General features: G+C 38.2%; 3 protein-coding genes across 5 annotated transcripts; all 3 read left to right on the forward strand.

The window, feature by feature from the left end:
* The first annotated feature begins 7,578 nt into the window (after positions 1-7,578).
* xkr7b (XK, Kell blood group complex subunit-related family, member 7b) lies at positions 7,579-64,807 on the forward strand. The gene is made up of 3 exons (XM_079589004.1): positions 7,579-8,061; positions 55,793-55,986; positions 63,018-64,807. The coding sequence occupies exons 1-3, from the start codon at positions 7,598-7,600 to the stop codon at positions 63,992-63,994; spliced, it is 1,635 nt and encodes a 544-aa protein (XP_079445130.1). The 5' UTR covers positions 7,579-7,597; the 3' UTR covers positions 63,995-64,807.
* Positions 64,808-70,977: 6,170 nt separating this feature from the next.
* Positions 70,978-84,196, forward strand: ccm2l (CCM2 like scaffold protein). 3 transcript variants are annotated; one of them, XM_079587815.1, is made up of 10 exons: positions 70,978-71,000; positions 75,162-75,329; positions 75,410-75,493; positions 75,610-75,793; positions 76,340-76,974; positions 78,240-78,369; positions 79,655-79,718; positions 80,076-80,226; positions 81,158-81,296; positions 82,940-84,196. In XM_079587815.1, the coding sequence occupies exons 1-10, from the start codon at positions 70,995-70,997 to the stop codon at positions 83,218-83,220; spliced, it is 1,842 nt and encodes a 613-aa protein (XP_079443941.1). In that variant the 5' UTR covers positions 70,978-70,994; the 3' UTR covers positions 83,221-84,196. The 3 variants fall into 3 exon arrangements, with proteins under 3 accessions (XP_079443941.1, XP_079443940.1, XP_079443942.1); XM_079587814.1 differs by lacking the exon at positions 70,978-71,000 and adding an exon at positions 72,846-73,004; XM_079587816.1 differs by lacking the exon at positions 70,978-71,000 and adding an exon at positions 72,854-73,004 and having other exon boundaries at positions 75,206-75,329.
* Positions 84,197-84,325: 129 nt separating this feature from the next.
* On the forward strand, positions 84,326-105,885 carry cables2b (Cdk5 and Abl enzyme substrate 2b). The gene is made up of 9 exons (XM_079587817.1): positions 84,326-84,933; positions 94,214-94,306; positions 95,871-95,948; positions 99,534-99,642; positions 99,834-99,987; positions 102,166-102,260; positions 102,793-102,899; positions 104,089-104,293; positions 105,020-105,885. Exons 1-9 carry the CDS (start codon positions 84,440-84,442, stop codon positions 105,158-105,160), a joined length of 1,476 nt encoding a protein of 491 aa, XP_079443943.1. The 5' UTR covers positions 84,326-84,439; the 3' UTR covers positions 105,161-105,885.
* Positions 105,886-144,179: the final 38,294 nt, after the last annotated feature.

Genomic DNA, 144,179 nt, shown 5'->3' on the forward strand with positions numbered 1-144,179 from the left:
TGCGCTTGCTTTTTTGTTTTGTTTTTTATTATTATGTGGAGTTTGTGTTGGAGTTGTGCTGGTCGTTTCTTAGTATTAGCTTGCAGTGTCGTCGCTATTGAGTGCAAAGTCAGTAGACGAGGCGAGAGGCTCAGGAGCGCGCATGCAGGTCTCAGTCACGTCACTGGATTTCGCGGCAAATCCGACCCGGAGACTTCACATAGAAATAGGAATACTTGCTTTCAGAGGTAATAACAAAACCCGCCAAGTGGATCATTTAATTGTGAGATTACAACCCATTCACACACAGACAGTAAAAAATTTATTAATTTTAGTAGAAAAACTCCATACAGCACCTTTAAAGGAGAACTCCGGTCAATTTTAACATTGAGCTCAATTTTTAGTAAATTTGGAGTGCTGTCAATACAGAGAATAACGACAAAAATCGGTGTTGCCTACACCGTGTTATCCTCTTTTTAAAATTTGCACCCCATTGACTTGAATGGGGTCTAATTTTAAACCTGCTTTTATTCCTTCAGAGTGAACACGAGTGAATATGACTGCAGGAGATGTGAAAGATATGAATAAAAATTATGTTATATATCAGCCAGCGCACATACCTGTATTTAGTTCCTGTTTTCGGTCGAAGTCCAATGTAGTCGATTGTCAAGTTCACGCGCGTGATCATAGGTAACTAAACCTATGCGCGTGAACTTTTCAGGTTTAAAATTAGACCCCATTCAAGTCAATAGGGTGCAAATTTTAAAAAGAGGATAACATTTTTGTCGTTGTTCTCTGTATTGACAGCACTCCAAATTTACTAAAAATTGAGCTCAATGTTAAAATTGACCGGAGTTCTCCTTTAAGTAGGCTATTTAAGAGTATCTGAACTTTTTCCATTCAAGATTTTTCTCGTCCTCCGCTTTACTGTTGTAAGACATAACTGACTGTGTTTACATTAATTTCGCATCATAAAACCATTTGGAGATGCAAGTACGTTTGACCACTTACAAAGAGTCTTCACAAAGCGCACATGAGCATTTAAAACTGAAAGCAGCATTTTATCAGTAAGTCATATTTGTAATATATAAACCCACTTCATTATAAATGACATAAATGATGCCTTCATAGAGCATTTGTAAGGAAAACACTGTCGGGCGAGACTGCACACTGAAAGCGTAACATCAAGCTAAGTGCATGAAGCCCGCATATGATGCGCATGCAGTGCATGATGTGCAATGAATCCTGTAAATGTCCTTGTAATTCGCTTCAACCTTTCTGAACTTTATGTGAGATTATTTTACAGAATGTACGTTTCCCGTACAACGACGTTAACTCGCTGCTTAACTACCATAGTACGATGCATCTTTGAAGAAATCAACTAGCTAGTCACGACTGTTTGCCGAAACCGTACTGTTGCACATTGGTAGTTCAACCACGTTGGTTAATTTGATATCATGCAGGTGGTGGAGTAATAACTACTTTTAATGAATCTAAGATCTAATTAATGCTAGATGTTTTGCTTTAAATTACGGACATGGCATCTGAGAACTATTTCTCATTTTTCACAGTTATTTGCTTTATTTCCAGATTCAATCAGGCTCGTTCACGTGGGCTACTTAGAACACGTTCGCACATGTGCACGCTTCAAAAACGGTGCTTTATTAAAGCTCCTGAAAAACTAAAAGACGTAAATGCCATTTGTATGTATTCTAAATAAAAGATATAGATTGTACTGAATGTTAGCTTGCTTATTTGGCTCAAGATAATGATTTATTGAGTCCACATGTCATTCAAACTAGAAACAATGCTTTTATCCGCAGGTCGAGCTGTTGTTCCAACCACACAACTTTGCGATGCTGTTTGCGAATGTTCGTTGGAACTATGGTTTCGGGAAACACCGACTCGTTGAACTACTTGGGAAATTAACATGGGGCCATTATGGAACCCACGGACTATCCCATACAAAGCCCATTTTTCAGCCCATTTCAAACCCACATGGGCCCCACATACAAATGTCGGCTGGGTTAAAGCTGGAACCGATATGCGTCTTGTGCATGTTACCACCTAGTACCAAGTAAAATCCTACATGAAATCCATATAGGCAATTAACATGGAGCCATTATGGAATCCATGGACAATCCTACATGGGGCCCTTTTTTTCAGCCCATTTCATACCCACATGGGCCCCACATACAAATGTTAAATCAATGCATCCTTTTTTTTATCACACCCCTATTCTTTATTATATCGTGTAAACAAGGAATGAAAGAGCAAACTGTAGCAGAGAAAGTCACTGAGGGTGATGGCTAACTGAGTGCAGGTGAGTACCAGGATGGATGCTGGGAAATGGAGTCCAGAGTGTGTGTGAGGGAAGGAGGACCGGTGCACTCGCGACAATGACATCTTGAACGTATCAGTGTTTCCAGCTAAATGCCATCCTATGTTAACTACTATCTACTTACTCACTCTCCATTTGTGAGTGAAGTAGCCATTGACATCCTATAATGCTTGCAACATCTGTAAGATTCTGTATAGCTTTGCCTGTGCTGTCAATCTATTAAAAAGAACTAGTGAGTCTAATGAAAAAAGCCCAGCACACATTGTGAGAGTTAACTTGAATTTAGGTATTGGAGGTGGTTAGTATAGGGTCAGCAGTTTATGCAGGGTCCATTTATATCGTCTTGTAATTTTTGTATGGTTTTTTTATTTTAATGGTTTGTCTGTCTGTATGCCTTTACTGTAAGTCACTCTAAAATCTCATTCAAGAAGATACAATTAAACGTTGCATGTTGTAGTTGTTCATAAAACATGGCTTTTGACATTGACAACATTGCAATGCTTTAAATGTCTGAAATATTATGAATGAGATTTTAAAGTTATAGTGGAGAGGAAGATTTTCAATTCCACACACAATATCGCTTGGCTTAGAAGACTTATATTTCCAGTGACCCGATGACCTGATGAAAATATGCATTTTAGTAATGAAATCCTCTAGATGATTTGAATATGGCTTGACTTTTGAATTCAGTACCATAGTAATGCTTTGGTACTACAGAACAAAAGTTTGCTAGTGACATATTCTATGAGTGAATTTGATTTAATAGGACGCACACACACATAGCGGAGTAAACAATGATTGCCTTCACTTCCGAACATCAGCATGATGAGACCCCACGATACAGTGATGGAAAGAGCTGAGGAGATGAATTTGAAATTCCGCTGACACAAGAACCAATATAGTCCGATTCAGTGGTCATACGTTTATGCCAGAGGGGTAAAAAAAAAAAAAAAAAAGCAGATGAAAGCAAGGTGCAAATGTGAGGCTTCTCACAGCAGGCTCTTCACACAATAAGTCTCCCAGCACTAATCACACAAATGCTGGCAATGGAAACCGCGGCATAAGAAAGCACTGACACACCTGAAAAAAAGCTTTGATTAATGCTCATGTACTCAAGTACTCTGACCGCTCCAAACAGCCCATTATTCAGACAGATGTTGGTGCATGTCTGCTACAAGAGACGCAGTCAAGTCACTCATAAAGCTTTAACTGACACAGAAAAGGACAATGATGTCTTCTGAACCAAAAGGGTTGGGGGTGAGCTATCATTTACTGGACAGCAGTCTCAAAGGAGATTTTACACAGCTTTTGTGAACTTGTCTTTGATTCCACTGCATCCTTCTGACTGTAATACCAGGGTCAGAGTCTGTTCTGTGTCAAAGCGGATGCCGTATATCTGATTTGTACAGTAATGCTAAGCGTTATTTATCTCTGTTGGAAGTTAAAGAGCCTAGCCTGCAACTCTGCCAGTACGAATCCCAAAGCTAGCTAGAACGCTAATTGACTTAATGGAATAAGTGTAATTACTCTAGGTCTGCTGCTCATTTCTTACGGTCCGCGAGCGATGCTTCTGGACTTCCGTTCTGTCAGATAAGGGGTTTTTAAGTTGAATAAAAAGAAAAGATTTTTCACCCATTCAAAACTCATAGGCCTATCCTTTCTCTTTGTCCCTGTGATCATTTCTCCTTTCTCACTCTGTGTGGACATTTTGTTTTAATAGCCATTTAAAGAGATAGTAATCAAAAACAAAAATATAGTTAACCATGTTGTTCAAAATGTTGTCATTTTATCTGTGAAACACAAAAGGAGAATTTTTGAAGAATCTTTACACAGCTCTTTTCAATAATGTGAAAATTAATGCACAAAAGCACAATAATGTCACATGGCAATATGACTTAAAGTCTTCTGAAGCATGTTGAATTTTACTCACTGGAAATCTTCCCATTGCTGCTCTCAAATTTATTTTTTATTTTGCAAATTTGTGCACTATTTATTCTTCTTTTTTTACTTCTTCTTATTGTTTAAAGTTATATGAATCTCTCTGGGATGCCAAGTCTGTGGTTTTCCTGCGTAATTGGTTTCCTTTAAAAAATTTAAAAGTGGTTTAAAGCTTTGACATATTGCATTAATTACATTTGATTTAAATGCTTGTGTTAAAATGTTTTATTTTATTTTAATAACGTTGAATTACCTTTTATTCATATTCTGCCCAATAATAAAACTGTGCTATATGACTGGTAGGGAGCCTGAGTGTAGACATGTATGACAAGGACAAGATGGAGAAAAAGTAGCATCAGAACAAGGTCCTAAAACTGTAAATAATCTCCCACCGTTTTAATTTTCAAATAATCTCCCACTAAGGGATTTTGTTTATTGGTCACACAGATTTGGCAACCCTGGATCATTCCCTCAGACTAAGCTATGGTATGAAGCTATGTCTTCCGGATGACTTTGAATAGGCTATTGTCCAAAAGACGTTCTGGTCACCATGACTGTCGTGTCAGTCGACATATGGAAATGGTCTAATTTAATTTGACCAAGTGTGAGTCAACATTCACCAAAATTGCTTGAGCATTAGGGATGGTACATTAGATTTAGAGCGGGGTGGTAACATGCAGAGAGAGAGATTGTGCGTCCTCCTCCCCACTAATCAATAAACCATTTACAATCATTCACCACAAAAGCACGAGTGCTATCATTCTCCATTTATGGACCTGAGAGCACAAATATACAATGTATTAAATAAGATGCGATGGATGGGCTAGTTTTAACCAACTGGTGCTCACCGCAGATCTAACTGACGTCCAGCTCCACCTCTCTGGACATCATGGGGATTAATGGGTAATCTGTCTATCTATCTATCTATCTATCTATCTATCTATCTATCTATCTATCTATCTATCTGTCTATCTATCTATCTATCTGTCTATCTATCTATCTATCTATCTATCTATCTATCTATCTATCTATCTATCTATCTATCTATCTATCTATCTATCTATCTATCTAAAATCAAAACAAACAATACAATTTCAACTGCTAGGGGAAGGTATGAACAATATTATAAGAATTATTTAAAGAGAGTGCTGCTTGTAAAAATGGAATATCTTTTTTAAATATATTTTTAATATCTAATTGAATATCTTGTTTCTTCGAGGGCACCCATGGAGAATTAGCCTTCCAGGTTGGCCTACAAATGACGTCACAAATGAACAGCTCTGTTAAATTAATGAATTATTCATCAGTAATTTCAAGAGCAATTATTAAAACTGCACTTTTTAATTATGACTGTAGAGATTTATTAACAACCAGCTAAAATACTTTTTTTTTACCCTAAAGTAGTTAACTTTTCCCCATAGAATGCATAAGTGGGTCAGAAATGATAAACAGGATACAAATTAGCTGCATTTCTTTATAATACTGGAAAGAAATGGCATTCATTCAAATAGTCTCGCATAGTCAGATGCAGGGACGAGCAGAGAGTTCCTCAGGGGCATGACTTATATATAATATATGTAATATAATATAATAATTATATATAATATAATAGTAGCCTGCCGGCCAAAAGTTTAGACACTATGAAGCCTTTTATGCTCATCAAGGCTGCATTTATTTGATCTAAAATACAGAAAAAAACTGTAATATTGTGAAATATTACTACAATTTTAAATCATTGTTTTCTATTATAATATAGGCTACTTATAACATGTGATACTTTTCAGGATTCTTATTTTTAAAAAAGAACAGCATCTTAAAATAGAAATATTTTGTACCATACACTACCGTTCAAAGTCAGTAATTTTCGAGAGCATCGGTTCCCGAGCAGACGTTTACACCAGTGCATTATAACCTTCGCTACGGTTGCTGCCGTCCACACACACTACTCCGGAGTTTTCGACCCTCGAAAACGGAGACTGACAGTCAAGTCCGAAGCAAGACCATGCAAGACAGTCACACGCAAGTGACGCAACCCATAGCAACGCGTTATGGCAACGACACCTCAGACTGACAGAAACGTAAAAATAAACGTGCATTTATGCTACTTTAGTTTTGCACACATTGTCATATTATAATCAAATGCATCTTGTTTTATTGATCACAGTATTATCATTGGTATATATTTGAGAAGGGCACTTTTGATTAATTTTGAAAAAGGGCAGGGGCTCGAGCTTATAAACGCAAGTGAAAATCCCCCCCACACCCCCTCTGCACGTGCTGGTCAGATGTAGCCTATATAATAAGGTTTTCGGAATCCTAGCCCCCTTTAATGGTGCGTTCACACCGGACGCGAATAGCGCGTCAGGCGCGAGTGATTTCAATGTTAAGTCAATGCAAAGACGCGTTACAATGCAAAGACGTCTTTGCATTGACTTAACATTGAAATCACTCGCGCCTGACGCGCTATTCGCGTCCGGTGTGTAGGGACCGTTAGGGATAGTACACCCAAAAATGAAAATTCTGTCATCATTACTCACCCTTGTGTTGTTCCAAACCTGTGTTTTTTATTCTGTTGGACACAAAAGAAGATATTTCAAAGAATGTTGTTAAACTATGGAAGTCAATGTGTGCCGGCTACCACCATTCTGCAAAATATCTCATTCAGATAATAAACTCATACAGGTTTGGAACAACATGGGTTAGTTATGACAGAATTTTCATTTTTGGGTGAATCCCTTTAAATTACTTGCTATTTACTGTCTTCTTACTAAATATAATTATCCACATCATATTTCCCATTGTGCAGTATTACTAGCTATGTGTGTTTTTTTTATTACTATTTTTTTTATTAATCCTTCATCTCGAATTATTTTTATTCAACCAAGATTAAGGAAATCCTGGAATGTCAGATAAAAAAGATAAAAATTATATTTTAGCGTTAAAGCGCAATCATTCTCAAGTTTAGGTTAAATGTGGTTGGATCAAGCTGTCATTAATTTCACTCAGGTAAAATCTGCATTACCACAGCTTTTGATCGTTTATAATGACAACAACAAAAATTCCACAAGACGCTGCATATCTTTGTAGTCCTTCCAACGAAATGTTTGATTGAATCGCAAGGCTGATTGTATCCCATGCTCAAACCAATTATATCCCCGAGGTCTGCCATAACCCCCCCCCCCCTCCCCTCCCCTCTCTCTCTCTCTCTCTCTCTCTCTCTCTATCTCGCTCCCAACTCTCCCGTGAGCTTTCGCTCACACTCTCCAGCACACACACTACATCCCCCTCCCCTCTCATTGTACTTCGCTTTCCTTTGCCCACTCTCTTTCTACAACAAACATGGCCGCTAAATCGGATGGAGCAGCCGTGTGTGAGAGCGCTTCACGGTGTCTGCTTGGCCCTGAGCAGAGCGCGGCTCCTCTGCACCCTCACGCCGAGAAGCGCTTCTCGCTGCTGGACTGCTGCTGGGTGCTGTGCGCCCTCCTGGTCTTCTTCTCCGACGGAGCCACCGACCTGTGGCTGGCAGCGGACTACTACTTGTGGCGGCAGTATTGGTGGTTCGGGCTCACGTTAGTGTTTGTGGTGGTTCCCTCCGCGGTGGTTCAGGTGTTAAGTTTCAGGTGGTTCGTGTACGATTACTCGGAGATGAGCGCGTCCCCGACCGGGGACGGATGCGATTTCAGCACCAAGGACAGCGACCGTCGGAGAACCCTGCCTGCGAACGGCACGCGGAAATGCTGCAGAGTGTGCATGTGGCTCTTCCAGTCCGTCATTCACATCTTGCAGATCGGACAGGGCTGGAGGTAAGATGCATTCCATCTAATACCCAGAACTTCTCTTAGAGACCATACGCGCAGCAGAGCAGTCAGTGCTCATTTTCATCCATAGTGTCTGTTTTCTTGGAATGGATGTTACTCTTATTGTGGCTCTCATGCTTGGTGATGCTTTGGGAACAGATGGAAAGAGCTGCATCCTTGTCTGTCTACATCCCGACTCACTCCTCTAGGCTGCGTGTCTTTGCCAGCATAGATGGTGTGCCAAGGTGGACGGAGCACCCGGTGCTATCTCTGGTGGCCCCGTGGTCATGTCACCCTCAGGTTATGTTGAAATGAATGTTGTATTTGGCTTATGTTTGTCCTTTGGAGCAAACCATTAAGTAATAAGAGCAAATCATTGGCTAATAAATGCTCATTCTGATTCTGAAGACATCTGCTATATGCACCGGCACCAATTTGTGTCCAATAAATCTTAAAAACAGTGATTCTGAAATAAAATTTTATGTAGTGACCCAAACGGATTGAATTTAATATTGTCTGTATTGTATTTTCTTTTACTTGGCATATTTTCGTGGATGAGTATGCAACCTGCTCATGTCATTAAGTTAAATTTAAGAGACAATATAATTTGACCCACAAACTGTTTTTCATTTGATTATTTTGTCAATTGTATTTTATTATTTGTGTTCCTATCCGGGTCCTAACAGAACAGTTGAACCTCTGCCCTATAAAAAGAGACAGTTTCTGCTTGGTCTTTACCAAAGCGGCATGGTCAAATCAACAGTGGATCTCAACTCAGTTCACATATTTAGACATAATTGAAAAGTCAGAACCCTCTTCAGACAGAATGGGCATTGTGCAACTCCACAGGGTCATTATTGACAAAGTACAGGGAGTACAGACAACTTCCATGGCGGTTTTCTCATGGCATAACTCATGGCATTGTCTGTTTGCTTTCATCACTTGATCTGGCTTTCTGTGGATGACTTTTAATGTTTTTTTGTTTTTTCTGTTCTTGGAGAAGTTATCAAAAGTGTCTGGTTTGGAGATCGCTGTGAGCATCATACGCTCTTCGAGGTGACACTGTCAAATGTAATGGGGAAACAGAATAGAAAGATGTTGTCTTCTTTATGCTTTTATGGCTTTTGTGCTTCTTGAGGCCTGGAATGGGCATGCAGCGTGTTTGTGAGAGACTCCAGACGGCCACTTGAAGGGCCGAGCAGATTTGTTTTGCTAATGACAATTGAGCTCTATGGGCACTGCTGAAAGCACCCCGAGGAAAGAATGCTTTTCCCTTGTCAGATGCTGCTTTCCTTTATCCCAGAGCAGGGACAGGGGAAGCGATTCACTCCCACATGTGTGTGAGTGTTTTACTGGTATTTAAGTGCTGAATTATTAACACAGGGCCGGGGAGGACTGTGTGTCTCAGTGATTATGTGGGAGAGGATATAGCATTTCCTGCCATCATTCTCCACAACAAATTCCTGTTACCTCTCTTTCCTTCTCTGTCTATCAGTATCTCTCTCTCTCTCTCTCTCTCTCTCTCTCTCTCTCTCTCTCTCTCTCTCTCTCTCTCTCTCTCTCTCTCTCTCTCTCTCTCTCTCTCTCTCTCTCTCTCTCTCTCTCTCTTTACCTCCCACTTGAATTCCCTAAATATGATTTATTATTGTGAACCGTTGTAAACAGAATGCTCCGAGAGTGTATTTTTGCATGGGTTTACGTCTATGTCTGTGTGAAAGAGGGAATCTTTTCATTTTTCTGTCTATCAGCCGTGACCAGATCCACAATGAATCTGCACCGGGAGAAGTCCTCAGGAATCTCAAATTTCCCAGCTTCAGTTCTGAACTTCTGCCTTTGTGTGCTTGTTTATTCAATATTTCAGAAAACTTTGGTTTTGCTTCCAGTTTTAAACAATTATGCAGATCCCCCCTGAAAATATATGCAGATTCTGTCTGGACCTGTTTGTGATTTGCCTGTTTTAGGACAATATTTCTCAACTTATTTTATTCTTATGTACCGTACACCCATAGCCACATCAGTAAGGCTGGAATACACCTTCATCTCCAAACCAGGAATGTATTATGTTTATATCTTTATATAATATTTAGTAAATAATTTGTACTGTTGGGTTCCTGGGGTCCAGCTACAATTCCAAAGTCATGGATTTGACTTCCAGGGAACTAATACAATGTAAACGTCATTATGGATGAAAGCCAAGAATCTGCCAAATGCATAATGTCAATAAAATATATAATCTATTATTTTATAACCGCCTTCTACTGAGATATTGGTTGCTGTGCTTTGATTTACTGAGACGTGATATGAGAAGAACAGAACAGAGCATTTTGTTCTTGTGACGAACGTTTCCACGTCTTCATAAATATTGACACACATACTGGCAAGCAATACATACTGTTTTCATTCTATATCTTAACTACAAAAAATCATGAAATTATTTCTCTCTCTCTCTCTCTCTCTCTCTCTCTCTCTCTCTCTCTCTCTCTCTCTCTCTCTCTCTCTCTCTCGTGTGTGTGTGTGTGTGTGTGTGTGTGTGTGTGTGTGTGTGTGTGTGTGTGTGTGTGTGTGTGTGTGTGTGTGTGTGTTGGTAATCCCCACAAAGATGGCAGTATCCGAAATCCTTGTCCATGTGGGGACATTGTTTGGTCCCCATGAGGAAAACAGCTTATAAATCATACTAAGTGGTGTTTTTTGAAAATGTAAAAATGCAGAAAGTTTTCTGTGATGAGTAGGTTTAGGGGTGGGGTTAGTGTATGAGAATAGAATATACAGTTTGTACAGTATAAAAATCATTATGTCTATGGAAAGTCCCATAAAACATGAAAACACAAAAAAAATCAGTATATGGAATCTCCTTGGGTTCCTCTGTTGGGAATCACAGTTGTTTAGAGGTGATATACAGGTCTGGTCTGATTTGAGAATGTGTGTGTGTTTACACGGTATCACGTTGCATTAGGACATCTGTGACTGCTTTATCGGTCTGTTTGTTGTTTGTGAATGGATGTTTCGGTTGTCTCAGATGAAAGGCACGTGACCTGAGCCCAAATGAGTACATTCACAGAAACACCTCTATGGACTTAGCAGGTCGACAATATTTTTGAATATCAGTAGTCAAAAGTCTAGCACTGCTCTAGCAGTCAAAAAGAGCAGATTAAAGATGCACAGAGCAACTGAGAACATTCAGCTATTGGAAATTCTGACTCAAAGGAGCGATCAATGCACACCGCTCACATAAGACAGAACTGAACAGCCGGAATCAGCTGCAGAGACATGGAACTAGATTTACAAAACAAGACAAATCAACAGAGTCATTCTCGTGATATCCTGAAGAATCTGTGATTGCACCTTAGTACAGTTGCTCACAATGGTCTATCTATCTATCTATCTATCTATCTATCTATCTATCTATCTATCTATCTATCTATCTATCTATCTATCTATCTATCTATCTATCTATCTATCTATCTATCTATCTATCTATCTGTCTGTGAGAAATGTGCAATGCTTTGCAACGCTTTGTACAGCAAGTGAGTCACTAGACTCTTTTAGGCTACATCAAGTTTTCATTGTCTTAAAAATCACATTTTGCCAAGCTGAAGTAAAGACTTAGTTGGACCTGTTTTAACACCCTAGACACACACACACACACACACACTCAGATGCACTCAAGCACAGAGCAGCTGTTGTGATATGTGTGTTGCAGGTGTGTAAGGCAGTGGAGTGTATCCGCTGGGCCATTAAGGGAGTTGATGGGGATATTCTCACCGAGCTGAAGGCATTACACCGCAGCCGGAGTGCGTGAGGAGCATTTTAAAGCAGAAAACACCTCGCCCATCTCCAACTACACACCTCAAAGTGACATTTTCCCAGGGCCCGGAATGGAGAAAATAATTCCCCATTAGATACGGCCGTCATTAAGAACAGGTTAGAGAATGGAGGGGTTGTCTTTTGCCTCCTCTCCCCTGCCATCCCTCTATCCACTTGTCAGTCTCTCCGTCTCATTCCCTTCCTAAAGATCCTGATGCTGTCTGTCTTGTCAGAGCTGACCCAGTTCTTCACAGCAGATGCTGGAAAAAATACTCACAATGGAGCGACAGATACATCGAGTGTGTGTGTTTGTGAAGGAGAGAGAGTGTTCACAGGTTTCCTAAAAACAGCAGCTGAATATAGATTACGCTGAGCGCTGTTTGCACTGTATGTGAATGCCTCTGTGCACCCATCTGCTTGTCAGAGTGAGTTAAAGAGAGTTTTTTGCCAGCAGATGTGTGGGAGAGCACTGTACTTATGTCCAGGGATGTTCCTTCAACTTCAACTACAATATTGAATTAAATACTGGGTGTTTCTAAGAGCTTGAGGGGGCTTCCTCCCAGGACTTATGCTCCAACTTATAGCATTGGTTCTGTGGCAGTGTAACTGGTCCTACTCAAACTGCTCCGAGCGGGATTCGAACCAGCGTCACCGGGATGGGAGGTGGGCACGCTAAAGACAGCAGAGTTGCTAGTGAGCCTCGTAGGGGAGTGAGGTTTACTCGCACAGCTCTTTGATATCTGGCCTCCATTAGCATTACAGCATAAAAGTTGTGATAGTCTTTTCTTCCCTATTGTAAAGAATATCAGAGTAAAACGGCTTCTTGAACCAGAAAAAAATGTAGGACGGGACTTGATTTTTGTCCATTGAGAATTGGTTGGATCATTGTGGTTTACTTGTGCTGTGATGTCATGTGAGTGACAGGTTGTCCCGCCCTCATCATCAGAAAAGAGACGAGATGTCAATGCAGGAGGGAGGATAAGTTATTTTGATTAAAGATTACGTGGGCACATGAACTTAAAAAAAGAATGATGTGCACAGATAAATCATTTATAATGAACACAGCAATTTTCCATAAAACAAGAATTGTCAATTTTTTTTTTTTATGACATAAAATGTGTGTAAAGGTTTAAACATATAGCGCACTTGGCCGGACTTAAATTACTTGATGTCCCTTGTCTGGATATATTAACAAAAATATATTTACCATCAACCATTCTTTCAATGTTGTAATAATTCATCCCCTTGTTTTAGTTAAATCAAAACGAGGGGAACAGATGATTTAGTAAATTATTTTTTGGCCATGATTTAGTAAAACGAGGAAACTAATTATTATATTTTGCACAACTGACCTAAAACAATGGAACAATTTAGTAAATTGTGGCCACGATTTACAAATGCATTTCTGAAATAATAATAAAAAAATATATAAAATAATAATAAAAATGACAAAAGCACAGAACAGAATTATTATATGAATTAAAATTAATATAGTATATTAATATAGTATAATTAATATAAATATTTATATTAATAAAAGCTATGTATGTATATATATATATATATATATATATATATATATATATATATATATATATATATATATATATATATACCGTATTAAATATTTGAAGTGGATCAAAACCTTTCATCAAAGTAATATGAATTTTGAACAATAACTGTTCTTGTCTTAGAACAACTTTGATTAACTTTTTTGTATATAATAACACTTATTCAGGATTCAAAATTCATTTTATTTGTAAGAATACTTGAATAAATACTGCTTAATCTTTTTAAAAATAGCCTATAATAAATAAATACTACAAAAAAAAAATATAATAATAAATTCACTCACATGTATTTTGACGTTTGGGTTTGCTTATTGATGGCTACACCACTTGGTGTGTTTAGAATCCTGAAACACACGAAACGGACATGAATTAAAAGAGTGTATGTTTAAGAGCTTGGCACATGCACATTTTAAACTAGATTTGAAATGATATTTCTTTTTTCAACAACCATGGCCATGGTTATCAGTCATTGACCAGCTTCTTTATGGATTCATTCTGGCAGGTCATCAGAGCTCACAGGATGTGTGTTGTTTTATGAGTACACATGGGACGTGGGGTCAACTCAGCTGCAGTGAAACTTTATGATGCGTTTGGTTTAAAAGGCAACTCATGAATGTTTGAGTGTATATGAGGGGTGACGGGTTATTTACCGTCTCAATCTATCAATCAAACAACAATCTGTGGCTGGCAGAAAATGACTTTTTTATCTAAAACAAATACGTTTATTCAAATTGGAATTTTAATGAAATCTCTCTTGATTGTCCTTGACTGATAAATAGGTTATATTTCAGATTTTAATATCCCCAGGTGGACGCACATTGATTTACCTGTTTGCTATGATGGTGTCTATTTCCCCTGTGCAATTACACCCGTCAGTCGTATTACTGTGATCTGATTGGCTGAGACAGTTCTGGGCAGCTCCGCCGTTTTGAACATCTGGATTGGCAATGACCGTGGGTTAATTATGTTTACTCACAGACACGTTTATACACGACCAGAGAGCTCTTTTCAGGTTTTATAACATGATATATTGTAACCAGTTTCATGATGTAGGCTAGAACGAGATAAAAAGTTTAATTTGTTCAACAGATGGTGAAGAAATTATGCCTTGCTCTATCAGCCGGTGTTGATATTCACTTTGTGTCCAAAAGAACCTTGGGACACGGGCAACTCTTATGTATTATAAATCAACGTTGAAGCACGAAGCACCTGTACTTTTTCTGTTTATTTTGTTTTGTTTCTGTCTGTGCTCTCGCTTTTACTCTGGAAGGAATGGATAAAGGGCAAGAGTAAGAGAGAAGCGCTGGCTGTTCTCTGTGTAGAGACGTGGAGTTGTGCATTGTGGGGGCAGTTTGATTTCTGTCTGTTCTGAGTGAAAGATTTCCCCATTACAGAACGAGTGTAATAATGTCACATCAGGAGAGGAAGAAAAGAGAGCTCCCTAGGTGCGTAACCTCTCTTTGACTCAGTTGCTTGCATATTCATGTATGATATGTATATTCGTGCTGATCAGGGCAGAGGTTTAATTGAGTCTGCCACTGATTCTGTCTTGTTTTTTTTGTGGACTGCTGAAAAGCCTGAGTTGAGAATAGACGTGACTCTGGGGTTATCTGTGAGAGTCAGCTGTGAGGATATATGGAGGATAATGTGCAAATAAGGACGTTACAGACTTATGTAACCAGACTTTTCTCTTTCAGTATTAGAGTTTATTCTGTTCAAGAACTACGCTCCACACAGCACCCCGTAGGATTGTTTTCCAATAAACATGCACTAAATGGACGTTTTGACCATTGTGCCTTGTATTGCTGTTTTTGCAGCGTCCCATACCTGAACGCTGCATTTTAGATGCCATGGCGAGTCAAAAAAAAGTTATTTTGACTTTTGACTTTGACATATTTTGTTGATCCTGGAACAACATCCCTGTGCAAAATTGAGTCCTAACCCTATTCCTACACCTAAAACTAACCCTACCCCATAGGTTATCCCTAAAATCAGAGGGAAATGATAGGTGAATAACACTGATGTAGAAGCACCTAACCCTGGCTGTAACCCTAAACTTGACATGTACACTCTAAATATGGACAGACCCAACCGTTGGGTTAAAAAAAATTTTTAAATAAAATTTGTCCATATTTGAACCAAATTTGAGTTGAAACAACCCAACATTTTAAACTTGTCCCTCGAATCTGATGGTTGATTGGAATGTTGTACTTGTTGAAATCAGGGGCATGTTCAAGCTCAAACCGGTGCGCAACATTTTGCTACGGTTTCCGGGTTGAACGACATTTTTCCAACGGGGTTTGAGATAAGTTTTATCTTGTTTGGTGGGTGTTTCAAAAATGTCAGCAGCAACATGTCTATAAACCATGCGGTATTAAAGCGACAGCTCGCATAATGGGTCCAAATAAAGTGGTTTACAAATGTGTCCGCTGCAGCTCGGTATACGCAACAATTGACGATATTAGAAGACACACTCTAAAAAATGCTCCTCTTGTTCATTAACATTGTCAGGGTCTGAATTCGACTCAAATTGGTTCGAAATCGCCGCCATCCATGATATTTACACTAGAGTACAGCTCGTGGTTATGAAGGGGCGACCCGAACACGCGCTAAGCGCTGCCAATCACAACACACTGGGCCAGCTAACCAATCACAGCACATTTCGTATTTCGGAAGGAGGAGCTCCATCGAAAATGACGTGTTCAACCAGACTGGTGAGAGAGGAGCTGTAATAATGTAAAATATGTGAAAATGAATGCGTTTTTGAACAATCAACATGAAAACATATTCTAGTACACCCCAAAAACACAAACAAGACTTCGTAAAAGGGCATAGAACGACCCCTATAAAACCAGCCAGTCAGATCGGAGATGCTGATCTTCATATTGTGGCAATTTAGTGTGCAGTACGCATCAGCTGCCTGAAGCTGAAACTACAAAACATAGCATCCCAAATGGTGCAAACACTCTTCAAAACACTCTTTGGCACAGCTTCATTCAGGTCCATACCACAAATGCATCATAGTGTAGTACAAAGGGTTAGAGATTTGTCCCAATGAGCAGTATTAATAGTCATGCTTTTCTCAGCAAGCACCACTAATTATTTCCAACAATAAGGCAGAACACAGTGCCCATTAGTCACGCTATTGATTCGACAAAACGTTCAAAATGACCAGAGTCCCTCGTTCACACTGTCCTCCACTTTCATAGTCTGATTCCTCTAAAAAGCCTCTGATTTAACAATTCAACTACACGCTCTCTCCGGCCCCCTGATGAATGCATTGAATTCCTTTTTTTTTTCTTGCGCTCACCTCATTTTTCTCCACCACTTCAGAGGGTCAAGGATGAAAAATGGAAAACAGAAGAATAGCCTGTTCCAGTTATTTTCCTGCACAGCCAGAGAAAGGCTTTAGGAGGCGATAACTCCGTAGAGGTGTGACATCCCGAAATAATGCCACTATTTCCACAAGCAATAATCAGCGGATTTCACCAGCGCTTTTTTAGCTCAGTGTGTCAAAGTATTTAGAGTTTTACTCACAACACTGTTTCTTTTGTGCACTTTAAGAAAACCGTGTCAGCTGGAAACAAAAGTTTGTTGTGAAAGGAAACCAAAGCGTCAGAGATCGAGTTTCTTTCCTGACATCTTAATCTTGATCTCGCAGTCGTTGCGCTTTGAACTGCTACTTACCACAAGTGCAGGATTGTCGATTTAACAGGCGGCTTTATTGCAGGTTGTTTTGAAAATATGCCGTTGTGAGATATACATTGATTTATATATAAATATAGTGGGTTACACATATATTTTAAGAGCGGGGAGGCGATACAAGGCGGGAGAGTTATTCCCATTGCTGCAGAGTTTGCTGTGGAAGCATTTTCACAGGCCAAACAATACAGAGTGAAGAGTCTGCATTTCACACAGTAACACCGCACTCCCACACACACACACACACACACACACACACACACACACACACACACACACACAGCGTTTGCACAAAACACATATAGCCTACATACATGCAGACCTGCAAACTTTTGCTTGCGCACGGAGATAAAAATGGATATTCAAAAGCATTTGGTTTAGCCTAAAACAATGACATAGGCCTATGGCATATGCTGTAGGGTAGAGAGGGAGTAATTGTAACACATTGTTTTCTCATTTCTTCATTCCATGTTTAGTCTACATCTTTGAACATATGCCTTTAACAGCTTTAGCAGTCATTACTCAAGTATACATTCTGTCTGTATCCATACTAATCAGACTATATATAAACAAAGAGCAAACAAGATATGGAATATTGTTTTTAGTGACAAATGTATGTTTATTTGTTGATTAAGTGTTATGTTGATTTATGTTGGGATAGAGGTTGCAGTTAGGTTGAGATAGGAACAGAGCAGACAGTTTGTAATATTTTATATAATATTACTATAATATTTTTGTAATTTTGCAATATTGCTAGCAAACCAGTTTGTTGTACAGGTGAGGTGGCATTACCTGCTCTGACTTTCCAGCCTGCCGCACCTCCTCTGGTGCCTTTGGGACAGCTGCAGGGTCATCAGCTGGACACCGCCGTTCATAGATGTTTCGCCCCCTACGACCAGTACATCTCCAGGCGGGGGGGCCGGTGGCATGCTGGGGAATCCAATAGTAAACACAAAGTAAAAAATAATAATAACTCAAAGCATATGTAAGTTTTGAAAGAGAATTAACTTATCATAAATAAAATGACAAAAATGAGATAAGAAAGACTGTTATTATCAATGTTGAAAACAGTCGTGCTGCTTCATATTTTTGTGGGAAATGTGATACTTACATTTTCTTTTGTAACATTATAAATGTCTTTACCTGACACTCTTGATCATTTGAATGTGTCCTTGCTGAAATAAAGTATTAGTATGAACTAAATCTTTTGGAAAGGGAATTGAATTGTGTTTGCACAAGTATGATGGTGCATTCAAGTATTATGTTTACAACTCTCCTTTTCTCCACAAATGGACTCATTCAATACATCACTGTCTTCTGCCTTCAGAAATGTTTTTATTTCTGTGATGTAGCCTAACTAAATATAAGCCTGCATTTCCATCATCTTATATGACAATGTTAATATTGATTACATTAGAATTCTGTATTATTCGGTCAGTATTCTGTACTTTCATCTTCTTCAGTTCTGTCCTGAATTGTAACGAGTATCCTGTCAAATTTGTCTGTCATAATCAGCAGGTTTTTAACAATAATTAGTGTGACGCATATGTGGCTGTGAGTTTTAGTTTATTTCCTTTTTTTTATTACTTTTCTGCATCAGATGTTTTTTATCCAAATTACTTGCATTGTATTCAAGGTATGCTTTTTTTTTAATCAATGCATTGCAAGCGCCAAGCTCGTGTTGCTAGAGTTTTGCAAGCACCTCTCACATTTGCTTTAGAACATTTTAATATCTAGTTTCTTTCTAATTTATTCCTCAGCAGAAGTAAATACAAAATTCATGCACTGTTGCTATCAAACTTCATGTGGATGTGTTGTATGTACAGGATGTTGCTTGATCTAATTAAATTTTGGGATGAATCACAGCAGGTTTCACAGGCAGAATAAATATCATAACATTCACACATAGCATACTAACATAACCCTGATATATAAAATACATGTGAAAGTCTATAATCAATTTACTGTATTTGGAAGATTTTTGCCAGTTGCACAACATTTGATGAAAATGTATACATATACATACATAATATATATTATATTATTATTATTCCATAATACTAATTTATATATTATCTATATAAATTATAAAAATGTGTGCATATATATATATATGTATATACAATCATATAAAACATTTACTAAAAATATTAAATATTTTATAGTTCACCTGCAAGTCATTTGATCATTTATTGACATCATATAACCATTTAACAGTAGCTATTTTAGTATTATTTTTATTTATTTATTAATATTATTTACTATTACCATTTTTATTAATAATTTGCATTATTAATTGCATTGTATTTTCAGTTTATATTTACGGTCAGTTTAATTTTTATTAATTTCGTTATTGACATTTTTATTAGTTTTTTTTATATTTAGGTTTAATTTATTTGTATTCCAGTTTTAGTTTTTATTTATCTCCATTTAGTAATTTCCATTGGTTACATTTATTTTAGTTAGTTACCAAATGCAACATTTCACATTTTTATTTAATAAAAAAATTTCATCTAATGATTATATTATTTTCAGCTTTATTTCAATTTACAATATATATTGTAGGAGTCTTTCTCCATCATTCGCTCTTTCCAACTGTGTAAAGCTATCCCGTTTTTTCACCGCTCGGTTTTTGAATTCGCCGGTCACGTTTCCTTTTAAATTAAATTTTGTAATTTCTCCTGTGGCTCTGCATTAGTATGATCCTGAATTATGAAGTACCGTACAGTGAAACCTTTCAAATTTACCGGGGCAGTGACACGCATTACGCCTCTCTCATTGTCCGCTTCAGCTGGTGTCAGTCACGTTACGCTGGCTCTGAACGAAAACGCGTTGTGGAAACTGGAAACACGTTGAGGTAGCCTAGTGCTTTTTGTCCCTCTCTGCTATTATAATTTTTCAAGATGGCGGAATGACATGGAAGCCTCTGTTGAGTTGCCTGTCCCATGTAAATAAAGATAAGAAATTATTAGAGTACAAGGATAAGTCGGATCATTGGGAGAGGTAATTGTACACCATTGAGGACATATTTATGAATAAAGACATTGATTTTAGTTAATAAAATACTTTAAAAACTACACATTGTCCCTGAAATATTGAAATATTACCTTTTCAATCCCACGAGGTTTAAAAAAACATTGGGAATCCCTGTCAGAAAAAAAGTGTTTAAAAAATATATTTTTAAAAAAGTCTCAATCTTAAGCTTTTCAAATGCCTTTTTTTTGGCTTATCTAACCTCAAAACTGTCCATTTATAGTGAAAAAGGGTTATTAATGTTTGAAAATGCATTGAAAGAGGCATATGGATGAGAATATTGGATAGCAGCTTGCTGCAGTGGGGAAGAAATGAGATCTCACTGGAGCACAGAGATGACAAACTGTGCCAATACAGAGTGAAGTCAGAGGAGACCAAGAGCGAAGCTGCCATATTTAGTTCATTGATTCTGTAAGTGACGTACATCGTCCGCCTTGGCCCGAGAGCCTGAGACGTCTCAGGGCAGAGAGGCAGTTGCTCGAGGAAGATCTCAGTGATACTGCCTTCTTTTTCCGTGATGTTCTTGTTTTGTCCTGGAAACCTATACTGTGTTCTTCCAACACTTGAATGTAGTGGATCGGGGAATTCCAGCTTCGTTGCTGCCCTGTCTCATTTGCTTTAACACTGAGATGAAAGCTCTCTAATCAAAGCACCAGAACTGTGACAGAAAAAGAACGATGGAAGTGCAGTACGGATCAGGCATTCACATGAAACACACACACACACACACACACACACACACACGTGTGAACGCTCATGCTGCAGGCATGAGAGTAGATCGAGGTGGAAACCACACTGGAAAACTGTTCAGCTGAGCTAATTAACCTCTCTCTCTCCTCACACACACACACACACACACACACACACATTTTCTGAGTCTGTAACTCTGATGTATTCTGACCTACTAAAGATGTCACACGAGCCCATAGGCAGTCGCTGGTTGTGTGGAAATGGGGAGCTTTTTTGTTGCAACCGCTTCTTGTTATTATACACTATTAAGGAATGGAGTATTTGCTAAATAGCGCTTAAATCAAACAGGGAGGGCGTGCGCGCCTGTGTCTTATCTTGGAGTGTCTCTTTTCAGCCTCTCTGCACTGCTATGCTTGAGAAGATAAAATAGCTTATGGCTAATTACAAGAAAAGGTTCTTGTCAGTTTTCTGCCAACAGTGCCAAGAGTGAACAGTGATGTATTCTGACTCTAGGATTATTACAGCATAGTCAGCGACAGAGAGAAAAGCGAGGTGATGTACTGAACATTAAAGTCTACATGAATCGATTTGCATAATATATATTGTATATAATGTGAATATCAAATCATGTAGAGTTTAGGGTTCATATATACAGTATAGAATAGTCAATATGTAAATATATTTTAGTATGAAATACAGATAAATTAGTCACGGGTGAAACTATTCTACAGTCCTGGGCAAAAAAAAATGTGCTAAGCCAAAAATGGTAAAATATTTAGTGGTCTAATTGTCTTAACCATTTCAACTGGTCAGGAAGTCAGCTGGCCTGGGAAAACCCTGACAAACTTCCGGCAAATTTTAGATTTGCTCTGCAAGTCCGTCTGGCCAAGAGCCCATTCAAGCCCATTTCCAATTATACCAAAGCGAGGCACCAATCACAAACGTTGAGGCGGGCTTTACACGATGACGATCGCTCTGATTGGTTTTAGGTCTATCCAATTGCGCCCAGAGGCATTTGAGCGACGCCCGTTGGTGACGCCCCTTTGGAAATGGGAATGAACCTTCCCCAGACCCACTCTCAGTTACAACTGAGAAGAGTCTGGTGTCAACCAGGCTAGAAGTTAGCAAGAATTGCAGAAATACTGTAGATAAAGTAACTTAGCACAGAACAGTCTTCCCCTTTGTATTCTTTAAATGTTTAAGCCGTGCGGGCAAACTTGCAGACAGATGTTGTTGTTCCACTCAATGTTAATGGCTTCAAACAGTTCATGAGTGGTTGAAAAATGTCTCCCATCCTATGTTTATTAAAAAATAAAATATTTTACAAATGTTCTGTATTTCTGAAGTGAGATATTCAGTGGGGCAGGACTTGATGTATTATACAAGTCCTGCCCCACTGAAGCAGCAGATGGATATTTGTACAGAAAATGACACCCATAAACAATATTGTATCAAAGACAAAAATAAAATACTGCACAGGTTTCCAGTGCTTCCAAATATGTTACTACAGCTCCCCTTTTTCTCTGCCAAACATTTCTTTAGTGTACAAAGAGTGTCAGCTGGGATTGGCCTTGCGATATAAAGGCTCAGAAATAGTTTTCCAACGGTTTCTAAATCACCTCAGTGAGAGCAGCACCAAACCTCTCCACGACCCATCAAACGTGCGTGTGTTCGGTCCTCGCCCGTCCCAAAGATCCAATTCTGACATGCAGAGCATAACCAATAACTGACACCTCAATCAAAACACATTTACTCAAATATGTTCTCCTATCCCGAGACAGACAGCCGGGCAGAATAAAAGGCAGTGATTGAAACCTAAATTCTGTGCTTTTTTTTTTTTTTTTTTCATTTGAAGTGCTGGCACGAACAGTCGCATTCTCTTGAGTGTTGATTATCAAAGACAGAAATGAACCTCTAATTGAGTCGAAAAGAGAAGGCTAATTAAACACAGCGAGTGAAGGAATAAGAGAAGGAGAAAAGGAAGAAATTACACTGAATTATCCGTAAAGATTGTACAATAGTAAACTAGACTAGAATTTAATGAAATGTGAGTGGTGCTTTTTTAAATACTTGGGTGGTTGCCAGGGTGTTGCTATGTGGTTGCTAGGTGGTTATATACTGGCTCAAGTCTACAAGAATTTCTAGTCTATAAATATGGCTTATTCAATGTGCACTACAGTTTAAAAAATACCAAAGTGGTAAGATTTTTTTAAACGTTTTTAAAAGATATTGTGCTCAACAAGGCTGCATTTATATTTGATCAACAATACTGTACAAATGGTTATATTGTGAAATGAGTTTTCTATTTTAATATATTTTAAAATGTAATTTATTCCTGTGATGGTAAAGCTGAATTTTCAGCATCATTACTCCAGTCTTCAGTGTCACATGATCCTTCAGAAATCAATCTAATATGATGATTTGGTGCTCAAAAGAGAATAATAAATATTTATCAATGTTGAAAAAAGTTGTGCTGCTTCATATTTTTGTTGTGTATTTGTTCATGTCCTAATTGGTCAGGTGATCTAATCAGGGGCATGTGAGACGTGATTTCATGTGGCAGCAGCCATTTTGTGTTCTGACCCTGCTGAAAACAACACCATATGGATGCTGGTGTCCCCACCAGGTTATTTGCCAGCCTTAAATTTGAACTTACCAGCATGGAAATGCCTGATGTTGAAGATTCTGATGTTGATAGTTGAAATGTTGTGTGCACAACTCAAATTATGCCAGACATTTCATCTTTTGGGTGATCTGTCCTCCCCACCATAACACATACAACTCTTGTCATCTATTTTGTGGAGTCTATCAACATCCTGCAAGCTTGTGTTTAAAACCTACAACAAAATCAGTAGCTCCTTAGACTCTGAATTATTTGATTTCACCAGTCCATTAAACACAAATAGCGGTCCTATTCATCACTTGCTGAGAATGGTAGCAGGCACTTCATCTCAATAAGCAGTTGTAGACCAGATCTCACCCCATCCAATAACACCAGGCCACCTGAAACCACATATGATGAGCAAAACTGTATAATATAAAGTGTGACCATTCAGATTCTATTACTCTTTTAAACCCATTCTCTTTAGTTAGCATTTAGTTACATTTAATGCCTGAGAAACCAGCTCAGGTAATACTGCAGATAACATGACCCACAGAGCGTTTCTGGACAGCAAAAGACAGAACAGAAACAATTGCAGAGCACAGAAAGCCACAGAGGCCCTATATTTGGACTTATTACGGGAATGCTGCTATTTCCCCCTCGTTTGCTGTATCTGAGGAACCTATGATTAAAGTTTGTTCACTTTACACAGGAGTCATTGGCTTACATTACAATAATTCATGCGCATAGTTGCTGACTCATGATTCCATCGAATGTATGCGCAAGTGTGTGTACAGTAGAGACCATTTTACACTTTGAGTTGAGGATTAATAAAAGAGAACTAAAACTAACAAGGACACCTGGCAACCACCTACAACTTTTTTTTTCTTTTTCTTTTTTTTTGAAAAAGCGAAAACTAGTTCAAACATTACTACCTATAGACTCAATCAATCTGTTTTTACTGAATAACGTGTTTTTAAAAAGTTATTTCTAAATGTGTACTTCTTTCATTCCAGCTTAACATACACAATATTTGCAAATCAAACAGCATGCAATTATTGCTTTGCAATAGAAAGGGTGTATTTATCCCCAGTCACATTGTTTGTTTTTTTTACTGTGTAAACTCTTTAATGTGTGTGCTGTATGTGTCTATGTATTGAACCGGTTTGCATAAATAAGTATACTTTGTTCATTTTAAATATACTTAAGTAAAGCTCGTGTATTTTAATTATACTTTATGTAGTAGGCTACTTTAAGTATAATATCAATGTTCTGTACTAGTAGTATACTTGTAAGTGTACAATTTCAATACTACTTAAGTATGCCTTAAGTGTAACAGTAGAAAACTTTGCAACAACGTTTTTCGTTTGTACTGCAACTATATTACCATATTACCAAAACAATTTAGTCAAAAACGTGTAGCACACTTTTTAGTTTATGAAAGTATACTTTGAAGTATACTTTCAGTAAACTAGTTTAGTAGTTTTATACTGCAACTTGTACGTTTTCTTTAAGTGAATCGTCGTTCTTAGAGTTTGCTATTTACATGTTATTTTTGCACTTTACTATTATGTATTATTTATTTAGGTATTATTTTTTATACTTGAAATTAACTGTACTTTAAGATTTAAAGTAAATTCCTTTGTACACTACCAGTGCACTACACACACATATTCACATACTCAGAATTAGGACCATATCCGTTTTCATTATAAATCAATATTTTGAAACAACGTAAGTTATGAGACCGTATGTAAAACTGTGTGGAAAAAAAGTATCTAATAGGCTACCCAATCAAAAGAGTAAACACAACAACAAGCCAAGTATATAATAATTCTTGATTATACTTACATATATATAATAAACATAAGTATATCTCGATAAATAGATTGAGTACATATAAAGCCCAAATATACTTAAAATTTTCTGTCATAAAAAGTGCATAAAAAGTAGACTGAAATCGTAGTTTCTTATTTTTAGTTTAAAAGAAGTATACATTGGCACACTTTTGTTAGGGATTGCAGCTAATGACAGTTTATATAAACAAGTGCCCCACATGAATGTAATTTCTGACACCAGATAACAAATTCTAAGTGAAGTTGTTAATTAAATGGAAAATATAGATGAAGACACGAATGCCAGCGAACCCCATGATTAACAAGAGGAAAGTACAAACATAAAGTTTCCCCCGACTGCATCAACACAGATGAGCTAATGGCATTCAGCCATGTGTTTCCTTCGCCAGCTAATTTGAAGCCCCTCTAGTACTTAGTTCAAAACACAAACACACACTTTCCTAATGTCTGCTCGGTGGGCCCTGTACCAGCTTGTTGATATTGTTCTGCTCTATTAACTCAATAATGATATATCATAAATCAAAGAAGTGATCGCCATGTTTTGTTTCCCCTGGTAATTATTTCACCCAGCTCCCAAGATGTGTTTGAAAGCACAAATAGCTCTCCATGATGAGTCAATTACTTCAGCGCAACACCCCACTCGCTCTAACAGCGGCACTATTTAAATGGACAGTGAATAATATGCACATTTTGCCATTTTCCAACAACAAATCATTTCAGAGATGTAACTAATATTCAAGAATGATATTGCACGATGGACATAGTTAGAGCAAACATTCTTGACACTGTGTTCCATCACATGTGTGGCTTATATGAGATTCATTCTACATATCATTTTTGCAGTTATTTACAGTTAATGTATGAACAATGCCTTTAAATAGTTTGTTAGTTTTATGATGATTTTGTGTAATTTTCAAAGTTTGAAAGCTCCAGTCCCCATTCATTGTAATTGGATAGAAAAGAGCTACCAGTACATTCCTCAAAATGTTTTCCTTTTGTGTTCCACAGAAGACAGTCATACAGGTTCGGAACAACATGAGGGTGAGTAAATGATGACAGCATTGTAATTTTTAGGTGTTATAACTTATAACTATCCCTATGACATATTTTATGTCCATCATGCACCTTTGGCTAATGCAGTAACTATCACTCAGAGACTGTCTCAAAATCAAGCCACCGAAGTTGATCTTTAGTAAGATCTCAGTGAGGAAGAGGTGCCTGCTGTCTCTCGGTCCTAACTGAAAAGAATGGACCTGTGAAACCAGACACTGACGCAGACAGCCTCATTTCCTGGGATCTAATAGCGCTCAGGTGAATAATTGTGCTGATCGATGGCGATATACTCCAGCCTCAGCTCCGCAGAGTAAAAAGGGAAAGATTTGGCTCTACTTCAGTACTGAGAAAATATTTTTCACTTACAACCAGTCTAAGCTTTTTAAGCCATTTCCACACAATGCACATTTCGGTACTTGAGCAGCTTAGCAGCATTTTACACGCATTGCAGCTATCACGTTATATTCATTTAAAGTGCTATTACGCTATTTTAAAGGTTCCTTATTTTGTTTTTAATGTCTCCTTTAATTAGCCTGGCTCCGCCCTCCTACGTACTTCCGCTCAATTTTCATTTTCCTTCAGTACTAGGTCTGGGTTTGCGGTATATTCGTGGGTTTTCTCCGGTCAATTTTTTACCGGTCCGATCAGCGAACAGAGGGAGTGGCTGAGAACGATGACGTTGAGGTCGTGTGCTAGTTTGAGTTGAAGTTTCGTCATGATCAAACGTTAGTCATGATCAAACTATTGGCTCTAAGCAGATCCAATAGTTTTAAACTTTACCCGCCTTCAAGGAAGTTAACGCTTGTCAATAGAGAGTGGCCAGACTCTCTGTACAAATGAAATGTACGAGAGTCTGGTAGGACCAGGCTATCCTTCAATAGGTTTACATGCATCTGGTAAAAACAACAACAACAACTCTTTAACTTTAACTAGATCTATTGTGATTAGTCTACTCTGTTCTTTTTGGTTAGATGGCCCAGTCTATTGTGATTGGTCTACTTTGCTCTGACTGGTCAGACGGCCCAGTCTATTGTTATTGGTCTACTCTGCTTTAATTGGTCAGATGGTTCAGTCACTCTAATTTGCTCTATTTGGTCAGATGGCAGTCTATTGTGATTGGTCTACTCTGCTTTGATTGGTCAGATAGCCGTTCTGTTGTGATTGGTCTACTTTGATCTGATTGGTCAGATGGCCAGTCTATTGTGATTGGTCTACTCTGATCTCATTGGTCAGATGACCCAGTCTGTTGTGATTGGTCTACTCTGCTCTGATTGGTTAGATGGCCAGTCTATTGTGATTGCTATACTCTGCTCTGATTGGTCAGATGGCCAGTCTATTGTGATTGGTCTACTCTGCTTTGATTGGTCAGATAGCCGTTCTGTTGTGATTGGTCTACTCTGCTCTGATTGGTCAGATAGCCGTTCTGTTGTGATTGGTCTACTCTGCTCTGATTGGTCAGATGGCTCAGTCGGTCTACTGTGATCTGATTGGTCAGATGGCCCAGTCTGTTGTGATTGGTGTACTTTGATCTGATTGTTTAGATGACTCAGTCGGTCTACTGTGATCTGATTGGTCAGATGGCCCAGTCTGTTGTAATTGGTCTGCCACTTACAGTGCGTATCGTAAAGAAATGGCCATTTCCATATGTGAATTTCAGCTGTTCTTCAGCACTTGTATACACTGTGATACAAACAGTAACAAACTAACGATTGTGTCTGTTTTACCATATCATTTGGAGTTTTCATCCTTTGGTTGTGCATGCAAAGTGGAGTTGCTTTGGCGGCGCAGAAAACAGTGTCTTCTCATGTCGAAACACGAACCAAACTCTTCCAGGTCTCAGCTACAACTACAGTGTTGGAGGGCGGATCAGGCATTGTTCGTGGGCAACCAATGAAGACCATATCCAGACATTATGGAAATTTGTTACAAACCTATTGGTTCGTGCATGAAGTAAGACTGGAAATACTGACGACTCGTATCAGACAGTTCAGAATCGGTTCTTTCTATTGGAAGACAAGAACTCTATTTATTGTGCACTTTTATCTTTAAAACATTGGAGACCCTTTACATTCAAAAACAGGTATATTACATACATAAAAGGTAATATAGGGGCATACTAGGGCCCCTCTGATATATCCATTCGGTAAGATATTGTTTGCTCTTTTCATCTAGTTCATTGAGAGTTAAAGAACTGAGTGAATAAATAAAACATTCTTCTCTGCTATCCATCTACACCTGCTCTTCATCCTGATAAAAAAGGGTACACACATTTGTTTTGTTCTTTTTGTGATGACTGCAATAATGATTGTAATACACAGGTCTTAGGGAACAGATGGTGTGGTTCACAATTAATTGTGAACAGGTGATTGATGGAGCCATGTCAGTTTGTTTAGTTTGTGGGCTCTTGATGGTCCTAATGTTGTGAGTGCTGTATATGTTACCATATGTTAGTATATCTAAATTAGCATAGCGGCTTGTGGATATTGTATGAATCAGCCATTGAGGAAGTCAGGGGAAGGTAATTTAAAAGGCTAATATATTTTAATTGTAACCACATTTGTGTTTTGTTAGACCACATTTTCTGGCATTGTCTACTTAAGCTAAAGTTTAGTCAAATGCAAAAATGTGATAGTCTGGCAACCCTTGTGAAAAAGAAGTGCACTTTATTGTATTAAATGTGCAGTTGTAGTGTACTTCAAATATATCAATAAAACAAAAGTCTACTTAAGTGTACCTGGAGAGTTTCACAACGTTTCGTAACACACTTAAGTACACTTACATTAAGTGCACAAAACTGCTTTTTGTAATACTGTCAAATTAAAAGTTTTACTTTTAGGTGCATTTTAAATTGTTGTTTAAAAAAAATCTTGTTTCAACACTTATGTGTTGACTAACATCCTAAAGCACATAAAGTACTTGACTTTAATTTTAGTTTTGCTATAGAATATTACATTTTATTATAATTCGAATGTACTAAATTGCAACTTCATTACACATGTGTAATGACAAATATATGTTAATAGATGACACAAGTTAAAATGACATATAAAGAACATTAAAGTATATTTTAGTTTACCATAAATATGTGTTAACAGTAAACGTAAACCATTTCAAAGACAACAGATGTGAAATAATATATAAAGATTAAAATGGGTCAAAAGGTAATCTAAAGTTTAGCTAATTTATTTAATATAAAGTTAAACTATAATATTTTCATTTGAATGCAATTGACATGCAATTAAGTTTCATTACATCAGTTTATTTTAAAGTATATTTTTAAATAATAAGTAAAAGAATTGACACATTTGATGACATGCTTATATTATATTAACATGCTATAAACTGCATGTTGCGATATATTTACATTTCGTTAGCCTTGTAGTTAGTGGTTATTGTAGGCATTTGCACTTATCATTGAGTCTATAATAGCTTTTATCAGCGATATGAGGCGAGTACTGTGCTTCAGTTTTCCGAGTGTTGAGAGGCAAACCAGAGGATCACCAGTGAGGTGAAGCGCGTCCAAGGGCACTCACACAAAGAGTAATGAAGCCAAGAGGGATGTTGACGGCTAACTGTACTTGAGTGTGTGTGTGTGTGTATGTGTGTGTGTGTGCAAATACAAAGGTATGTGAATGCAAACGTGTGCTTCCAAACCTGCATGTGTGTCGGAGGGGAAGTCACACTGTGGTTGACTGGGCAAATGGGCCAGCAGCTTCAGGAGAGACAGCTGATTCATACTGAGTGGCACTGAAGGAAGAACTATTTATAGATGCATACGCGTAATCTCATCACTTCAGATATACCTGTCCTGCATACACACTCACACACTCTGCCACTGAGTTAACACAACAGTTAAAACGGATGAAAAAATGCTCTCTTCTATCCCAACATAGAGAAATCACCAAATCAAAATCAACATTTTTTTTTGTAGCAATCAGTCAAAGTCCTCAATATTAATGAAATATTTATTGCAAATACACACATTTAAAATGGAGTGTTAAGAAACTTATTTACAAACATCAATTCGTTTGGTCACTATTTTTGCAGTTCTGTACCCACACACAGGGATCAACATATTCGCACGCATTTTGTTTTATAGTTAATTAACTGAGATGTAAAATGCTTACTTTTATTCTCTTTCCAGATAGATGTGGAAAGAAACTGAGCGAGACTATAGATAGAAGTTTATATGTCAGCAAACATTAAAAAAAAAGTTTTTATAAAGCTTTAAGGAATACATCTATTGGAATGCTACTGATTCAAAATCGATGCACTTGACAGACACTTTAAAAAGACAAAAAAGCAACTTGCATTCAAGGAACACAGTTCTTGCTTAACTTGAGAATTGAACCCATGACCTTGGTGTTGCTAGCACCATGCTCTACTGTTTGAGATACAGGAAGACTATCAGATTCCTTCTGGGGGAAATTTAAATGGATATGTTTTTGTCTTTGCCTCTCTTTTCATATACAGTATATATTTTTTTTTTTGAATGGGGACTTTCCATAGACAATGATTTTTATACTGTACAAACTGTATATTATATCCCTTAACCCTAACCCAAGCCCTATACCCATCAGAGAACACTTTCAGCATTGTGATTTCTAAGCTGTTTTCCTCATGGGGACCAAAAAACGTTCTCACAAGGACATTGTTTTCCTCATAGGGACACATTTTGTCCCCTTAACATAGGGAATACCTGAACCACACACACACACACACACACGTTGATGCATGTATTTGCTCATCCTGGGGATCAGATCTGCCATACGGCCAACCAGAGATTTCTGTATCCATGGCAGCATCCGAGTGAACCCTTTATCATCTCGGCACACACATGCACACACAGAGCACACACCACATGCAGGGGTGTAAAACTTTCTATGGCTTTATCCATTCAGTCCAGAAGGCTTGCTATGAGAGTCATCCATCTATCCATCCACCCACCCACACCCACACACATAGTCTCGCTCACTTTCTAAACATGATACAAAGCATTATTGTCATGTGTTGCATGATGTGACATAATCTGTAATCCATATCTTGCACCTAAATTGATGATGCCTGGTTAGGTTTAGTGACATTTTCCTGCACAGTAATATCAATGAGTATCTGTATGTAACACTTTTGTATCATAACTAAATCAAATGAAAGATGATGTAATGCACATAATATCATTTTATATTCAGCATATAATCAATCATAAATTACAGCCAATCAGAAGGGCTTGTTGGCAGGCTCAGTCCGTCATAAGTTTGTCATTGGCCTATTCTTGTCATTAGTCTATAGAGAGGAGATCACAGCAATCTTCCAGTGAAAATGGCACACACTTGAAGATCAAGAGAGCGGTAAATTGATAAGTTAAGAGGGATCGTATGAAATGCTAGATTGCAGCTGAAGTCTTGACTGAATAAGTTTAGATCAGGTTCAGGACTAACAGTGCTTATATTTAAGTCTGGTAGAGTCGGATAGGTTTATGTTCATTGACTTGTCAATTTTGCACTAATTGAATGGGATTTGTTGCTTCTACTGAGTCTTGACATTTGTTTGAGGAAATAGGATAAGCTAGCTAAACGGTTAGTGTTGTGCTAGGACGCAGTGAGTGTGTTTTAGAAATCAGAAATGGTGAGAGAATATTCTGCTAGGTACATTTTTTGTCTTCGAACCAAACTTGGGTCTTGAGTCGACAAAGTTTAAATCCCGTCTGGCTGGCACACTTCCCATAATGTTTACGCATCTTTTGTGGCTCTTCGAATGCATTCAACAACATGAGCGTTTACACTACGAAAGCAATCTGGTCAAATGTGTTATCGACTACCTCTGGAAGTAGTCGAAAGTAGACAAGCTTAGACCCCATTTACACCTGAATCCACTTTTATATTGTTACATTGTGTATGTGTATAACTTGTGTATTGTGTATGATTGTGTTTTTTATGAGAAGCTAAAGGAGAATTTCCACATCGGAGGACAATAAAGTCAAATCAATCAATCGACGAAAATGCTTCTTAATGTGTAAACAGGGACTAAGAAAACTCAACGAACAAGAAATGTTTAATTTACCAGTCTATAATTTTGGTGATACAATTTTGTATTTAACATAAATGAAAAGATATTCATATTGGTTGCAGTAATATATAGTTAAACTTAGTATTTCTAATCAGAAACTGAATAGAGTACCTATATAAAGTTGTTCATGACAATGAGCGGTCAGCGAGTCAGCCATAATCTGTTTCAGGAAGCAGACCTGGTCAGGTTTATGGTTGAACTGAGCGATGTGATATTACTGTCAGTCCATAGGAGGCATGTGAGCGTAGTATGTGTCATTGTTTGTATTGGCCACCTGTCCCTCTAATTTTCCGTCTGTCTCTTTCTCTGAATGTCTGCCTGCTGTTTTGCTTATTCACTTGTCATCCTGTCTATTGCAGCTTGAGTTTATCTGCCCTTCTGTCAGCACGTTTGCCTTATCAACTCTCTTTCTCAGCATGCTATGGAACTCAAACAGGCCTGTCACACTGGACCAGGACATTTGTATTGCTCACTGTCATTGTAGAGACTGAGACAATGTTCCCAGTTGTCTCCTACGGAGAACAGTACCTGCACATTAACATGGGAGGATTTGAACTTGAAAAACGGAGTGTACTGACGCGTTTCCGCGGTTAAAACAACATTCCTTCTTATGTTCATTCATGTTTATTTGATGAACTAGAAGGAAGAGATGATTCACGAGCAGCTTTAACTGATGCTCTACAGCGATCTGTCAGACACATTAAAGAGCCACAAAATGGTATTTATTGTTTAAATTTCTTTTTAAAAAATCCAAATTTGAAAGGTGAGACTTTTTTTAATATGTTAAATATCAAAAGTAACCCAAAAGTAACCTGGTCTGTCCTGTCTGTCAGTGTGTTATCAGTGTCCTCTCTGCTCCGCGATGTATTTTTCACTGCGTGTGGCGTGAGAGCGGCGTAGCTTGTCGGATATAGCAACAGTAACGGTCAATTGGAAAGGTCCACTGAGCTCTGCTTACTCTACTGAACAAACGAGAAGAGCTTTAAAGGAGAGACTGAGTTTTAGAGGAAAGAAGAGAGTGAAGAAGAAAGAGCGAGAGATAAAGGAAGAGAGATGATGAGGGTTTATGCATAGAAAAAGCTTGTAATGACACTCATTAAACACTCAATGATAGTTAGTTCCAGTCCATGAATTTGATTGGCTGAGCATTTTAAGAGTTAGGCCTACAGTGTAAACATGTGCTGATACAGTATGTCACATTTCTGCCATCATTTATATTGTAAATCTCACATTCTTTTTTCAAATTATTTTAAATAGTTTAATATGATGATATAACTTTACATTAAGTAACACTTTTTTTTTTTTTAAAGAACGCTGCATTAGTGGTGGGGTTTAAGGCAGTTGGTGGCGATAAGTGTCTGTCTTTATGAGTGAGTCATTCAATCACTCACTCCGCCGATTTGTTCAAACACACTAATTCATTCAGGGACAAAACAAGTGACTTTTTGTATTTGTATTTGTCTTTGACTAATTCACTTAACTAAAGCGATTCATTCAAAAACCATGGCTGCATACAAATATGCATACTTCCCGTGTACTATGGCGAGATTCTGAAGTTTGCATCTGATGGACACTACTCTCCCTTGAGGCCAAAGAGAGGATTTGTGAATGACATGAAGCGATGCTGGTAGGTCACACGATAATGACAACATGATGAATATAGTATCAAGATTACATTCTTACTACACACACTTTTTAACATTGCGAAGTGAGTACTTTGTGTAAGTACCTACTCAGAGAGTCTGTGATTTCAGACGCAGCCCCTACTGTGTTGCTGAGATATGTTATAATTAATTCTACTTTGTCTGTGTTTGGAACATTTTCGTCTGGCAGGAGGACTTCAACTTCTTGATTATTGAACTGTTTTGTAAAAGCAATATCATACAATTCTGCTGTTGGTTTGAATATCATCTCAGACACTAGACCAACAGCCAGGTGATATTCAGAAAAACAAACACAAAAGTGATTTAGCTTATTTACTTTTAAATAGCAGCACTATTTCGTCTTATCTCAAGGACGTGTGTGTGTGCGTGCGTGCGTGCGTGTGTGTGTGTGTGTGTGTGTGTGTGTGTACGGTCCTAAATGAGAATTGATTTCAGTCTTGTCTGTGACTGACCTACTCGTCACTTCTTTTTCACAATATGCCCATTCAACACTGTGACAGCTACACAGTAAGTGGCAGTCTGACTTTTACACACTTGCGACAAAGATAGACAATTAAAGTATAGGCTATGTAAGTATAAGTATACATAAGTATATAGCATGTGATCTAATACAATTACAACATACTATGCATTGCACATTTACTCAGATGTGTGCAGCTTTTTTCACGTCTGATTTCTTTTGCAAATGAATGTGTACAGCTCACAGACAGATCCTATCAGAGCTGAAGAGGTTGACAGCACACATTGATCACTTGCCCTCGATCCTCCTTGTCTCTCTCGCTTTAAATACTTGTCTTTCTCATTCCGTCTTTCGCTTGCTTGCTCCTCCTCTGACTTTCCCGCTCTCTGATGTCCTCTTGATGGATAGATCTTTGGGTTTTCTAATGAAAAAATAGATGACTCTAACACACAAACACTGGTTGGTTTCATCAAAGCATTAGATGTTGAGAGTTCCAAGCTCTTCCTTTATTGCCTCACTCACTCACTCACTCACTCACTCTTTTTTATCTTGGTTTTCTGAAATACCATATACCGGTAACATGAAAACACCACGGAATGGATATGATGTCATTCAGTATCATGTTTTATAAAACGGTTAGTTCCAATCCTTGATTCTGATTGGTCAATAGCTGTGTTTTATTTACGATAAAAACACGACTATGACCGCTTCACCCAACTGTTCTGTGTATCACTACACAACACCCCTAGCAACTACTCTTAGCAACTTAAACACATGTTTGATCCATAGACTCTAAAAAAATATGGACGTAGTGTTCGTGACGTCACCCGTAGGTTTCTGAAGAGCATTAAAGAGCTAAAGTGGGCGGAGCCGGCCTTCGCCATCTTGGCCCCGCGTCACCGCTCGTCACTCCCATAGACAGTATATAAGATGGACACAGCGACCCCATAGATTTCAACGGAGAAAAGTGAAGCCCATTTGAATCACTCACTTCCTGATCGCCAGGCGAACTGCGCAGGCTCAAACTGAGCTTGGTGACGTGAACAACGTGTCTGACAGTTTTCAGTCTTCTAGTAGCTGTGCCGAGAGAAATCTGAATCATTCTCTTCCGAATCTCGAAGGGACGGAGAGCTTGAGCATTAGCTGTCCATGAGCTAGCAGCAGGAGCAACTTTATCACTCTCTGTGGGCTACTCCCTTGACTTTATCGGACTTTATGCCTCCACGTCCCCCCGATTGCTTGCGAGCTTCTCCGCCTGTCTATACGGTAATTTTTCTACAGTGCGACAGAGAGTCGCGTGGTTATGACGCAATCGTTAGCCTATTTTTTACAAAAACAGCTTCTACGGGGCCATAACGTAAGGTACAAGATAATGGAGCCTTTTATACATTGTCGAGTTTCTTTAGAAATAAATAATGGACAAATGGAGTTTTTAAACGCCTCAGATGTAAAATTATTCGCTGTCAAAGTGACGCAAAAATGAATGGGAGTCAATAGAATGCTAACAGCAGGTGAAGTTCTGCTACAATGGCGGCGCCCGGGGAGGCTTCAGTTTCCCCCTTGGTCACTCCCGGATAACAGAATATGGGCAAAGAGTCGGTGCTGAGGAGCCTGGCTATCTGAAACCACGCCCACCTAGCACGACGTCATGGAGTTAGCGCAGGCTTGGGAGCTAATGATATATGCTACTCACAGTACCAAGTCTGCGACTCCACAGGGCCTTGCGCTAAAGTGACAGTTGATGATTAAAATCAGAATGCCAATTAAAAGGTCCTGTTTTTGCCCTTCGAAATATTATAATAGTTAAAAGACATAGCTACAAGTGAGACTGTGTATCGTAATTCTGTACAGCTATTCTGCTAGTTGAAAATGTATTATGCAGTAACTTTACAATATTACTCTGAGAGTGTGACTGTGATTATGTGCATACATGTCAGTCACTGTTTTTTACAGTCTGGTCCGTCAGCGCGGCATCGCTCGTCAAGTTCGTAGAGAGCTTTATTATTCAGTCCATTTTAAATTCTGATTTTGGCCGCATCTCAATTCTCAAATGGGTCAAAACATAGATATAATACCTATGAAGCTCAAGTAAATGCACTAGAAATCCACGCTCATTCAAGGATGTGCATTTATTGCATGGACGGAGAAAGCACCGACACCTGCATGATTTCATCTGACGGTACATACGCATATTATAATCTGTTCCAGAGCAACGGTACCGCAGAGCGAGTGTAGCCTTTATATATATAGACGTTTTAAAACTCCAAAAAGCTAAGAAATTGTCAGACATCCATTAGTGCATGTTCACAGAGGAGAACAACTGGAATACAGCGCTGGTTGTTCTCTCGAACGATACTCGACGACAACGGCGGCGGTGTGGGCGAGGTAATGGGTGTATTAAATTATATGAAATAATCCCGAAAAAAAAGCACAAACACGGCAGAGATGGCAAGATCAGCAGCTGGAGTTTGCTGAGGTGAAGTGGCGGCTAACCGGCTAGCATTGACATCATCGGGAATCCACCTGTCACTCAAAAGTAGACACACCCTTAATTTTGCAGAACTTTAAATATTAATCAACTAAACGGGTGAGTTATAAAAAAATTAACCCCCCTCACAGTTGTTATGAAGGGCAAAATTAGCTGTATAGACCAAAGCCACATAGAGAACCAGGCTGTAAACATGTTTTTTCTGCTGTAAAGTTGGGCATTTTAACATGGGGGAGATACAGATTTGACTCCCTTCTGCAGCCAGCCTCAAGCGGCCAGTAGATGAATTGCCGTTTAATTCACTTCCGTGTTGGTTTAAAGAGAGAGACAGGGAGGTTGCCGCTTGGTTTGATGTCATCCATATTGTTCATTGAAGCTATAGTAGAGAGTATTGTGAGAGATTGAGTAGTGTACCTGCATTTACAGTAGATGTAGCATTTTCCTTCAGGTCAGTCCTATATATTCATAATACTAAAAAAATCCGTTTGAATGTCCGCTGCGATATCTTGTCCTTTTAACAGTTAAGGGGTTTTCCCAACCTGATCTCACGGCAATTCGTACGAATTTTACGAGGTGGCTAATTCGTACCAATTCATACGACCTCACTCGTACGAATTTGTAAGTTTTTTGCTAAATCATACATATTTTACGATTTGCCAAAATCGTATGAATTCATACGAATCACCTACCCCTGACCCCGCCCCTAAACCTACCCATCACGTGGGTTTAGACAAATCGTACAAATTCGTACGAGTGAGGTCGTACAAATTCGTACGAATTAGCCACCTTTTAATCACTCGTACAAATTAGTACGAATTGGTCGTGAGATAGCGTTGGTTTTCCCGTGCCCTTCTGTCAGTTGTCTTCCTTCTCCGTGATCACAAGTTTGAGTCCTTGAGCATTGAAAAAATTCTCTACTAACTGACTCACTCATAAAGACAGTCTTTGCCGCTATCTATTGGCGAAATAATGTATAGGCTATCTGTTGCTGTTTACGCCCTATTTTTTTTCCAGCGGAAGGAAGGCTTTTAGTGATTTTACTTCATGAAAGTTGCATAGATACATATTTTTCAGCTTTAATAGTTGTATTGTGTGGTAACCGTTTTATAAAAGCAATAAGGTAGGCTACTCGAGGCAAGTGCTGTAGCTGCTATCGTGAATAAGTCACGGCTGAAGGGGCACGACGCGAAACGCCCTTCAGCCGTGACTTATTCACGATACAGCACAGCATCTCGTACCTTATTGCTTACATATAATCAAAGTACTATCTTTCTTTGGACATGTACCATGGTAATACCATATATTTTGACTATTTTTTTTTTTACTTTTCGTTGGATTCATCCTCTCCACTAACAGTTTTTGTTACATGTTACCATGGTAATAATGCCACACATTGTTGGCATCTACCATCGGTAGGCTACAGTATTATTTAGGTCAGAGAAATATTTAATTTTCCATGGCAAATTGTCAGATTTCTATGCATATAGCCTACCATGTTTCATCAAGCCAAATTAATTTAGAATATAACTCTATTAAGTATATAACAATATCTATTTAGGTCAATTATTGTAAGTTAGGTATAAAAGTTTTTCCCCAAACGCTTTGACATGTCTAATTTAGTCACTCGCATCTGATTTACTTTAAACTGAAAATGTAGTCATCATAAATTGTCCATTAAACTGAAATTCCGTAATCAAAACATTAATTTTTTCCATTTTACATGAATGGTATCATTCAGTAGGCTACATATCAAAGTGCCATGGCATTTCCATCATGTAAAATCATACAACCACATTACTATAGTAAGGGCCATTGAATGGTGGATGTTTGCGAAGCGCAGCCACACTGGAATGTGGAGGACCTGTGAAATGTTTGAGACACGGCTATATACCTGAACATCTCCTCTGGAACAGCTCCGTTCTCCAGACATGTTAATTATTGAAAGAGCAAGTATGCCACCACTCTCACATCTCCATGGAAACAGCAGAGGTCATGGTAGCAGATGACATCAAGTGGCAGACAGCAGGGATAAGAGGGAGAGAGCAAGACGTGGAGAGACCGATCAAGACAGACTTTGGCAGTTCATATGTCTGTGGTTGAGTGCTAAACCAAGTTTGCCCAATCCCACAGAGAAAAACTAAACCAGTTCAGTCGGACCAAGACCACCGATGCCGTCACTTAATACTCCTCTTTTAGGCTCGGCAATCCTGCTTGTTGGGTTTGAGAGAGCATTATGGAGTCTTCTTACTGTATGATAGCATGCCATATGTAAAGTTGGTGCCGCTTTTTCCCGGTTTGACTTTTAATAGTAGATAAATATTAAATCTACAGCAAGAGGTGTTCCGACTTCAATCAATTTGAAATCCACAGACAGTTTAAAGGGATAGTTCACCCCAAAATGAGCATTCTGTCATCGTTTATTCACTCTAATGTCATTCCAAACCTGTATGACTTTCTTTCTACTGCAGAACACAAAAGAAGATATTTTGAGGAATGTTTCAACTGTTTGTTTCTGTACAAGGAAAATCAATGGGGTTCAAAACAACACTGAACCCCACCAACTTTTTTTCTTCAAATTATCAGTTTTTCTGTCAGACTTTTCATTCAGAAGAAATGAAAAGTCACATAAGTTTGGAGCTGTGAGTAAATTATTTCATTTGTTTAATTTTCTATCCCTTTAAGCAGAGAAAGCCATTGACTGTGCAACAGGTAAAAATAAATGCATAAAGACTCAGATCTGACTTCCCGCTATAGCTGCAGTGTGCCGGTTATAGAGCTCGCTGAAGATATTTAGCTCGGAGTGGACATTTTGCTGCTGAATCCAAAGCCTGATGTCTCTGCTGCCGCCTGTAGCCCTAGTTCAGCATATTAGTTCAACTTTGTGCGCCACTGGTTGATGTTACCCACAGGCAACAAACATTTGCATACTTGCTAAATATCGTGCTTTAGACTTGCATTTAGATGTAGGACTTATATATTTAACATTTATTGGACTGAACATCATTTAACATTTATATATTTCTATTTAACATGTATTTATTTTGTGTATTTAAATATTTACTTAACCCTATAGACATTTTTAAAGAAATTATTACTGCCTTCTGATAGTGTGTGTGTGTGTGTGTGAGTGTGTGTGTGTGTGTGTGTGTGTGTGTGTGTGTGTGTGTGTGTGTGTGTGTGTGTGTGTGTGTGTGTGTGTGTGTGTGTGTGTGTGTGTGTGTGTGTGTGTGTGTGTGTGTGTGTGTGTGTGTGTGTGTGTACCATTCTATATTTCCAGTGCATTTTAATGAGGGAAGAACCAGGGTGGGAGAAAAACACTGTGGCTAATCCCGTAAAGACATTTTGTGCGTCTCTTTGTTCCAGACCACTGGCCTCACTAATTGGAAAGATTTGCTCTGTCTGAGAGAGAACTAGATAAACTAATAAGGAGAGAGAATCATACCGTTTTAAAACCAAATCGTCACTTGACCTCTACAGAGGGTTAAGTTAACTTTGGAAGTAAAGTAAACTCTTTCCGCCAGCGAGTGACTTTGTGATAACCTGCTGTTCTGAAATCTTGTTTGATGATGTCACCAAGCCTTCTGTCTCCATGGTGATAATCTGTGTTTTTGATTGGCAGGCGAGCAGCATGAGAGAAGGCATAGATGGACAGATTGTGGGCTTGAGTGGGATTGTTTCACAAAGTTGGTCTTTGTTCCGTTCTCTCAAATATACAAGAAAGTGACAACTGAAGAAGACAACAGAAAAATGAAGATCATTTTGAAGATTGAGTCATTCCAGCTTTACATAGTTTGACATGATTTTTCTCTTTTTCGCTGTCTTTATCGCTCTCCAGCTCTTTGTTGTTCTGAGTTTTGTCTTTGCTGTCTGGGCAGAATAAAGGGAATGAAAAGGACAGTGAAACAATCCAAAACTTGAGCTGCACATATTCACTCACTCATGCACTAGTACACATATTCACCATAAGCAGGAAATAAATGGCATTAGATACTGTTTATGGTTTATAATAACACTGGAACATCACAAAATTATGTTCATTCATTCATATCTGAAAATAATTTGTCTTACCAAGTTTCCTTCTACTTCCTCTTTGTTGGCGAAATTGTATAGTTGATATGTTCCCCTTTAACTCCATTCTTTAAAAATAGCACTGGTATTGCAGAGGCTTATCTCTCTCTGGAGCGCTGAACTTTATGAAAGTCTTATTCAAAGCCTCATGGCACAGAACAGCTGTCAATCAGATTCTGGACTTCTTGTAAAAAGCAAGAGTCTCAATCTTTATCGCTCTACTTTTTTTTGACAGTGCTGACTACTGACCAGTGCTGGACAAGACAGAAAGAAAGAGACAGTGGTACAGCAAGAGAAAGAGAGAGTTGGTGTGTGTGTGTGTGTGTGTGTGTGTGTGTGTGTGTGTGTGTGCGCGCGCACACATCACATCAATAAACATTCATGAAAATGTGTTTACCTGCATGAGACAGATTGCTGCTACATACATAATGCATGCAAAAGCAAGTCTGCATGCAAGTAGGAATATTTCAATGCATATTTGCTTTTTAATCATGACTTTTTAACCAAATAGTTCTCAGGGTTAATATTTTGAACAAACCCCTAATCCTTAGTATTAAGCTTTAGCGTGTAACATCCTGCACTATTTGTGTTACAGATGTGAGATGTGCTATTCATTTTCCAAACGACTGATACTTTTACATGGTGAACAGGAAAAAAAATTCTCATTCACTTAATGGAAGGACCAGAATATCATAGACACTTGAGGGCACCTTTTTTGCAAGTAAACAAACACCTGGCAACCACCCAGAATGCTCTAGTTTGTGGCAACACATTTGTGCACAGACAAGCACCACTCATATTTCCATCAGAAAAACTCTAGTCTAATTGTATTGCCACTGACATTGCAGCTGACCTATGAATATTGTATTACATTTTATATTTATCATTTTAATTGGTGTTAAAAGAGCAACAGGGTTTGATCGTTGTGATTGGCTGCATTATGTTTGTCCAATTAGTTCCATTGTGTGTGATTGGCTGTCATGTGACTCGTGGGATATCTCTGATTAGATTAACTTTGTCTCTGGCTGATTTATTATGTTTTAAAATACATTTTAATCATCTTGATATTAATACATTTAACCGAGAAAAACACATCTTCAGTTTTACCTCGTCTGTCCTGTTTTGCTATCTAATATCTAAGTTTTTTTGTTTTGTTTCACAGCTCAAGGGTTTGACACGGTGTAAAATTTGATTAGCTGGTTTCATGATGAAAGTTTCATGATTGAAAAGCAAAAATGCATTGACAAAACAACAGCTAATTTTCTCTGGTGCTCTTCAAGTAGCGGCCAACAATGACTGATTTTTTTATTTCAATGAAATGAATGTACTATATCAAAGTTTGATAATGTTTTTTTATTTAATATTTTGTATTTTGGGGGGATTTTATGGTACTAAATTATATTTACGCTGTAGTTATAAATCCATTTATTCACTTTAAATTAAATTAAAGGGCACCTATTATGGAATTTTGAAATTTACCTTTCATGTAGTGTGTAACATAGATCTAAGTGAACAAAAACATCCTGCAAAGTTTGAAATATGTAAGTGCACCGTATATAAAGTTATTGTCTTTCAAAAGTGAGAGTCGACTCTGAGTCATTTTTATGAATCGTTAGAAGACCGAAGCTTTTTCTCTGACTAGATGACGTCAACTTGTCAAGTTATTTGAATACGATACGCCCACTTATTGCGCTCCAAGGCCAGGGAAAACATCATGGCGACAAGACGCTGTGTTCTGAAGTGCGGCTCAAAAGCAAACTTTTTTTCATCTGCCCAAGGAGGAGCATTTGAAGACTAAGTGGCTACACTATACCACAGAAGTATAGTCCGAGCCTTGTGCTTTGTTCGCGTCATTTTGAAGACGATTGCTTTTTAAATGCAATCAAACTTGGATTCGCGAGCTGGCTGATATTGAAGGAGGGTTCAGTTCCAAGTGTATTTGCATCAGCTTCCTCCTCCGTATCACAACCTGTAAGTGTTATTAATAATTTTTGCTTTTATATTTTATGTAGCATGCTTAATAATTATTTTGTTTGTTGTGTAAGCACCGTTTAGCTTCTAGGTCTTCAATGGCAATTGTATTGAGATATGTGAAGTGTTTGTCGTTGTTTTCGGAGTTGTCTAAAGAATAGAATAATACCTCGTAGTAACGTAACTGCATTTTTATTTTTTGTAAAAACGTTATGTTTATGCATCGGGCTAACGCAAACAAAGACTGATTGTGCTTTTACAATATGAACTCTGGGCTATGCTCGCTAACATAACATAACATTAAATTATTTATCTTATTTTTCGTTTTTTACTACAAACTACAAAGCAGTGGACTATAATCATTATTATAATACAATTTAATTGATAAAAGCATAATTGTACTCCGTGTTAAAAATAAGTATTATCTCTGTAAACACTGCTGGGTCATCTGACCAATCAACGCAGATTAGCGTCGCGCAAAGGAGGGGTTTGAAAAACGAGTCGTTGAACGAATCATTTGGGAGTCGGTGAGCAAATCAGGTAAAAATAAATGCATATTATACGAAAACAAAAGTGTTTTTTGTCATTGCATGCATGTAAAACTGTTGTTGGGGACTCCCACAACAACATTAGGAACATTTTAAATGTCATAATAGGTGCCCTTTAAATTTATTCACTGAAAATGTTATGTTCAACTTAAACTGTTGTAAATCTTATATGAAATATATATTTTCAAAAACACTTTTTACTCTAAAACTGCAAGAAAATCAAAGCCATAAATCTAAACAAGTTGTGTTCCAAATTTGAGCTTGATATCTCAAAAAAATGAGCTTTCAGACAGATTTTGTTTGGCCGTAGTCCCAAAAGTTTCCACTAGATGAAATTCGTCTCCCATTTATTTACAATGCAGTAATTTTTGACCACGAAGAGCACAAGTTTGACTATTTCTTTCAGGACCATAACCCTTTTGAATCATGTCCATGATTTATTTTTCGTGTGTGTGTACATATAAGTGCCGAAACCTTTACAAAGTTTCGTACCATTCCGGTGAAGTAAAAAATAAAAATATATTTTTGTTAAAGAATTGAATTTTTGGTCAAAAATTACCAAAGAGCACCAGAGGGTTAAACAAACTCAAAACAAGTAAGATGGACAACATTTATATAGGAATACTAGCTTCGAGTAAATAAAACATGCGTGGAACTGAATCTGATCTTCTTTGTACACAGTGATAACCCACACAACAGATACACATTTGGCTGATTTAATTGACAATTCATTCAAGGTTTAAGAGTATTGAAACTGACTTCATTCATACTGGCTTCTATAATACTTCTGCAAGTATTTGACTTGTAAACTATCAGTATACCTATAAGTTGGAGTTGCAGTACAAACAAAAAACATAGTTTTTCAAGTAGTATTGAAATACGCATACAGGCATACTACAAGTACATTCAAATTAGTATACTTACTACATAAAGTATACTTCAAATATACTTGAACTTGACTTAAGTGCACTTAATAACAAACTTGAAGTATACTTATTTTTTGTAGGATGGCTATAACATAGAAATGTCAATGTACCTATAATGTTAGAAATAAATGACAGTTATTACGTAGACGTATTTTTAAGTAAGAAGCCTGTGGTTTGGAGTAAGAGCGTAATGTTGTAATTCACGGAGCTGTCCTGGTGTGTGCTTGTTTAGGCTTACCAAATGAGGGCTGGACACTTTTCCGTCTGCCTGTTGGCAGAGAGGGATTTACTGCACTCAGGTTTATGTATTAATGTATTCAATGGATGTCATCACCTCATCAGCTTCTTACTCAAATCATTTCAAAATGACAGTGGTGAAAGAATGTTTGAACCCAGAGCGCTGAAAGCATGTTTGCACACTCGATATTCATGAAATGCACTGTGTTTATTCACTGACATCACATTAGGGAAGAAACAGACACACATTTGTTACTGGCAATGATATTGACATTATTTATGATTTTTTTTTTTTTATCAGGACGTCTCTGAATGTCACCAAAGAAAGGTTTTCTCTGATTCAACTCACTCCTGAGGGAAGTTTTGTTCCGTAACTATAGCTAAGTACACACACTAAATATTGATGATGTCTTTGAACTGTGATTGCTTAGTGGGTTAAATTTACAGTTTAAGTAAAGTCGTTCAGACAGTCACTCACCTGGGTTTAGTGTATAATCCATGGCTTAAACTGGACTCTCTCCATTCAAATGGGATAATTACCCTAATTTAGTTAAACCACATGCAGCAGTTTAGTTTTCTAACTGCTCGTTTTCTTTCTTTCTTCCTCGCTCTGAGGACTTTATGTCTTCCAATAAAAGTTATTGCAGCTGTATAATGCATCCTGACAGAACTTTCCACTTCAAATTACGAAAGAGTACAAACAGGCCAAAACACACAAGAGAGTCCCAACATATTGCTTATCAGTGAACCTCACAAAGACATCTGGGTCATGTGTCAGTACAGTATTGAGAATCACGGGCATATGGATACAATTTTTTTTTTTTTATCTGCATAAATTAAAAGTAATATTTCAAATATGATGATGTATAAATTCTACAATTTAAAAAGTATAGTTGCATTATATTAATGAGAACTGAAGGGAATGTGACTACAAAAATCACAACAGTGTTGTAAGAATATATTTGTAATTTTCATTTCAATATTTTTGGGGGGGCATAAAGATATTCGTAAAATTTACACGTGAACGATCTGAAGAGAAAACGCAAAAGTGGCGTTGTGTTATCACTTTTTATTCTGCGTTTAGATGAGCGTTATGGGGGGGGAATCTGCGTGCATATGGTGATTCAAAAGTGTGTGAAATTCTATGTAGTATGCACTCCAGGCGGCTAGGTGGCAATTTGAAGCATGTTTAATATGGTAAAGCTTTAACCCTCGGTGCTCTTCGCATGTCGCTCAAAAATGACAGATTTGTTATTTAAATTTTTTGTCAATGAAATGAATACTTTATTTTAGTTTGATAATGTTTTGTTATTTTCCTGTACTGGCACATGCCTGAGACGTAAACTCGTACGCAACGAGAGCAGATCGGTGCTGTCTAGCAGACTTTTGCATTTTTATCCTTTAGATGGGAACGCGACAGTGGAGAGTTTTTAAGATTTCCACTCTGGAGGGTGGTTTCACTTTTAAGCCCCAAAATCGCCATCGCCGTCTAAACGAAAGGCACATCTGATAAAATATTTTTACGTTTTCACCCGTTTTCAAGTTCCAAGGAAATTATGTTATTGCTCTTTACTTGATGGTTACGCCACATGACATTTTTAGATTTAAACTTTTTTCTTTTAAATGGCATAACATTTTTCAAAACCTTCCTTTCCCAAGAACATAGCTAGAACTTTCCAAGAATTTGTCATCGACCCATAAAATTGGTTTAATTTTTTAAATTTTTATTCTTTTTATAATTTTGAGTTTTAAAACTCATAAAATCATCAAAAGAAATTAGACAAATTATGGTGACAGTGAAAAGAATTGTCTCGATGTAATGACAGAAGAGTTCACTTGAACAGAATTGTGTGTGTGTGTGTGTGCTCTTGTGTGTGTGCTCTTGTGTGTGTGCAGACGAGTATGAAGCTCAGGTGCGTTTAAAGAGGGCTTCATTTCTGTGTGAGGAGGAGGATTATATTTGCTTCTTGCTATATGGATAAACATGTTGAGTAAAATATTTTCCTATTCAAACCAAGACAGATTTCTTTTATTGAAGTTCAATGTGACGTTTGAGGTAGAATTGGCTGATTTCTTATTCAAAGCATCCATAATATCATTGAATATCTTGTCAAGGCCTTTCAGTCAGGCTTTAATGTGGCGGCAGCTGTTTTATGTATGTGCGGATGTGTGAATGTGAATATATGAGAGAGAGAGAGAGAGAGAGAGAGAGAGAGAGAGAGAGAGAGAGGAGAGAGAGAGAGAGGCTCTTCACCTAGAACCCTGCGCGCCAGCTGCATCTTCCCTGCTTCCGTATTGTGTGGGCTCTAAGCCTCGTTTAGTGTAATTAACTGTATTTGGCTGAGTTAATGAGTTCCCTCTCCATTCTGGATCCTTGTTTTTAGAGGAACTCTGTCAGTCAGAAAAAGACTCTACCTGGGTATGGCAGACTCCATTTGGGTATTGGCGTGTGTGCGTGTGTGCGTGTGTGTGTGTGTGTGTGTGTGTGTTCTGGCTATAAAAACCTCCCAGGCCTCATTCACACTCAATATGAGCATTAATCACGCTAATTACAGCAGCTCTACCCTAGGGGTTGCTGGGATGGTGGAGGACTAAGGTGGGGACAGGCTGATAGACAGGAGATGTTAGTCACTCTGCTCGTTGCTTTGCAATGCTAATGGAGTCGCGGGGAACTTGCCATCCTGTCTTTGAAGCAGCATGTGGCTCATATTGAGTAAAAGTAGAATAGCATTAGATTTTTCCATCCTTGACTCACTCTAAATTGAATCATTTATTTGCGCAGATCATGATGTTAAAGTAAGCCACAGTATGTGCAGAACCATCTTAGACCAGCCATGATAAAAATAGAATTCCCCCTCGGGTCAGTCCATAATGTAGCCTGGTCCTACCAGACTCTCATACATTTAACTTGTACAGAGAGTCTGGCCACTCTAATTTGATAAGCGTTAACTTCCTTGAAGGCGGGAACTCTGTTGAAGTTTAAAACTATTGGATCTGCCCAGAGCCACTCTGGATCTGCCATAACCAATCGCTAACGTTTGGTAGTGACGAAACTTCAACTCAAACTAGAGCCCGACCTCAACGTCATCATTATCAGCCACTCCCTCTGTTCGCTGATTGGACCGGTAAAAAATTTACCGGAGAAAACCCACAAATATACCGCAAACCCAGACGACGTTCTAAAGGAAAATGAAAATTGAGCGGAAGTACGTAGGAGGAGGAAGCCAGGCTAGTCCATATGTGTATCTCCACAGGTTTTCGCCCTACAGGTAGGATGTGGCCTCCGTAGCGTCCCTTTCCATTAGATTAGGGATGCTTCCGCAGTGTTAACAACACTGGTCATGGCTAAAAAGAAAAGTGAAAAATGGGAAGCCGAAGCACTCTTCCCATGAAGTAGTCTCAGCCTCAAACGCCACGACCCACGGACCTTTGGCTGAATGTCTGATGCATATGGAACACTTTTCTGGAAACACTTCAGGAGTTTCAAAGTCATCATCTGATTTAATTCTGGTTGAATTCTACAGGATATCTGGGAGATTTGCGTGTCGCGTCCTTTATCGTTCCGCCTGGAAACAAATGCCGTGACGCCAAAACCCCTCGTGGAAGAAGAAAGCAGTCGTGTTTTCAACTGTGACAATGTTGCATTAAACTTGCACAGCGTTTTTGGATTAATTATTTATTGTTGAACGCTGGTCTGTTATTGTAGGGACATTGACATTATACTTTCACACCCCTAAACATGAAGCAGAACAAAAATGTCAGTCAAACGTCCTCTTGGGCGGTCCTTGGCCAAGAAAAGCTGCGATAGTGTCCAGACCTTCTGCCGCCAGTCTAAAGGTCTGGCTATGTGAGACTACCCATGAAGTAACATATCTAAGGAACAGAAGCTATGATCATCTCCATGGAAAGCCCTGTCCCTTCCACCCCGTTGGTTGGAAAACTATCATTGTGGGCTTATGCAAGTCACTTGAGAGAGCAGTTGCCAAAAACTGCCAGTTGTTCAACTTGCCAGTATCTGCGTCTCCAACACTCATAGCACAGTTCAGTAGACGTGGAGCTTTCCATGGGACCCCATTTGTCAGTCATCGACATAACGTTGAACATGACTGGCAGATAGGGAACATCTTGGTTATTGTTGTAACTCTTGTTCCCTGATGGAGGGTCCTGGAGATGTTATTTCCCTCCTGCCACAACCCTGAATCATTCAATGGCGGGGACCATGTCTCAGCTCTTTAGCAAAATCCTAACTGAGCGGATGCGAGCCACATGTATATACATCTTATATACCCGTATGTACGGGGGAATAGCTTGGCATGCAAATTCCACTCACCAATTCCATTGGCCTCGAGGTAATTGGGGCTCCCAATTGACTCTTCATTCATCATCCATCGACATAACATCTCTGTTCCCTCCATCGGGGAATGAGGGTTACGACAGTAACAAGACGTTTTTTCAACTAATTTTGCACATATGCACACATATTTTAGAGCATGCACTTTGGAATCCCTGTGTATCTGAGAGGCGATTGATGTGCTTGTGTTTTTTGATTCCACATGAACACAGTTTGGCACAAGTGTTTACCTCCTTGCCACCCAAACACCCACACCAGCTCTCGTTCCAAATGGAAAAAACAGGTCATACCATCTTAAGCAAGGATGGATTATGGACCGAGCCAATGGGGCCAGTGCCCGGGGGTCTCTGACTGCAAGGGGCCTCCAGACTGCTGGAAACAAGCCACTGCAGATGTAATATTGATATAGATAGATGAAGAGCACTTGATCGTGTGCCAGTGAGTATCGCCACAGTGTGAAATAAGGAGAAAAAAAAAATGTTGTCTATTCTAAAGCAGTACTTTTGCAGCTTTGGTGTTGTATAGCAGTTTTTTTTTTACAAACGCTAGGACACATTTCTCAACACTTAGGTCACTTTTTCAAAACTCTTCACACAGTTCTCCAACTAGGCACACCAGTTAATTTCACATTCAAAATGCACTAAAACTACCAAAAACAATCTCTTTTGCAATGTATTGCACATAAAACAGTTTTGTATGTGCAATTATAGGAAAAACAACTCTGACTTTATTTTTCACATTTGTTTTGCAATTTTGATATTGTTACAGTATGTCAAAATTATCTCATAATTGTGACAAAAAGGGACCTCCACAGAGTCTAGTGTCCCAGGGCCACACACATAGTACCATAATTCATCCTTGAGACTCAAGGTGTTTTCATAAGTTAAATCAGCTCAACCAGTTTAGACAAGGTGGGCTCCTCTAGAATAGTCTACCAGCTTGACTGGCTCCTGCTTTGACTGGCCAGTGATCAGCCTTGACCAGCTAGAAACCATGTAAAAATGTACCACATTTGCTGTATACACCCGTCTGAAAGTACCTTTGAGATGATATGAGATCTTGAGTAGAAATGGGATTGAAAGTCCATTGTCTCTCTAGTCTTGAGTCTAGGTAAATTGGTTTGTTATATAGGCTAGTTTGATTTGAAGACTTCTCAATGAAATCTCTTTGAAATCTACAGTAGCTCTCACCTTTGAGGATTTAAAGTTTTCTTTTTTATTATTTTAATTTGAACACTCGTCAGCGTGGCTGTCCATTGTTGTTGCATCTCCAGTATAATTTGTTGTTGTTGTTCATTTCCTAGCATACGAGGAAAAACCATGCAAAGAAGACTTTGTGCTTAAGGTGAAATGGAGGTCTGGGGGTTGTACACTTTAATGAGGCTGACTGAAACAGCAGGTCAGCTGTTTCAGCACATTGTCAGTTCATTCCCTGACATTGCCGTGTGTGTGTGTGTGTGTGTGTGTGTGTGTGTGTGTGTGTGTGTGTGTGTGTGTGTGTGTGTGTGTGTGTGTGTGTGTGTGTGTGTGTGTGTGTGTGTGTGTGTGTGTGTGTGTGTGTGTGTGTGTGTGTGTGTGTGTGTGTGTGTGTGTGTGTGTGTGTGTGTGTGTGTGTGTGTACATAAGTGGTATAGAAAGGAATTGAATTTAAGGTGCAGGTATCCTTCACATTTGTAGCACCTTTTATTTTCAGGTGTGTGTGTGTGTGTGTGCGTGCGTGCGTGCGTGCGCAATAGAAGCAGTTAAACTAACAGTTGGACAACAAAATGCAAGTGCTCTGACCCTTCTCAGTTTAATCTTACGCAGTGCACGTAATAAAAAAGAAAAAATAGAATAGAAGAGAAAGTGTTAGTATTACTGGATCAAGTGCTGCCAAAAAAGATGCGTCTTCAGCCGTTTCTTGAAAATGGCTGCGGCAGATCATTCCACCAGCAGGGAACAGTTGAGGTAAAGGTCTTAGAAAGAGATTTTGTGCCTCTTTGAGATGGCACCACAAGACGACGTTCTGGATGGCACATAAGTCTGAAGTAATGAGTTTAGGTAAAAGGGAGCAGAGCCAGTGGTTGTTCTGTAGGCAAACGTCAGTGACTTGAATTTGATGCGAGCGGCAACTGGCAACCAGTCCAATTTTGTGAGGAGAGGAGTGACGTGTGCTCTCTTCGGCTCGTTGAAGACCACTCTGCAGCATTCTGGATCAGTTGCAGAGGTTTGACCGAGGAAGCTGGAAGACCAGCCAGGAGAGCAGTACAATAGTCCAGTCTGGATAGAACAAGTGCTTGGACAAGGAGTTGTGTAGCATTCTCTGATAGGAAGGGCCTGATCCTCCTAATGTTGTACAAGGCAAATCTGCATGACCGGGCAAATTCAAGCATTGTGGTCTGTGAAGTAATTAAAGGTTAAAAATGCAGAAAGTTTTGTGTGATTGGTAGGTTTAGTTGTTGGGTTATAGTTAGTGTAAGGGAAGAGAATATTTATTGTATAGTCCATTTAGATTGTGTGTGTGTGTGTGTGTGTGTGTGTGTGTGTGTGTGTGTGTGTGTGTGTGTGTGTGTGTGTGTGTGTGTGTGTGTGTGTGTGTGTGTGTGTGTGTGTGTGTGTGTGTGTGTGTGTGTGTGTGTGTATTGCCATCACATTTAAAACTGGACAATAAATGTAATAGTCATTCGAAAGTCAAATCTGATCAAAACATTGGGTTATGTAGACGTAGTTTCAGCACATTTTCAGTGTAGAAGTTTGACTTGTGGGTCTGTAGTAGAATATTGATGCTGTGGTTCCAGACAGGACCAGTGGCTAACTATGAGAGCAAAAGGGACAACATGGCACAGACACATTGCCTTTAGTGCTGCCTCTGAGCACTCCACATAGACCTGGAGTGGGAAAACTGGAAGATGAAAGGAAAATTATGGATAAAGAAGGGATTAGGAGGGAAGGAGAGCAGCATTCGGTTCCTAGAGCTTCCTGTTACTTCGGTTTTAACGCAACTTTAAAAGGTGCAGTGTCGCTCGCAATCACATAAATGCCACAATCACAAAAAATATGTTATGTCTGATAAGTGAAAGACATAATCCAGAGTGCAGGAGCTGGACCTGGCTGAACCAGTGAATTTTAGAATTATTTATTCTTTAATGGAATCAACTGAATTAGAGATCTTCTGTTGATTTCGGTTTTGAGAAATTCAGATTCAATTGAATTTGGAAGTTTTTCACGCATTCCTTCATTGCTATACACAGCAGATGGCACATCTGCTAATAGACGCCCGATAATAATGCTGTTTACTGCTGAAATTCGGACGGCGTTAAACAGTGTTGACTGTAAGCGTGTTAGACAAGAATGCTTTTCGGCAGTCTCAACAGGGACAGGGGTGCTAATTACTGCAGAGGATAAATTAACCACACGCATACATGCTCAGTTTCCTCTTCCCCTCTCTCTCTCTCTCTCTCTCTCGCTCCCTTTCTGTCTCTCTGTATAGTTCCTTAGATGGAACTCTCTTCTCTCCTTCAGGTCCTGTATATAAAGTAATCAGGGTTCATTATGCCAGAATCAATGCGCAATGCAATTGAAGTCCTTCATACTGTAAAGCTTGGCTGCTTTAGTCTCTTCTCTCTTGTTCTCAGGTTCATCTGCAATGTGTTTCACTGCTACCTGTCCTCACGATTCTTCATCAGCCTCAAAAAGGCATATCTCTGAGATTTATTTGATGAAAAACTAGATTCTTGCTGCATCTGAGGTGGTTCTCTGATTTTGCTCAGGCTTCATCACTCCAAACCACTCCAGAGCCCTGGAGACCTCAAGATGAATTCATCCTTTTGATAATGGATGTGCTGGAGCGCACATGCTGGCTAAATGTCTGTCTGAGACACCACACACACAGACAGCACAAATTGTAGCATAATGTTTCTGATTTTGTTTTTTGTTTTGCATGTCTTTGCTTTCGGTTCTGTCTTTCTCTTTTTTCTCTCTCTCTCGCTGATACAAGTTTTTTTTAACATTCAATTCACATGGAGCACTTGGCAATGGATCATCTCAAAATCTCCCATAGTGCTACGCAGGCTCAGTTCCCTTAAAACCTTTAGCCTATCAGAAAGGAGCATGAAATACAATCTTTGGCCCGTACCGCCTATCAGAGTTAAGCATGAAAAAATCCCTCCCGTTGCAGGCTGAAAGTGTAGAGCTCGGGATAAAGTATTCTTCTGCAGCCTTTAGATAATGCAGCTGGCCTGAAGCTGGTTAGAGCCGAGATAAGAGAGAGGTAGAAAGAAAAAGAGGACCATTTTTGACTGTCCAAAATAATTTTTTAGGCCGCTTCAAAGGGCTCCACATGACCCCGTGCAATGAATAAGGGTTTTCTCTAGCGATTTCTCTGAAAAATGTATACTTTTTAACAACAAATGTTCGCCTTGGTCCAGCTCTGTGATGCGCGTCCACCAAACAGTTTAGTTCACGACCTCTCGGGTGACGTATGCGCGTTTGGAAGGTCACACTTCAAGTTGGCAGCAAAACTTGCCCCCAATTGATGATTATTTATGTGACAAGCAGGGCAAAAGCTAAGCGAGGCTGTTCAAGTGGTGAGTATGCACCACACCGGTCTTGAGTCCCACAGAGGAGCTCCGGAAGGATAAAAGGAGGAGTGACGAAAGTGAAGGATGAGAGAGGACTAGACCTGGACTTTATGTTGTCGTTTTGTTTTAGTTTATGCGGCAGTTGTCCATGAGGGGCTACCGCATTTTGTTGTTTGTTTAATTGGTGATTAAAAATACGTTGAACGGTCGTCGGTTGCCGTCTTCTTCTTCCCTGAGCCTTTAACATCACTCCAGTTCAGTTGAACTGATTGAGAATTGAGAATCTAATTGATTATTGAAGTAAATAAATCAATTTGACAGTGAAAAGGAGAAAGAGATTGAACAGGATTTGAGAAATTAATCTGAAAATTGTCTGAAAGAGAAATAATCAGTCATTCAGTTATCTTTGTCCATGGAAGCATTCAGTGAATCCTTTCTGAAAAAAAAAACGATGGCTCGAGCTTGTGCTTACCGCATTGACCGCGTGTGTGTATGGTATCGGGTTGTGTCTTTTTCTTCTCCTGCCAAAAGCTGCTGACAGGTGAAAAGCGCTCAGTGCCACTCTCAGGTGTCATGTTGTGATGGGCACTTTGACAGTCAGTTCGCTCAGCTCAGCCAAAGCTTGTTTTCAGATAGTTTAGGTACTAGACCCTTCTCGCCTACTTGCCATTCAACCAGGTTTCCATCAGAATTTCCCTGCACAGTAGTTTGCTATTTTTGTCATTGTACAGGCTTTTTTATAGATTGGCCAAAGAGAGAGAAAACACTCCTTTCAAAAAATCTACAACTCAAATGTAACAACATTAATGCCTACCTCATTAAATATTAAATATTCATGCACTTTGCTCAAGTCACAGAAACTGTCACACTCGCTCAGACACTGTGATTAGTTTCAGTGTCTGAGGGGACAAAGTAAAAAATGTCAAAAACAGTGATGGCAAACACATTAACTGAACTGATAGAGAGGCAGTATTGTTTTCATGGTATATTTCAAGAGATATAAGACAAATAGCTGAACTATGTAGTAATGTTTCGCATATGCAAATATTCAAACAGGTTGCATCATGTTCATGTCCAATCAATGTTATTAACTCCGTGAATATGCAAATACGAACGTTAACTACATTTAAATAAAACCAATATAATTTTCTAGCAGCAGTGTCAGAAGTTGTTCTCCTCAACTGGAATTTGTTTTCACCTTAAGGCATGTTTTTGGAACCATATAAGGCCCAGCAAATATTTAATTTGAATGAATTAATTGGAATTCTAAAAAAATAAGTGCTCTGCTAGAGTGGACTTTAAAATCAGTAGGCTACAACACTCTGTTATTACACAGTAGAAAGCTGTATAAAATAACAAACAGACAGCAATGAAAAACAGTGCTGAATTGCAGAGAAAGGCGGATGAGAAAGGCTGAGCATTCAATCAAACACTCTAAAAAATGCTGGGTTGTTTTAACCCAAACCTGGGTCAAATATGGACGAACCCAACCGTTGGGTTAACATTTTTAATTAAAAAATGTAACCCAACGGCTGGGTTTGTCCATATTTGACCCAAATTCACTGATTCATTTACCATAGAGTGAACTCTATGGTAAATGAATCAGTCACTTGGTACTGTCATTCACTAATACAAATATATTTGGAGAAAATTGTTTTTTTTATGTGTTTGGCTGGTAAATCAAACTTGTTGTTTATGCATTTTCAAAATTGTTAATTTTTCATGTCATAAGTATGCATATTGCTGAGCTTATGCAGTTCTTGGTAATATCAAGACATTTTGTTTGTACAGTAAACCATTTTGGTGCATTGGTGGGATTCCACCACAGCAGAACAAAACACTGTACTTTAAATGCTTCACTAAATAAGCCTGAATGTTTGAATAATTATTTAATACATTCAATTATTGAATAATTGGCATTTTGAAACCCTGCTTAATTCCTGGCCCTCACCAGTAGTCCAACTGTTAATGTATATTCACACACCTTTTTAAGAGTGGCTACAGAGAGCAAGATACAAATGGAACGTCATTTGACCTTTAATTACTGAACCTAAATAACAACTTGACATTTCCCCTCTTGTGTTTCTAGGTACGTCCACACCTTGTACCTGGGAGTGCAAAACCGTTGGCATAGCGACCCGGGTCATTTCTACTGGCGTCTGATGTTCGAGAGCGCTGACATCAACATGCTTCGGCTGCTGGAGGCTTTCCTGAAGAGCGCACCTCAGCTCGTGCTACAGCTCAGCATCATGATCAACAGCAACCACATAATGCCCCTACAGGGTGAGAGAACACACACACACACTCACACGAGGTTTCCCATGAGATGCTTTTAGTTGTGCATATATAATGGGAAGGTGTTGAGAAAGAAAGAGAGAGAGAGGACAGAACACTTGTGCGATTGTGCTTTGATCGTCATGACTTATTCATCTGGCCACTCCTGAGAAGAGTTTTGCTTGTGATGAATAAAACAAAACATTTAACATGCTCCACTCTGTGCGATGGCATATGAAAAGACTCTGGCACCTCAGATACGAGCATTGGGGAGGGGGAAGACAGCAATAGGTATAATATGAAAAGATACATAATCAACAGTTTAATAATAAAAATGATTAATATTAATAATAAAAGCACACTACCATTCAAAAGCAATGATGCTTTACACTGAAAAAAAGTGACAGTAAAGATATTTGTTTGAAAAAATATATATTTTAAATAAATGATTTACTTTCTATTTATCAAAGTTTCCTGAAAAAAAGTATGTTTCCACAAAAATATGAAGCAGCACAACTGTTTTCACAGGAATAAACTACATTTTAAAATATTTAAAAAAAAATTAAAAAAAAAATCTCAATTTTACTGTTTTTATTATATTTTGATGAAATAAATACAGTCTTGCTGAGCATAAGAGATCAATTCAAATTCCATATATTTTTTTAATATATATTTTATACTCTCGTTGTATATAAAAATTAGATTTAATGAGGCATCATTAAAGTAAAGTGAAAAATTTACAAAAAACAACACAGAGGACTTTTTTGCTTCTTCAGAAGTCCACCACACACCACTAGGAGAGAGAGAACAGCACTCAGGAGACAAAAGATGAGAGGAAAATGATAGTCAGCAGAAAAGGACGAGAAGATAGAGTGAAAGAAAGAAAGAGAGAGAGGACAAGGTGTAGCAGCCGGACGGAGAGCTCAGAGGGACACGCTGTAGGACTGAACAGACTCAGAGATGTTCTGATTAATTCTGGGTCATGGGTTTGGTTTCCAACTACCAAACAGAAAGGCTTTTCCTTGTTCTTCTTATCTTCTTTCACTGGCTTTCCCTTTGTTTTTTCATCTGATCTCATGGCCCTGCCTGTCAGTCTGACTCAGACCTTTGACCTTTACATTGTGTCAGCGAATTCCATTTGAAAGTGAGCATCTGTATGCCGCACTCACTGCGGAGAGCTGAGCACTTGAAGTGAGCGCTCTGAAGGGTGCAGTCTCCTATACTATGGCAATGTGGTTTTATTGAATGATTCTGATGGGATGATTATTGTTTTTCTATAACTGCACTACTATGAAGTACAATAGCGTCTAGTTTGTTGAGCACATTACAGTTTCACTTAACTATGTCCCTTTTAAACAACTAAGCTTCAAATGAATGTCTACAAAGAGTATTAAAGGCACAATATGTAAGATTTTTGAAAAAAATCGACAAAAATCACTAGAACAATGTTATATATATTTGTTGACTTGCGTACTTACATGATCCCAAACGTTTCCAACAATGTTTAAATCCAGAGAAATCAGCAATATTAAACAGGACACGGATTGTGTCATTGCGTCGCCTGTCAATGACTTCATATCCGCATTTCCCTCAATTTCCAGTTTTTCACGAGTTTGTTTGCCCATATAATCTTTAAGCTAATAAGGTTTAGTGTATTTGGCTTGCTGTCCGCAGTGGAGGGGCTCGAGGAAGCAACGTCAACTGGAGCTTAGATATACCCCCCAGTGACTACTAATGCTTGGATAATGAGTATGGTAACTAGATGCCTAATTATGTTTGTGGAGTTGGGGAGGTGGAGGGATGCCAAAACAGCTGATAGCTTTCCATCGGCTGTGGAGGTGAAGGCGACAACTCCCATGGATCCATACGCTCATTCACGGCATCATCAAGCTACGCCTTTGTTTTGAGTAAGCGAGCTCTAGCGGCAAAATTTACATTTTGTGCCTTTAACAATATATTCGCAATTTATTTTCCTGGCTATATACAATTCTAAACATTGTGAGCTTCGGAGGAAACTTTATATATATATATATATATATATATATATATATATATATATATATATATATATATATATATATACACGTTTCCTAAAGTGCATACGACTAGTTTCACATTCCCTTGTCTTGTCTCATGACTTTTTCAATAATTTTTTTGGTATACTGCAGCCCTGTTACAAAAGCAAAAGACAAAAGAAAAAAGAAAAAATCCCAGCTAAAAATACTGTAATAATGTGAACAAATCTTTTAATGGTTGACAGCCAGAGCAGCCACAGGTAATCGTGAACACTCTTCTCTCTCATGCAAACCCACACACACACAGAAATGTGTTTCTCTAATGCTTAAAACAAAACCAAGTTGTTACTTGTTCAAACGCATTACTTTCAACACATAGGTGATGCTTTTAAACTAGTAATGGCGGCTTGGGCTGTTTTTAAGCAAGATGCTTATTCACTAGAATGAGAAAGTAGTTCACAGAAGAGCATTTTAGAAAATGAAACAACACAGACATGGCATGCAAATGAACAGCACTATCAGCCAGCACAATTCATTCTTTGTGAGTTCCCCATTGTGTGTTTTAAGGTCTTTGAGGTCTTGGAGAGTATTTGTTCTTTGAGGACTTAACTGTAACTGCCATGTAGTCGTTTAATTCAATCTAAAGCACAATACTGTTATTAAAACGCATTATCCAAACATCTCCTGCACTTTCTTCCACCACATCATGTTAAATGCAGTCGCAGTGGCAACTTAAACTTCCCTCTTTCTCTCTCTCTCTCTCTCAGCACTGGCAGTGTTGGGCTTTAACTTGTCTTATCCCTTTCTCTTTAAACTGCATTCTAATCTGAGACAGTCTTTGTGGCAGTGGGCTTGCGGTGCGTCTGATGTTTGATTTAATTAAGATTGCCAGCGCATTGCTCCATGAGAGCTTCTGAAAAAGTGGCCGGGAGAGAATGTGGAGAGCATGCGGGCAAGCTGGAAGCAGAGCGGGAAAACGCAGACTAATGCTTTCAGATCTGTGCTAATTAAGACCTCACTTAATCTGGATCTGCACCAAATGAGTTGCTCAGAACGAGGGCTGAGAGAGAGAGAGAAAAAGTGAGTGAGATAGAGAGGAAATGAAAGGCTTGTGCAAAAAGAAATATGATTTATACTAGTGATTGACAATATATAATTATCGCCATCAGCTGGCCCACATATCGCATAGAATGACGCGATATAGAGTATGGCTGGCAATTGCATATATATCTGGGCCAACTGTGGCAAAGGTCACATGGTCCACCGTCCATCTCTGGGCCACACACAGCAAGCCACAACTCACACTAAAACCGGCTTGATGTGTGTGGGCCAGAACTTAGCCATATGTGCCATAGTTGGCCCAGATACATGCTATCTGGGTAGGATTTCAGCATTAGCCATTAAAAAATCCATATTACTCGATTACTAATTTGAACCAGGAACGACAATCAAAATTCATAACTGGAGCAAGTGCGTTTCAAGGTTTAATCTGTATATTTCATTCTCACCTGCTCCAAAAAATTAACCACTGTCCATACGCACATATTTCACCATGTCTTCTTCTAATAAAATATATGTGCAAAAAGGACACTGATACAGCAGTACCTCTGATCATGAGCGCAATGACAAGATGGATTATTCTGATACACCGAAGACAATGACGTAGACCGAAAATTCAAGGAAGAATGGACAAAAAAGTAACTATGCTTTTATTCTCACTGTGTTAAACTGATGTGTCATATATTCATAGGCTGTAGTGCTCTCAAAGTAATACAAATATTATTAGACATTTTAAATGTTCTTGCACGTTTTGCATATAGACCAATGGCCCTGCAAAGTTAAAATGCTGCATTTGTGGATATTTTTAAGAATAATTCAACAAAACGCATTTGATTTGTTCGTGATAGTTGTTAGTAGTCTCTAATGACACGATTTTTGTGGGCTTGTTGTCATACAGGGTTATATTTTTTTAAATACATCAAGGTGCCTCCAAATCTGTTGTTTGCTTGTTTTTCTTCGCTCATATTTACATATTCATTTGTCTGTATAATGAGTGTGTTGCAGGTCTGCGTTTTATTGGTTGTTGCCTTCCTTCTTCCCTCCCACTTTTCCACAGCTTTACACGGCCATTTTTTAGGCTTTTTCAAATCAGAGGTGTGAACAAGCAGTGCTAAAACAGGGGGGTTCATGACACTTTAAATGGGGTGAAGTTACAAGGTTCCCTGTGTGTGTGTGTAGAGGAATCAAGCACCAGAACAAAGCCAATCTGCCACGACCCACCAGATACACAAACATGTAGTGAGTTGTATTTAAGAGCTGATCCCCATGATAACATCAGCTCAGTGTGGAAGCCTCCTGAGATTGCTGCACATCTCTCAATCACACACACTCACACACCTCCTCTTCACCTTTTCACTCTACCTTGCGCTTTAGGGTACTACTCGCAAACACAATATAAAGCGCCTGCCTGTCTCCCTGTCAGCAAGTTAAACACACACACTCACACTCAGTCTCTCTAGAGAGACATCCTCTCAGGCAGTTGGGGAACAAGCCCTGCGATTTGTTGTCTCAGCAGGTGTTGTAGCTTCTATGAAATATTATTTGAAATCTAAAACAAGAGCAACAAACGTTACAAAACTTTGAACCGTTTCTTTTTTCCTGCAGTCACCCTTGAAAGAGCAGCTCTCGCATCTCTGCCAGCTCCCGTCAGTTTGTGTTTCATAAGAGCCGCCGTGATGTCTGGAATTAAAATCGCTTTGGCTTCTTTGCCTCGTAAGAATATATTCTCTCAAAATGTATCCGTCATGATGCAAGGTATATTCGCACATTCATATATTATGAGTCCAGAGAGGCAAGCGACATCAATTAGGGCCTCAATTATTCATGTTTTGAAAGTTAATTATTCAATCGCATGTTCATTTAGCAATGAATCACATCAGATCTAATTAAATATTGAAGGCAGTAGTCTGAGAATGTGGAAATGTAGTGATTTTTAATGATTTTGATTAGGTTTTATATTTAGTACTTGCTTTTTCCAGGGCATTTAATTGGCTACTGCTATAGAGGAGCTTCATGCAATACCTAGGTTGCTGCCTGTTGTAACATAAGAAGACAAAAAAAAGTGTATTGTGACTGTCAAAACATTTGGTAACTAAACAGAATTTCATCAAGTTTAGTGGCAACATGTTACAAAGCATACATGGTACAATAACCAGTAGCCTATTCTGTTTTTATTAGTGCTGGACAAATTTCACAATTTCAATTCAAAAGCTTGTGATACGATTCCGATCTTGATTCATTATTAATTCATTTGTCTAAATATCAGGTACAGTAGTTACATGTCTCACGGAAGAAGAAGAAATATCTCAACTAATGCAGTAAATGTAAGCCCTGTCCGCTGGTATTATTATTAAAGGTTCAAATTAACAACTCAAATGAATAATAGTTATCTAAGATGTATGCACAAATACTAAATGCACAGGTTGGGGTCAGCAAACACAGTAACCTTTGCATAGTGTGGGGAAATTGTGATTGGTACAGACAATCAAGAGGTTTAATTAAAACCCATACCTTGTCAATACGTGTGTTCGGCCAAGATCCGGCCTACATCTGGTACGTGTGGACTCCATGTGTACCAGATGAGGGCCGGATCTGGGACAACACTGTTGCTGTCTGGGTTTACTTGGGCAGCGTGAGAGCATGAGACCTGAAAGCATGTATCTCGCGGCAAATGCGTGAGAGTTGGCACCCCTGAGGTTGTCTCATTTGCATCTAAATAGATATCAACACTAAAATCTATAAACTTCTAAAAAAGATTTTAGACAGAATTAAAATGTATTTTCATAAGATTTTATAAAATCCATTTACATTTTGTGTATCATTTCTTTAATTTGTGGCGTTCAAATGACTGTTCTTTCAAATGACCAGTTGCAGTATTTTTCACACTCTGACCTGAAATCTGCTGTATGCATGTGTGTGAATGAAAACGCTTCTGGCTATGTAGGGTTGATTTCATGCATCGTTGCCTTTCAAAATGTGTCCGAACGTAATTCTTAACGCAATGCACTGCATTCTCCGCTACAAGGCATTTCCTGCTGAAAACAGAGCTGGTCACCAGCATGTGTTGAGTTTGGGTTGCTGGACACCAGCATGGGATCCTGTTGTACTGCTGTTCCAGTTAAGCTTCTTGACTAGTCTAACCAGGAAAAATCGTCATTTCTCAACCAGCATCACCAGAAAAAAAACAAGCCGTTTTGCTTGCAGGGTTCTTATATTTTTCGCATTTTTTTTATTTCTGTTTTATTTTCAATTGAATTTAGTTTTCCAGAATTTCCATAGTTTCAGTCTGTTTTGTTTTTATTTCAGTATTTAGGGCTGCCAAAGTTAATGCATTTATTGGTGTGGTTTAAAAATGTTTTACAGCAGTCTTGTTAATTCAGCGCTATCAAGAGGCATTTTAATTTTCAATACAGATGTGTTGTAAAGATTTTCAAGTTTAAATATGCCATGTATCAAAAAGTATTTTAAAAAGTATATTTTTTTTTAAATGTTATTTTAGAACTGAACATTATTTGTTTAGTTTCAATAGCAATCTACCAGCTAGACTAGCACCACACTAGCATAAACCAGTTTGGACCAGCATGGAACTTCATGGCACTGGTCCAATCTGTTCTTTTAAGCAGCTGTGATTTAGCATCATCTAAAAACATGGCTAGTTTACTGTCATGGTAGCAGCAGTTTGAAAAGAATCTTGCGGGGCAAGTTAGTTATGAATTAGTTAAATGGTTGACATGTATACTGCTACATACTGTAAACAATAGCAAATCCTATACAATAGCACAGCCATTTAAAGGTAACTCCATTGACTTGACCCTTGAGAACTAAGGTTGGTTACCAGCACTGTACTGCAAAAAACATCTCCTAATGTAGAAAATCGCTAGCAGTGCATACATTTGTAAAGTTATTTCTGGTTTTATGCTTCATTACTTAAACTGTCTCTCTGTTCTTCTTCCTCTATCTCTGTAGGTCTCTCTGCATCTGCCTCATTGGTTTCACTCGCCTGGATGATCGCTTCCTACCAGAAGGTTCTGCGCGACTCTCGTGACGATAAACTCCCCATGTCCTACAAGGCTGTGATTGTTCAGATGCTGTGGCATCTCTTCACCATCGGTGCTCGAACCATCGCCTTCGCCCTCTTCGCGTCAGTCTTCCAGCTTTACTTCGGGATCTTCATCGTGGCCCACTGGTGCGCCATGACCTTCTGGATCATCCAGGGCGAGACCGACTTCTGCATGTCCAAGTGGGAGGAGATCATCTACAACATGGTGGTGGGCATCATCTACATCTTTTGCTGGTTCAATGTGAAGGAAGGCCGTGCCCGCTTTCGGCTGGGTGTGTATTGCTGCGTGACCTTGGTTGAGAATGTCGCACTCACCACCGCTTGGTATATTCACAGGGGATCTCACACTTTGGACTTCTACGCCCTGATAGTCGTATGCGTGGTTGTGTGTAGCTACGCTTTGGGAACGTTCTTTATGTTCGTCTATTATTGCCTGCTCCACCCGGACGGACCCATCCTGGGCGCTCAGTGGAGCTGTGTGGAGGAGGGAATGGAGGTAATAGGCCTGGGAGGCGTTGGGGATTTGGGGACACCCTTGCCCCAACCGGACGTGGTTACTAGCCCTCCCAGAACACTCCAGAGGACTAATGGTGGCGATCGGGAGATTGGGGCCGGGGATAGAGATAGTTGCCTGCCTGTGTTTCAGGTAAGGCCTCCTAGTGTTCCCCCAGCTTCTTCCCCACGTTCATCAAGAACTGAAGGTCCCGTTATCCGCATCGACCTGCCAAGAAAAAGGTACCCGGCCTGGGACGCTCACTTTATCGACCGTAGGCTGAGGAAGACCATCCTGGTGCTAGAGAATACGTCTCCTGTGACGCCCCGAATCCAGTACCAGAGCTTCAGCAACCCCAAAGAAGTGACGGAGTATGAGACTACGGTATAGTGTTGTTTATACCTCCACCTTCCATATGGCATTTCTATGCAGAGGTGGGACTCAGGAGGCAGATACCACCATGAGGTTACGGTCCGATCCTTGATGGTCGGCATGGTGCTACACGGTGGGACCTCAGCATGTTTGGCATTCGGATGCCTGGGAACGCTTGACTGGTCCGAGAGTGCACATCAGGCTGGATGGGAATAACGTAGTGTTTACATGACCTGCATGGGAAGTGAATCTAGGAAAGGGACTTAACTTTCTGCCTATGCACTGAACATTAGAAAAGAGTTTAACTGACAGTGATGAGAAGTGGACATTTGTAAAATATAGATAAACTGACCAATCAGTATTTCTCAGGTCCAGCCTGAGTGACTGTTTTGGTCTAAGTTTAATGTTTCAGTGACCTGAAAACAGTACAAATTGTGTATTATTGCTTATGTGAATGGTGAGGTTAGCGAGTTCAATCAATCATTCATTTCCTCAAGAGTTCTTCTGTAATTATTGACTTATTTATTTATTAGATTTATTTTTAATGACTCTGTGGCCATGTCTTTGATATAATTCTTCTAATTGAATATTCATAAATATATATTATCTTTTGTTATATGTATACAATAGAATGGTGCCAGTGTGTTGGTATGAATGTTTATTTTTTTTGAGGGGGGGGGGGGGTGGTCTGTATGTTTGACTGGTCATGCTGCCTTGTTTATCTGTAAAGATGAAGAAAATATGTCATATAGTAAGACAAAAAGTTGTGATCAAATTGTAGTTGGATAAAAATAATGCTGTAAAAAAAAAAAATTCAGATGACAGCCTCGGAAAAAAGTAAAACATAATAATAATAATATGCGTGTTTGAGTGTTTCATGAAAATGGTTTTGGGACATCTGGAACCATCAAACTTGCAAACGTCTGAGTGTTTGTGTTGCATTTCACACAGAGAGAACACAAATGATTGACAGTGAATTCTAATGCTGTGTGCGAGCTCTCTTTACAGTAACTAAAGCAGCGACCAGCGAGTATTGGTTTGCTCCGTCCGCAAGCCTCAAAACCCTTTTACATCTGTATGTGTTCCTTTCACTCATTATTTTGTTATTTGGAAGGGGCGGCCATTGCTGTGGTTATGATGATTTTAGATTCTGAATTGATGGGGGTTTTGTGGTCTGGCAATTGTGATTGCTCTTCTTGGCCATGAAAAGCTGCACTTAATGACGACTATTGGGGACAAAAATATGTGTGTGAATGCTTGTTTGAGAGAAAGAAAGACTTTTTTGTCACCTCATAAAATGTTAAGATCTCTTTTTAGTTTAACAGCTTATCCTACTCAGCTCTGTTCCAGGGCTTTTTTGAGTAACGACAATTGTAAAGAAATCACCCCAATTACAAGACCAGCAAAAGACATCAGCTGAAGTTTTTTTTCTCTCTTTCTCTCTTCATCTGTGAGGTCTTTCAAGGTCTTTCTTGCTGCTTTTAAATTCCATCGCCTGGTTAAAAACCAGGCAGAAAAACCCAGAGTCATGGTGGGTAATTGCCAAAGACAAGAATCCTGCTGTCCAGTCTGAAGACGCTGATGGAGAGCAAATGATGCTTGGGGCTGTAATCACGCTGCCTCATAGTGGGATGTTCACACTTACAGTGATTTTATTGCAGGAGGTTGTGTAGTAACTGTGTTGTTGTTTGCAAAGGCCGTTCCTTCTGCGAGATGCTTTAACCTCATTGGTAGTCTGCACACCTCGCTCAAATCTGATCACAATACTGGTAAAATAAGATGATTCTAAATTCACACGAACAGCAGGAATCCATTAAAAATTCACAAAACAGCTGAAGACCTCTTCCAGAAGCACTTAACTAACTAGCCTTTAAAGAAGTCAGCCCTTCTGCACTTTAGGATTTAACAACTCTGATACTTTGGAAAGTTGATATAGTGGCACTACTTGTGCAGAGTTTGCCTTTCGATTAATTCCTTCTGCTTGAATTATTCTCACTCGGGGTAAAAGTGTCTGATTTAGGAATAAATTTAAATGTAAATGTAATTTGACAAGGCAAAAAACCCCAGCTAAAATTAATGAAAGAAATTGTCACAGTCATCATACAGTGTCACGAACAGGATGAACAATAAGCAATGCATAAATTGAAATGCTAACAACTTTTGACATGAATTTCCATGAATCGTTGTTTAATTATAGCCATACATGGGCATAAACAATATAGATCAGCAAAAAGCACCTAACAATAATAACTAAGTTTTACAGTATCACTGTAAACTACAAAATGTCACGTGATGGATCACATCCCATTTCTTGGATCTCTGAGAGTCACTGCTCATTTGCATAATCACGCCCATATCACAACACCAACAGTAACTATCATTTGCTTTATTATTTTACTTAAATTTGAAATACTTCATCTACACATTCTGAGGATCATGTTATGTTTGAACCAGACAAGACCAATTCAGATTGAGTTAACTACTCTCTCCGACCGGATCATTGAATCAGTGCTTCAAAGGTGCGGTAAATTATTTCTGATAAACATTGTTGATATTTGAAATTCAACCCAAACAAAGACATGCCTCCCTTCATTGCTCCGACCCCAAAATGCATGAACAAGCAACTCAGACATAGTGTCGGCCCAGATGTAGGCCGACATTATGTTGCTGTCTGGGAATGCATGAGTGGATGTCTCTTTATCAGTGAAACTGAAGCAAAATAATGCTTCATGGAAAATAAAGTGAAGCCGAAGAACGAACGACAAGGAAGAACAAAAAATGAACATGCAGTACAAGAGTATATTCAAGCAAAATTTTGTTGTTAGTCGCCAGCTGCACACCAGCTCCAAACAAACAATGACACTCAAAACTGTCCTGTTACAGCTAACATTACAACTTGGTTCTGTGAAACATAGCAAAAACTCTCAATTACATACAGATCCTGAGGGCCAGATTTACTAAACAAGGCAAATTAGTGTGAAAGCGCAATTCCAAAACAGCGCTGATGGGAGTGGAAAGTTCTGCGCGTGATCTACTGACGACACACAAATCAAAGAACAATGACGCAGCCGGATCATTTCCATAATGACCAACAGAATCTACAGAGAGCAGCGCAAATTAGCGTCTGGTTTAAAGGACAATTCCAGTGAAAAATTTACCTAGGGGTAATTAACCCATGGTTACCGAGTCGATCGTTCCCTGGGATAAGCTTTCATGATAATCGAATGTTGAATCGAATTTTATCTCTAAAAACTGATCAGCTTATAACGCTAATGGGGCATATAATAGGTAAAAGTAAATTGTTAGTTAATACCACTAACAAGGCTCACACTAACACAGTAGCATAATGAGGGTCCCTACATGCAAACCGAAGCATTGAGAACTTTGTAAGCGTACAGACAGTTTAATAAGAAGATACTTTATACAGACAGTACATTACGCGTATACAGGCAGGAGCCATCTTGGAAAGCAGTCTCGACTAGTCGAGCCACGAACGCCGTGCTACGTTAGATTTCACAAACGTAATTCCTATCGACCAGCTGACTTAGCACGTCGTTGGTGGTTCAATTAGTCGAGACTATTTTCCAAGATGGCTCCTGCCTGTATACGCGACATGTACTGTCTGTACAAAGTATCTTCTTATTAAACTGTCTGTACACTTACAAAGTTCTCAATGCTTCGGTTTGCATGTAGGGACCCTCATTATGCTACCGTGTTAGTGTGAGGCTATTTTGAGCCTTGTTAGTGGTATTAACTAGCGATTTACTTTTACCTATTATATGCCCCATATACTAGCGTTATATGCTAATCGGTTTTTAGAGATAAAACTCTTTACTTTCGATTATCATGAAAACGTATCCCAGAGAACGATCGACTTGGTAACCATGTGTTAATTACCCCTAGGTTAATTTTTCACCGGAATTGTCCTTTAAGACGTGCTTTTTGGGGGGTTAAATAATGGAGCAAACCAGTAAGTTGACTAGCGCTGAGTAAATCTTAGTAAATCACCTTGCATGATTCATTGAAATACTCTCCTGGCATACATTTTGCGTCTAAAAGAGAAACTACAAATGTACATGCAATAAGGTCAGCCGCAAAAATATCCAAGTTCACGCCTTATCATCGCTAATATTTCACCACGTGTCTTTGGTAAATCCTGGCGGTAGATTTTTTAACTCCACAAGAGGGTTTGAGCTGGAACAAGCTGTTAATAAATCTGCCCATGCATTAAGATACAATGTTTGTACAGTAACAAAGTAGGCTACAAATCATTCTACATTATTTCATGTGTAAAGCATAGACTATAGTATGTGACATATGACAAACATAAACAATCTGCTGACAGAAAGAGAGCATGAGACACTTCGAGATGACTTGTATCCTTTCACAGGTTGCTGTGGTAACTGCAGGATCATTAAGCAGGGCTGCAGGTATATGTGTGTGTGTGTGTGTGTGTGTGTGTGTGTGTGTGTGTGTGTGTGTGTGTGTGTGTGTGTGTGTGTGTGTGTGTGTGTGTGTGTGTTGTAGTCTGAGAGCTTTTCAATGTGGCCCCTCTTCTGAAAACTGACCCACGATTAGCTCTCCTCCCTTCTCCACTCATACCCTTAAGGGGGTCAACAGTGTCCTCGTCTACTGTAACAAGTACACACACACACACACACACGCACAGTGAGGCTCTCCGGGTCAACAGTACACTCAAGAGAAAACCCTTTAGGTACCACATGTACATGGCATGCAATGTAGTACAGCATTTGCAAGATATTTTGCTATATCTATGTATATTTCTTTATACATCATGATGTAATAGTTTCAAGTGAATGAGGATATTACACGGGCCGGACTTGAATATAGCATTTGAGTTCCATAGCAGAATGAAGCCAAACCTGAATGTGTTTCAGTGAATTATAAAACGCTTTTTAGGGGGCTTTCTGACCAGCGCATGAAGGTCAAATTCAACCTCGAGCATCAACCCAATGTTAACACTTTTTTAAGTGTAGCCTATTGTAAATTACAGGGTTAACTATTGGCAAGATTTTAGTCAGGCTGCATTATGTATACAGGAGCCTAAAACAACTCCTATAGATATTTGACTAACAATATTTTCCTCATATGCACAGCCTCACATCAGCAAAGTATCGTCCTTCAAAATAAGACCAAGAACAAGTATTAAGAAAGATTTGATTGCACAATGACTTTAAATGCACTAGTACACTGCTTACTCCTCAGCGTCGTCGTCCCCTATGGCCCAGATCTTTGATTGATTTTCAGGGTCTGTTGGCCACTGTCCCAGTATGACATTGGGTTTATGTTCCCCCTAAACTAAGCTACCAGTACGTTCCCCTGGGCTGTTTAACAATCCAGATCAATCCAACCACAATGTATCTGACAAACTGCACATTTCTGCATGACTTTAAGAATAATTGAACTTACCGTCATGATAAAGTTTCATTAGATTCCTCTAGTATGTCATAGGGCGTGGTGAAAACTGCACTACATATTACAATCAAATAGGCAACTCTCTCAATTTGACATGGGTAAACAGGCCAAAAAACTGCCAATGCTAATTTAACTGTAATACACTGTTCCTCTACAGAGTATAAAGGATATAACCGGGTTTTTTTATCCTGTTCAAGGCAATGAGCGAGCATGCATTCTCTCTGCAGGTGACTCGCTATCTTCCAGTGTTGCCTCACATTAAAGTGCCACTCCCCAGTGAAGCACAAGAGCTGAGCCACATTGCCTCCCAGTGGATGCTTTGAGTACTGCGAGTAACATTGATATGACTGAGCTGTGGTGGGTAAGGTCAAATTCAAACCACTGAGAATTGTGTCTTTTTTTAACACTATGGGAAAATAGTGAAATGTTGTAATTTCTTCTACATCAGGGGTTTACACAAACCCACAAATACGATCATCATCCTCATGTTAGGGAGGCCGTCCTCAAATTTCAAAGGCATCTATCTTTTATAAACACCAAACAAAACAAATATAAACAAAATTAATATTACAACTCTAAAATTAGTTTCTATGAAGTTACATTTATATATCTTTTTTACTGCTCACTTTAGTAATGCACTGTTATATGGAGGCCTATTATTTATTTTTATATTAATCAAATTCGTATTTATTTGAAATCTAATTAAAGCTGTTTAATAGATTAATAACTAACTTTTTTTAAATCGTGCTGTTCTTTTATTTATTTATTTATTTATTTATTTTAATCTAATTTATTTATTTAGGACTAGGCCTACTTATTTTATTCTTCTCATTTATTTTACTTCTTTACAGTTTCTTCAATCTCAGTCTCTTTCTCTTTCTCAGACCCCATGTCTCTCTCTTGTAAACCCCTGCTCTAAATGACGGTTTATAAAAGCATTTGCTGTTTTTATTTTAAAGGGAGATGTTAAAAATGTCATGTATTAATCGCTTTTTTATTGCCAATGTGTGAACAGCTTGTAATGAAACATAAAAAATGAGATGTGGACTAATCGGGACGTTTTTGCCAAGAATATCAAAAGGATGTGTAGCCTACGTTTACTCGCACTCCTGGGAGACTCTCTTCCATTCTATGACACATGAAATTAATGTGTAACATGTGTAAATGTCTGAAACCTAAAACAAAGATTATGCGGTTGAAAACACCGAATAGTTGAGGCCAGGCCAAAGCGCGAATCGTGATTCATGCACACTTGAATTTAGCAGTTGATCACGTGATGCACATTCACACCAGTGTGATCGTAGTCGTCAACGGGTTAAATGTGAACAGAAGCCTAAATTCAATCTGTTCATCATATAAACAATCGAGTCTCTTCAGAAAAGATGGACAAAACCTCTCATTTAATATGGATTCGTTTTACGATCTTGTGTAGGCTACGTTACGTTTTGAAGCATCAGTGTCAGTTGCTTATCTGACAATGGAGGTAACTTAACGTTAATGTACAGAAATCTCTCAGATTTCATCCAAAATATCTTAATTTGCGTTCCAAAGATGAAAAAAAGTCTTACGGATTTGTAACGACATGAAGGTGAGTATTTTACTGAAATCATGTGACGTATCGGTCTTTGTCAGACACGTGGGTTTGTTGTGTGTGACGTCACCGCGCCGCCATTTTTGAGGTATCGCTACTGACTGTGAGCATTGAAGAGATTACAATAGTAGAGAAAACAAGTAAATAACTCGCAAAACTGGAGAAGCACAAGAAAACTGAGAAAAGGTCGTACCGCAATAAACTCGATAAATATGGCAGGTACCGTTATTTGGAGAAATTGTCATCCATTCAGAACATAGATCCATATATGAGCTAACTGCAGTGAGTTGGAGTGCTGATCGCGAATTGTTTTCCTCATCCTCATACTTGGACATTGTCAACTATCTTGTTTATGGTATAAGCGCATATACCAGTGAACAATTTAAAAACTATAAATCTCTTAAAGCCCACGGACATTTCATAAACGGCTGTGTACAGGATTTATTTACATTCCCACCGAAGGACACAGTAGTAATAGCAAAGATAGGTTTGCTGTATTGATGATGATGATAATGTCATGTTAAGGATGTTTTAGTTTGAAAAAAGAATGAAAAACACAATTCTACAACATCAGAATACCCCAGCATCGATACCTTACAAATGGCGGTTACGCCCATAATGCACTTCGTGTATCGCGAGTGTGACGTCACCTGACAAAGACCGATTGGCAGTTTGATTGGCACTCCGAATCACTTTGATTCGCAAAGGTTTTTCGAAGCTTCATCACTATTTAAAGTAACGGTAATGTTCCAATTCAATATCTGTGATAGCCTATATGCCTACTATCAGTTAGCAACATAATGTCCAATATTTCCCTTTAAACAAATGAAAATTGTGCTGTAAAAGGGATCACATTATCGGTGTTTGTGAGGAGCAGTCAAGGAAGTCTACTGCAGGAACAAACTTTTACACACTGTTTTGAAAGATATCTTCAATCATGCCACACAAAATCTTTCATTGATTCCATCTCTGGATAATTTATTCGAGTTTATTTAGCTAAACTTGCTTCTTTTGCTTGAAGTTCGCTGTCATCGTAGTGCTACTTCTTGTATGTTAAGTTACTTGTTTACAATTTGCAACCCCACAGAGGTTTTGTGTCATCTAATGCTGTTGCTTGTTTACAATTTACAGCCATTTGATGTTGTCTCAGCCATGTTGATGAGCTACTTATAATTGAAATAATTTGCTCCTCGTTAGTGACTCACAACTTTCTGCCATTTCGTTAATTAAATTTGGATAATTGTGTAATTAAACTCTATGCTGTTCGGGGTCTTGTGATAAATTAAACCCAGTCATAGTAAAGTTCTTTAGACACAAGCCACTTTTTAATATTTTAGTCAAACACATTTTACATAATGTTACTCAGCATTGTTTTGGGTCACACTGAAGTACGTCCACAGTGCTGACATGTTCAACTGTTAGGCTAGCTTATCCATGTTGAGTGCACAAAATAAAATGCAAATGTCAAAACTTGACATCAGTGAAGTGATCATTAAAAGTGACCCTTCGAAACCATTTCGACCAAAACCGAAAATAAATTTTTTTGCTGCTTTGGCCAAATATTTTCAGCTGCTGAAATGTTGGAGCATCACTAGTTTTCTCTCTTTTGCTACTTGCAGCCGAGTCTATTGCTAATTTGTTTCTTAGCACTGTAGCAGAAAACACATTATGGTTAACAATAAGGGTCAGAGAGAGGGCGAAAAATGGTTATAAACCAAAAATATGACTCTTAACACTCTGTGTGTGTGCAACCCCATTTTGTGTACTGTATGAGTGTGTTATCAGTACTTTGAGAGTGGAGGTGCTGAGGATTTTAGATCAGACTCTGGTGGAGTTTCCTGTCCAGCAGGAAGTGTGTTTCCTGCCCAGTCCTGCCTGGCTCCAGAGGGCTGAGAGGAGATTGGGCCTGTCCTTAAACAGATACACACACACAAACACACACTCTTGTACACAGCCATCGGGCTGGTCAATATGGACTATGAGCCCAAGCGAGCCAAGAAGGTAAGTTTTGTCACATTATACATTGAAACTAGCTGGATATGCATTTAGGAATATTTGTTTGTTGCCAAGTATGTTGCGTATTCTATGTGAACCTGATCATGTGACAACTTGTGTTTACATTTACATGTACTGTGTGTGTACCACATCACATTATATGCAAAAATTCCCATGTAGAATGATAACTGTGCCAGCAATGCTGTTTGCTGTGGTGTTTGCAAAACTCGACAACTCGAATTTAATGTATTTTATGCATACATGGATAGAGGCCCATAGTTTGTTGAAGAACATATGAAGATTTCTTCAAGATTAAGATTTTACATGCTTTACAAGTAAATTATCAGACACTTTTATCAAAAGTAAATTACAGCGCACGAACTGCAGCCAGGGACAATCAGATCGTAACCTTCCCTTCTCCATCCCTAATCTTTATCTGCTATGCCACACAAATGTTTTCATATTCATGTAGCTACATAAAGTCATTTTCAGTTTCTCTTGCATTCAATAACGTCCACGCATGAGATTTTTTCTTCTTCATCAAGACTCAGTATATCTGACTGAGTATAGATTTGATGGTCAAGAAATATTTCATACTTTTGAATTATAGTGTATAATTTTACATCACACACGTCAACTCAGTATTTACATTGTATTAAATTTTTATCTTTCATTGTTTGATATGAGGTGTTTCCTAGCATTTTTTTTAAGTGCTGATTGCTTGAGGGCAACAAAATATTAAAAAATATTTATATTGACTGTGTTCCATTTACAGTCAGTAAAGAGAGTACCAGAGAGAGTTAAATTACTATTATGGCAATATGCCGTGTGCTGGATACCAATTCTTCTGAGGTTATGTTTCCAGAGATTGCAGCGCTGAGCCACATGTCAGTTCAAAGCGTCGTCTCAGAGGACTGAAGCTCGCTGGTGTAACTGTCGTAGGCCAGTAAGGGCTGTGTGTGTAAACCTCACTCCCCTGATCTCAAGAGGCGCTCTAGCGGTCTTTAGCCTCCTTGTTAGCGTGCCCGCCTCCCACGTCAGAGACCCCAGTTCGAATCCCGCTCTGAGCGGGTTAAGTTGGACCGTTTGCACTGGCAGAAGGACAAACTTAAACATAAACAAATTTCCTAAACCGATAACTGTAGTCTGAACTGTAGTCAACATCATCAGTGCCATCCTGCGCTGATCACATCAGGAACAAAATACTAAAGTTTGAGGATTTTGAAACATTTAAAACAAAGATACATTGTAGCGTGAAATGAATAACAAATATTTAAGCTTCTGCTCTATTTCTGGGCCACTAATTAGATCGCAAATCCTCTGACCCATGGGACACTGCAGTATAAGAAGGCCAATTAAAGCTTCATATTATCTTCAAAGGGTTCGCTTATTGTGTATTTCTGTGAAAAAATCATTGTAGCTGAAGTTTGTAATGGAGTTGTGTTTAAGTTTAATGATGGAGTCATGATTGATGGAATGATTATTTTGTATTGCCGTCCCTTAAACGGAATGCGCTTTAACCAACACACTGAAAGCAGTCAGGATGATTGATAAGCCCCATTAAATTACACACCGTCACCGGCAGGATGTGAATGCTTTACACATTCCTTACATATTTTACTCTTTCCCTCTTTCCCTTACTCTTTCATGCATAAACACACACCTAGCCTCCTGTATAAATCAGCAGGTTGTCAGTAGGACACGTTGTCTCTAATGTGTCTTCCACGTCGAACAGCTGTCTCGCTGATGATGTCACAGTTGGAGCAGCAGGCTGATGTGTGTGTTACATCATCATAAAAGCAGATTTAAACTTTCACAAACTGATGTCAAGCAGGTGAACTTAAAGTATACACATTGTGAAGACTTTTTGTGCATGCTCATATTCTGTATCATTGCCGATCTGAAAAGGGTTCCTGTAGTGCTACTAACACAAAGCTTATATTACTTAAATAGTGCAATATATGGACTTTTGTATTTTGAATAGAATATACAGAGGTTTTTTGTACTTTGCTTGGGATATGGAAGCCTGTTTCTGCATGAGAGTAAAAATATGCTGCTATATTTCTTTCAATTGCAACTTTATATCTCACACCTGTTATTTTTTCCCTCACATTTGCACCTTTTATCTCTCGTTGTCACTTGCTATCCAATCTCTTCTCTCAGGGATTTGTGTCTCCGATAAAGCGTCTGGTGTTCCCTAAATCTAGCCGGCGACAGGCGGACAAAGGCAGCGTGTACCGTAGACCCCTTCACACTGTCCCCCTCTATCCACCCGACTACCTCATCCACCCAGAGAGACTCATCTACGATTATGTGGAGAAGGAAGTCAAGGTTAGTCTGAAAATTCAGATATATCAAAAATATCACATTCACATTAGACTTTTGTGAATGTTTGCAATGGTTACCAACAGTTCCTGGGACACCTGACATGGGTGTCATGTTCCCTGAACCCAGCGAGCAGAGACGAGCTGCTCCAGCTTCTGGACACAGCCAGGGTGAGAGCGATTCCTCAAACCAGAGTCATTGTAATGTTGTTTTTAGATTCAGAAGATGGCTTAAATTGGTAGTTCTCAGCAAATTATGCATTTTGTCTCTCTCTTTCCATCCATAGAAGCTGAGGGTTTTGCCTCTTAAGACCAGTGTGGAACAGGACTCTATTCTCAGTCTGTCTGCTCGCTGTCTGCTGCTTACCTGGAGAGACAATGAAAAACTGCTGCTGAGAATCCCCACACATGAAATCGCCGCAGCCTCCTACCTGCGGGATGATGCACTGCACCTACTGGTGCTCAAAACTGGTCAGTAGGAAGGTCAGGAAGGATGTACATGTAACATACCGTACATGTTTACCCTGGTTACTGTCTATTCTGTTTTTGTAAATAGTTGTAGTAAATTGAATTGCTGTAAAAAAAAAAAAACTAATGCACAAAAATGTAAATGTCCATGTTTCTTTAGTAGAGTAGATTGCAACTTCAGCAGTCTTTGTACTTCATTTGACATTCATTTATACATTTTAGGGATATTAGCAGATAAATAGGGAATCTAATATCAAAGTCTGAGACACAAAGCAAAGTTTGAGGCCTTGGTGCTAACAACGCCAAAGTCATAGGTTTGATTCCCAGGGAAAGCATGAACTGATACAATTGATACCTTGAATGTAAGTTACTTTGGATAAAAGCATATGTATGTGAGACTGTTCGGGTCCTGTTCGAGTAGAGAAAAAGCATTGAAAATATATCTGCGAAGGTGTCTGTTAGTTTTGGGTTTGAATTTCCAAGGTAAGCTTTTGAAATAAATAATATCCCGGGTGGGAGAGATCTTCAATAATGTATTTGTCTTCTCAGGTCTGAATGTGGACACTGTTCTAGCTGTTAACAGTCTGGAGAACAGGCCCACTGGTCTGGAGAGCCGCAGACAAACAATAAGCAACACTGACCCAAGGCCTGCAGGGGGCACCATGGAGCGCCGCCACACCATCTGTGGTGTGGACTGGAAGCTCTCTTCCCGCCATGAGCCCAAACAGGGCAGCGCGGGTGGAGTAGGTGGGACTGGGGGCGGAGGAGCCGGGACTGGGGGCGGAGGAGCCGGCGGTGATGGTGGCAGCCTGGAAAAGAAACGTGTGAGCGGGAGTTGGGAGCGTAGGCAGACCCGGAAGCCGTGCGGAGGTAGCTGGGAGAAACGGCCAGTGAGTGGCAGCTGGGACCGGAGGCCTGTAGGGGGCAGCTGGGAGCGTCGGGGAGGTGGTGGGGTGGTAGGAGGTAGCTGGGAGAAGAGGCACGGGACTGGAGCTAAACCAGGTGGAAGCTGGGAACGGAAACACACGCCAGGTGGGAGCTGGGAACGCAGGCAGGCTTGCACGGGAAGCTGGGAGAGGGGAAAGTCCTATGGCAGCTGGGAGAGGAGGAACCATAATCCTCTGGAGCCCATGCCATGCCCTGATGCCTACTGCAACCTCATCATACTGGCCGTGGAAAACAGGGTGAGGTTAATGAGCCACAAGAATGGATGGATGGATAGATTTTTAAGCAATACATGTGGATTGATTAAGAAGCCATTAAGATGGATGGATGGATGGATGGATGGATGGATGAAAATGTTTAAAAGTGATGGATGGATGGAAGGGTTAACAAGAAATGTCTGGATAAAAGGACAAGTCAGGGATGGGTTAAAATCCATTAATGTGGATGGATGGATGGATGGAAGGGTTAACAAGAAATGTCTGGATGAAAGGATAGAAGTCAGGGATGGGTTAAAATCCATTAATGTGGATGGATGGATGGATGGAAGGGTTAACAAGAAATGTCTGGATGAAAGGATAGAAGTCAGGGATGGGTTAAAATCTAGTAATGTGGATGGATGGATGGATGAGTTAATATGTAGTGGGTGGGTAGATGCTAGATGGAGGACAGGGTTAAAGAGATGGGTGGATGGACAATGGATGAAAGGGTTAATAATGGATGAACAGATGAAATGTTAAAAATGGATGGGTTGCTGGAAGGAAAGGTTAGAAAGAAATGTCTGGATGGAAGTAAAAAATGGGTAAAAAATCCATGAATGTGGATGGATGGATAAATGGATGGAATGAGTTAATATAGGGTGTAGATGGATAGATGGTGGTCCGGGTTAATAAGGGATAGATGGATGGATGGATGGATGGATGGATGGATGGATGGATGAAAGGATGGATGAAAGGAAGGAAGGAAGGAAGGGTTAACAAGACATTTCTGGATGGAAGTGAGGGATGGGTTAAATGCCATTAATGTGGATGGATGGATGGATGAATGTACAACAAATAAATGCATAATTGCTTTTGTATATATATAAGATGATTATGAAGAATGCCTTTATCTGTGTGTGTGTGTCAGCAGCATCAGGAATACGAATGCCCCCGGTGAGCTGTAGCTGTGCTCCTGCTGACGTGATGAGTTGTGTCAGCTGTGATGTAAACAGTGCGCTCAGAGTAGACACCCCTGTGATGTAATGCCCAGACTTATGTAACAGCATGCTGTGTCAGTGATCTGTGCGCCTCTGTGTGTGCCTGCGGACATTAATATGGATGGGATTGTGTTGACCCACATTACAGTCTGGCTGCTTTTGTGGGTGTGCAATTATATGCATCTCTGTGAGACAGATACGCAGAAATGTGAAAGCATGTAAAAGTTGTATCTGGCTGGATCCCCGTTTAGCACTGGAGAATTGATTTTCTCTTTATTTGATTCTTATATTGATCACACATACACACAGGACGCTGCAGAGGAATACTGCGCCCTCATCTGTCAAATGTTTCAGATCATCTATGGACATCAGACCATTGAGTGTGTCGACAGGGCGGGATATCACCACACCATGCCTGACCGCTATTGGCTGCAGAGGAGTGAGTGACAAGCCAGTTGGCAGTAACTAACCTCTACAATCCGGAATATCCATAAAACAGTTGTTCCCAATCCCTACTGGTGGGTTGTGACACAAAAATAGACCACAGGTGTGTTCTGATCTGGTCAGAGTAGGTGGAATACGACTAAATAACTATTATCTTGTATAATTATGATAGCAACATAAATACGGATTGACTTATTGACTTTTAAAAAGGAATAAAAAAATATTATCATACTAATCATAATATTACTGATATAATTATATATGTTTGCTTACTTTTTATATAATGAAGTGTTTTGGTATGCACAATCTGAATCAGGCGTTTTTAGCCTTTCATACGGGAGACAGGCCTCATCAAAAAAAGTGTGCCCATATTTTGATATTTTTTAAATACTGTTTTGGATATAAACAGTTTTTAACTGCAATAAGGGTCTAGTGTCGTCCTAAATTAACCCCAGTTATGAACCATTGATCTAAACCAAGGGTTTTCAAACTTGTTGATGCCAAGGTCCCATAAATATGATGATCCTTGTGAGGGACACCTTCCTTAAAAAACATAAATTATGAATGAAGACAACATTATTACTAAATGAAAAATAATTTAAAAAAAATAAAGCAAAATGTTTTCTGGAAAATATGTCCTTTGTTTAAAGTTGTAAAAGTATATTTTTTCTGCTCAATATGAAATCATAATATAATCTAATTAAATGTTTAAAAAAATAATTGTGTTAAATATTTTGCTCACTCAAAGTTTTTGTAAATCTGACTTTTTTTTCTCAGAATTCTGAGATATAAACACACAATTGCATTTGCCACACTGTAAAAAAGTATACTTTAACAACATACTGTATGTTTTTACATTGCTTTAACTCGTCAAAATAATGTAAGCAATTTTCAATTTTTAAATTTTCAAGTTATACATGATTCAACTTGAAAATTACTTAAACATCCAAGGTGATTGTACTTGATTGCAGTAATAAAAAATAAAAAAATTATTATATGAAGTTATAAGTCCAAATGGCGAGATTTGGACTCACAATCTGGAGGGAAAAAAGTCCAAATTGTGAAATATAAACTGGTAATTGCGAGACAAAAAAGACCTTTTAATTTAAAAAACAATTACCTGTAATTTAATCTGTGGCTGAAACAAGCTTCCATATATTACATGTATACACTCCACTAACCAATAAAATGTTTGACAGTGTAGTTTCAGTTGTCTCTTAAAAAGCACAAATATATAACAAATAAAAACACATGTTTTTCTCCATCATTTCTTGTCCAAGGTGACAGCTGCCTCACTGACATGACATATGGCTATGACACAGACTTCAGCTGCTGCAGTTCATAGTGAGTGTCTGTTTGCATGCCTTATAATTCGCAAAATCTGTTTATGAATTATCGTTGCATTCTTGCACTCTTTTATGTTGTACATTTTGATTTAATGAATTGCCTTCTCATTGCCTTCTCACAAACAGCTCAAAAGATATGACAAACTATCTAATGACCCTGTCTTCCATTGTTTGGACAAACAGGCAGTCCCATCACACCCAATTTTTGATTGTCTAACATATGCTGCAGCCTATTTTTGTAAAACCTATTTTTATGAATTTGAGGTAGTGGGGGGGGTGCCGTATTAAAAATTGCTTTGAAGCTCTGTCACATCTGACTTCATGAACTGTGCATGTGTGTTATCTCTCCTCACAGTGATGGTTCACAGGAAGCATTTGATCCGTATTATAGTGAGAACTACAGTGAGAGCTCATCTCTCTCCTGCCATGAGTCACGTCGAAGCCTGGCCTCCACACACAGCGACTCTGAGCCCTCTAATGCCAGTCTGCAGGAGTACATGATCATTGTAAGATGCTTACACGCATAAAATTATGTAATTCAAGGGACATTTCTACTAAAAACGAACTGAAAATGCCATCATTTAATCTCCCTCGCAAACCCATTTAAAGTTCCTCTGTAGTCAGTAATTTTATCCCTTAAAACTCATCTTTGATCACCAAAATGACATATTTAAACGTTTTTTTTCCTAGAAAATCATGCCTTAAAATAGCTTGCATGTAACTCTACCTCGTTTAGTATACGCGGTTCTATGAATATGCAAATTAGCCCCGCCTCCACTCACTCACAGCAGCTCAGAGATCCACTCATTGATGATCACACGTTGACGTGATTGGTTACAAGGTAGTTTGTGACGTCAGAAACACCAGCGATTTCAAACCACGTTTTTGAGACTGTTTTTGGTTCACTGCATTTTTAAGGAGAAAATACTCTGCAATGGTGTTGTTGAATTTGTACATGGTTTGTCTTAAAGCATATTAAAAACACATAGACATATAAACAACATTAAAACCTTGATTTTCACACCAGGGGGACTGGAAGTGTCACACTGTCTACAGGAGAAATCATCAAAAAATGTGTCCATAACATTTGTGCTACATTTCAAGTCTTTTGAAGCCTTTGTGGAAGGAACAGACTGAAATTTAAGTCAAACATTTTAAACTAACATTTCATTAGCACTTCACAAATAATCAAGTTGTTATTATTATTATTATTATTATTATTACCAATTTATTTTAATTATTAGTTCAGGGGTTTATTTTTGTTTTACTGTAAGTTTAAAGTCTGATCTAGACCTTCTTTGGGAGGTTGGAATAACCTGAAGATGAGTAAATGACAAGCTTAATTTTCCTTCAGGGATGAAGGATTTCTTTCCCCGCAGCTATCTTTGATAATTTAGTGTCTTTGTTGTTCTGTTGTATTGTTTCCTCATTGGTTAGTTGAGGAGCAAGCTGACGCCTCAGGAGATTCAGCAGTTTGCTCTGTTCCTGAGAGAATACAGACTCGGTGCGCCGATAGAGCAGTTCTGCACCGACCTCCTGCAGCTCTATGGAGACTCACGCAAGTTCCTGCTGCTTGGTGAGGAACACACAATACAAAAGTCACCATTCTCTCTCTCTTTCTCTTTCTTTGCTGCTTTTGAACAATTTGAGTGCCTGTTTAAATTCTCAAGGGGCTTGTTTGTACGACTGGGTTAATTCAATGCTGAAGATCCTCTCATTATACAAGTCATATTTCAAAAAGTCATGATTTGTCAGAACTGGCCACTGTATTCAGGGTCTGTGTAATGGCTGTCTGTCTATCATTAGCTCATTAGAGGGATTAGAGTAACATGAAGCCTAATGAATATTCACGAGCACCTGGCTTGCACTGGAGCAGTCATGGCCCGACAGCCTTTCCAACAGCATCGCACTTTCACAGCGTGACAGAATTACAAAACTCACTAAAACAACACCAGTCGCTGTGGGAAAAGAAACATGACACGGACTATAAATAGCTCTGTGACCACGATTCACAACTATAAATAACTACCATCCTAAATAGATCTGTATCTAATACATATTTAGAGTATGAGTCATTAAATAATTAACATGAATTGTACAGTATTCCCACTGTGACGCAAACTTGTCCAAGTTGATGAAAAATCCTTCTGGATACGCGAGTTGGTAAAGGATAAAGCAACTCGCAGCAATTGTGAACGACAGAGACAATTACATAACACTCACTGAGCCACTTATATCTCATCTATCCTGACACTCACACACTGAGTCAGCTTAATGCTGGTCTGAATGAGTGAGACTGTCCACTCTTTGACTGCAATCACCATTGAGTATTGTTAGTGTTAGTTGCAGTGCTGAATGGAGACAATTCATCACACATTTTTGAATGCAGCCACGTTCTCAGGGGGAAAGCAGTTTAAATGGAATTAGTATGTTTATCTGGTCTAGAGATCTGGTCTGTGTGTGTCCTGGTAAACCTACATTATGGGGACAAAATGTCTCCAGAAAGATGTCAATATCCGAAATTCATGTCCTTGTGGGGATATTTTTGGTCCCTATGAGGAAAACAGCTTATAAATCATACAAAAAAAAAAGGTCAATTGCATAAAGTTTTCTGTGATGTTTAGGGTTAGTGTAAGAGAATATAATGTACATTATACATATCATTATGTCTATGGAAAGTCCCCAAAACATGAAAACACAGCATACCAGGGGTAGTCGCATTATCTGGTAAATTATGAAATGTTTAAATAAAAAAATACATTTAATTATACTAATATATAATAATTCAAAAAATGTTTTCATGTTATTTCTAAAAATGTGTATAGGCTATTCATAAGTCTCTTATGCTCACCAAGGCTGTGATTGTTTGATCAAAATGACAGTAATATTGTGAAAAATGTTGAAAACATTTGTGCTTCTGAATATTTTTGTGGCAACTGTAGTACATTGTTTTCAGCATTCATTAAAAACAGAAGTTTTTACTGCCAATTTTGATCAATTTAGTGTGTCCTTCCTGAATAAATGTATTCATTATTTATTTATTTTTTATCTAACTGACCCAAAATGTTTGAATAGTGATTTTTTTTTTTATAAAAATCTTTATAATGTATTTATTTTAACAGTTAACATGTTATAAGACAAGTATTCTCAATTATAATCCAACAAATTCAATATATGACTATGGTGCATTCTCACGCATTTCCTCTCCCCTGTAACCAGGCATGAGGCCCTTTATTCCTGATAAGGATGTAGGAGTGTTCGAGACATTTCTGGAAGACATTGGGATCCGAGAGGGTGGGATTTTGACGGACAGTTTTGGACGGATCAAGCGGAGCATGAGCAACACATCGGCCACAGCGGTCCGTGACTATGATGGCTGGACCCTCCCCTCCGGTTCCCAGGATTTTAACCGCAGAATTGATGACATCACACACAACATTGAGGCTTTGGGATTTGAGGAGGGGAATGGAGACATAGAAGAGGAGGACTATTACCTGTGAAACGTACAGAAAGAACTGAGAGAAATATACAGTATATATATATTCGGAATTGTAGGAAACCTTTCAAATAGTTAAACATTTACAGTATATGTGCACTTTATTAGACCACTGCGTTGCTGTTCATGAAAAAAGCATTTGCATCAGATTTGCATTGTAAATCTGCGTATTATTTGCATGCAAGTTTGGTTATGTTCTGCGTGAATGATTTAGAAAAGAGCCTCAAAAGAAAACAAGAAATGACATTATTTGGAGAAAAGGTCACTTAGATATAAAAGAAGAAAATGAGAAATATGATGATGATGAAGAGTTTGTTTCCACCCAGCGTGCAGTACACAGTAAACCTGCTGGAGCCGAAGGGTCATTGGCTATGGCTGATGTCTGCAGGGAGAATAACTCAGCCTTGACATTCTTTCCAGTGACAGTCACCTTGCCACAATCTGATGCCCTTCCCCTCTCTGCCCTCCTATCTGTGCCAACCACAGGCGGGTGATGGGCACTTCGCCCAGCACTAGGGGTTATCAGAGTGGCACATACATCTGTCAGGCTAAACGTTTGTTATGTAATGAAACCAGACAGAAGAGCAGGGCCAGGCAGGGTTTGGATTAAAGTTAAACCTCTTCTCACACCCAAATAATCTTAGTACACAAACCAGCAGGGGACAACTGGGTACAAATTCTGGCGCTGTGACAAGGGGTCAACTAATGTCCTCTGTGGAAAAGTAGTCATTGAGTCAGAGGATGGAGAGCTCATACATTATTACATCATATACAGCCTTGACTCAAAAAGGGCTGATTTGGAGACTTCCGAATTCGCAGTACTGTTATAATTATGTAAAACTAAACAATGTTAAATATAATATACCAAAGTAAATATTTTGATACCTAAAATGTTGAAAGGACACATTTTGCTACTCTGCAATGAGGCATTTAAAGTAAGACGAATATCAAAGATTCTATGCAATGCAATATGAATATTTAAAATAAACATAATAACAAAACAGCAGAAACTGTATCAGTCCTTTATTTTCTCTCTCTCTTCCTCACAGATGCTTTATTTCAGACGCTTCAGGGCTCATCAGCCAATCAAATTCACGCATGCTCGATCTATTTACTAAAATCCTGTACTCCAAGCCAATCAGATAAGAGTGGGCGTGTCCGGATGAGTCGCGGCGGGGTAGAAACAGAACTGAGCATCAGCCGACGGTTTATTTCACTCGAGAATGGCGGCTGCTGCGTGCAGTCCGCAGAGTTCACTGACCCCATGCACTGGCAAACTGCACAGAGAACATCTGCGGAAAAGTAAAGACTCGCGGAGGAGACAAGCCGCGCTTTTATTTCTCACTAATATATCCCTGGACGGACGGCCTGTGCGGAGCAATGCGAGTGCAGCGGGACCCCAGGATGCCGAGTTTCAGTGCGCTGACATCAACGAACTGCCCGCTGCTGCTGCAAGTGGCGAGGGGACCTTCTCCAGCCTCGCTGTGCCTAGACTCGGGCTGCTCAGTGTCCCGCCCATCCTGGTTCTGCCGTCGGATTCTGGGTTCAGTAACGTCGGGAGCACCGAGGTGTTCCTGGAGAGGGAGAGAGGCTCGTTCTCCTCGCAGAATAACCTCCTGTCCCCGTGCAGTCTGCAGCCCACTCCTCTCGGGGCGCGGAAGTCTCCGACGCTGCTGTCCGTGCAGAGCTGCGGCTCCTCGCTGGACTCTCGACCGCGGTGGGTTCAGCTCAGGTTTCTGGAGAAGGCTTTCACTTTAGAGGCTATGCGCTCGAGATAGCGCGGTTTAATGCTTTCTGATAGTTTACATGAACTTCTGAGAGAGACAGTCCACTTGGGTTGTGTCTCAAAATCTTGCAAGCTGCCTACCTAGACAGCGCATTTGGGCATCAAAAGGCATTTAAACTGTCAAGGTGGCATTTTTGTTAATATATTATTATTCAACTTATCTAAACGCTATTCTAAATAGCCTACTGGACCCATTATTTTCTCTAAAAATATTAAATATTATTAGGCCTATTGAACCGTTAAAAATCGATTTTGAGGGGGTTTTTTGTCAAAAAGTAAGGGGGGAAAGTTAGTTCTGCATATCAGATATTTTAAAAAGTGACGTAATCAGCATTAAACAATCGTTAGATGTAGGCTATTAGGCTACTTAACATATTTAGCATACATTAATTTTCAGTAATTATTCATAATTGCATAAATGGTGTATGATTAATGAATAGATCCAATACTAGTATAAATTCCTAATTATAAAATATTAAATACATTTGGAAAATATTTAAGGATGCTCTAATGCTACATTTACATGAGGCGGGTCAGAGAAGGCATATTTTAATATGGCTTTTATGCAACACTGCATAACACATCCATTTCATTTACTGCTTACTTTGTGACGCTCTTTCTTGTGATACAAAGACATTTTAAAACATGATGTGGTCACAGTCACACTTTACATCAGTTTATTATTTATTACATAAGTACCGAGTAATGCTGTTGAACAATATAATAATGTGTAAATATTTTTTGGAGCATTATAATTAGCATTTATTGCTTTTCTAATATTACAGCATAACATGGACACATGATGTAAGGTGTTAGTCATTACCTTGACCAGTTTTAATAAGCATGTTTTGTAACTAATTTGACCCAACCTACATATTTAGTGGGAGAGGCAACATAGAGTCATTCAGGCTAATGATAGGAGTTGGAAATGTTTATGAGAGATGACGACTTAATGTTGTCAACATCATCATTCACTTCATATTTTTTGTAATTATTTACTATAAATTCTAAAGAACTATTTACAGCAAATATATACAAAACACAAGTATATTATGCAATTGTATTTATGGTTGGAGGAGCATTTAATGTTTCTTCATGTGATTTTGAGTGAGTAATATACTGTATAGCTGTCCAATCAGAGTTCAGTTTGCTTTAAATATAAACCCCTCTTTACAGTGAATGCAGTTATGTAGCCTACTTCTATAGCTGCATGGCTTGAAACACACATTTTTCCAGTTTTCTTCCAAATTTCTACCCAAATATCACTTTTACCCAATATCTAAAAAGTTCTTTTGAAAAAAATATTTATTTATAATATTAAATGTGTATTTAAATAAGTCTTAGACTGAACTACTGATAAACCGAGGCTGAAGTGACAAGCCGCCTCTATAGATTTGATCTGCTTGACTTTCAAATGTTGTTCCAGAGACACGAAAGTATGTGAAAAAGACTGTTTTCATTCTCACTAGTTCACTCATTGACCACAGACTGAACAAGCCCTTTTCTGGAATCCAGATGACTTCACAGCCAAATAAACGTTGCCTAAAAATGGCCATTTATTTGTGCATGGGTTGGTTTATCTCTCCCCATGAGGAAGTGAAAAGACTAGTGAGAGAATGGTGTTTGTTTTGCTCTTTATCTCAGTAATAGTTTATTGAGCAGTAGGTCTTTATTCCCTTGACTATACCTCCCCCCCAATCCTCTTCCCCTTTTTACTTTAAAAAGGGTGTGCCTGTGTGACATGTAGATTCAAACCAGACTGACAGCCAAGGCAGTCGTTTGCTTTGCTTTATCAGTTGGAGACTTCGCTTTGAGGTCAGTCCGTGCCGCATGTAAGGGTGGTGGTGTTCATCCAGCGCTGCTTTGTGCACACAGTACCTGCAGAGATTAAAGCTTAAGACATTCTGTCATATCCTCAACCCTTCAAAGGGTCTCTGCAGGCCTGAGGGAATGAAGCGTCTCCGCACTGGAGAATAAATCAGGGTTACGTAGCATGAACTTGCTTGATTCAAATGTTACGGTTTCTTAAAATAGTTCCAGAAAATGCATCCAGCGGGCATTTAAATGGACCTTTCCTTGCTTAAAACCCAGCTCTCAGGGTAAATTATATTTGTGGAGCATAGAGAATTTGTGTCTATAACCGTTCTTATCTTATCATCGAAAGTCAAATGCAATGAGCGTGTGAGTGATGTGACATTCACACTAAAGACATAAGATTGTCTGAATAGTCCAACAAGTAGGAGCTTGTTGACCACACTTGCCAAATTCTCAGCCTCGTGCATTGTCAGAATGCTTTGAGGCTTTAAACTTTTTATGTAGTTGCTAAAAACAAAACTGGTTTGTAATCAATAGCTGAAATATTTTTGAGTTTGCATGAGGGATGTTTTATCTAAAGGTGTTGTATCTTACTCTCTTCATTTAAGATGTTCTCCCATTGAGCTCTACTACCCATGTTTTTCTGATGAAAAGATCATGTTTGATGAAGACATTCTCCAACCTTAGGGTTAGTTATTCAAAAATGAATAACATCATCAGTCACTCAACTTCTTGACATTTCAAACCCAGAAGACATTCGTTCTTCTTTGAAACAAACATATTTTTAATGAAACCTGAGAGATGTCTGAACATCCATTGGAAGTCTGTTCCATTCAAAAAAATGTTCAATTTACCATATTTGTTGTGCTCCATTTATGCGTGTTGATCAAAGTGTATATGTATAAAAGCCCAAATTAAATGTGTTCATCATATAAAGCAATTCAGTCTCTACAGAAGACTTTGATTAAAGTGCTAGATTCGTATGGTTTACTTTCAGTAGCCCTTTATGAACTTTTTTTGAAAAGTCAAAGTATTGGTGGAATGGATGGAAGGAAATCTCTCAGGTTTTACTGAAAACATCTTCATTTGTGTTTCGAAGATGAACATAAGTCTTGTGGGTTTAGATCAACATCAAAGTAACTGATAACAGAGTTTACATTTTGGGGTGATGTTTTTGGAGGTTAGCCTATGTCTTGCTATTGACCCTCAACATATAGGCTATTTTTTGGCCAATTGGCTTTCTTTAATATAAAATCATTCATTGGTTGATGCTTACTACTTGTCGTTTTGCGCGCAGGAGCAGAAAGTTTGGCGAGAGTGACCTGACGAATTATTCTATTAAAAATAAGTTATTATCGCCCAAAATGTCAAAAAGACAATCAAGCGTATTTTCATATCCACGAGTAAAGCTGTTGGTGTTTCTGATCAAAAGATATCCCGAGAAGATGGAACTGCACAATTCTGCTAATACTAATTAGGATAGCAGACACAAATATGGAAGCTTGTTTCTGCCATGGAATAAAACGATTTAAAAGATAATTGCAACTTTGTATCTCACAATTCTGACTTTTTTTCTCAGAATTGCAAGTTTATATCTATCAAATCTAACTTTGTAACTTGCAATTGAGAGTTATAAAGTCAGACTTGCGTGGTATACACTTGCAGGTGCGTATTATAAAGTAAGATTTGTGAGATATAAACTCGCAATTCTGAGAAAAAAAAGTCAGAATTGCAAGATTGCAATTGAGAGTTATAAAGTCAGACTTGCGTGATATACACTTGAAGTTGCAAGTACATCGAGTTTATATCTCACAAATCTTACTTTATAACACGCACCTGCAAGTGTATACCACGCAAGTCTGACTGTATAACTCTCAATTGTAAATTTACATCCTGCAATTCTGACTTTTTTTCTCAGATTTGCGAGTTTATATCTCACAAATCGAACTTTATAACATGCAACTGCAAGTTTTTATCATGCAATTCTGACTATAACTCAATTGCGACTTTATATCACACAATTCTAATTTTATAACTCGCAATTGCAAGCTTATATCTCACAATTCTGACTTTATAACTCGCAATTACTTACAAGTTTATATAATTTTATACTTTATCAGCCAATACTCAATATTAAATGATTTGGTTTTGGGGCATAAAATACTTGATTGGGACATCTCTAATTAGGTTGACACGTTGAGTCTTGATTACTTGTGGATCACATGACTTCAGTCACTCCTGTTCTGTACATGTCAGGAGTAGAAAGAAAGAAAAACGACATCTCTGTGTGACGACAGTTATGTGGAGTCATCTGTAATGGCTAAATAAAATTGTAATAATGTGAATTTCAGTGAAAATAAAGTGAAACTGTAGCTTGAATCAACATCACTTGACAGTGGAAACTATTGCTTCCCTTTGTTCATGCAAGTCCTTACATGTGAGTTAATAACTGGACTAGTAATGAGTGTGTCCGTCTTTGCTGACTGACCTTGGGCTTGGCTCATGCTCTTATGTCAATAGCACCCTTAGCACAATCAGAAATTGAAGCTGAGGTACACTCTTCAGTGTGAATTTGGCTGTCCTCTACCATTGCTATATTAGATATGCTAAGTATTAGATCGGATGTGTTATATTATATAAATAATGCAACGGGAAGCTCTTCTACACATCGTCATTGAAAACAAATGTTATTCTCTGCATGAATGAGGGTGAATGATGCACCCTTTTGACAAATTATTTACACTTTTGTTCAAAAGTTTGGGGTCAGTAAGAGTTTGTTTTTCGGATGGAATGAGGCCAGTCAGATCTCATGGATATCCACTTTTTCCATAAGAGAACAATGTGTATCTAATCCTGTCCTTCCTTACATTGAGCGGACTGTGCCAAAACTCACCATATATCCAATTAGAGGATATATTCTTATACGTAGTTGCACTGTAAGGTTTTGTAATGTTCTTTAAAGAATCTTATGCTCACAAAGGCTGTATTTATTTGATCAAAAATACAGTAAAAACCGTAATATTCTACACATTCAACATATTTCACATAATATTGTGAAATATTATTACTATTTAAAATAACTGTTTTCTATTTAAATACATTTTAAAATGTAATGTATTCCTATTGATGGCACAGCAGATTTTTTAGCACCATTAGCCTACTCCAGTTTTCAGTCACATGAAATTATTCTAAAATATGCTGATTTGATGCTCAAAAAACATTTTTCTCTTATTATTAATGTCGAAAACAGTTCATATTTTTGACATTTTTTTCAGGATTCTTTAATTACTGACTTTTTTTATTGAGAGTGTACATTAATCATACAGTGCTGGTCAGAATTATAATGAAATTTTGTACAGCCATCTTTGATCATTTTTACCAAGGGGTCAAATAATTCTGACCAGCACTGTATATTATCCAAAACCGATAATGCTACCAAACTCAAATATGGTCATAAATTGTGTTGTAAGTAACCCATGTAGCACCTCCAACACACGAGCCCACTGATTGAGGCTTGACATTTCACCCACTCGTTCCTCTGTAGCACTTCCTCTTCAGCCTGTAATAGTGCTTCGATATTTTGCACCAGTGCTGGTAGCCTTTCGTCCCTGCATGTGTGCTATTGGAACATTGAAAGCATGGAATCAAGCCATATGTTCTCTTAGCGCTTTAATACTGTGGATGTCCAGTCCTGGCAGGATTACGCCAGGGTATTTATTCAAAGCCTTGTGACGTGACTGTGGCCTGAGTCTGACTGCATCCAGTTGGTCAGGAACAGTTATTGATCCCCTGGAATGAGGAGCAGGGATCTACTGGACCTGGGATTGTGAGATATATAACACGTGTGGTATATAAAGAGAGAGGAGCAGTGGTACACTACATATAGGGAGAGAGGGTTAACATTCCCTCTGCCTCTTGAGTTATTCCAATAGGATTGTACATTCTTTCTTAACTGTTTGTTTATATTTGCCAGCCTGGTGTATGAGATTCCTCAGGCTGATGAGAGTCATCCTCTCCGGTGCATTTTGCCCTAAAAGTTGTTTCACAATTGTTATTAAAAGTTTTAATTTGAAAGCACTTTAAAAAGTAATCTTTTGGCTGAACAAAGAAATTCAGAGTTTGAAGAATTAGTTTAAGGAATGTCTCTAGTGTCAACACACACAGCTGTCATAATAGTTTCAATATGCTATACATTGTGTGCACAAAAGAGTTTAAAAATGCTTTTTACAGTTAAAAAATAGCTGAAAAGTGCCATCATATTTGGATTTTAACGACAGCAGCAACATCATTTCTGTTGGAATGTGCTTTTTTGCTAAATGGAAATTATTACAGTACTTAATAGTAAAATACATTAGGGTTGTATAGGGATTTGGGTTGTCACAGTACCAAAATTTCAGTAGTCAGTACCAATACCAGTAAAATTTCATGATTCTCTACCAATTTTGATACCGGAGCATTAAGTACTTGAAAAAATTGTGTCCCGTTTTGTCTCGTCCATTTGGTTATCACTTTTAATCATCGCCATTTCCAAATGAAATGCGCATTTAAATACGGTTGTCAATCCTCAAGCTCTGCAGTGTACTAACACTATACTAAAAACTAAACTTGTATTCAGATTGTGAATGGGTAATAAACAGAAAGAAAGGGAAGATCCTCCCTTTATAATCACTAAGGCTGTCAATCTCTAAAGCGCAAGCTCACTAAATTCTGCACTCGTGAAAACTCCCATTATAATACAAAAGCTATCTTAAATGTACAATGAATATTTACATCGTGTTTACACTTTTTTTTGGTCTCAAAGGACACAGGATCTGAAAGGATTCGCAAGTGTGTGGCTCAACAAGACAAAATCTTGTGAGTTTTCAGCGGTGTTAAGCAGATTCTGACTAACTTACTGACTAGCACCTCTGATAGGCCATTGCGTTCACGCGCTCAACAGATATGATTGTGATTGGCTACAATGCTCAACACACTGTAAATAGCATTCTAAATGTCTTAGAGTGCTCGAACAAACACGAACGGGAGCATTTACTACTTATTATTATTATTATTATTATTATATTGGTCAATATTGTATATTTGATTGTGCATGCTCATTTAAACCATTTTTACATTAGATTTATTAATGCCATCATCTAACATTCACTTAAAGATAATCTTTAAAAGCACTATTAATTGAATAATGCAATTTGTAGCACCTCTAAATGAATATACATTTTCTATACTGTATACTGTAGTTTTTTGTTACTTAATTTATTTAGATGAAATTGTATAACATTTTCAGCCATAATGTGAAAATTTTAAGTTTAGAATTCCAGAACTATAATATCAGTGCGCAAGTAGGATAAATATGTTATGAAAATGTATTTGTTTTCGAATAAATCAATTTTTTTGTTTTAAAGTGGCGTCATTGCTACACATAGTGAAAAGACCCAATTAATCAATAATGAAAAAAGATCTTCTGGCTGGTTCATCCAAACCATCTTTTTTCTGTGATTCGATATGACCTTTAGTGTACCGCCTCAACAACCTTATGTCTTAGTTTCCTCTCCATCCCATTTTCTGGGTTTGAGTTGGATGCAAATTGATAGAGGATTTAGTAGGAAATAAAGAGAGAGAGACAAAAAAAATTACAAGTTAGAATCAAGTGAGTGACAGATGGGCCGAGAGAGAATGAGGTTTACGCAAAGCTGGCAGCTGCTCCAGAGTTCATCACCTTTTTCATTCTGGAGATAAAGAAAAGGGGTGTAAGTCATTTGTGTTCGGTCACAGTCTTCAGTTTTTCTTTGCTCTCTTCTTCTCACTCGCATGCACACAGGTGCGGTTCTCTGCCCTGGATTATGATAACAGTCATTTGGATTCTGAGGGAGGGTGTATCACCACACGAATGGCGGAGCAGATGGAGAGTGCGAGTAGTGGGAGCTGTTTGTGTTTGTTCACACACTGGGGTTGTGTAATACTTTTCAAACCAAACAGAACGAAGATGTGGCCTGGTTTTGTGCCCAAAGCATGTGGCAGAAATATGTGACGCTGATGTAGGGAAAGGGGTTTAGAACACGCACAGATGAGACATAGACTGAAAGTTATGTAACTGTAGTTATGGTAAGAAACATAATCCTACAGGCTAATTTTTTTCGGCAGGATTTTTTTGAGGAATTCTCTGAGAAATTAATTTAATATTTGTTACGCATCATGTTTGGGCTTCCTTAAGTCAGACAATTTGAAGTGTCATTTTTAAAACGTACTAAATCTATCAAGTGAGATTTGGCACTTGGTATTTGGTCTTTAAAACTTGATCTCCTTTAATGCTCCATAATCCAAAGAATTGCAGAGCTCTTGGCACTCTTGCACTGTACATTCCTATGCATGTAACGTTTGAGTAGTTTGAAAAATAAATAGTAAAATCACTAAAAAATAAAAAGTGAGGAGTCCGAGCTGTGGCATAGCAGTTTGCACACGTGCTCCTGACATGAGCCATGGTTCTGATGTGGGTAATTTAGGTTTGAGCCTGACTCCATCTTGACCCCGTTCACCCGAATAATCTTTTGACATACTGTCTCCACTTATTAAATATGGTATTAAAATAAAATAAAGAACGGGAAGATAAATGTCATCACAGAAATTATTTTCTATAGGATTTTAAGTTAATATGGAAGGAAAATTGGCCATATTGTTGGTGCCGATTGCCTCATGGGCAGCTCTCCGACACATTGTGTGTTTGTGCTTGGGCTTTTAGTCTCGGCTTGTGGTGCTTTCCGATCTCGTTCCCCTCTCTCACACACATTGCATCCTGTCAGCAAAATACCAGAAAAGTAAATCTTAAACCATTTAATATAAAATGATACATTTATTACAGGTTCCAGACGTCATTGTGAATGATTAATCAATGCACATTATTCCAAAGGAAATTGTCTCAGAATGTAATAATTTGCCTGTAAGTAAAATGTGAATGTAGTTGATAGTTGATTGAGCTATGAGCTGTAATGAAGGTAGCATGCGGAGCAGGTCATGGCCAGTTTCATTAGCCACAATAATGACAGGAAACAGCCAGTCAGTTTAGTCACACACTTCTGCTACATTTAAACGGCACATCCCATTAACAGTGCTTGGCTTAACGGGAAGAAACCAGGGAACATATTGAATCAAATCCTTTATAGGTCAGAACTATCGCAAGCTGGAAATCTGTGTTTGGTTCTTTCCGTTAAAGTGAAGTGGTTCGGTTTGGGTTAAATACTTGTGGGCATTTGGGCTGTTTTGCCACACAGCAGCATGTATTATAAAATATGTGTGTTGTCTTAAATCAGTGGTTTGCATAACAACGAAGAGGTGAAGCTAAACTGATATACTAAACGCTTTTCTTTAGTATATAATGTTTTGCCCATGTTTTGTCCCACAGGAGTCGGAACCTTTCTGGCTCTCCTCGTCCACGACCCGTGAAGAAAATCCACTTTATTAAGAACATGAGGCAGTACGACACCAGGGGCAGCAGGTATGGTTGTTCACTTCTCTCTGCGTGCGTGCGTGCGTGTGTGTGTGTGTGTGTGTAGGGTGTGTCTTTTCCACACTATGTAATGCTTTCCCCTCTCTGTGCTTCAAAACAAACAATCTGCCTCTCCCCATCATTATTTTCTCAGTTTGAAGGTGATCCGTTACACTTATGCTGTTTATTGCAAGGGCACATGAATTAAAATAATGATGTACTCCAATAAATAATTTGTAATAAATACTGCAATATTTCATTAAAAATAAGAATGGTTGATTTTAGATTACAAAATGATGGTGAGTTTTGTTCACAGGCCGCTCAACCTAAGGATTGTTTGTTGTTCTCTTAAGGAATTGGTTGTTCTCCGTGAGATCTGGCCTTTTTCCATCTGAGAAACAGCAGCTATGTTTACTAAGTCCCATTATAAACTGCCCCAAATAGACAGCGGTCCTTATTTTCCGCTTGTGTTCCCAGGCTTTGGGTTTTCACACACAAATATGCATGTTCTTCCTACTCACATTCACAGGGTCACAGACGGGATTGGGGCAAAATAAAACCGATAGGATATTTTCCACTGGATGATCACAGATCCAGATAAGCTTAGTGTTCTGTGGTCTCATCTATTGCATAAACGCGATACGGCAGAGTGTAAAAAAAAAAGGCCAGCAAATGCTGTAGACTAATAACTTTTTCCCTGTGAGAAACAAAGGGGCACTGTAATAAAAAAAAAAAGTCAGATTTGTAACTTATGAGGTCATATCCTATTTTTGGGGTTCAATATAGTTGGCATTCTTCAATAAAACCTGTTCAAAGTTTATAAAACAATCTGAAATAGTGAATCGTCCATTGGGCTGCAATCAAATCTTAAGATGATTTTTTTCTGTTTTTTATGAAGATTTTTATGAAAATTTTGCTTGTTGAAATCTATTAAAGATTCCTATTGAGATACAAGTGGAAATCTGTCTTTGAAATCTCTATAAAATGATTCAGATAATGGGCAACTCATACTCTATTATCATACGCTATTATTTCTGGTGCCATTTCTCCACTGTCATGTGACTATTGACGACTATTGACGAAAAAATCCTATTGGCTGCTGCGGCAGACCCTCAGTTTCATGTTAACTGCCATTTTACCACTCTGTCACAACTATATGGTTAAAATGCAGTCACGTGCCCATAGCTAACACAGATACTATCCCACTTCCTGTGTGAAAGAAGTGAGAGACAAGTGTACACCGAGGCTGATGATGCAGGTGTTCTGGCTCTGTGTGTGTGTGTGTGTTGTGGGGACAAAATATCCCCAAAAGGATGGTAATAGCAGAAATCTTTGTCCTTGTGGGGGTCCCAATGAAGTAAACAGCTTATAAATCATACTAAGTGATGTTATTTTTGAAAATGTAAAATTGCAGAAAGTTTTCGGTGACGGGTAGGTTTAGGGTTAGGTTACAAAATATACAGTTTGTACAGTTTAAAAAGCATTATGTCTATGGAAAGTCCGCATAAAACATGGCGTGTGTGCGTGCGTGCGTGTGTGTGTAATGTTAACTAGTTTGTGTTCGCCACTGCAGGATCGTCCTTATCTGTGCCAGAAGGTCTTTGTGTGCCGCCTTCTCTGTGCTGCCGTATGGAGAGAGCTTCCACATCAGGTACTCAAACACACACACACACACACATAAAAAAAATTATTATTTAAAACTAGGGTAGGCAAAAACGGAGAGGCTATCAATAGTGAGCTAGCTTTGAAAGCAAAAGACCCCATCCCTTCAAGCGTTTCCAAGCCTCCTTCAAAACACATGGCCCAGCCAGAGCAGAGTCTACAAAGCCTCACACAGACAGCGTTAAATAACCTCATGCCTCAAAGCACAAAACATTACAATAATAATTAACTAAACAACTTAAAGAGCTCTTACTTGTACCACCTGGCTGCTGCAGATTCATTTCAGCGTTGATATTGTTGACATACAAATGCATAAATCTGGTTTTGAGGATCTTTTTTTTTCAGTACAGATTCATGTTACTGATCTAATTTGAATGATTCATCTGTGCATATTTTATTTATTTAATTTTTTACCTTCTTTAATCAAAAGTTCATAACTAGACCACAGACTCGATCTTTTGGATCTTTTAAACCCTGTTTCTACCCCTGTTCCTGAGTTTTACCAAAAATATAATTGTTTTTGCTTAGTATATTTGTTACTTATTTACTTAGCAGCAGTTATTCACACTTGGTTGACTGGTTTAAAGTTTCTATACTAAAATATACGAATACATTAAAAGAATCATCGATTATTAAGGATGCAGAATCGTTCATTGGGAAAAATTTGAATTTCCTTGTGATTCTCATTCCTAGCCTTCACTTCCACGACACTTGTCCTTGCATGATCTTTAAATGGACAGATAAACACAAAGAGATATTTCGAGTTGAACGTGCAGTCATTTGGGTTCCTCTGCTCTCCTCTGGGGATTCATATCCAGGGTGAGAATCGGGAAAATGGGGCAGGAAGGAATTTTTCCCACATCCTGAAGCTGGGCCTGGTATGACACGAACGACAACACCCTCTCCTTTCCCACCATCTCCATTACAGTTCCAGAAAACGCTGAAAAAAAATAAAAAATAAGATTGAAAACTTGTGAAACTTTCTCTTATCCACCTTTTTCCTGAACGCGAAGTCTCGCCCAACTGTACTCATAGCGGAATTATCCTTTACATTTCCGGTCTCCGGTGTTTCTAGTCAAATTAGCGTATTTTCAGAGCTGATAATGTAATGCTAAACCTATGAAAATGGTTTTAAAAGCACATGGCTCCATATTCCCATCACGTTACAGTGTTGCAGTGACCGTCTTTTGTTAGTGTCTCACCCGTCAAAGTTTAATGAGTGCGTAGATGACATGAAGCTGCGCAAAGTTAGCCACATTGAAAACAGATGTGCGCTCATATCCTACATGCAGCTGCCGACCAGTTGAATTTAAAAATGAGAGGAGCGCACATATAAGGGTGAATTCAGGTTGACTGGGAAACATTTTCCCTGTCATCTTTACGCCAAAAAGCATCCCAATCACCATTAATTCACCCTACCTTTTATGGGGAGCATTTACTTAAGTGCTGCAAGCCATGCTCGTTTTCTCTTGTCAGTCTTTGGCATAAAATCCAAGGCATATGGCGCTGTATACGGACATTCTTTGCAGATTTATTGGTGCTCAAAACGCACACTTTCCAGGAATTTCTTCAGTTCATTGCTGTCGTTGTGGCAGTCAACAACAGCACAGCTTAACCCTGTGCTCATTTTAACTTTAGTAATGTTCAAAAAGTTTGTTTATTTAATTGTTGCTCTTTTACCCCATTTTAACAATGGGTTCCTATGGAGACAGGACAGCACCCAAACGAAAGTTAGAATCCGTTATGGTGGCGCTCATCATTTACTCAGGAAAAAGGTGGATACATCACATTTCTGAAAGAGAAGAAAATTACACAGTCATGCTATGCAAGGCAGTTTGAGACTAGATAAGGGATGCAAGAGGAAGGGGATATATGTGTGTGTTCTGCTAATGATTGAAGAGCAGTTCTGTTCACAACACTCTCGGTTACTTCTGTCTAGAAGGAAAAGCAAACGATTGGGATATTATCGGATTGAATTTGTCTCTATTAGGTGAATTAGACTTGTGATTGTTGAGTTGGCTCTGTGTTTGAAGCATTCTTTGGCTCCAATTTGAGTCAGTATAGATCTGTCAGGTGCTCTTTCAACCAGTTAACATTACATTTAATGAGCCAACATGTCTTTCCATCTTTTTTCAGGGTGGGACATATTGAAAGGCTCATAAAGCTGCACAATTACTCATTAAAAGATTGCAACCTCAAATGCAGACAGCCACACAATCTTTTTCCTACATGACAGTGATTCGGCTGTATCTATTAAACATTTGACAAGTACGATCACAGCGAGTCAGATCTGCGTTGGCTCTGCCACTGAGTTGTCTACAGTATATATTAAAATAGAGTCAACGCTTCAAATAAAGATTTGATCAATTATATCGTTACACCAGTAGGTGGCGACAAGTGACTGTAAAAAAATGTATTTGTCATTGAATCATTCATTCAAGAGATTTGTTCAAAAATGCAGATTCATCCAGTAATGAAACATGTGAAGTCTTTATAAGCGAGTCATTGAATCATTCATTAAAACTGATTTAAAAAAATATTAAAATGAATTAGATAATTTTTGAATAACTGCAGTAATTAACATTTTGTCAGAACCGCTAGTAAATTGCATGTTATTTTGTTTAGTAGTTTCTCCAGAATCGTGATATCTGTTTAAAAAATAACAACAAAAAAATTGATTCTTAATTTATCCAGAATCGTAAAGCTCTTAGCTCATCTTGGAGGACTTCATTTAGCCAATAGATGTAGTGTTAGTCAAAGATGGTCAGAGGTAGGTGGTAATAGGTGGAGGGACATTATAGAGATCATTTGATTGGACAGTTTTGTGAGTGCAAGATGAGTCATCAATATGTTTGGCCTGTATCATCAATATCTTTGGAAAATTTGAATTCACATATCAAATAAAATACATTTTCAACAAGGAGTACACTAAAATATGGATGACCTCAGAGATGTTAGACATAGACAAAAAGGCCACAAAACTCTCCTTTTCATACCCAAACATTTTGCAGCACTAAAATATTTATCCCTAAAGTTTATTTATCATTTTTTTAAAGCTTTCTCACACTAAAATCAGTCAAAATTGGTTTTACATGATCATTGCACGCCTTCTCTGACCAGACCCAAAAGCATCATAAGTAGATCATAGAACCATTGCCACCAGTTACCACCGATGCTTTTGAGAAACGCAGCCCAGGCTGTTTTTGCTGCTGTACCTTTAAGACTTCTATAAGTAAATCACCTCAGTTATGGTTAGCTAGCCTAGAAATTATGTAATGTTTGCTCTTAAGCTCTCAGGGTTTAGGGTTAGCTGATAAAAAGCTAATAATTAATGAAATAATAAAAATGTAAAGTTCAAAAATAAAACGCTTCCTAAAAAATATATATAATATATTATTTGTTTACCCGCATGTCATGTGACAATCATCCCACATTAGAGAACTGTGAATGTGCAAACGTGTTGTTATATTATTGAAAATCTCAATTCAATATTTTAGGTCAAAAAATGTTTGGGAATCCCTGTTCTGAATTATAGATTTAAAACCAAGCATGTGCCCGTCTGTCTTTGTCTCAGTGACCCTCGTTTGGACGGTCAGCGGCGGAGGCACTCGTCCGGAGGAATATCCACCACCCTGGAGATGCTTCCCGGGCTGGAGGGGGTGGAGCTGGACATGTACGGCAGGGTAAGAGCTTGTCATCTATCACTCGCCTGTCAATCAGTCCGTCAGGGAATGTCACAGAGCATTGTTCTCAGTGTACCAGTCGACCTGCTCCGAAATGACAGGTTTATATCGCCTCATTTGACGCACCCAGGGGCTGTCAGGATGTTTCAGGCTGACAGACAGCTTGTTATGATATTATATGTATATTGCAGACGGTGTCATACGCTCAGTTCCTGTACCCCACTAACGCCCTGGACCGCCACAAGCCCGCTGTGGATCTCGCTCTACCCCTGCCCTATTCCAGAAACAGCATCACTCACAGTTTTCCTTCCTCCCGCCTCAACAGCACCGTCGGTCTGGACCTGGGTATGTCACACACTCATAAACACATACACACACACTACTATGTACATCTAGACCTGTGAGGGCCTCTCATAGTCATCTACTGTATTCTTGTGGACTTACCCTAACCCTACCCATTACCTACACATCCTTGGCTTTATTTGGTATTACTTGACCAATTTAGAAAACATTTATACTTTTTAATTGTGTAAAATAGGTTATATACAAGTATATATTAATACTTTTATTCAACAACGATGCATTAAATTGATCAAATGTTACAGTAAAGGCTATTGTAAAGTAAAGGCATTAATAATCAGAAATGTTTCTTGAGCATCCAATCATATTAGATTGATTTCTAAAGGATCATGTGACACTGAAGACTGGAGTAATGATACTGAAAATCTTTAAAGTTCTTTCAAAAACATTTTATTACAACGTGGCCATGATTTAGTAAAATGAGGGAACTAATTATTAAAATATATATATTTTAGCTATATGGACATTGAATGGCTTTCCTGAGGTAAGTGTAACATTAAGCTGTTTTATTTTTGCGGTTGGAATACTGATTGAGCAATTACATGAGACATGATACATTTTGGTACCAAGTTCTACTATATCTTTCAACAAACCTTTTGATTTTTATTCATGTTTATCTCTTGCTATATTTGGTCCTCACACATGTAACAAAATTACACGCACCCTTTCTCTGCTCAGTTCTGTAACCACTTAAATCTCCGCCACAGTGAAATTTCACAACATCTGTAACTCTTTTCTGTAGCGGATTCCTTAGCTTGTGACCTTTTTTGACTTTGCTAGACGGTGTGTGTGTGTGTGTGTGTGTGCGTGTGTGTCATAACACCTAAAAGCATTTTAAAGCTAATTCTGGACTGTGGACATGGTGAAATTCTCTCTCATGCATGTCTAAATGCTGACATTAAATCACACAAGCATGCGACACACATACACACTCACACTCAGAAAACAAACACACACTTGCACAAATAAGTGTGTAGTAACTGGTGGGAGCTTAATAAAGGTCTTAATGCTATATTACTCACAGAGTGGGTAGGGACATTTCAGTCAACTTGATAGACACAGTTATTATCACAGTATTCCAGGCACAGTGTGTGTGTGTGTGTGTGTGTGTGTGTGTGTGTGTGTGTGTGTGTGTGTGTGTGTGTGTGTGTGTGTGTGTGTGTGTGTGTGTGTGTGTGTGTGTGTGTGTGTGTGTGTGTGTGTGTGTGTGTGTGTGTGTGTGTGTGTGTGTGTGTGTGTGTGTGTGTGTGTGTGTGTGTGTGTGTGTGTGTGTGTGTGTGTGTGTGTGTGTGTGTGTGTGTGTGCGTTAATTACAAATATTGCTATCCCTGCGGTCTAATGCTTAGTGAGTGTGTGAGTCATCAACTCAGCTCTTTCAGCTCTCTATTCTTGTACCTTATTTCACAAACCTACATTAGCTACTCTTGTGTCAGCCAAGTTGTTGCTGATTGTTAGTACTGAGTACAAGTGTTGTTTATGTGTGTCGTTTTAAAGGTTGTATCAGCGATTTCAGGCCCAAAAGTAAATTATCACATTCATCTAATCTTTCGCAACGATCCGCTAGCTGCCCGCCCCATAAGCAGGCCGTCAAAAAAACGTGTCTCTGTTGGCAGCCTAGGCTCTGAGATCTGCACACAAAAACAATTGGTCTCACCAACCACCAAAACCAAAATAAACAGTGTTCCAACCAATCACCGACAGGGGCTGGGTGTTGTGAGGTTTTGCGCTCGTGCACGGCACGCAAAGCAGTGTCTTGGAATAAACACGATGGTATTCCCTCTCCCTGATCCTCCTCCTCCTCTTGGGGATTGACTCAACCATGTTCAATTCCTCTTGTTCATTGATAGACGCTGGCTTCTTCTTCAGCTCCGACTTCGCGTGCAGCCGTGCACGAGCGCAAAACCTCACAACACCCAGCCCCTGTCGGTGATTGGTTGGAACACTATTTATTTTGGTTAATTTCTGTCATCATTGACTCACCCTGTCAGATGTTTCTTTTTTGAAACTATGCCTTTAATATAGCTGTGCTCAGCCAGTGCAGAAAGATGCACCATTATCTTAAAAACATGTACACACGTCGCATTCAGTTACTGTGTCTGTGGTTTGATTGGCTCATTTGACAGCTGTTTTTTTTTTTTTTTGCATGTTTGTTTGTTTTTTCAGGCATAGAAGACACTGAGTATGACCCTAATATGCTCAGTGACCCCCAGTGGCCATGTGGAAAACACAAAAGAGTGCTCATCTTTGCCTCATACATGGTGAGGTGGAGTATTTTATATATATATATATATATATATATATATATAATACATATATATATAAAATACATATATGTACATTATTCTATTGAACATATGCAGTGTATTTATCTCTTTTTTATATATATGTATATAACCTGGACTTGTTCTTAAAAGGTTTTCTGAGAATCATCTCCCTATAAAATCACTGCTCAGCCATTTAGCTTTTCACAGATGTTTGTGTTTTTGGAAATGTAATGCCGCCCAGTTTGGTCATGTTTCTTGTTTCTGGACATTAATTTACCCATCAGACACATTTGTAGGGATGAATGGCTATCTGTGTGATTTAAGGGTCTGTGCTCAAAGAAGGGCAGTCTCACCAACAGACACGGATAAACATAACTTATCCAGCCTACGTCATTACTGACCACTGGAAAATACTGCTTATACACTGTAATTCTTTGAAATGTTTTCTGCTGAATATCTTACTAACATGTTGTAAATCCTCCGTGTTTACTGTCTCTCTCTTTCTCACACTGTGGTTCTCTCACAGACGACAGTAATCGAGTACGTCAAACCATCAGATCTGAAGAAGGACATGAATGAGACTTTTAAAGAAAAATTCCCCCACATCAAACTCACACTGAGCAAAATCAGAAGGTACACACACACATTTTAACTCTTATTTCAATAACTGTTTACATGCACAGGAATATTCCTATGTTGAGCAGAATATGGTCATGTTGTATGCGCGGACGTGTCAACCCGATTTCAATATCCAGTTTAAGCCAAAATTCTTTAAAAGACTGCTTTAACCCTTGTGAAAATGAAGTACACTGTAGCATACTTGTAAAAAGAGTACTTATTATATAAATAACATGCTTTAAAAGAATATGCTCAAGTGCAAACTGCATGTAATGTTTTCGGACACATGATTGCATGTTCTTGCAATTAAATGAAAATGTATTATAAGACTACATTTATTTTAAATGCAATTTGGTGAACTTCCGAGTGCTTTTGGGTACGTTTGACCCACTTAAGTAGGACTAAGTACATCTTTATATGTAAATGTCATAATGACTTATATTGTCTTATGAAATATGGTTCAAGTGTACTGCCGAATGTACTGACAAGCATTTATGATAAACTAAAATATACTTTAATGTAATTTCTACTGAAACCTGAATGTCATATATGTAAATATATTGTAATTATTAAGTTGTAATATTGAATTACACAATACAGTTGGACTTAGTACTTTACATGTGGTTTAGTATTTCAAAAATGAATTAAAATGTACTTTATAGTAAAATTTTGACATTATTACAAAGTGCACTTTTTTAAAAGTGTACTTATGTGTGTTAAAAAAAAACCTAGGCCCTGTTTACCTGGTGTTCTGTCTCTTTTGTCCACTTTCGACCGTTTCTGTCTCGGACGGGTAACTGTGTGGGATTTTTCAGATCTTTCGATCTAATGAACGAAATAAGCTCACACAATTTACATATGAACGTGCCTGGAGACGACAGAAAACGTTTTAGAAATCAGGAATGGTGCGAGAACATTGTGCTTCAAGAAAACATTTTGGTCTTCAAACCAAACTTGGGTCTTGAGTCGACATTTTTCCCGTCGAATGTGTTTTCGACCACCTCAGGAAGTGGTGGTAAATACTAACCTGTATTTAGCGTCGTCTACTTGGGATCCGAATGATGAAAATGTGACTTAATACCAGGTCTAAACAGGGCCATAGCTCTTTAATTTCATTGCACATTTAACACAATGGTAGTTATTTTGTCTTTTTAATTGCTTCTCTTTATCTCTCCTAACATCTGTCATTCCCTCTCGTCATCAGTTTGAAGAGAGAAATCCGTTCAGTGGGAGAGGAGTCTTTATTGCAGCCGGTCACCATTGCCATGGCATTTGTGTACTTCGAGAAGCTGGTCCTACAGGGGCGTCTCAACAAGCAGAACAGGAAGCTGGTGGCGGCCGCGTGCCTCCTACTCGCTGCCAAGATCAGCAGCGACCTGAAGAAACAAGAGGTCAAACAACTGATCGACGTGAGTGACGCTTTGCCACACACTTTCCAGTCAACACACACACACTACCGTACAAGTTTTGTTTTTTACTCATTCTCACCAAGGCTGCATTTATTTGATCGGAAATACAATAAAAACGAATATATTTAAATATTATTACAGGTTTAAAACAACTGTTTGATTTTTCAATATATATATTAAAATGTAATTTATTCCTGTGATGCCAAGCTGAATTTTCAGCATCATTACTCCATTCTTCAGTGTCACATGATCCTTCAGAAATCATACTAATATGAGGATTTGATGCTCAAGATACATTTCTATTATGAATGTTGAAAGTAGTTGTATTGTACTTAACAGCTGCTTAGTATTTTTATGGAAACCTTGATATATTATTTTGGGATTATTTGATGAATAGAAAGTTCAAAAGAACTATTTTTTTCTTTTTAGTATTGAAAAGCTCTTTTTAGAACTAACTATTCTATTTAGTATTGAAAGTATTAATTAAAAATGAATACATAAAAAAAACTAGCTGACCCTTTTAAACAGTGGTGTACAAGCCTTTAATAGAGTAAAATAAATCTTTATAGAGTGCTGTATCGGCCAAAAATTGGCTGATATTTTGAAACTTTCATATGCAGATTACAGTATGTACACTGTATGTGTCAGTCCAAAATCCACTCGCCCTTATCAAAGTTGTCAGTGTTTATTGTACATCTGTCTGTTTTTGTTTTTCTCTGCCCTCAGAAATTTGAGGAGAGGTTCCGGATTAGCCGTCGGGAGCTGATTGCTTTTGAATTCACCATCTTGGTAGCGTTGGAAATGGCACTTTACCTTCCGGAGAGTAAAGTCATGCCCCACTACCGTAGACTGGTGCAGCAGTCGTGAACATGCAGATGAGATGTGTAAAACAGCCGAAAGTGTGGGACTCAGCGTTCCCATCATTGCGGTTTCAGGTATCAGAGCGAGTACACATCAACACAGGACGAACTGATGTTCCAAATGATGCTTTTTATAGCAATCGGGCCTGCAGCGTTTGTTTTCGTGGCTGTCTGTTTTTGTGACCACCATGGGAATACTGCTAAAGGAAAACAGCAAGGATTTTCTTTGATTGAAAACAGAGGGTTATTAACTCTCAGACGACAAGGGAAGAGTTTAACTCCTGCTTCACTTGTGTGAAATGTACAAGTGTGAATGCATGTTTTTAACATTCCATTTCTTTTTACCAAAAAAATTATTTAATGTGGACCTCTCCTTTTATACAGAACCACCTACCATTCACTGTAACACTAAAGCACTTTTTTTATCTATACATGTATTTTATCTAACATGTAACCTTATGCAATTATAATATTAATATAATCATTAGCACAGATGACATAACATATATGCATTTATTTTAGTAGCGTACTCTTGAAAGCTTTATTGAGTGACTAAATCTACCTTAGTATTCAAACCCAATATGTTCATTGTCTTTGGGGCTTCATTTTACTGTGAAGAGTGCTCTATATTAGAGCTGGTTTCAAGAAAAGCACATTTTCAGTGCTGTGTGTTGTTCTCACTTGTTTCTTTTTATAAAAATTAAAAAGAAATCCACTCATTTTTAATTCCACAGAAGAAAGAAAGCCCTGATTATTTGAATGAGTAAATTATGACAGAAGAATTTTGGGGGGTGCTGTGTGTGTACATATATGTATATATATATATATATATATATATATATATATATATATATATATATATATATATATGTGTGTGTGTGTATATATATTCAGCAAGGATGCATTAAATTGATCAAAAGTTACATAAAGGACTTTTATTTTTATTTTTTATTATTAAGCATCACAACTGTTTTCAACATTGGAAATAATAATGAATGTTTCTTGAGCATCAGATCATCATATTAGAATGATTTCTGAAGGATCATGTGACACTGAGGACTGGAGTTATGATGCTGAAAATGCAGCTTTACCATCAATAAATTACAATATAAATTATATAAAAATGTTAATTTTAAAATATATTCAGATTAGTTATTTGAAATTGTAACAATATTTCATAATATTATTGTTATTGTATTTTTTTATCAATTAAATGCAGCCTTGGTGAGCATATTTATGCTAAATTCACTGTTTATTTATTAATTGCCATAAAACATTGTGTTCAGTCTCAATTTTCATTGACGACTAGTAACCATATACTGTATTTTTGTTAATATACTGAATTATCAACAACAACAAAAACTTGTTAGCCTACTTGTAGAAATGCCAGTCATTGTGTTGAACATAAACAAGTTGTTTTTATTTCTTTCAGCACCCACAACCTATGCAATATTTGTAGGATCTTTTTGTCCCATTTCCTCACAAAACATCCCATTCTCAATTCAAATCACACACATTTCTGCCTGATATTATAGATTATATTTCAGTGCAGACTGTTGTGAAAAGATGTTGTGTTGTGTGTCCGTAGCCAGTTCACTGCTTTGTCCTTTATAGACGTATTTTACATAATGTGGTCTCAATCAATACATCCTTGTATTTACTTAGGCCTAGATAATGTGTTGGTAATATTGTCTACAAACGTCTATGATGTATTTTTGAAATAAGACTTTCCAGTAATGTTTTCTTATTCAGATATTGTCCTAAGCGAGACATTTGCACTTTGAAGCAGCGCGTGTGCTATGGCGCCATCTAGAGGAAGCGATTTACAATCACGTGTCAAAAGAGATGTTAGGAAGTGGATTTTGCTAGATAACAAGTTAATTTACTCAGGATATATCTATGTAAATCACACATAGATTAGACATTTTTCCAGGTTTTGTTACTTTGTTTCCATGTGTGCTACTTTTTGAGACCAAGAGCCCAAGAACAAACTAAGAGAGGTATTAATGGAAAGGAAATCTGAAAAATCACTTTTACACACGTTCAATTAAAGTGCCTAGGAATGTTTGTAATGAATGATTTTGTGAAGAGAGAAAATGGAAATAAAAGCAATTTTATTTAGTTTATTTACACCATTATTTACACTGATATTTTTATAGCCTCCAATGTTGCCCTCCAAAGGCAAAACGGTACCAATTTCCTTTCTTTCTTTTTTTTTTTTTTTTTTTGTCAATATTTTTTTATTATTATTTGATATCAATATTAACACTCAATTGAATTAGAACCTGAGCATAGTTGAGGTAAACCCATCTCTCACTGGACAGATCATATTCTGAGAGACCAGATTTTGCTCAGTCTAATGTTTTATTTTTGCACGGCATCTTCAGTATATGTTTATTCTGCTCATCATGGTTATATTTCAGCTCAGTGGACCGTTTCAGCTGTTGTGATCGTTCAGTGTGTGATAAGTGTTATACCTCCATTGGATGTTTCAGTTGTGTCGTTGCCTACAGTACTACTGTTGTTGTTTATTTCAAAGGTCAGAAGATGAATAAATCCTCAAGTGAACAAAACAGGCAGCATAAAATGCATTTCCTCCGATCTCTTCCATGGAGCTGAGCAGATTTAGCTAATCTTCCATTTATGAATTATGATAGGAAGGCTGGGAAGGACACCAGCAGCAGATAAGATATGGCTGTATTGTAGTGTTGCTGAAATCATATTAGCATTTTTCCTCCTCGTTTATGTATTTACAGGTGACATTTATTTAGCTTGTCTATGAAGAATTGTATTTGTCGGTTAATTGTTGAGTTCTCATGCACTTTCACAAATATATATATTTTTTAATCACTGACTTGTGCAAGTGACTTATTTATATTTCTGGATATTGTTAGAACAAGATCATCCTTCTGCACAACATGACTAGAAATACAAGTACTTTTCTTTCCACCATTTACAAACAGCATATGGTTACAAAAGGTGTGTGTAGCCTCAATGAATCTATAACCAGAAGTTCGAATGAAGCTGAAACTAATTATTTCACAGAAATACTGTACTAATCAGCTGTCTGACTGTAAATAAACAAACAGCCTTAACCTCGGTTTAAAGTTTGCATATGCAAAACAATCGATACTGTCTGAGATACAGAAGCATGACAGTCACCGTTCCACAGGGGATTCCTTTCGTGTGGGATATCCTTACCACAATGATTAATACATTCAAACAAAGAGGATCTCCTTTACCCTGAACACAGAGGAATCCCTCATATTATGCATCAAGTTTAAACAGAAAGTCTGAGCAGAAAACAAAACTATAGAATTGAGATGAAAAATAACTATAAAGTGACATATCTGAATGAGCAGCTGCACAAATGTACAGTATATTTTTTTATCATGCACAAAAAAAGAAAATCAGTCTATTTTATTTGAACAAGTTTTATTCACTTCTATGAGAAGAATAGATCAGCAAAAATAATTAAAATAAATATATATACAGATATGTATAAAATGTATAAAACGCAATCACTTCAGAGAATGTTTGGGTTTGAGAAACATTTAAGAAAAACATTTAGAACATTTTGCTTTAAATAAAATGCAGTTCAGAGATTCACATGTTGTGTTAGAATATTTCAATAGCAGTTATGTTTGTTTTGTAAGCTTCATCTCTTAACACACGTACAGCCTAGTGAGACTGTGACTGTTTTTAATTCTAATACATAGAGAGTGTGATTATGAGGGCAACTCCGTCTGAATAACATGTTGAAATCTTGTACAATTTCCTTTGTCTCTGTATTGTTTTCACACGGTCCACATTTGGCATAATGGTATTGGTGAGACATCATGTCCATATCAAGTTCTGATTGTCTGTGAAAAGAAAGAGTCATAAGTGTTGGAGCCCCATCACAGATCATATTTCTTTATCACCATCGCAACTAAAATTAAGTTAGTCCCATCCTAAAGCAATCAAAGTGTTATTTATTTATTTTTGTCTATAATTGTTCAAAGTATCTTCTTTTGTGTTCGAGAGAAGAAAGAAATAATAAAAGTTTGGAACGATTTGAGTGTGAGTACACGATGGGTGAACTGTTCCTTTACTACCCAACAGCCTCTCGTCTAACATTACACTCTAAAAAATGCTGGGTTGTTTTAACCCAATTTTGGGTCATTTTTGCATTTTTGATCCAACGTTTGGGTTTGTCCATATTTAACCCAAAATTGTGTTAAAACAACCCAGCATTTTTTAGAGTGTACACACAAACAAATATTAGCATAACATTAATTGAATGCATTGTATGAATACTTACATGCACTTCCAGTTAGGATTTGCTATGTTTAAGATGTTGTCATTCTTTCTGCAATGTGGAATGGTCATGATCTTGGTGTACTCCTTTGTAGCGTTGCGCAGTTCAGCCGCAGAGCATGGATGATTGCAGTCGGAGCAGCGAATATTCGCATACACAGAAGCTGACATGACAGCAAAGACAAACACCTGTTTTAAACACAAGCACAAGTTAGTGGACACTCATATACACCAAATAATACACACATATATATACACATTCTGATCCTGAACAGTTTCTTTGTCATATTTTACACATAATATTTCTAGATTTACTCACCCACAGAGCAGAGATATTCATTCTTCAGTCTCTCGGTGTCACTCTGAAACTGAGAGGCAAAGTAGGAATATTGCTAGTGTGCTTCACAATCACTTATATACCCTGAACTTCATGATTTCGACTGACGTAATCCACCAACCTCTTTCCTACATGACAAATTTGCATGGAACAAACAGTGGCGGTGCTTGTGCCTGCTGTTTTTCCATAATGATACAGTGACCTGTGGCTATTCAGGTGAGGGAACGGACCTTTTTCTCTCTTTGTATTGAGTGTGATGTAGACACACACACACAAAGCCCACCGACAAGAACAAAGAGCTGACAGTCATGATGCTCCAGGGGAAATGAGCTGAAGTGTGCTCTATACAGACATAATGCATGATTTTTACCAATGCTGTGCCTTAGAAATGCAATGGTGGAAAAAGCTATATAGATTTTTTTTGCATTGCATTGTATTTTATTGTATTGCAATGTGCAGCCCGACGATTGCACAAAACATGAAAAGTTTAAATGTATCTTGAACTTTTATAAGATGTTTGCCTTAAAATTCCATAACTAAACAACAAAACACACATTCTCTTGGACATACAGAAAAAAGGACATGATAAATGTTTCAGGAGGACAAAATCTTATTGCTCGAAATATTATGTGGTGATATGACATGTAGGGTACTTGTGAAAAATGGAATAAATACATGAACATTTTCAAACCAATATACATAAATAAATCATTGTTTTGTGTTTAATCTTTCTTTATCTGAAGATGAGTATAATTGACAATACCTTTAAATGCCAATATTGGTGAGAACTATAAATACTTGTATACAATTCAAAAAATGCTGGGTTGTTTCAACCCAATTTTGGGTTAAATATGGACAAACCCAGCCGTTGGGTTACATTTTTAAATTAAATTTTTAACCCAACATTTGGGTTTGTCCATTTTTGACCCAAAATTGGGTTGAAACAACCCAGCATTTTTTAGAGGGTAGTATTGTTTCTATTAAATGTATTGCATTTCTGAGTGTAGCAGAACAGCAGACTGTTAACATAACTGTTAATACTGCTTCAGGCATTCATGTTTTGTTTTGTTTTTCAGATGACATATGCAAAACAATACATGCGCCTTCGAGCTATCGGATCAAACCATGATGTGCAATATTGTTATATGGAAGCTATTGTTCCATAGTTGTGATTCCTTTTGTGTGGGATATCCCTACCACAATGATTACTGTTATATTGCTAGAGAAATCCTGGACACAGACCTTGACAGAAATTCCTCACATCATACGTCATGTTTAATAAGCTTTTCCTTTTCACACTTTTCCTTTTATTACTCAACAACACATTGCAAAATACTCACACATGATTTAGTGTCTTAGATAAATGATTTGCTATTAATGATAATGGAGAAGTTATATTTCACAAAAGTTATATTTCATATTTCCCTTTTAAAGAGAACTGTCTGTTCATTTCACTCTGTTTACAAAATAAGTTGCTTTTAATTTAGACAGTTTGCTTGACTTATTCCTAAAGCAGTACAGAAGTGAGACAGAAGTTAAATGGTTTCATTTGAAAATGTTTGAATGAAATTGAAACAAATGATTTCACAATACTGTACTAATCAGCTGTCTGACTGAATAGAGGTGAAAGCTGCTATTTGAAGTTTGCATATGCAAAACAATCGATACTGTCTGAGATACAGAAGCATGACAGTCACCGTTCCACAGGGGATTCCTTTCGTGTGGGATATCCTTACCACAATGATTAATACATTCAAACAAAGAGGAAAATCTGTGAGAAACACAGAGGAATCCCTCATATTATGCATCAAGTTTAAACAGAAAGTCTGAACAGGAAACAAAACTATAGAATTGAGATGAAAAATAACTATAATATGACGTGGGATTTTATTCACTTCTAAAAGAATAGATCAGCAAAAATAATAATTAAAAAATATATATTGTCATTTTTCAGATATGTATAACATGTATATTATAAAAGCCAATCCCTTCAGAGAATGTTTGGTTTTGAGAAACATTTAAGAAAAACATTTAGAACATTTTGCTTTAAATAAATTGCAGTTCAGAGATATTATAAAAAATTCATGCAGGCATGATTCACATGTTGTTCAGCTGAATATGTCAATAGCAGTTATGTTTGTTTTGTAAGCTTCATCTCTTAACATGACGAAAGCACATGTCAATTTATTATTATGAAAAAAAATTAAATAAAGATTTTTGGGATTATCTATTTACGATACCGTTCGAAAGTTTGGAGTCGGTAAGAATTTTTTAATGTTTTAGTCTAGTCTACTCTGTTCCAATGCTGCATTTATTTGATCAAAAATACAATAAAACAGAAATATTGTGAAATATGATTACAGTTTAAAATAAATGTTTTCTATTTGAATATATTTTAAAATGTAATTTATTCCTGTGATCAAAGCTGAATTTTCAGCATCATTAGTCCAGTCTTCAGTGTCACATGATCCTGCAGAAATCATTCTAATATGCTGACTTGATGTCTCAAGAAACATTTCTAATTATCAATGTTGAAAACAGTTAGGCAGCTTTATGTTTCAGATGTTTTACACATAAAACATTTTCAGGATCCTTTGATTAATAAAAAGTTAACAGAAAGAACTGCATTTATTTGAAAACCCCGTCGGTTACGATCGTAACCTTGGTTCCCTTTCAAGGAAACTCACGCTGTGTCGATTGACGCTGTGGGAATGTTTATACCCACACGGCCATAATGACAAGTGTCTGTCTGTGAAATAAATGAGAAAAGCACTAAGACAAGAGCACCTGGCCCCCTGCTCTAGGATGTAAAACCTCACAAATGTGTGTGGTGAGGATCAGCCTGCTGCATCACAAGCTTCTTGAAGTGAAACTCCTGATAGAAGAGCCTTAGAGGCAGCCATACTCCAAGTAGAGACCCTGAATATTTAACAGCGCCGGTCCTGCATCCACGCATTTGGTGAAAGTGCAGGGTGATAAAGCTAGACCGGATGGAAGAGCCCGAAATTGGTATGCTTCACCCCCCAAAAACAAAGCTCAGGAATTTCCTGTGTTGTGGAAGGATGGATACATAAGTATGCGTCCTTGAGACACATCGTGACATAACCAGTCCTCGGATCTGATCTGTGACATGATGTGTCTCAGGGTTAACATTTTGAATTTGAGCTGCATGACTGGTTCAGATGACGCAGATCCAAAATGGGACTCAACCCCCCATCCTTCTTTGGATACTGGTTGTTTCTCTGTCGGGGGGAGGTACGGGTTCTATGGTCTCTTCCCCCAACAAAATGTGTACCTCTTGTTTCATAACCAGAGCCTGCTCGGGCCTACCACTGTGGGCAGGACCCCCATAAATCTGGACGGGCGAGATTAAATCCTCTGCGCCCTGAAGCACACAAGGTGGCGGGGTTGGCAGAACGGCCCCCTGTGGGCACAGAGATCTGAGATCAGCCTTGCTTACTGGCCTCCTGAAACCTCTCGACGACTGTGTTGACAGCGTCGCCGAAGAGGCCAGGAAGTGATAGTGGGGCGTCCATAAGAAAACTCTTGTCTTACTCCTTAAACCTTTAACGTGCATTGTAACCGCACTGTTGACCTTTTTTTTTTTTAACTTTTTGTCTCTTTGTATACCCTTCTTATACTCTTCATTGAAAAGAGTTTGTAATGGCAATTATATCCACTGGGTTACACAAATATATAGTTACTTAAAAGCTGAAACAAAACCGGACGCGTATTGACGCGACGCCTCTCTTCAAACACTGGCTGAAATTGACGCTAAAAAGTTGAGGTAATTTATTTTTTTTACCGGATTTCATGTTAGACATCCTAATAGTATATTGTCTTGAATCACAGCAATGTGGTGATAAAAGTTAGGCCAGTTCGAGTTGCCCAGTTAGGGTAAACTAAACTAGCTCAGCAACATGACCATAAAAGATAGCCTTCCAAGAAGAGTAGAAGCTGCTATATATGCAAAGAGGGGACTAACTCAATATTAATGTCTATTTATTTAGAATAAAGTTCCTTTTGGTTTAATGGTCGGGTGTCTAAACCCGTCTCCTTGGGGAGAGAAAGATCTGTGGCCCGACGCAACTCTGTGACTGTGTCAGGGCCAATACCCCTGCCCTCATCAAGATCTTTGGCATTGCCACATAGCTGCGCTCTTTTATAGCCAACTATAGATGAATAGTGTGATGTTTGTGTGCACGCAATAGGAGACTGGTTTCTTCCATGATCTTGACTCGGTCTGGAGATCGGTAAAAAAAGGCAGGTCCCGACGAGGAGGCGGTGCTCGCGAGGACATGAAGCTTTCATCCAGTTCACTCTTTGGATGAACGTCCTGCTTCTCAGCTGGCCAGTCAATGTTTAACCTGGCAACACCGTGAGCACCACAACCTCCACCAGCTCCTCGTATGCAGGAGAGTGAGGTGCCGAGTCCTCATCATCTCCTGCCTCGATGCTTACAACATCTAACTCCCAACAAGAACATACTATCTAAATTGCTGCTTGCTCGCTACAATGATATAGGCTACAGTATATATTGTATATATATATATGCTTTTGAGGGAAAGACAACACCAAATAAGACAGAGAGCGTTTACTGAAGACACAGAAGTTTGCGTTGCATTGTTTGGGCATGCTTTATAGTTTCCTGGTCCATGCCGTCATCCGCCTCTAACGTCTCGTCACACCAATCAATCACCAGTCAATCCGACGCAGCGCAAGCTCCCTTTAAAGAGAAATTAATCATTTATACCAATTTAATTGTCTTTACTGTCACCTTTGATCAATTTAATGTATCCTTACTGAATTGAAGTTAATTTCTTTAAAAAAAAAACTTAATTTCTTCTTGACCCCAAACTTTTTAATAGTGAATATATTATAAAATATATAATAATAAGATTTAATTATATAGTATAATTTAAACTGTTTTGTTTTGATAATTGTTTCTATTTGCAATATCACTTTTTTATCAGTTTCATTGATCATCAAATGTTTTTATGATCATGTGGATACTAACAATGATCTTCAACTGAAAGGAAAGATTCAGCCATTGTAGCCCACACTTCAACCTACACGTCTTCTCCAGAGCATTATAGTGTAATAAAATACAGCTGCAGTGTGAATGTCACGGCTAGAAATGCATTGTGTTTGCTTATTTTGTTTAGGATTTGTTTATACTATGGAAAGGTCACATTCTGGATAAAAGTGTTTGTCATCAAGTAAACCCACCTTTTTTACTTATTGTGACCGTTGTGGCTCCTGACCGTAAATTATTTAGGTATAGGGCAGATTCTGGGTCTTAGCACCAGTTTACGATAAACATTATTGTAATCGCTGAACACACACAGAACACTTTTGGCAGAGGTTGTGTTATTCAGCCTGATGGTTGCGCTCTAATGTTGACTGACAGGCTTTAAAGGGATAGTTCACCCTAAAACCCTTCTTCTCTCTTTTATGGACCACAAAAGGAATTTTTTTAAAGAAAATTCCCTGCTAGTGCTCATCCAATCTTTTTTTAAAAGCTTGATGCTGGCTGCTATTCACTGCCATTTATATGGATGAGCACAAGGACATAAAAAAAATAATAATAATAATAATTGTGGTCCATTAAAGGGACAGTGTGTAGGAATTACTCACATCTAGCGGTGAAATTGTATTTTGCATTCAAACGAATAGTGCTCTCTAGCTCCTCGCTTTTTCAAACGCGTGTTGCAACTACGGTAGCCGTTATGTACCAAGAAGCTATGACAACAATAACCCTTCGTCGAGTTTAACTATATACGTTACATGTTCTACTGTTAATGAATTACACAATCAAGGAATGAAAAAAAAAGCTTGTAATTTAGACCGTAACATTGACTTACACGTCGAGAAGAAAGCAGGACACTTCAGAGTCCCTTTCAAAGTCTTTCTCCTTCATTCGCTCTTTCCACCTGTGTAAAGCCTGAATTATGAAGTACCGTGCAGTGAAACCTTTCAAATTTACCGGGGCAGTGACACGCATTACGCCTCTCTCATTGTCTGCTTCAGCTGGTGTCAGTCACGTTACGCTGGCTCTGAACGAAAACCCGTTGTGGAAACTGGAAACACGTTGAGGTAGCCTAGTGCTTTTTGTCCCTCTCTGCTATTATAATTTTTGCTGGCTCTGAACGAAAACGCGTTGTGGAAACTGGAAACGCGTTGAGGTAGCCTAGTGCTTTTTGTCCCTCTCTGCTATTATAATTTTTCAAGATGGAGGAACGACATGGAAGCCTCCGTGGAGTTGCCTGTCCCATGTAAATAAAGATAAGAAATTCTTCGCGTACGAGGATAAGTCGGATCATTGGGAGAGTTAATTGTACACCATTGAGGACATATTTATGAATAAAGACATTGATTTTAGTTCATAAAATACTAAAAAAACTACACATTGTCCCTTTAAAGAAAGACGGGCATACGGCATTAGAACAACACCAGGGTGAGTAAATGATGACTTAATTTTCGTCTTAGGGTGAACTATCCCTTTAAGGTTCACACAACACATGCATACAACGCTAGAATTGCCTTAATATGTATTGCTTCTAAATGTTGTTTTAAAATATTACAAGTTTTGTCGGAATTCCAGTCAGGAAAAGCAAATCATGTCTATTCTCAAACATAAAACTAAGACAACATGAATATATAAAGGCTTTTCACATGAGCATGTTTAAACTAAAGGATTGATACTTTAATTAATTTTGATGTGCTATTCCACATAGAAAGAACAGACATGCAAACTAGTTACTGACCTGATGTTCTTCAATAACATTCTTGCATACATTTAGATTGTGTGGATCTTATTTAGCTCTCATTGTTACATCTATTCCCAGCCTGTGTTACAACTCACCCCAATAATGGGGTAGGTTGTAACAATATAACTCTTTGTGTTTGACATCAACTCACGTAATTTGTAATTATGTTGTATGTGTCCAAATTAGTTATATTTGTAGCTGACAAATGTGGCTACCATGTATCAAATTTTGAGAGATATAGCACAAACAACCAATGAGTTACCAATGCTCAAACAAAAGGTGTTACTTTCATCCCCGTTCTCCCCTACTGGCTTTAGGCATCCGTACGTCAGTCTTCCGTTCGGCTTGGGTGTGCTGAATGATTACTGATCTATACAGCGGGGTAATGATATCCGAGTAAAGAGAATAACGTTATGGTAACATTAAACTAATGTTAGAATAATGTAAAAAAAAAAAACTAACGTTTTATTTCCGTTAAGAAAACTTTCCTTGGAAAGTTGTTTCTTTTCCTGTTCTGGGAACCATGTTTTTGCAAAAACTAATATTCTGGGAACCAAAAATTGTTAGCTAGTTAGTAAATCTTACATATAAATGGACACATTAAATCTTATTTAAAAACTAACATTATGGGAACCAAGAAATATTAGCTGGGTATAAATCGTACATGGACAATTTTAAAAACTAACGTTCTAGGAACTTGGCTATTCCATATGATGGTTGATGTGCTCTGGTTATTTTTATTAATTAAATAGTAATTATTAAGAAGATATGTTTTTTATAATACTGATTTGGCATCCAGATCCATCTTCTTTCATTCTTTTTTTTTTTTTTTTTTTTTTGATAGTTGGTTTTGCCTTTCAGAACTCCTGGAATTATTACCATAACTATCATCCCTGGAAGTTATGAAGGGAAATCTCTATCAAATAGGCCTGTATTTATTTTAAGTATCAGTTATGTGGCTTCTTTGCTTTTACAGCTGTTTGTTTGTAGGTAGCATTATGCAAAACATCAGAAACTAGCGGTGAGATGGCTATCAGCTCTCACCATGACAAACATGGTTCCCAACATGGAGAGAATTGATTCATTGTTGGGATTCCCTTATAGGAGATATATAGAGATGATGGAGAAATGCTCCACATAAAAAAAGGAAAACATTATGCATTTCATTATATTATTCATTATTTATATATATATATATATATATATATATATATATATATATATATATATATATATATATATATATATATATATATTAGGGCTGTTAAACGATTAATCGTGATTAATCGCACCCAAAATAAAAGTTTGTGTTTACATAATATATGTGTGTGTACTGTGAAATTATTTTGTATATATAAATACACACGTGCATGTATATATTTAAGAATTTTTTTTTATTTATATATAAAATATTTAATTTATATATAATATAAATTATATATAAATCTATATACATTATATACATGCAAATATTTCTTAAATATATACAAGCATGTGTGTGTATTTATATATACAAAATAATTATACACAGTACACACACATTTATTATGTAAACACAAACTTTTATTTTGCATGCGATTAATCACGATTAATCGTTTAACAGCCCTAATATATATATATATATATATTAAGGCTCTTAAAATTGTGAAATATGTAAGTCTCATAACTGAGCACACATTAGTACACTTGTCTGTTTGGTCACACTTTATATTAGGTGCCTTTAACTGTACATACTGTATATATATATATTTTTTTTAATTATACAATGTATTTATTGTGTTCATGTTGTATTGCAAAACACTTGTGCTGCTATTGAGGTGGGATACGGGTAAGGTTAAGGACATGTTTGGTGGTATGGTTAGGTTTAAGGGTTACGGGGTAAAGGAAGGGTCAACAGTGTCATTATGGTCATAATTACAGAAATATATATTTAAATATAAGTACAATGTAAAAACATGTATGGACACAAATAAGAGCATTGCATCAAAATATTAATTTCAAGGTTAGTAACTTTTGGCCCTCTAGCGGTTTAAACACAAAACTGCATGCATTTTGTGGGAGAACATTGTTTTGGTTGTGCTTCGGCTGTGCGTGACTTCAGATTAATATGAATAGATAATGCTTTACAATTAACATTGTTAGAGAGCTACATATTGCAATTTATCTGTTCAATAAAATACCATCTCTGCGTCGTTTTTACAACATTTCAAATCCCTCAGTTCTCACTGAAAAGCCAAGCCAATGTTTATTCTCATTTTATTATGAGCTCTGTCACATTCTCTTGTGACCAGCAGACTCTCCACTTTTCGGGGTCTTTTTAAAATGGGGGATTCCCCGGAGGTTCAAGATTTAGTGTGCGCCATGTCAACCTTTCTCTCTCGTTGTGACTAACCTATACCACTCCCACACCATACACACGTCAAAGTAGTCAGAGTAACTCTTCTCTATTACAAATATGACGAGACACAAATTGGCGAGTGACGTATATAAACGCAATTTCTTGTGAAAACCGACAGGTCTAAAATATAAACACTTAGGGTTGGGTCCCGAAACCCAGTACTGATATGGAACCGGTACCTAATTAACAGGTATGTAACCAGACCGAATCAAAAAGCAGATTTCGGTGCCACTTAAACCACCTCAGCTGTCGGTTGATTTGCCCTCTGGTTCTCCGAAATGGACATAAGAAGCATCATCACCGCATGTGATCGCTAGTTAACCCTTCGAAGCATACGATTGATCCCACCGGTGTGATAAGAACGTTCAGATTGCGTGATCATCAAATTCAAATCTGCGGTTGCGCGTTGGATTAGGCTAATTAACGCTTAAATCTGACAGATACAATTCTCTGAACTGTGCACCGCATATATGGCACCCATTGTGCGTTATAGATCAACTAACATGACAAACACTTGACAATGACAATTCACTTACATGTATTTCAGAATAAAAATATCAGCCAAGGACTGATTGGCATGTAACGCAACCAAACACAGTTCGTTTTGTTCCACATCATGTTTTGTGTGAAAATGTCGACCATGTCCCTAAAATAACAGACCGGCGTACATCTAATAAATTATTCATTCAAGAACGTTATAAGTTTCCTGCAACAATAGAGACATGAACTTCACATACTTTTGAAAATGTATGAATGGCAGTGGAGTGACGTAACTGACGCTGGTCGGTCACATGATAATGACAACATGGCATCCATACTACACACACTCATACTATAAAGAACATTTTGACAACAAGTCAACTCCTTGCTAATCATTTTAAAGCCAGTACGATTAAAGGTATGACTATTATTGATAAATAACTTGTTATAACAGTTAGCAGATGACACCACCCTCTTTCTCCAAAATGATAACCAAATACCCATTGCAATTAAAGTAATAGAAGAGTTTTCTAAAGCATCTGGTGTTTATCTGAATGTAAAGAAGTGTGAACTTATGGCGGTCAAAAAATGTTCAGTGGCTTCTTATTGTAACATTTCAGTCAAAACAGAAGATAAATACCTAGGAATTACAATAAATAAGGATAAAAAAAAACAGAAGTTTGTTACACTAACCCTATCATCCAAAAAACTCAGATGAAATTGGGCAACATTGTGTAATACCCCGGTTTATATTAGTCCCTTCTGACAATGAAACAGAACAGGTAGTATCCTATTATTCTGATACAAACTACTCATTACTTCACCAAAACCATAAAGTTCCAGTGCAGAACAAATAAAAGGGTGTTTGATCGTATCAAACACAAACAATCAGGACATTACACATGAACTAAAGGGACCAAAATACAAGATACCCTGTGGGACAAGGAATCACATGACAATCAGGAACCATGACATTTCAAAATAAAATACATTGAAAACATAAACTTGAAACAAAACCGTGACAGCATCACTGTAGATGCCTGTTTATATGAAGATGTTAGAGGTTTAGATAATAAATAATATAGATTTGAATTTCAACATCTAAAAATCAAGGGTGAGATTTTATACATGTTTGCATGAAATTGACTCACTTTGTTTTCTAAGGCAGAGTTTGCAAAGTAGGGCTTTATTTTCCTCTGACTGTATTTACTGCTGACGGTTCATTCCAGTGCATGAATAATCTCCTATTTATTGCTATAACAATGTTGTTGGTGGGATTTCCTCCTTTGTGGGGTCTAATAATCACACCAAGTATAAAGTTAAAATGGTTAGTTATGATGAATGTAAATATTCATCACCAGTTAGATATTTCATTATGGTTTTGACACAATGTCATTTTTATCTGACATCTGTCATTTATCTGTTTATTCTGATGATTACTCAAGATAAATGGCCCTACGTACGTCTTATGGAAAACTAAATAAGTAAAAAAACCATAGTAACATCATAATATTGATTGGACTGTGGGAGGATTTAGCAAAAATGTTGCCCACGACTGACCTTTCTCATTTATCCCAGATGCCTGCAAATGATGACATTGTTTACTTGTTTATGCTTCTTTATGATTGTGATTGTCACACTCGCATTGCCTTGGGCCAGCGCAGCAGAATGAATATGAGAGGCAGATCTCTGATTCCAATCTATCACTGGAGCCTGTAACATATGCAAATTGTTTTGGGATACATCAGTGGATCACGTCAGTTGTTGATGGGTCGGCTCACGGTGAATATAAATGCAGCTCAGGAACCAAAATAGGTGTTAAAGCTGGTCTCATAATGATGTCTGTATTGCAGGTGAGATACATTATGCTTTTTAAAGCAAAAAAAAAAATGGCATTTTATAGCCTACTGTAAATGTAACTGTACAGAACTTAAATAGCTTTCAATGAACAAAGACATTTTAATTTCAGTTGAGTGTTTATATGGTCTATATTTATTGGGAGCATTTATTTACATGTTTATTCATAAATTCATAATATTTTTTAAATATGAATTTATAAAGAAAATTATAAAGAAATATGAATTTCTTTCCTCTGCTGAACACAAAGGAAGATATTTAGAAGAATGTCAGTAATAGTTTTTGGTTCCCATTGACTTCCATAGTAGGAAATAAATGTACTATGGAAGTCAATGGGAACCAAAAACTGTCTGGTTACTGACATTCTTCTAAATATCTTCCTTTGTGTTCAGCAGAGGAAAGAAATTCATACAGGTTTGAAACAACTTAAGGGTGAATATATGATGACAGAATTTTCATTTTAAAACTAATCCTTTAATGACTTGTGCACATTACTGAGGTATGATTATTATTTTTAGTGTACTTTTACAAGGATCACTGAACAAGAGACTGTAAAAAAAAGTATAGAATTTATATAAGCAAATATGTATTGCCATTTTTACAAGACTCCATTGATTTTGTGCAACATAATCACCCTCCACTAACCTCTTTCCCACACTATATATTTGCATAATTTTTTTATATTTCCCATGATGTCACCTTATAACATGTGCAGGTGAGGGAATGTACGCCTTCTTTCTCTTTTCCTCTCGATTTAAGTGACATTTACACAAAGCAGAATAAAAACAAAGAGTAAATGCAATGCTGTGCTGACAGTGATGATGCTTTAGGCCAACTGAGTTCAAGTTTGATCTATTTAGAAAGACATTATCATTTCAGGTGTAAACGTGAAGCAGTGTCATGTAAAGGCGTAGGCAGAGGAATGACTGAAAGCATGGAATTCCCTTTCTCTCACTGTATTGTAACTCTGATGGTCTGTCTGAGCCCACAAGCTGTCCACATCTCCCACAGACTCTCGTAATGGTATTCTGCCGCAGGCCGGAGTCTATTGTTTAGCATTTGGCGCATGAGCAAAAACAACAATGAGAAAATAGAGCAGTGAAATAATTATTCCTCCAATAAATAAATAAAACACTTGTAGCTGCTCATAATGTTAAGCATAATGTAATAATTTCACATAAAGAAAGATGTATTACATTATTAATAAAATGTTTATAATGTACTATTTTTTGTCAAAATGTATTAACTCTTGTATAATAACAATTTTCCAATGTAATAAAGATTTTTCACATAATGTAATAAGTTATTGTATGAGAAATGTATTACATTATGAAAGTATGAGAGGCAACTTATAGCAACTTATAATGTAATCACAGTTCATAAGGTAATACCAGCACATAATGTATAAGTGAAACAATGTTTACAAAATAATACATTTATTTGGAGTTAATCAGAGTCACTTCAGGTGAATACAGACATGTAGTATTATGAGCTTGATGGTTAGTTAATTCTGAAGTATTTTTTTTTCAGTGGCACTGTATAGGCTGTAATTTTACATTTAAAGACGGAAAATTTCAGATGTTATTAATTTCTTTCTTCCATCACAAAACCAAACTGTTTTAACAGGGGTGGATAGATGTTTTATAACCACTGTACATGATTGTAAGTTGTACTGTATTTTTTAACATGCCCTCTGATGTACATTCAGGCTTTGTTTCACTGTAACTTGTTATGATCCAGCTGGGGATCGAACTCAGGTCTCTGGTGTGTGTGTGTCCTTGATGATAACCACTCCAGCACTGGAGGAGGTTGAACTCCTATGCAGAGGAATAAAGAACAGTAAAAAACCCCAAAAGTCTGAGTTTAATCTTTGGCTCTTTACTTCCAATGAAAAAACCAGAAATCCACAAAAAGGTAACACAAAGATACAATCTAAGAACAAAACAGAAGGCAGGGGAAAAAATCCAAAAATGATTGAATGACACTGCTTTGGCTAACATCAGGACTGAACAAGAACAAAAGGCAGTGAGGCCTTAAATAGGGTTTCATCATTAGGTGTGATTCAACACAGGTACGATTATTACAACCATTTAATCAAGGAGAAATAATCTGGGTAGAAATAAAGCCATCCAGTGGTGAAATCAAGGAACTTCAGACAAAACATTACAGTAACTTGTATTAAAGGTGAAATATGCAAGTTTTTTTTACCTTAACTGAACAGCTTCGGAGTCATTGGAATGGTTATATTACTTTTTTTCGGGTTGAATGGTGGTCGTCTCGCACACTCCTATTGCCTGTGAGCGGAAAAAAAATTCCTTGCAACTTTGGGGCGGCGGGCTGCCAGCCGGCGCGTCAGGAAGTATCGCGTGATATCAGGTCTCGCGATGTAATTAATGCTTTACGGCAAAAATAAATCTGCTAAAATTCTGTCATCATTGCGCTCCCTCACGCTGTTCGAACCCGAATGAAGACGACGTTGTAAAGAATGTCCCGTCTGCTTTGATGTCGTTGATCTACTAGCCTCTGGTATCTGAGTGTCGCCAACGAGTTTTTCGACAGTGTTGTCAAATATCTATTCCGAAGCTGTATGAGCTCTATAGAGAAACCTGTGAGCAAAAAGCGAGAATACAGTGAAGAAATTCCCAAAGCTGCATAGCCCTGCTTTAAAGTGAAGAAATGTTTGCTTAACTTGCTCCCCGTGCTGCTGTTGACTGAAACAGATAACATGATGACACACACGTTTTCTTTTTTTTTTTTTTGTACAGTGTTGGTATCTAACACTGTTTGTCATTTAACAGTATGTATACCTTATGTATATAAGAAGTTGTTACAGAAGAGAGACTCAAGACAGGGATAAAGTCAATAGTAGTTTCTTTATTAAACATGGAATAGAGGGGAGTGTTTGCAGACAGTGATAGTAGTTTGAAGGTGAAATGGGAAAGATACTAACAGTCTCTGTTCAATTTCTTGCAGTGCAGGCGCATCTTGATGTCACGGGTGGAGAGCCAAATTTCGGGTCCCGGTTGGAAAGTGGGTGTTTCGGCTCTCCGGGACCGGGCATCTGCTTGAATTCTTTGCCTGTGTACTGCTCTCTGCAGATGTGGTGTGCAGCGTCCAAGACCCCCTCACTCTCTCTGAACCAATAGTCGACTGACGGGACATCCAACGGTTCCCCGGACCTCAGGAACAGTGGAGACTGGTAGCCGAGCACGCACTTGAAGGGAGTGAGTCTAGTGGCAGGCTGATGGAGGGAGTTCTTTGTGTACTCTGCCCAGCCTAGGAATGGGTTCCAAGAGTTCTGGTGGCCATGGCAGAAAGTTCTCAGGAAGCGCCCAATCTCCTGGATCTTCCTCTCCGTTTGAACGTTGGACTGAGGATGGTACCCATACGAGAGACTTACGGTCACACCTAGGAGTTTATAAAAGGCCATGGGAGATGAACTGTGGACCTCTGTCTCGAACAACGTGCCGACGTGATCATGCTCTCATGAGAACAAAAGCCACCCACGAACGCAGTCTCAGCATGCTTATGCCCAGGCATGTGAGGCTGTGATCGTGGCCGTCAAATGAGGATAGGAAACGGCCGCATCCAGAAACACACGGGTGGAATGCCATCTTTAAAAAGACGCAGTGTCACACCCGTGCTTGCTCTTTTAGGGAAAATGAAGCTCTTTCAGTGCTTAAACGCACAGGGGAAAATGTCCGCAGCACAGCTTGCAGGGACTAGTGCAGCCTGCAGTGTGTAAGGAAAGCTCTTTTAGGCTGTTATTGAAACAGGAAATGCTGTTTGAAGATCGTGACCGCCGCTGCAGCGCCATCACACCAGCACTGGTAAGCAGAGCTTCTCCCTGACTCCCTGACAGATGATTGCAACTGAACAACAAGTGCTCGGCTCCAAAGTGGAAAGCTGAATGTGCGATGCAAACGCGCTTCAATTCGTACCCACTTTGCGGGGTGGGGTGCGTGATGCAAATCTCGGATGCTAATGTCCATTGGGCCGTTTAGTTTTCACTCAAAGGTGATCGGGCTCTCAGATCACTTCTGACGTAACGTTGAACATGACTGACTGATAGGGAACTTGATTTTCTCTGCTTTTTGCTCCAAATGTTGCTTTTTTTATGAAACTTGATTAAAAAAATGAATGCATGAAGCTAGGATAAAACTAGGATGTTTTTTTAAAGCAGAGGGTCTGTTCTTTCTTTTGGTATTATTGCAAGTTCAGATAGTAATACAAAAAAATAGTCTGGGGGCCATGACAATTTTGTGAAAATTAATTTTTTCTGCTTTTTCATGCACTTTAACAAATATATTTTCTAAAAATCACTGACAAATGTGTAAGTGACTTTTTTTCATATGGATATAGTCACTGAAAGATTATCCTTCTGTACAATATCACAACAAAAGACAAGTAAGGTCAGTGTACATTAAGCCCACCCAAATCTAAGTTTAAATCTAAGTTTTTCATACACTCTAAAAAATGCTGGGTTGTTTTAACCCAATTTTGGGTCAAACATGGACAAACCCAAACGTTGGATTAAAAATGCAATTTAAAAATTTAACCCAACGGCTAGGTTTGTCCATATTTGACCCATACCTGGGTTAAAACAACCCAGCATTTTTTAGAGTGTAGATATTGACATGGTTTATAAGAAAAATCATTTCTTATTCATCATAAAAAAGGGTATTAGTTAGTTCATTTACATTTTAGAATATAAAATTAAGATATTTTATGAATAAAGTCATGGACATAATTGGTATTTTGGCACCATTCAAGCCTGGATGTGTTCCAAAAGCCCACATCATGATTGTTTCACAAAATATAAAACTGTATTGATTTTAAAGAAGTAAAACATCTTTAAATATATTGATTCTGTGACAGGGAAGTATTTAAAACAAATTCCTTCTCCAAAGTCCATTTTGGACTTTGTCCATTTTTGAGGATGACATTCCCCCAGGGGCGTCTAAGCTTTATTTGTGATGGTGCATCCTGCTTGGGATGGAGTTTCACAAAACCAGCCTGTCGTTTCCATAGACAGTATATAAGATGGACACAGCGACCCCATAGATTTCAACGGAGAAAAGTGAAGCCCATTTGAAGCACTCACTTCCTGATCGCCAGGCGAACTTCGCAGACTCAAACTGAGCTTGGTGACGTGAGCAACGTGTCTGACAGTTTTCAGTCTTCTAGTAGCTGTGCCGAGAGAAATCTGAATCATTCTCTTCCGAATCTCGCAGAGACGGAGAGCTTGAGCATTAGCTGTCCATGAGCTAGCAGCAGGAGCAACTTTATCACTCTCTGTGGGCTTCTCCCTTGACTTTTAACGGACTTTATGCCTCCACGTCCCCCCGATTGTTTGCGAGCTTTTCCGCCGGTCTATACGGTAATTTCTCTACAGTGCGACAGAGAGTCGCGCGGTTATGACGCAATCGTTAGCCTATTTTTACAAAAACGGCTTCTACGGGGCCATAGCGTAAGGTACAAAGTAATGGAGCCTTTTATACATTGTCGTGTTTCTTTAGAAATAAATAATGGACAAATGGAGTCTTTGGACGCCTCAGATGTAAAGTTATTCGCTGTCAAAGTGACGCCAAAATGAATGGGAGTCAATGGAATGCTAACAGCAGGTGAAGTTCTGCTACAATGGCGGCTCCCGGGGAGGCTTCAGTTTCCGGCGGATGGATTACCCCCTTGGTCGTTTCCTGTAGGTTTCATACTTCCAGTGATCCATCACGGTCAACTTTGATCTCTCTGACCGACCACAGTGAGCCCAAGTGGGCTTGGGCATCTGCCATGAAGCCCTGGAGCCCTGTCCTCCAGGAGCTGGAATTTTCTAGTCCAGACTTCCAGAGCTCCACCGCGGTGGAAATTGAATTCTATACCCACCAAGAGTGACTCTGAGTGGTCCTCACGACAGTCTGTGGAAGAGGGAGGCACCCACTTGTGCACCTTTCGCTGAAAACAAAATTAATTCACAATCTATTATATAATGCTGCTAAACAGTGTGTAATTTGTAGGCTTATCTAAATTTAGTTGTAAATTAAGGTAGTAAGTAAGGTAAGGTAAAATGTTTGTGTAAAATCACATAAATAACTTTTATCATTAAACACTTTAACTCAGAACATTTATCAAAGTTTGTAGAGGGATTTCTCATTGAAACACATAAGGTGGACTTAAATAGTTCCTCAGTGAGTAATGGTGAAAAGACAATGTTTTTCTTTTAAAATATAGGAATTTAGGAACTATACGGTCATCCGGACCACACGTGTGTCTTTTAGTCCCGTATAGTCCGTATAGTCATCCCTGATTGGTCTTAACCCCAGTGACGGGTAGGTTTAGGGGCGGGGTTAGGGGTAGGCCATCGTGTGGTCCGGATAACCGTATAGTACCAAATATAAGATATGTTTACAAAGACATGAATGGAGCTTAAATATACTGTGGACTAAGCATCATAGTAATTTTCATTTTGCCCTCATTAAGAAATGTGTCAAGATTAGATTTGTGGCGCTGTACCATTTAAATCCATCTTTAAAAAAAAAAAAAAAAAAATTTATGAAAATAATCTGCTCTACAAAACAATTTATGATGCATTTATTTGTGAATTAATGTGAAATTAATCACAAAGCATGTCCCCGGTTTCATAGCAAGGCTTATAGATTACTAGAATTTTTTTTGATTTTGAGCTGTTTTAACTTAAATAAAAAATATATATCAGATGCAGATTCTCAAGATGCACACCAGAAATGTTTTTTTAAGGAACATTTATAAAAAGCTACTTAAATGCCCTAATTGAATTAGTGTTCGAAGTTCACACGCTTAATTATTTGGCAGTCAAACTTTGAGTAAGGCCAATGGTTTGACCTTGAGATTAACTTTGTGCGCAAGCTAATAAAACTCATCTATCCATTTAAAGGAAAATTACTTGTACAATTTGTTCAAAAACAATACATATATCCCTTATTTGACATAATATGTACTTACCAAAGAAATGGCTAAAAATTGCATAAATGTGTTGATTTCAGCAGGATCCCGAAACACCAAAGTTGTTGGGTGTCTTTGTGAGGTCCCCTGAGACAGAATGCACATGTGTGGGGCATCATTTCCCAATGTGATTGGTGCGCAATACAACATTTCAGGGAAGAAACAAATCATTGGTTTAAAAAAAAAGAGCAGCATAAAATATGATTTTCTCCTTTTTTAATTTAATTGACTTTGATTTGAAAGTAGGTTAAAGGGTATACATGGGCTTAATGGGTAGACTTACCCTACTTTTCTTTCCACCATTTACAAAAATTGTTACAAAAGGTGTGTAGCCTGAATTAATCTATAACCAGAAGTTCCTTCACCTAGAACCATAGTCCCTTTACATGTCATTATAAAAGTGGGACATTGGCTGGATTTTAAGAGTTCACGCTTCTGTTCTATTCTAATGAAATATATGAAACTGAAACTAATTATTTCACAGCAATACTGTACTAATCAGCTGTCTGACTGTAAATAAACAAACAGCCTTAACCTCGGTTTAAAGTTTGCATATGCAAAACAATCGATACTGTCTGAGATACTGAAGCATGACAGTCACCGTTCCACAGGGGATTCCTTTCGTGTGGGATATCCTTACCACAATGATTAATACATTCAAACAAAGAGGATCTCCTTTACCCTGAACACAGAGGAATCCCTCATATTATGCATCAAGTTTAAACAGAAAGTCTAAACTGAAAATAAAACTATAGAATTGAGATGAAAAATAACTATGTGGCATAGTGTGAGATCTGAATGAGCAGCTGCACAAATGTACAGTAGATGTTATTATCATGCACAAAAAAGAAAATCAGTCTATTTTAATTGAACACGTTTTATTCACTTCTATGAGAAGAATAGATCAGCAAAAATAATTAAAATAAATATACAGATATGTATCAAATGTATATTATAAAACGCAATCACTTCAGAGAATGTTTGGCTTTGAGAAACATTTAAGAAAAACATTTAGAACATTTTGCTTTAAATAAATTGCAGTTCAGAGATTCACATGTTCTTCAGCTGAATATGTCAATAGCAGTTATGTTTGTTTTGTAAGCTTCATCTCTTAACACACGTACAGCCTAGTGAGACTGTGACTGTTTTTAATTCTAATACATAGAGAGTGTGATTATGAGGGCAACTCCGTCTGAATAACATGTTGAAATCTTGTACAATCTCCTTTGTCTCTGTATTGTTTTCACACGGTACACATGTGGCATAATGGTATTGGTGAGACATCATGTCCATATCATCTTTTGATTGTCTGTGAAAAGAAAGAGTCATAAGTGTTGGAGCCCCATCACAGATCATATTTCTTTATCACCATCGCAGCTAAAAAATTATGTTAGTCCCATCCTAAAGCAATCAAAGTCTTATTTATTTATTTTTGTCTATACGATGAAAGTCCAAACATATGAATCATTGGGTAACACTTTAGAATAATGGTCCGTCATTAATAAGTATCTATGCAGGAAGTAATGCAGGACTGATGATTACATGAACACCTCAGCTACTATATAAACTAATATAGAAACAAGCTTAACTAATCAGTAATTAATATCAAAATTAGGACTAAGATAGTTCCTTATTAGGTAATGAATAATTACTTAATGAGATTAGCCTCATTAATAACTAACTAACTGCCAAATTATAAAGAACATTATCGTGTGTCTGAGACATAATCAGTCATATTTATACTCTGAATATAAAATGCACCACTAATTACTCAATTGTTACCTAATCACTATGTGATTATCATTATTATAATATTTTTATTTCATAATATCATTATTCTAAAGTGAAAAAGATGTTTTCACTTGAGTAAATACTGATGCATTTCATAACCATGTTGAGAGAGAAAAAAAAGATAATTGCTAACGTCTCAAACACTTTAATGTTGTGATTAGTAATTCATTAGTAATTCTTTATAATTTGTCATAATTACCTATTAGTTCTTAATGATGCCAATCTCATTAAGTAATTATTGATTACCTAATAAGGAACTATCTTAGTTCTAATTTTGATATTACTTACTGATTAGTTAAGCTTGTTTCCATATTAGATAATATATTAGTAGCTGAGGTGTTAATGTTCTAATCATTAGTCCTGCATTACTTCCTATACTTATTAATGGCGGACCATTATTCTAAAGTGTTACCAATAATTGTTCAAAGTATCTTCTTTTGTGTTCCAGAGAAGAAAGAAATAATAAAAGTTTGGAACGATTTGAGTGTGAGTACACGATGGGTGAACTGTTTACTACCCAACAGCCTCTCGTCTAACATTACACTCTAAAAAATGCTGGGTTGTTTTAACCCAATTTTGGGTCATTTTTGCATTTTTGATCCAACGTTTGGGTTTGTCCATATTTAACCCAAAATTGTGTTAAAACAACCCAGCATTTTTTAGAGTGTACACACAAACAAATATTAGCATAACATTAATTGAATGCATTGTATGAATACTTACATGCACTTCCAGTTAGGATTTGCTATGTTTAAGATGTTGTCATTCTTTCTGCAATGTGGAATGGTCATGATCTTGGTGTACTCCTTTGTAGCGTTGCGCAGTTCAGCCGCAGAGCATGGATGATTGCAGTCGGAGCAGCGAATATTCGCATACACAGAAGCTGACATGACAGCAAAGACAAACACCTGTTTTAAACACAAGCACAAGTTAGTGGACACTCATATACACCAAATAATACACACACATATATACACATTCTGATCCTGAACAGTTTCTTTGTCATATTTTACACATAATATTTCTAGATTTACTCACCCACAGAGCAGAGATATTCATTCTTCAGTCTCTCGGTGTCACTCTGAAACTGCAAGGCAAAGTAGGAATATTGCTAGTGTGCTTCACAATCACTTATATACCCTGAACTTCATGATTTCGACTGACGTAATCCACCAACCTCTTTCCTACATGACAAATTTGCATGGAACAAACAGTGGCGGTGCTTGTGCCTGCTGTTTTTCCATAATGATACAGTGACCTGTGGCTATTCAGGTGAGGGAACGGACCTTTTTCTCTCTTTGTATTGAGTGTGATGTAGACACACACACACAAAGCCCACCGACAAGAACAAAGAGCTGACAGTCATGATGCTCCAGGGGAAATGAGCTGAAGTGTGCTCTATAAAGACATAATGCATGATTTTTACCAACCTTACTTAATTTTACCATGCCTTAGAAATGCATTGGGGGGAGAAGCTGTATTGATTTTTTGCATTGCATATTATTTTATTGTATTTTCTTGTATTGCAATGTGCAGTACATTATAGTGCAGTGCACAGACGATTGCACAAAACTTGAATAGTTATATCTTGAACTTTTATAAGATGTGTGCCTTAAAATTCCATAACTAAACAACAAAACACACATTCTCTTGGACATACAGATTAAAGGACATGATACATCTTTCAGGAGGACAAAATCTTATCAATTGCTCGAAATATTTATTGACGATACGTAGGGTACTTAATAATGAATAATAATTTGTTACATTTATATAGCGCTTTTTCTGGGACCTCAAAGCGCTTCACATATGGAAGCAGGGAATCTCCTCAACCACCACCAATGTGCAGCATCCACTGGATGATGCGACGGCAGCCATATTGCGCCAGAACGCCCACCACACACCAGCTTACTGGTGGAGAGGAGACAGAGTGATGAAGCCAATCAGTATATGGGGATGATTAGGAGGCCATGATGGACAGAGGTCACTGGGCATATTTTGGCCAGGATGCCGGGGTTACACCCCTAGTCTTTTTCGTAGGACATCCTAGGATTTTTAATAACCACAGAGAGTCAGAACCTCGGTTTAACGTCTCATCCGAAGGGCGGTGCTCTTTGGCAGTATAGTGTCCCCGTCACTACACTGGGGCGTTAAGACCCACACAGACCACAGGGAGAGCGCCCCCTGCTGGCCTCACTCATTGTTTTGTGTTTAATTTGTCTTTATCTGAAGATGAGTATAATTGACCATACCTTTGGTAATATTAAATGCCAATATTGGTGAGAACTATAAATACTTTTTATAGTATTGTTTCTATTAAATGTATTGCATTTCTGAGTGTAGCAGAACAGCAGACTGTTAACATAACTGTTAATACTGCTTCAGGCATTCATGTTTTGTTTTGTTTTTCAGATGACATATGCAAAACAATACATCCGCCTCCGAGCTATCGGATCAAACCATGATGGGCAATATTGTTATTATGGAAGCTATTGTTCCATAGTTGTGATTCCTTTTGTGTGGGATATCCCTACCACAATGATTAATGTAATATTGCTAGAGAAATCCTGGACACAGAGACGTCATTGCAGTGCCTTCACAGAAATTCCTCACATCATACGTCATGTTTAATAAGATTTTCCTTTTTACACCTTTCCTTTTATTATTTAACAATATAAAACATTGCAAAATACTCTTGCATAATTTAGTGTCTTAGATAAATGTAAATGGACGCTTGAATGAGTTTGCTTGACTTATTCCTAAATCAGTACAGAAGTGAGACACAGTTGAGGTGCACATGACTTTTTATTATGGAAAAATAGGGCACGCGTGTTCAAGTCTTTCCAGCGTCTCAAAGTAATTTGGTTACAGTAAATAAGACACATGTTCTCATATGCAATTATCTCGTTTTAATCTGACTCCATGAATTAAAAAGGTTCAATGTGAAATAAGGTTATGTTTACACTTTAAATGTAATGTAATTATAATTTAAACCATTTGTACCCAGCATAAATGTAATGTTACCAGAGAGAGAGAGAGAGAGAGAGAGAGAGAGAGAGAGAGAGAGAGAGAGAGAGAGAGAGAGAGAGAGAGAGAGAGAGAGAGAGAGAGAGAGAGAGAGAGAGAGAGAGAGAGAGAGAGAGAGAGAGAGAGAAGGCAGAGAGCCTCTGTCTCAAGACCAGCTCAGCATCCCAAGAAAAAGAGCCAAAACCCCCGTTACAATCCTCTGTTGTCATTTTCCCCCGACCATGTCACTAACACCCAGGTGTGAGATATTCAAAACTGACCAATCAGATGATCACAACTTCCCTATTGTCCCAAACCTCTGGCCTACAGGCCTAAATCACTTTTAGCACTGCTGTGCTGGAAATGAAAAGCAAATGTCTTTGTTGCTTTGAAATAATCTTGGATTATCTTACATTTATTTTGTCTAATAATCATTGTTTTATATTCTGTTTAATGCATCAATAAGATATTTATTCAGTTATAAAAGAAGAGCTGTTATATTATACCTGTAGCATAAGTTTGTGATACCTCTCACGTTCAATCACGTGAAGTGATAATGATGCAGCATTTCTATTGTAAGAGTTGTAACAGAAGCTAATTGGGTTTGTTTGTTTATTATAGAACCACACATACACGTGCATCTACATTTTGTCCGGCGGACCTGTCACACAAACCCAACACACACACACATACTGAACATCGCATATTTTTGCGTAGGCCTACGCTGTTTTATTGTGACATTTATATTTTGTTGACATTGTGAAAGAATGTATCAATCAATACAGTGAGTGAATTTGATCTTTGTCTCTGGTTTCTTCAGTCTTCTCCTAGTTACTGGACATTAATTGTGTAATAATACTCTAAGGTGATTTAGAACCGTTATAGCAATCAGTGCATTCTACAGCCTGCAACACACTAAGTGTTCTGCTTACCGCGGACTCCACACTCACTCATCTCTCTTCTTATCCTCTTCACTATCATTATTACCCACTGGAGCTGATGAAGGTCCTGCTGCTGCAGAAAAACGTATCTGTTATTTTGACACATTTAACAGCGTCTGCTTGAAGGGACTGTTTCTTTTTTTCATGCTATTTCTCTGCACATTCCTTGCGTTTCTTCTCCATCTATCTGACTATTTTGACAGATACACACTGACACTGGACGCTCGTCAGAGCCCAAAGGGGGAGGTGTTTAAAGATGTGATTGGCTCAGTCCAGTGTCAATCAAGAAAATAACCAATGGGCCGCTGATATACGTGGGCCAGTCTGTCAGAAAAGAAAAAAAAACTAACGCTGACTTTTTTTTACCAATGCATTACACCGGCACAAATACCCCAGCGCCGCCAATTAAGCAAAACAAAACAAAACAAATGAGCCACCGATGTACAAGTTGTATAGGCCGTTAAGACAAAAAAAAAACAAGTATGAGATGTATCGGCCCAAAAAGCATGATGGCCCAACTGGAAAATTCCCGGCCTGCCAGATGGCCAGTCCACCCCTGGCCTCAGGGTTAACATTTTGAATTTGAGCTGTATGACTGACTGGTTCAGATGACGCAGATCCAAAATGGGACACACTCAAATTTAACCACAAGTGCCTCTACTTGGCCACCAGGACTGCCATAGCACAGCCGATGGACCTGGCCTCTTGGGCCAATACCCCTTCCCTCATCAAGGTCTCCTTTATTTATTTTATAGCCAACTATGAATAGTGTGATGTTTGTGTACACGCAATAGGAGACTGTTTTCTTCCATGATCTTGACACCTCGGTCTGGAGAGCGGGGGGAAAAAGGCAGGTCCCGACGAGGAGGCGGTGCTCGCGGGGGCATGAAGCTTTCATCCAGTTCACTCTTTGGATGAACGTCCTGCTTCTCAGCTGGCCAGTCAATGTTTAACCTGGCAACACCGTGAGCACCACAACCTCCACCAGCTCCTCGTATGCAGGAGAGTGAGGTGCCGAGTCCTCAACATCTCCTGCCTCGATGCTTACAACATCTAACTCCTTAGAGCTAGATAATTGTTGCACCGGTGCCTCACTCAGGGCGGAAGACACCGCAGCACGTGCTTCCAAACCCTGAGAGAAGGCAAGGCACTGGATCTAGCAGGTTCCACAGAAGACACAGAAGTTTGCGTTGCATTGTTTGGGCATGCTTTGTAGTTTCCTGGTTCATGACGTCATCCGCCTCTAACGTCTAGTCACACCATTGGACTGATTTCAAACGTGCTTCACGACGTAATCACGCAGAGCGTTCCTACAGAGTCAATCTATGCAGCGCAAGTTCCATTGAAAGGGAAATAAATCTTTTGTAACATTTTAATTGTCTTTACTGTCACCTTTGATCAATTTAATGTATCCTTATTGAATTAAAGGTAATTTCTTGTAAAAAAAAAAAAAAATCTTAGTGACCCCAAACTTTTGAATGGTGTATTTATAAAAATAGGCCTATATCTAACAGTAATTATAACATATATTACAAAATATATAAGAAGAGTTGTATAATTTAAAATGTTTTGTTTTGATAATTGTTTCTATTTGCAATTTCACTTTTTTATCAGTTTCATTGATCATCAAATGTTTTTATGATCATGTGGATGCTAACAATGATCTTCAACTGAAAGGAAAGATTCAGCCATTGTAGCCCACACTTCAACCTACACGTCTTCTCCAGAGCATTATAGTGTAATAAAATACAGCTGCAGTGTGAACGTCACGGCTAGAACTGCATTGTGTTTGCTTATTTTGTTTAGAATTTGTTTATACTATGGAAAGGTCACATTCAGTGTAAAAGTGTTTGTCATCCAAGTAAACCCACCTTTTATTTGAACCATGGAGAAAAGCATGTGCATATCTGTAATACTCTGAAATTATTTATTTTGACCATTGTGGCTCCTGACCGTAAATTATTTAGGTATAAGGCAGATTCTGGGTCTTAGCACCAGTTTACGATAAACATTATTGTAACCGTTAAACACACGTAGAACACTTTTGGCAGAGGTTGTGTTATTCAGCCTGATGGTTGCGCTCTAATGTTGACTGAACGGCTTTAAAGGGACATTTCCCCCTTAAAACGCTTCTTCTTTCTTTTATGGACCACAAAAGGAGAATTTAAAAAACATGCCCTGCTCGTGCAAAAATGTCAAAAACATGCCCCCTCTGCGGTCGATTTGTGCCCTTGATGTGCACTTTTGCCGAGCCCGCACTGATGCACACTCCGCAGCAGACTTCTTCCCTACAGTCAAAGCGGCGTTGCGTCATGAAAGTGCGGACTCAGAGGAAGACTGCGAGTGCTTAGGTTGCCATTTGGGACAGGGCCAATAACCGACAAGGGACTGAACATGGAGAATATATATACAGGGTAAACGAGGGAACTAACTAGACACAGGTGGATGACATAGGATCCATTCCAGTACGTGTTGGGTTACCAGGCACCTCTTTTCCCCTGGTCCGGCGAAGCATTGGAGGTTCCAGCTGTCAACTACTGGTTCCAGCAGAGCGAGAGCGTGTGGGACTCAGCCCATGTCCATCTCCAGCAAGCAGTGCGGAGACACTAGGAACAGGCAGACACCAAACGAGGTAACACGCCCCAATATCTCCCTGGACCAGTTGGTGTGGCTGTCCACCCGGGACATCCGTCTCTGCCTGCCTTGCCGTAAGCCGAGTCCCCGCTATATGGGTCCTTTCAAGGTCAAAGCCAGCTCAACGATGTCACATATCGCCTGGAACGCCCGTGGAGGAGGGGGTACTGTCACGGAGTCACTCACACCAGCCACTCAGCCATCAGCACCAGATCCGCCCACTCGTTCATCATCACCGGAATTATAATCACACCTGCACCTGTTCACCCTCATTAGCCTCACCATATCAAACCTGCACTCCCTTCAGTTCACTGTCTGGTCTCGTCACACGTTACACAGACTCTTCCTGCTCTCACCAGAGATTACCAGCATTCCCGTACCTGTTCCTTGTATTCATTTTCATCTTCTTTGGGGCGGCAGTGGCTCAGTATTTCATGTAGGTTGTCTACAAACCGGAAGGTTGGTGGTTCTATCCCCGGTTCCACCTGACCAAGTGTCGAGGTGTCCCTGAGCAAGACACCTAACCCCAGCTGCTCCTGACGAGCTGGATGGCGCCTTGCATGGCTGACACCGCCGTCGGTGTATGAATGAGTGAGTGAATGAGTGAATGTGAGGCAATATGTAAAGCGGGTTTCAAAAGCGGACACTCAACTGAGACTGCTCTGCTCTCAGTAATTGAAGCTCTGAGACTGGCAAGAGCAGCTTCCAAATCCTCAGTTCTCATCCTGCTGGACCTGTCTGCTGCCTTTGACACAGTTAACCACCAGATCCTCTTGTCAATCCTAAAGATGAAGTGGACTCCAATGGTCCAAGTCTTACCTCTCAGGTAGGTCCTTCAGTGTGTCGTGGAGGGGTGAGGTGTCGAAGTCACAACATCTAGCTACTGGAGTGCCTCAGGGCTCAGTGCTTGGACCCCTTCTCTTCTCCATCTACATGACATCACTAGGAGCTGTGATTCAGAAACATGGCTTTTCCTACCACTGCTACGCTGATGACACACAACTCTACCTCTCATTCCAGCCTGATGATCCGACGGTAGCTCCTCGCATCTCAGCCTGCCTCACAGACAGCTCTGGCTGGATGAAGGACCACCACCTTCAACTAAACCTTGCGAAGACAGAGATACTTGTAGTCCCGGCCAACCCAACACTTCATCACAACTTCACCATTCAGCTAGGCTCATCATCCATAACTCCATCAAGGTCAGCCAGGAACCTTGGAGTTGTAATTGATGATCAATTGAACTTCACGGACCACATTGCTAGAACTGCCCGGTCCCTGCCCTGCAGATTTGCCTTGTACAACATTAGGAGGATCAGGCCCTTCCTATCAGAGCATGCTACACAACTTCTTGTCCAAGCACTTGTTCTATCCAGACTGGACTATTTTAATGCTCTGTAATGCTCGGTCAAACCTCTGCAACTAATCCAAAATGCTGCAGCTAGAGTGATCTTTAACGAGCCGAAGAGACATCACTCCTCTCCTCACAAAATTGCACTGGTTGCCAGTTGCAGCTCGCATCAAATTCAAGTCCTCTGATAAACAAGGTCGGTGTCGTGTCATAGCCGGTGGCATGGGGGGAAACAATCCTTTCTCCCTGACTGGAAAATCATGGTCACTACTCGATCTGTACCGGAAACACGTTTAATCACTGTTCTTCGCTATGATGGTTGATGTATTTGGATTATTTTTATTCATTAAACGATAATTAAAACAAGATATGGTTTTTATAATACTGATATCCATAGATCCACCTTCCACATCGCTTTTAGGCCTACTATACATGGGTTGAGGGTGCTGGATGATTACTTACCTATAGGCTTACAGCAGTGTAATGATTTTGGAATAAAGAGGTTAGGGGAACATTCGGGGAATGTTACAATAACGTTAGAGCAACATTATAATAACATTAGGAGAACGTTAATCTAATGTTAGAATAACGTTCTACACACCAAAAACAGCAATGTCAAGTGCATGAATAATAAAACATATTGATGCTTTTACCCCATCTGTCTATTTTGAGTGCTATATATAAGCATCAAATAAAAATAAAAATCAGTTGTTTTTGCCTTTCAGAACTCCTGGAAGTATTACCACCACTATCATCCCTGAAAGTTATTTAGTGAAATGTCTATCAAATAGGCCTGTATTATTAATTTTTTTTATTTTTTTTAGACTTATTTGCTTAATATTTTTACACTAAGATTATGGGAATATGAACATAATAAATATCAATAATAATTTAGTGCCCTGTAACTGTAACATTACAGTCAAAAAAAATAAAAAACCTACAAGCTGTTTATTTTTAGCATATGCAAAACGTAAATAAACTAGAGCTATTATACTGTATGGCTATCAGATCTCACCATGACAAACATGATTCCCAACATGGAGAGAGTTGGTTCATTGTTGGGATTCCCTTATAGGAGATAGAGATGATGGAGAAATGCTGCACATAAAGTAAATCTCCTCTACCCTGACCAGAGAGGAATCCCCTCTTATGGCTTAGTTAAAAGAAGACTTTTATTTCTAAACATGATCAATTGTATATGCGCAAATACATTAATTAAAAACAAATAAACATATTTAAAGGATATTTTAATGCATATTATATATTTCATTATATTAAGACATTTTATTATTTTAATTTTCAAGGCTCTTAAAAGTGTGAGATATCTAAGTGTATTCAGAACTGAGCACACATGAGTAAACTTATCTGTTTGGTCAGACTTTATATTAAGTGCCTTTAACTGTACTTTACTTAACTGAAAAAATAAATAATTATTTGATACAATGTATTTATTGTGTTCATGTTGTATTGCAAAACACTTGTGCTGCTATTGAGGTGGGATACGGGTAAGGTTAAGTACAGGTTTGGTGGTATGGTTAGGTTTAAGTAACACAGTCTCACCCCAAAACGTCATATACTGACGGGTCTTGACCATACGGCAACATACGACGAAAAGGGTACCCTTTAACGTCCATGTGTGACGATTCGGGTATGGTTGGGTTTAGGTATGCGTTAGGGTACCGCTAGGAGGCGCTGCTGGTGCGCTTATGTCTGCGTCTCATATTGACGTTATAGGGGTACCCTTTTCGTCGTATGTTGACGTATGGTCAAGACCCGTCAGTATATGACGTTTTGGGATGAGACCGGGCTGGTTTAAGGGTTACGGGGTAAAGGAAGGGTCAACAGTGTCATTATAGTCATAATTACATAAATTAATTATAGCTGTAATTACATGCAAGATTCTTTTAAAATATAGTTTTTACAATGTACAATGTAAAAACTGCATGCATTTTGTGGAAGAACATTGTTTTGGTTGTGCTTCGGCTGTGAGTGACTGAAGAATAAAATGAATAAATAAATGAATAATGCTCTCTAACTTTGTTAGAGAGCTACATATTGGAATTTATCTGTTCAATAAAATACCATACTCACCTGTTGAGTAATAATACCATCTCTGTGTCGCTTTTACAACATATCAAATCCCTCAGTTCTCGCTGAAAAGCCAAGCCAATGTTTATTCTCATTTTATTATGAGCTCTGTCACATTCTCTTGTGGCCAGCAGACTCTCCACTTTTCGGGGTCTTTTTAAAATCGGTGATTCCCCGGAGGTTCAAGATTTAGTGTGCTCTATGTCAACCTTCCTCTCTCGTGTATACAAATAACCTATAACACTCCCACACCATACACACATCAAAGTAGCCGGAGCAACTCTTCTCTATTACGAATATGACAAGATGTCGAGGCTGCCATGATGAGACTCTGGCTCCTCATCATCCATCTGTCCAATCATAACTTGATGATGCTCTTGTGGTCATGACGTGAGGAGACCTTGGAGAAGCGGCCATGACATTTGGAGACTTTGGCGTGGCGGTCATGACGTGAGGAGAATCTGTTTTGGCGGCCATGACTTGAAGGATGCCGCGAGCCGTGTGAATTGTCAAGGCTCGTTCGGGCATGAGTGTGGCCCACATTTGGGCTGAATCGAGAACTGCACCCATGAACGAGGTTCGCTGGCTGGAAGACAGTGAGCTCTTGGCAATATTGAACCGCAAACATTTAACAAACTTTAATCATGTAAAATAAACAAACAACAAAACGAAAGTAAAGGTGGCAGCCCCTCACGGACAACTGCCGCACACACATAAACAAAACAACATAAAAGTCCAGGCCTGGTTCTCTCTTGTCCTTCACTGTCGTCGCTCCTCGCTTTTATGCTCCGTGAGAGATTTGAGACCGATGCGGCATGCAGGTGGGGCTCATTATCAGTCACGCCACCGGCCTCACGCCGTTCTCTCACAGCTCTCGGCCTCGTCCTGCTTGCCACATGGGGGCTATATGAAAGTAGGCGTTCTTCAAATCCACTGAGAAAAAACAATTCCCTGGACACACTTGCACACATTTGTTTCAATGTTAATGTCTTGAATGGTCGTTCATAAGGGATCAGTTCAGATGTCTGCGGTTGAGGATGGGCCTGAGGCCGCCGTCCTTCTTTGGAACTTTCTCACCATATATTTGTGCTGTTTCACTGCATTATTCTTTAATCTGCAGTAATCGAAGAAAAATTCGGTTTCCCATTGCGTCTAGCGTCCAGATGTGACATCACTTTCAATGCCTGTTTACTCTACAGTATATGAAGATGCTAGAGTTTTAGATGGTCGATTGGAAAGGTTTTCTTTTTGAAATGTATTTAAAACTCACTCATAAAAACATAAATACTTATTTTGCTTTTGACATATTGTATAGATAATAAATAATATAGATTTGAATTTAAATATCTAAAACTCAAGGGTGAGATTTTATAAATTTATGTTTGCATGAAATTGACTCACATTGTTTTCTAAGGCAGAGTTTGCAAAGCAGGGCTTTATTTTCCTCTGACTGTATTTACTACTGACGGTTCATTCATGAATAATCTCCTATTTATTGCTATAACAATGTTGTTGGTGGGATTTCCTCCTTAGTGGGGTCTAGTTATCGTAATTATCTTAAGTTTAAAGTTAAAATTGTGAGTTATGATGAATGTACACCAAAAATCTTTAAATATTCAACACCAAGATATTTTATTATGGTTTTGACTGTTATTGTTCTACAAGGAAGGCACTCTTAAAATGCCTGTCATGGTTACACTACAAGATAATTGGCTTTTATGGAAAAATGAATTATTTAAAAAACATAGTAGCCTACCATAATATTGATGGGAATGTGGGAGGATTATCAGACATTTTGCCCACGACTGACCTTTCTCATTTACCACAATCTATCAACACATTGAGCGAATGACGGCAACAGATGACATTGTTTACTTTTTTGTATGCTTCTTTATGATTGTGATTGTCACACTCACATTGCCTTGGGCCAGCGTAGCAGAATGAATATGAGAGGCAGCTCTCTGATTCTATTATGGAAACTATAAAGCATGGAATCTATCATGGAGCCTGTAACATAATGAAAATTTGTTTGGGAAACGTCAGTGGATCACGTCATTTGTTGATGGGTCGGCTCAGGTATAAATGCAGCTCAGGAACCAAAATAGGTTTTCCTCCAATACTGGACTGTTGGAAGAAATTAAAGCTTGTCTCATAATTATGTCTATATTGCAGGTCTATATTGATTGGGAACATTTATTTAAATTTTTTTATACTTTTTTTATTATATGTCCATGTGCATTTATTCCCATTATGGCGTTTTTTTTATTTTATTTTTTTTATGTACATTGTGAAATATTGGAGGTCTTTTATACTCATAAACACATCTTGTAATAATTGCATTAAAATTTTCTTTTTTTCTGCTTTGGTTTCCAGCTGATGTTACTGTTGACGGGACTGTCCGGCGCAGTCCATAACCAATACTCCACATGCAACTGCACAGCAGCACAATTTCAAAGTGTTACAAAATATCTCATAATCCCCATTTTAAATTATGATATCAGCAAAAAATATCTATCTCCATAGACATAAAAGTAAGTGGAGTTGCCTCACATTGTTCTTCTATTAATGTATGAATTGAAAATGTGTGTATCTGATGAACTGTTGTCTTTCCAGTTGCACTGTGATGTGGAGAGGATTCTGGTGTTCATTTGTAATGCTGTATGTGATAAATCTTGCTTTAGGCTAGAAGTGCCTGCAAAACCAGCCAGAATCAAAGTCCAAATAAACACTTTTAGAAGGCATCTATGTAGCAACGGCGCCTACAGTCTCTCTAAAGAGGGTTATACATGTATGGTTGGGTGCACATATTTATGAATAATTGCAATGTATTTCAAAGAAGCATGACAACAACTTCCATTTATGTGTGAATAGCATTATATAAATCATTTTACCTATGCCTATATCATATATATTTTTACATTAAAAAAATATGTATTTTAGCTGTTCATGTACAGCGCAACTCAAATTTGTAAATAAAAAGGACACTAAATAAACTCTGAATAAACAAATTTTCTTGATTTGTTTTTTTTACTGGTGGCTCTACAATAATAATCTAATACGAGAAGGATAAAACATGAGAAAACCCATGTAATTTACACTAACATTTATTTTGAAACAAACTTTTCAGTTGTTAAAAACAACTATTCTTCACTATACACTGCATTTATTTAAATTAAAATTGAGAGAGATGGTCAAAGAGATGGTCATTTTGATAACTTGTGCACATTACTGAGGTATGATTATTATTTTTAGTGTACTTTTACAAGGATCTGTAAAAAAAGACTGTAAAAAAAGTATAGAATTTATATAAGCAAATATGTATTGCCATTTTTACAAGACTCCATTGATTTTGTGCAACATAATCACCCTCCACTCTTTCCCACACTATATATTTGCATACATTTTTTATATTTCCCATAATGTCACCTTATAACATGTGCAGGTGAGGGAATGTACGCCTTCTTTCTCTTTTTCCTCTCGATTTAAGTGACATTTACACAAAGCGGAATAAAAACAAAGAGTAAATACAATGCTGTGCTGACAGTGATGATGCTTTAGGCCAACTGAGTTCAAGTTTGATCTATTTAGAAAGACATTATCATTTCAGGTGTAAACGTGAAGCAGTGTCATGTAAAGGCGTAGGCAGAGGAATGACTGAAAGCATGGAATTCCCTTTCTCTCACTGTATTGTAACTCTGATGGTCTGTCTGAGCCCACAAGCTGTCCACATCTCCCACAGACTCTCGTAATGGTATTCTGCCGCAGGCCGGAGTCTATTGTTTAGCATTTGGCGCATGAGCAAAACAACAATGAGAAAATAGAGCAGGTGTCAAATAGTTATTCCTACAATAAAGAACACTCAAAAGAGGTGGTTGTATCCGTGAGATTGCATGTTTTGTTTTGAAATTAAATTCCAGTGAATTTTTGCTGAACTATAATGTAGGCTGCAATTCAACTAAACAGCTTGTGACAGGGATATCTATACAATGTCTGCACATGCCCTGGTATAATATGAAGGTTCATATTATTATATCTTTTAGTGTTTTTTTTTAACGTTAATGCTTCCACTCATACTTTGAGATGTATCTGTATCTGA

This window comes from Phoxinus phoxinus, assembly GCF_949152265.1.
Source record: "Phoxinus phoxinus genome assembly, chromosome: 18".
In the NCBI taxonomy this organism is placed as follows: domain Eukaryota; kingdom Metazoa; phylum Chordata; class Actinopteri; order Cypriniformes; family Leuciscidae; genus Phoxinus; species Phoxinus phoxinus.

What these genes read in the sequence shown, in the direction of transcription:
- cables2b (XM_079587817.1), top strand. Translation starts at nt 84,440, where the DNA reads ATGGCGGCTGCTGCGTGCAGTCCGCAGAGTTCACTGACCCCATGCACT. An exon ending in TCGCTGGACTCTCGACCGCG is followed by an intron (nt 84,934 to 94,213) that starts GTGGGTTCAGCT and finishes TTTGTCCCACAG; the next exon opens with GAGTCGGAACCTTTCTGGCT. An exon ending in TCATCTTTGCCTCATACATG is followed by an intron (nt 102,261 to 102,792) that starts GTGAGGTGGAGT and finishes GTTCTCTCACAG; the next exon opens with ACGACAGTAATCGAGTACGT.
- ccm2l (XM_079587814.1), top strand. Translation starts at nt 72,975, where the DNA reads ATGGACTATGAGCCCAAGCGAGCCAAGAAG. An exon ending in AGCTTCTGGACACAGCCAGG is followed by an intron (nt 75,494 to 75,609) that starts GTGAGAGCGATT and finishes TTCCATCCATAG; the next exon opens with AAGCTGAGGGTTTTGCCTCT. An exon ending in CCTACTGGTGCTCAAAACTG is followed by an intron (nt 75,794 to 76,339) that starts GTCAGTAGGAAG and finishes TTGTCTTCTCAG; the next exon opens with GTCTGAATGTGGACACTGTT.
- xkr7b (XM_079589004.1), top strand. Translation starts at nt 7,598, where the DNA reads ATGGCCGCTAAATCGGATGGAGCAGCCGTGTGTGAGAGCGCTTCACGG. An exon ending in CAGATCGGACAGGGCTGGAG is followed by an intron (nt 8,062 to 55,792) that starts GTAAGATGCATT and finishes TTGTGTTTCTAG; the next exon opens with GTACGTCCACACCTTGTACC. An exon ending in CCACATAATGCCCCTACAGG is followed by an intron (nt 55,987 to 63,017) that starts GTGAGAGAACAC and finishes CTATCTCTGTAG; the next exon opens with GTCTCTCTGCATCTGCCTCA.